The sequence below is a fragment of the Ranitomeya imitator genome, chromosome 4 (genome assembly GCF_032444005.1).
Source record: "Ranitomeya imitator isolate aRanImi1 chromosome 4, aRanImi1.pri, whole genome shotgun sequence".
Classification (NCBI taxonomy): domain Eukaryota; kingdom Metazoa; phylum Chordata; class Amphibia; order Anura; family Dendrobatidae; genus Ranitomeya; species Ranitomeya imitator.
In genome coordinates this window covers 611,711,160-611,855,338 of record NC_091285.1, presented here as the reverse complement: position 1 = coordinate 611,855,338, position 144,179 = coordinate 611,711,160, and positions in this window count along the sequence as shown.

Below are 144,179 nucleotides of genomic sequence, written 5' to 3'. Positions count from 1 at the left end.
GGATAAGTGACAGGTATAGGCCTGGTGCTCTGATAGCCCTGTAAAATTTTGGAGACACACATGAAGGAGACTCAGCTTGGAGTCCAAACATTTCCAAAAATTAGGGGCAGACACCAGGAAAAGTGGAATCAATTGACCCACAGTAGAATTTTTACAATGGCATTGCAGCAGTCAGGCATAGGCCATTCCTGACCCAGGATCTGGGCCAGCATTTACCGCTTTGAATTGAGATTGAAATTAAGAAGTGGGTGAAAAACCTGTGTAGGCCTGCTATGCTGCGAGCCCTGATACCTCATGTAACAGCTCAAACTGTTTCTCTGCTCAGCCATACTCAGGTGGCACAAATACCAGCTTAGCAGATTACTAGTGTTTAAAAAATGTAAGGATAGTAAGGGCTCATACTCACTTGAGTGAAATATGGCCGAGTCTCACATGGTAACACCCGGCTCTGCCACCGGCACTTGTGAGCGTAGCGTGCAGCTCCATGTATTGCTATGCGGCCGCACGCTCCGTTCAGGAGTGCCGGTGGCAGAGACGGGTTTTAACATGCGAGACTCATCCGTATTTCACGCAAGTATGAGCCCTAACACAGTTAGTTGACTGAAAGTAAGTGCTGGCCTGCCAGTCTGGGTTCCCTACTGTTACAGGTAACACACATGAAGGAGACCCAACTTGGAGACCAAAGATTTCCAAAAATTAGGGACAGACACCAAGAAAAGTGGCATCAATTGACCCACAGCAGAAATTTTATAATTGCATAGCAGCAGTCATGCATAAGCCATTTATGACCCAGGATCTGGGTCAGCATTTACCCGTTTGAATTAAGATTTGAATGAAGAGGTGGGTGAAGAACCTGTGTAGGACTGGTGTGCTAGAAGCCCTGAGACCTCATGCAACAGCTCAAACTGCTTTTCTGCTCAGCCACCCTGAGGCGGCACAAATATCAGCTTCGCAGATTACTAGTGTTTAAAAAATGGAAGGATAGTAGAACAGTTATTTGACTGAAAGTAAGTGCAGGCCCGCCGGTCTTCGTGCCCTACTGCAACAGGAAACACACATGAAGGAGACCCAACTTGGAGTACAAACATTTCCAAAAATTAGGGGCAGACACCACTAAAGTGGCATTAATTTCTCCAGAGTAGAAATAGTTTAATGGGACTAACAACCCTTCCACTACAATCAAGCCACCAGATGGAGACACAACTTGGAGTCTCCACATTTCAAATAATTGTTAGTTAAATCAGCAGCAGTAGCAGCAGCAGGCACAGAAGCTGTCATGACTCTGGACAGGATGGTTCTGCCTCCATCCTGGTCAAGTCAGGGTTAATTTTAGTTTGCCTCTCTTTGGTTCTGAGGCGGCTGTTTAATATTGGCAGTTCCTGGATTTGGCGTCGGTAATACTTCCATATTCTCAGTTTGTGGTTGCTGACCCAGGATACTCGACCATAAACATTGTGCTTGTGTACTTTGCTGTGTACGACCCGGTTTGCCCCCTGACTCTTGCCTCTGTATCCTGCTTTGTACTGCTCTGTCCTTTACGGTTATCTGACCCCTTGGCTTGTCTCTGTTTACTTTTTGTCTTATCCCTAGGTACTACGCTCTCGTCTGGCTTTTGACCATTGGCTTTCCCTTACCACATTTTTCTGTCTGTGCCTTGCACTCCGTGCACTCAATTACCTTCCCTGCACTCATTCCCCTGGTCACGTGACTGCTCAGTGCCAGGTCCTGTGCTCACTGTTTAGTATCAGATCCTTGCACAGAGCGTGCCTTGTTCCTGCACTCCCTGGGCTCATTCCCTTGCCCCTTTTAGCGCTCCCTAGGCAGCACCAGTGATACAATTGGTGTCATCATAGAAGCCAGTACAAACATGTCACAGATTGCAATAACGCAAAATTAATGTAGCACACTAAAACTACAACATTGCCTAATCTTCCCAGTCTGCAACTGGGGTGAAAAAGTCATTGGAGATCCATGACTTGTTCACCTTGATAAAAGTTAGGAGGTCTACAATTTCAGGGGAGAGCCAGATGCACTTATTCATCAGGACACTACTAGCAGTGCTGAAGAAGACACATTCTGAGAGTACGAAGGCTGCCGGGCATGAGAAAACCTTCAAGGCATGATAGGTAAGCTCATGCTACGCTTCCATTTTTGAAGACCAAAATGCCAAAGGGTCTAATCCCCCCAATGACCCATCTCCAGTTGTTTACTATGTGTCAGATTTGTACTCTGTTCTGCTTGTGCATGGGCTGATCTAAAAAATGTGTGAAACAACTGATAGAAATTAGTTCTGACACACGGCTGCTGCTGCTAATGTTTTTGCATTGCCGACTCGTCATTTTCAGGGTTTGAAGTCTATAACTGTGATGCAAACTGTGTGCCTCACTGCTGTCATGGGGAAAACCACTGCTAAGATTGTCTAAAATTGTGTGTTTCAATACTCGCTTGTAAACAATCATTCACTATGTGTCAGACTTGCACTCTGTTCTGCTTTTGCACGCGTGGGTCTAAAGAATGTGAGAAATGCCTCACATAATTTTTTTTTTATTTATTTTACTCACTTATATAGTGCTATTAATTACACAGTGCTTCCCACACCTTTTCAGCACTGTTCCTATTTGCGCTCACAATCTAAATTTCCTATCAGTATGTCTTTGGATTGTTTGAGTACCCGGATGAAACCCACGCAAACATGGGGAGAACATTCAAACTCCTTGCAGATGTTGTCCTTGGTTGGGTTTAAACCCAGGACCACAGTGCTGCAAAGCTACAGTGATAACCACTAAGCCACCGTGCTGTTTCTGTCTCTTACACTACTGCTAATATTTTTGCGTTGATGACTTGACGTTCCCGGGGTTGGAAGTCTATAACTGCGATGCACACTGTGTGCCTCACTGCTGTCTTAGGGAAAACCACTCTTAAGATTGTCTAAAAGCTTGTTTCAATACTCCAGCAGACACATGTCTCTTTCCAGGGGGGAAGCATCTGGCAAAATTTACTCTTGTATTGTGGATCTAACAGAGTGGCAGTTCAGTAGTCAGCACCATTTCTAACGTTAGAATATGGGCATCATGTTGCAGATAGTGCAGCAAGAAGGCACTCATGTGTCGGGTGTTTCCGTGAGGTCAAAGTCCACAGTGTGTTGGTGGTGGGGTAGCACTCAAGCTTGCCTCCCCTGTCCCCTCCCACCAACTACGCACAACAGAGAGGGGATCATTATAATTTTGATCTCCTTACTGTTGCGTGTCCATCACCTCTTCCTCCTCTTTCTCCTCCATCTGTTTCTCAGCTCCTGCACCTTCTCTAACAGCTTGTCTGGTACCATGAGCCACCTTCGATCGCTGTAATCCATTCTCCCATAGCACCCACCTGTGCGATGACAGTCCGGAACTTAGAGATATTGTTATCCCTTTCCCATTCTCCTCTGCTTCCACCTCTTTTTATGGGACCACCACTTCCTCCTGTAGACTATTCAGCATGTAGATGACCGGAATAGTGATGCTGAAGATGGCATAATCAGAGCTAACCATCTTAGTAGCCAATTTAAACTGTGCAGAAGGGTGCAGAGGTCCTTCACCTATGCCCACTGCGCAAGCATGATTTGCACCACATCTGTACTGCGTTGGCCGGGGCTATACAAAATGACATACTGCACTAGGGCTTGTTGCTGCTACCACAGTTGCTGCAGCATGTGTAGAGTGGAATTTGATTGCATGTCAAACGGTATCCCAAAAGATCTCTGCAGTGATGCAAGCCAATGACTGACAGGGTGCGAACGATGGTAGTGAGCACACAGCGACCGTGTTTTCTACAGCAGCGCATCCTGGCCAGGATAGTGGTTGAGAAATTGCTGTACCATAAGGTTGAGGATTTGAGCCATGCAAGGCACATGCATGAGGTTGCCCTAGCATAGGTTCAGTGGAGACAGCCAGTGCTCAAACTAGGCCTTGATAGCTGTCCAAAACTCTTGATCTGCGTGACTACAATCTCCAAGGTATATTTATTGAAATGCTGTCTGATTGTGGTGAGTCCTGGCTGTGCAGTACAGAGTTGGGGGGATTCTCTATGCACTTTTGGAACTTGTGTCTCATCGTCATCCTCTCTGCTCTTCCACTCTTACCCTGAGAGTCACCCTCCTCCTTTTCCTGCCCTGACATCGTTTTTTTTAAATGCATTTTAAATTGTGCCTTATATACAAGTCATTATACAGCAAAAAATGTTCCTTAACATTTTTTTCCTGTAAACTCAAATTTTTTTTGCCAATTTTTAATGTTTTATTGTCAGTGCTTACATTGGAGTAAATCATGACACCATTGTTCTCAGCAGCGATCTGGGAGTTAGAGATGCTTCCAGGAGTCTTAAAAATGCTGTTCTCTTTCCATTCAGCACTTTTTCCATCCATTCCATCCACTTTTTCCCACCAGACCTCCTTGTAGGGTCTGTCAGAAAAATGCTTGGATTTCCCATTGACTCCCATTATATTCGTTACTTGAAACAAGAATCCATGCATTAGAAATTGATCGGTTCGAGTAATGAACCGAGCATTTAGTGGTCGCTCATCTCTAGTAGGTGTCCAAATACTTTTGTTCATATACGTTTGGAACCTAGGTTCCCTCTTGGCTTCAATGTCTTACCTATGTTGCACTTCTAAGATGATAGAATCCATTGTTTTTTTTCTGATATACAGTGCCTTGCAGGAGTATTCGGCCCCTTTCTTTATTTTTTTATTTTTTTTTATATAGCGCTAACATATTCCGCAGCGCTTTACATTTTTTGCACACATTATCATCACTGTCCCCAATGGGGCTCACAATCTAAATTCCCTATCAGTATGTTTTTGGAATGTGGGAGGAAGCCGGAGGGCCCGGAGGAAACCCACGCAAACACGGAGAGAACATACAAACTCTTTGCAGATGTTGTCCTTGGTGGGGTTCGAACCCAGGACTCCAGCGCTGCAAGGCTGCAGTGCTAACCACTGCGCCACCGTGCCGCCCGATGGCCCCTTCAACCTTTTCCCACATATCATGCTTCAAACATAAAGATACCAAATGTAAATTTTTGGTGAAGAATCAACAACAAGTGGAACACAATTGTGAAGTTGAATGAAATTTATTGATTATTTTAAATTTTTGTGGAAATTCAAAAACTGAAAAGTGGGATGTGCAATATTATTTGGCCCCTTTACTTTCAGTGCAGCAAACACACTCCAGAAGTTCATTCTGGATCTCTGAGTGATCCAATGTTGTCATAAATGCCTAATGATGATAAATATAATCCACCTGTGTGCAATCAAGTCTCCGTATAAATGCACCTGCTCTGTGATAGTCTCAGGGTTCTGTTTGAAGCACAGAGAGCATCATGAAGACCAAGGAACACAAGAGGCAGGTCCGTGATACTGTTCTGGAGAAGTTTAAAGCGGGATTTGGTTACAAAATGATTTCCAAAACTTTAAACATCCCAAGGAGCATTGTGCAAGCGATAATATTGAAATGGAAGAAGTATCATACCACTGCAAATCTACCAAGATTCGGCCGCCCCTCTAAACTTTCATCTCAAACAAGGAGAAGACTGATCAGAGATGCAGCCAAAAGGCCCATGATCACTCTGGGTGAGCTGCAGAGATCTACAGCTGAGGTGGGACAATCTGTCCATAGAACAACAATCAGTCGTACACTGCACAAATCTGGCCTTTATGGAAGAGTGGCATAAAGAAAGCCATTTCTCAAAGATATCCATAAAAAGTATAATTTAAAGTTTGCAACAAGCCACCTGGGGGACACACCAAACATGTGGAAGAAGGTCCTCTGGTCAGGTGAAACCAAAATCAAACCTTTTGGCAACAATGCCAAACGATATGTTTGGCGTAAAGGCAACACAGCTCATCAATCTGAACACACCATCCCCACTGTCAAACATGGTGGTGGCAGCATCATGGCTTGGGCTTGCTTTTCTTCAGCAGGGTCAGGGAAGATGGTTAAAATTGAAGGGAAGATGGATGGAGCCAAATACAGGACCATTATTGAAGAAAACCTGTTTGAGTCTGCAAAAGACCTGAGACTGGGACGGAGATTTGTCTTCCAACAAGACAATTATCCCAAACATAAAGCAAAATCAACAATGGAATGGTTCACAAATAAATGTATTCAGGTGTTAATATGGCCAAGTCAAAGTTCAGACCTCAATCCAATCGAGAATCTGTGGAAAGAGTTGAAAACTGCTGTTCACAAACGATCTCCATCAAATCTCACTAAGATCGAGCTGTTTGCCAAGGAAGAATGGGCAAGAATTTCAGTCTCTAGATGTACAAAACTGATAGAGACATACCCCAAGCGACTTGCAGCTGTAATTGCAGCAAAAGATGGCGAAACAAAGTATTAAGTTAAAGGGACCGTATAATATTGCACGCCCCACTTTTCAGTTTTTGAATTTCCACAAAAATGTAAAATAACCAGTAAATTTCGTTCAACTTCACAATTGTGTTCCACTTGTTGATTCTTCACCAAAAATTTACATTTGGTATCTTTATATTTGAAGCATGATATGTGGGAAAAGGTTGAAAAGTTCCAGAGGCCCGAATACTTTTGCAAGGCACTGTATGATTAAGCTCTGTACTCCTTAGGATGAGCCAGGTTATAGATACTTGTGGTGTGGAGAGAATAGTTAAGCCTTAGCAGTAATGCCTAAGCTAGATCATTAGCTTAAAGAGACTCCATTATCACAAATTAAGCAGAATAGTTGCCCTTTAATTTCTACCCCCCAAAAAAAACTTTGAAATGATTAAAGCTGGGCATACAGATATCATGCACCTTTCCCAAATCTCCCATTTTCATGAACAGTTGACTCAGTTGTGCAAATATGTGTTTTCAAAAGGGAAAGCAGAGAAAACTGCTGCCAATGGCAAATTGACACCTGCTTGTCACCTTGTAAGGGTTGCACAGATCTAGGTTTAATGCTACAGACCCTAGCACTAATGAAACAGGTCCCAAAGTGTGAACAGGTGTTGTATGTGTGAGCGGATTACCTCTATACAGTCTAAAGTGGGTAGATGGTATGGGTACCTTGACAATATACAATGAATTAGGGAGATCAGAGTCTTTAAAGGGGTTGTTGAAAGCTCATCCACTCCTTTACATCCTGAATATTGATAGTAGGTGAACCCGAACGGTAAAGTTAGGTGGGTGAGAAAGATTGGCCCCTGGACATGGACTTCTCCTGGATGTCTGTGTAACTTCTGGTTCTGCAGCCCAAACAAAGCTTGGTGAAAGGCTGCAGTGCATCAAATCAACAATTTTCACTTAGTGGGCACTTCCAGCTCAACCATAGGCATGTCAAGTATTGGCATGGCTGTAACTGGCAGGTTCACACTGTTTAAAAGAAGAAAAAAAAGATCTGTGGTCCCTTCTATTTTTGTTAATCAGCACAGGCAAAACTGACAGCTGCGAGGTGCAGGTTGCAGTCTTCAGCTATCAGCTTTGTCTTGGCTGGCTATCATAAATAGAAGGGTCACCAAGTCATATTTTTAATTATTTAAATAAATAATTTTAAAAATAGGCATGGGTTTCCCCCCCATTTTTGATAGCCAGCCAAGCTAATGTGGACAGCTGGGGGATGGTATTTTCAGACTGAGAAGGGGCCATACATATTGGCCCTTCCCAGCCTAAAAATAGCAACTCGCAGCTGCCCCAGAAAAAGTGAATCCACTGATGTAACTGCTTGCCTATCCATCCGGATCGTTGTGGGACATGGCCGTTAATGGATTATTGGCGGAAAAGTGACTATAGCTTTGCTTTTTTATTTTTATTTTTGTTTAATAAATGGGTAAAGAAGGTTGGGAAGTTGTTATTTCAAATAAAGGACTCTGTGTGTTTAAAGGACTTTACTCTGTGTGTTTATTAAATTTGACTCTGGGGTTAGTAATTGGTGTGTCTTATAGATGACTCTCCATTACTAACCCCTGGGTTTGATGTTAGCTGACATTACAAAGCTGACATCAACCCTAGTACCATTACCACACTTGCCACTGCAACAGGGCAAATGGTAAGAGCCAGGCAGATAACCACAATTGACGGCTTTGGGCTGCTATTTTTAGGCTGAGGAAGGCCAATATCCATGGCCCCTTCCCAGTCTGAGAAAACAAGACCCTGCTGTCTGCTTTAGCTTGGCTGGTTATGAAAAATGGGGAGAACCTACAGCGTTTCTTAAATTATTTATTTAAATAATTTTAAAAAAAGTGAATGGGGACCCCTCTTTTTGTGTTATCCAGCCAAGATAAAGATTAAGTTAGAAAACAAGAAGAAAAAAGTCCTTTAATTGAACAAAACACACAGAAAAACTCCTTTATTTGAAATAAACACTCCTTTTACTCATTTATTATTAATGTAAAATAAAAATGAGAAAAAAACACAGTATTTCTCACCTTTCCGCTGATAATCTATATTCCACAGGACGTGTCCCAGCTTTGCTACCTCTAGAAACATTGCTGAGAGGTTTCATGATAAGTTAGCGGGCTCATAGCTAATGAACTTAAGCCACCATATTGATGTCAGCGGTCAGCATTGAAGTAGACTTTTCATGCTGAGTTCAGTGTTTTCTGGATGCTTCATGCCACTGTTGAGCAATGCATCCAGTTCCAGTGTTGGAGCACGTAAAGGGACAGATATGATTTATTGGCTTTCAGGTGAGGAATACTGTGATTTTTTTTATTTTTACAGTAATAAGTGGGTAAAAGAGGATGGGGAGTGTTTATTTCAATAGAAGGACTGCGCTTGATGTCAATTGACTTTACAAAGCTGACATCAACCCCAATACTATTACTGAACTTTTTACTGCACCAGGGCAAGTGGGAAGAGCTGGGCAAAGCACCCCAATTGATGCATCTAAAAGATGGGCCTTTTCTGGGGCGGCTGCTATTTTTCGGTTGGGGAGAGCCAATATCCCAGTCTGAGAATACCAGCCCCCGGCTCTCTGCTTTAGCTTGACTGGTTGCCAAAAATGGGGGGATCCCTTTTTTTAATTCTTCATTTAGAAAATGTAATAAATATGGTGTGGGAACACCTCTGTTTTTGATAACCAGAAAGATAGAACTGACAGCTGGGACTGCAGCCCACAGCTGTGAGCTTTACCTTCCCTGGTTAGAAAGAATAGAGGTTACCCCATGCCATTTTTTCATTTTATTTATTTATTGCACAGGTGGCTGCTGGTCAATACTTTCATCATCATATGCCTGCTCTTACTGCTATCAGCGAGACCAGGCATCATACTACCCACCACAACCCCTTTATATACCAGACCAATGCATAAACCCCATAACCTCCCTATCCAACATCACTGAAGGGGGGCTCAATTGCCTCCTCTCCAAATCGCACCTCACCACCTGTGCACTTGACCCCATCCCATCCCACCTCCTCCCCAAAGCTCACCACCATTCTTATCCTATCCCTAACCCACCTCTTCAACCTATCACTAACTTCTGGCACCTTCTCTTCTGCTTTCAAACATGCCACAATCACGACTATCCTTAAAAAGCCAACCCTTGAACCAACAGCTATGTACAGCTATCGCAAAATATCGCTGCTCTCATTCACTTCCAAACGTCCACGCTAAACTTTCCTCCCACCTCTCATCTAACTTGCTCTTTGACAGTCTACAATCTGGTTTCTGCCCCATCACTCAACTGAGACAGCCGTGACCAAAATCACTAATGACCTACTTACAGCCAAAGCTAACGGTCAATACTCTGTACTCCTCCTTCTAGACCTGTCCTCTGCTTTCGACACAGTTCCTACTACAGTTCCTCTCCTCCTTTGGCATCAAATACCTCGCCCTATCCTGGAACTCCTCATACCTTTTCAACTGCACATTCAGTGTCTCACACTCCCACACTACCTCCTCATCCCACCCTCTCTCTGTTGGAGTCCCCCAAGGCTCTGTTCTAGGACCTCTACTCTTCTCAATCTATACACTCAGCCTGGAACAACTGATAAAGTCTCTTGGATTCCAGTACCACCTTTATGCTGATGACACTCAGATCTACCTTTCTGGCCCAGATGTCACCTCCCTGCTGTTCAGAATCCTGGAGTGTCTATCAGCCATATCCTCCTTCTTCTCCTCTCGCTTCCTCAAACTCAATGTGGACAAATCTGAACTCATCATCTTTCCTCCATCTCATAGATCTTCCTTACCTGACCTATCTATCGCATTAAAGGACATCACACTTTCCACCGTCCCGGAAGTCCGCTGCCTCGGAGTAGCCCTCGACTCTGCCCTGTCTTTCAAACTGCACATCCAAGCTCTTTCCACCTCCTGTCACCTACAGCTCAAAAATGTCTCCAGAATCCGACCTTTCCTCAACCGTTAATCTACTAAAATTCTTGTGCATGCCCTCATCATCTCCCGCTTTGACTACTGCAACATCCTTTTATGTGGCCTCTCTGCTAACACCCTTGCAACTCTCCAGTCCATCCTTAACTCTTCTGCCCGACTAATTCATCTCTTTCCTCGCTACTCCTCCGCTTCCCCCTCTGCAAATCTCTTCACTGGCTCCCATTCCCTCAGCGTATCCAGTTCAAATTACTAATACTGACCTACAAAGCCATCCATAACCTGTCTCCTCCATATATCTCTGAAATAATGTCCCGATATCTTCCCTCACGTAATCTCCAGTCCTCTCAAGACCTCCTGCTCTCCTCAAAACTTATTCGCTCCTCACCCAACTGCCTCCAAGACTTCTCCCGAATATCCCCCATCTCCTGGTTTGGGTTCTGGTAACCGAACCGAACTGTTTTTTAAAGTTCAGCAGAACCCGACATACTTAAACATCCATGGGTCCACCCATCACTAATACTTAAAGGGAACCTGTTACCCCCCTGATGTTTCTAACTAAAAGAGCCACCTTGTGCAGCACTAATGCTGCCTTCTGTCAAGGTGGCTCTTTCATTGTTAAAAAAAATGAATATTGCAGCATTAGAAGGGATCCCAAATAAAAAAGCCACCTTGACAGAATGCAGCGTTAGTGCTGTATAAGGTGGCTCTTTTAGTTAAAAACGCCAGGGGGGTGTGACAGGTTCCCTTTAAGAACAAATGTGTCGGTTTTAAAAATCACATTGCCTGACTCTTATCTCCTTCATCTGTCAGAGGAGAATTGGATGGACTTCATGTCCAGTAGACTGAAGGCCGATACTCCTAATATTGGCAGGTTTGGCCAACTATACTCTACTGTGTCTAATGTGTATGGGATCATAAACCACCTATGAGCAAAATAGATAATAGTCACTTGCTATAGAAGCATGCTATAGTGGTGCCATCAATCGTTCTACTGCTCTGGGGGGGTATTTAAGCAAACTTTGAGGTTGGGGTGGTAAAATCCGTGCTGTGAAAGAAAAACCAGAGAGACAACTAATTCTGAAGGCAACGTGTACAGAAGTGATCCTGTATCACTCACACAGTAACACAGAGTATTTATCTTGAATTTATTTTAGTACCCAAACAATCACCAGTCATGAAGGAAAACAAGACAATAAATAAATTAGTCTGGATGTGCTGTCAAGTCATCTGAACCTCTGTGCATCAATATAAACGATGTACTATAAAGTATCAAGGCCAAACACATTTAGAATGGAGTAGCAAAGTGCACAATGCTTAATAATTTACTTCATTTAGCTGGAAGGTATGTGCTGAGACCAGTGATTGCCCTCAGGGCTGCATTTCCAAACACACCGTTGCTTATAGAATTTACAGTGTTTTTAAGATTTACTTTTTTCTACTCCGTTGTGTGTTTTTTTTTCCACCAAGGAAATGAAAATCTAATTAAACACTAAAAGATCGATTGTGCATTTTTGTTATAAGGTTCATTGGCATTGATTCTTCCAGGCAGTAAATAAAAGGTTGCTTTGCATTGCTAAACTTTTGAATAACTCTGCTAGATAGACAGAATTCTTTCAATTGCATTTATAAATATTCTATGATACAGAAATCATGACATTTCGTTTTAATATCTTGCTTTACATGAAAATGCTATATGTAAAAAACAAAGAAATGTACAAAACAAATAGATACTAAGATGTGCACATAATAGTAGTGCCGATCTGTTCCAAGTTGTATAGGGCCATTAAACAGAATCTGAATAAGAATTTTGGCACCATACTACCTGTGGGCATAATTGTGGGCCCTTGTTTTTTGCTGGATTTTGTCACCCAGGTGCTTCACACATCTCAATTCCATGGTTGGGCTCCGCTTGTCATGCCTCTATACAAATGCATATAGTTAGTTTACAATGCTTTGTAATATTGAATTATAATGTATTGATAACATTGAATCACTGTATTGTGATAATATATCCAACAGCGCCATCTGTTGACAATGTTCTCATTACATCTTTACTTCCTGTTTCATTGGTTACTGTGCAATAAAACTTTGCTCATCGAGGCTTCCGTAGTTTCCCATCAGCCTCTGCTTTAGCCTTGCCTCTTCTTCTCCAGCAGCCATTTTGACCTCATGGATGCTGACATGCTGATTGTCTCTCTCTGATTGTCAGCCCATCTGGTTGTTTACCTCAACATAGCACAGTTGGTGAGTTATTTTCCCCTGGTTAGAGCTCACCATATTGTATTATGTAGCTACTCTGTTAAAATTAACTTTTATTTGTCTAAAAGCATAGAAGGCTAGTAACCAATAGCACACATAAGTAAAATCAACACTAAGGTGTATTGAGAGGTGTCAGGGATCACCCAAGTAATTATTGGAGGCAGATATATAGACCTAATGGGTCCCTACCTCTCCCTGAATTTTCTACCTTCCTGGCAGCAGAGGTTAGCACCCTAATTTGTACTCCGTGGCGCCCCCGCTCAACATCGGTGTCGTTACTAACCCTGTTGCAGAGGTAGTGACCCATTGGGTCTATATATCTACTTCCAGCATTTACTTGGGTGATAGCTGACACCTTCCAGTACACCCTAGTGTTGATTTTACTTATGTGTGCTATTGGTTATTAGTCATCTATGCTTTTATATAGAGAAATGTTGTGAATTCTGTGGCAGAGCTCCCTCCTGTGGTCACAAGTGGTACTTCGGCTGGTTCTCTCTGTGAGCTTCCGTTGGTGGAGGAAAGTGGTACTGCGGCTTCTGAGTTTCCTTCCTCAGGTAATGTGGTGAAGTCGTTAGGTGCTGCTCTATTTACCTCCACCTAGTGCTTTGATCCTGGCCTCCAGTCAATGTTCTAGTATTGGACCTGTTTCCTCCTGGATCGTTCCTGTGGCCTGCTGCTCTGCATAGCTAAGTTCCTCTTTGCTATTTGTTTGCTGTTTTTTTTCTGTCCAGCTTGTCTATTTGTTTTTTTCTGCTTGCTGGAAGCTCTGGGACGCAGAGGGTGTACCTCCGTGCCGTTAGTTCGGTACGGAGGGTCTTTTTGCCCCCTTTGCGTGGTTTTTGTAGGATTTTGTGTTGACCGCAAAGTTGCCTTTCCTATCCTCGCTCTGTTCAGAAAGTTGGGCCTCACTTTGCTAAATCTATTTCATCTCTACGTTTGTCTTTTCATCTTAACTCACAGTCATTATATGTGGGGGCTGCCTTTTCCTTTGGGGTATTTCTCTGAGGCAAGGTAGGCTTATTTTCTATCTTCAGGCTAGCTAGTTTCTCAGGCCGTGCCGAGTTGCATAGGGAGCGTTAGGCGCAATCCACGGCTGCCTTTAGTGTGGTTGGAGAGGATTAGGGATTGCGGTCAACAGAGTTCCCACGTCTCAGAGCTCGTTCTTGTTTTTTGGGTTATTGCCAGGTCACTGTATGTGCACTGACCTCTATGTCCATTGTGGTACTGAATTACCTTTCATAACAGTACTGGAGGCCAAAAGTACTAATGATTCTCAATAGAGGGAAAAAAGAAGTTCTGAGACAATTTTTTTTTCTCTGCACTATGTTTTGCCTTTTTTTCCCCCTAGACATTTGGGTGGTTCAGGACACAGGTGTAGCAATGGACATTAAAGGTCTGTCTTCATGTGTGGATCAGCTCACGGCAAGAGTACAAAGTATTCAAGACTTTGTGGTTCAGAATTCTATGTTAGAACCGAGAATTCCTATTCCTGATTTGTTTTTTGGAGATAGAACTAAATTTCTGAGTTTCAAAAATAATTGTAAACTATTTCTGGCTTTGAAACCTCGCTCCTCTGGTGACCCAGTTCAACAAGTTAGGATCGTTATTTCTTTTTTGCGTGGCGACCCTCAGGACTGGGCATTTTCTCTTGCGTCAGGACATCCTGCATTAAGTAATATTGATGCATTTTTCCTGGCGCTCGGATTGCTGTACGATGAGCCTAATTCTGTACATCAGGCAGAGAAGAATTTGCTGGCTCTGTGTCAGGGTCAGGATGAAATAGAGGTATATTGTCAGAAATTTAGAAAGTGGTCCGTACTCACTCAGTGGAATGAAGGTGCGCTCGCAGCTATTTTCAGAAAAGGTCTCTCTGAAGCCCTTAAGGATGTCATGGTGGGATTTCCTATGCCTGCTGGTCTGAATGAGTCTATGTCTTTGGCCATTCAGATCGGTCGACGCTTGCGCGAGCGTAAATCTGTGCACCATTTGGCGGTATTACCTGAGCTTAAACCTGAGCCTATGCAGTGCGATAGGACTTTGACCAGAGTTGAACGGCAAGAACACAGACGTCTGAATGGGCTGTGTTTCTACTGTGGTGATTCCACTCATGCTATATCTGATTGTCCTAAGCGCACTAAGCAGTTCGCTAGGTCTGCCACCATTGGTACGGTACAGTCAAAATTTCTTCTGTCTGTTACCTTGATCTGCTCTTTGTCATCATATTCTGTCATGGCATTTGTGGACTCAGGCGCTGCTCTGAATTTGATGGACTTGGAGTATGCTAGGCGTTGTGGGTTTTTCTTGGAGCCCTTGCAGTGTCCTATTCCATTGAGAGGAATTGATGCTACGCCTTTGGCCAAGAATAAGCCTCAGTACTGGACCCAGCTGACCATGTGCATGGCTCCTGCACATCAGGAGGTTATTCGCTTTCTGGTGTTGCATAATCTGCATGATGTGGTCGTGTTGGGGTTGCCATGGCTACAAGTCCATAATCCAGTATTAGATTGGAAATCCATGTCTGTGTCCAGGTGGGGTTGTCAGGGGGTACATGGTGATGTCCCATTTCTGACTATTTCGTCATCCACCCCTTCTGAGGTTCCTGAATTCTTGTCTGATTACCGGGATTTATTTGATGATCCCAAGTCCGATACCCTACCTCCGCATAGGGATTGTGATTGTGCTATCGATTTGATTCCTGGTAGTAAATTCCCAAAAGGTCGACTGTTTAATTTATCTGTGCCTGAGCACGCCGCTATGCGGAGTTATGTGAAGGAGTCTTTGGAGAAGGGGCATATTCGCCCGTCATCGTCGCCATTAGGAGCAGGGTTCTTTTTTGTAGCCAAGAAGGATGGTTCGCTGAGACCTTGTATAGATTACCGCCTTCTAAATAAGATCACGGTTAAATTTCAGTACCCCTTGCCATTGTTATCTGATTTGTTTGCTCGGATTAAGGGGGGTAGTTGGTTCACCAAGATAGATCTTCGTGGTGCGTATAATCTGGTGCGTATTAGGCGAGGCGATGAGTGGAAAACTGCATTTAATACGCCCGAGGGCCATTTTGAGTATCTAGTAATGCCATTCGGACTTGCCAATGCTCCATCAGTGTTTCAGTCCTTTATGCATGACATCTTCCGAGAGTACCTGGATAAATTCCTGATTGTGTACTTAGATGACATTTTGATCTTCTCGGATGATTGGGAGTCTCATGTGAAGCAGGTCAGAACGGTGTTTCAGGTCCTGCGTGCTAATTCTTTGTTTGTGAAGGGATCAAAGTGTCTCTTTGGTGTTCAGAAGGTTTCATTTTTGGGGTTCATCTTTTCCCCTTCTACTATCGAGATGGACCCTGTTAAGGTCCAAGCCATCCATAATTGGACTCAGCCGACATCTCTGAAAAGTCTGCAAAAGTTCCTGGGCTTTGCTAATTTTTATCGTCGCTTCATCTGCAATTTTTCTAGTATTGCTAAACCATTGACCGATTTGACCAAGAAAGGTGCTGATGTGGTCAATTGGTCTTCTGCTGCGGTGGAAGCTTTTCAAGAGTTGAAGCATCGTTTTTCTTCTGCCCCTGTGTTGTGTCAACCAGATGTTTCGCTTCCGTTCCAGGTCGAGGTTGATGCTTCTGAGATTGGAGCAGGGGCTGTTTTGTCGCAGAAAAGTTCTGATTGCTCGGTGATGAAACCATGCGCCTTCTTTTCCAGGAAGTTTTCGCCTGCTGAGCGAAATTATGATGTGGGCAATCGAGAGTTGCTGGCCATGAAGTGGGCATTCGAGGAGTGGCGTCATTGGCTTGAAGGAGCTAAGCATCGCGTGGTGGTCTTGACTGATCATAAGAACTTGACTTATCTCGAGTCCGCCAAGCGGTTGAATCCTAGACAAGCTCGTTGGTCATTGTTTTTTGCCCGGTTTGACTTTGTGATTTCATACCTTCCGGGCTCTAAAAATGTGAAGGCGGATGCTCTGTCTAGGAGTTTTGTGCCCGACTCTCCGGGTGTATCTGAGCCGGCGGGTATCCTCAAAGAGGGAGTAATTGTGTCTGCCATCTCCCCTGATTTGCGGCGGGTGCTGCAAAAATTTCAGGCTAATAAACCTGATCGTTGCCCAGCGGAGAAACTGTTTGTCCCTGATAGGTGGACGAATAAAGTTATCTCTGAGGTTCATTGTTCGGTGTTGGCTGGTCATCCTGGAATCTTTGGTACCAGAGAGTTAGTGGCTAGATCCTTTTGGTGGCCATCTTTGTCGCGGGATGTGCGTACTTTTGTGCAGTCCTGTGGGATTTGTGCTCGGGCTAAGCCCTGCTGTTCTCGTGCCAGTGGGTTGCTTTTGCCCTTGCCGGTCCCGAAGAGGCCTTGGACACATATCTCTATGGATTTTATTTCAGATCTTCCCATCTCTCAAAAGATGTCAGTCATTTGGGTGGTCTGTGATCGCTTCTCTAAGATGGTCCATTTGGTACCCTTGTCTAAATTGCCTTCCTCCTCTGATTTGGTGCCATTGTTTTTCCAGCATGTGGTTCGTTTACATGGCATTCCAGAGAATATAGTTTCTGACAGGTTCCCAGTTTGTTTCGAGGTTTTGGCGAGCCTTTTGTGGTAGGATGGGCATTGACTTGTCTTTTTCCTCGGCTTTCCATCTTCAGACTAATGGCCAGACTGAACGAACCAATCAGACCTTGGAAACATATCTGAGATGCTTTGTTTCTGCTGATCAGGATGACTGGGTGTCCTTTTTGCCTTTGGCTGAGTTCGCCCTTAATAATCGGGCCAGCTCGGCTACCTTGGTTTCACCGTTTTTCTGCAACTCTGGGTTCCATCCTCATTTCTCTTCAGGGCAGGTTGAGTCTTCGGACTGTCCTGGTGTGGATACTGTGGTGGATAGGTTGCAGCAGATTTGGACTCATGTAGTGGACAATTTGACTTTGTCCCAGGAGATGGCTCAACGTTTCGCTAATCGCAGACGCTGTGTGGGTCCCCGACTTCGGGTTGGGGACTTGGTTTGGTTATCTTCTCGTCATATTCCTATGAAGGTTTCCTCGCCTAAGTTTAAACCTCGTTTTATTGGTCCGTATAGGATTTCTGAGGTTCTTAATCCTGTGTCTTTTCGTCTGACCCTTCCAGATTCTTTTTCCATACATAACGTATTCCATAGGTCATTGTTGCGGAGATACGTGGCACCTATGGTTCCATCTGTTGATCCTCCTGCCCCGGTTTTCGTGGAGGGGGAGTTGGAGTATATTGTGGAGAAGATTTTGGATTCTCGTGTTTCAAGGCGGAAACTCCAGTATCTGGTTAAGTGGAAGGGTTATGCTCAGGAAGATAATTCCTGGGTTTTTGCCTCTGATGTCCATGCTCCCGATCTTGTTTGTGCCTTTCATATGGCTCATCCTGGTCGTCCTGGGAGCTCTGGTGAGGGTTCGGTGACCCCTCCTCAAGGGGGGGGGTACTGTTGTGAATTCTGTGGCAGAGCTCCCTCCTGTGGTCACAAGTGGTACTTCGGCTGGTTCTCTCTGTGAGCTTCCGTTGGTGGAGGAAAGTGGTACTGCGGCTTCTGAGTTTCCTTCCTCAGGTAATGTGGTGAAGTCGTTAGGTGCTGCTCTATTTAACTCCACCTAGTGCTTTGATCCTGGCCTCCAGTCAATGTTCTAGTATTGGACCTGTTTCCTCCTGGATCGTTCCTGTGGCCTGCTGCTCTGCATAGCTAAGTTCCTCTTTGCTATTTGTTTGCTGTTTTTTTTCTGTCCAGCTTGTCTATTTGTTTTTTTCTGCTTGCTGGAAGCTCTGGGACGCAGAGGGTGTACCTCCGTGCCGTTAGTTCAGTACGGAGGGTCTTTTTGCCACCTTTGCGTGGTTTTTGTAGGATTTTGTGTTGACCGCAAAGTTACCTTTCCTATCCTCGCTCTGTTCAGAAAGTTGGGCCTCACTTTGCTAAATCTATTTCATCTCTACGTTTGTCTTTTCATCTTAACTCACAGTCATTATATGTGGGGGCTGCCTTTTCCTTTGGGGTATTTCTCTGAGGCAAGGTAGGCTTATTTTCTATCTTCAGGCTAGCTAGTTTCTCAGGCCGTGCCGAGTTGCATAGGGAGCGTTAGGCGCAATCCACGGCTGCCTTTAGTGTGGTTGGAGAGGATTAGGGATTGCGGTCAACAGAGTTCCCACGTCTCAGAGCTCGTTCTTGTTTTTTGGGTTATTGCCAGGTCACTGTATGTGCGCTGACCTCTATGTCCATTGTGGTACTGAATTACCTTTCATAACAGAGAAATAAAAGTTCATTTTTGGGGCCAATGCTTTCTCGTGATTGTAAAAATGTAAAGGTCAACTCAGACACACCAGTGTGTCTGATTATTCAGTCAGTGTTGTGTTCAGGTGATGTCTATTTTGTACTTTGCCATCATCCAGTTCCTCCAGCTGCAGTCATCTCTGCAAACTCCTGTGGTTTTTACAGCCTGCATTCACTTCTCCTCAGATCTCTTGACTAACCATTATCTGCTGTAAGCATTACAAACTGTTGTCTAAAGTCTGTTCACATTACAGAGCAATCATCTCTGCAATCTCCTCTGTTCTGAAACCTGCATCTACTGCTCCTTATATCTGCTGAATAACCTTCTTCTTAGGGTACCGTCACACAGTGGCACTTTGGTCGCTAGGACGGCACGATCCGTGACGTTCCAGCGATATCCTTACGATCTCGCTGTGTCTGACACGCTACTGCGATCAGGGACCCCGCTGAGAATCGTACGTCGTAGCAGATCGTTTGAAACTTTATTTCGTCGCTGGATCTCCCGCTGACATCGCTGAATCAGCGTGTGTGACGCTGATTCAGCGATGTCTTCACTGGTAACCATGGTAAACATCGGGTTACTAAGTGCAGGGCCACGCTTAGTAACCCGATGTTTACCCTGGTTACCATTGTAAATGTAAAAAAAACAAACACTACATACTCACATTCCGGTGTCTGGTCATGTCCCTCGCCTTCAGCTTCCCGCACTGACTGGTGAGCGCCGGCCAGCAGTAAAGTACAGCGGTGACATCACCGCTCTGCTTTCCAGCTGTCCGGCGCTCACTGTCAGTGCAGAGAAGCACAGCGCCGAGGGACGCGACAGGAATGTAAGTATGTAGTGTTTGTTTTTTTTTACGTTTACGCTGGTAACCAGGGAAAACATCGGGTTACTAACCTGATGTTTACCCTGGTTACCGGGGACTTCGGGATCGTTGGTCGCTGGAGAGCTGTCTGTGTGACAGCTCTCCAGCGACCAAACAGCGATGCTGCAGCGATCGACATCGTTGTCGTATCGCTGCAGCGTCGTTTTAGTGTGACGGTACCCTTAGACCTGCTGATCAGCTGTAAGAGTTATACACTTTTATCTAGAGTTTATTCACATTACAGAGCAATCTCTGCAATCTCTTCTATTCTGAAACCTGCATCTACTGCTCCTTATACCTGCTCATTAACCTTCTCCTTAGGCCTGTTCATCTGCTGTAAGCAATATAAACTGTTATTTAGTTCAAATTGAGCTGCAATCATCTTAACAAACACCTACAGTATGTTTCTGCAACCTGAATGTACTGTTCCTTAGAGCTTTTGATTAACCAATTATCTGCTAAAAGCATTACAAACTGTTATCTAGTGACTGTTCACATTTTGCAGCAATAATATCTGAAACCTCCTATTTTGTGCAACCTGTCTATACTACTCTTTAGACCTGCTGATCTGCTGTAAGCATTATAAACTGTTATCTAAAGACTGATGATATTGCACTGCAATTATTTCTGCAAACTCCTGTGATATCTGCAACCTGCAACTATATCCTGGGTCAGACCTGTTCTTTAACCTTTCATCTTGGGCAAACACAGGACTTTTTCACATAATGCTGTAGCAATTCCTGGTCTACCTTACATTTTAAGCTTCTGTATTTGTCTACACATCTGGTTCTGTTGATTCCAGCATGTCCTGCTTTTTTTGTTTGCCTCACATCCGGCATAGCCAGTTGTTCAGGTCCTCACTGTACGTTGCTTGTGTCATCGAATAAGTCCAGCCAACTGCGATGTCACACTCGGTCCAAGTGTACACCCTGATCTGTGACTTATTGAATAAACCTCACCAGGTGAGCACTAACAGTAAACTCAGAACATGGATTTCAATGGTACAGCAGCAAAAAAAAAACATTACAGTTGAACAAAGGGGATTTTTCTGGGCTGCTTGAGTTGCTGTGAGTAAATTGAAGCTCGTCCAGGCTATGTATGACCTCTCAGCCCACAATGACTCTCTACTTCAAACTCCTGTGATTACATCTCCAGCTCCTCCATTTCTGACATATTGCTTGGTGTAAATCGACACATTTGCATACTTCTGCCATTTTTTGATTGAGATCCTAAGGCCTTCTTGAAAAGCAATGCACAGTACACTTCAAGTTTTTTTCCCCCTAAAAAATCTATTTTCTGACTTGTCAAAAGTATAATTTATGTTTTTTTTGTTATCTGGAGATGCTTTCATACTGGCTGCACCTTTATAGGAATGGGACAATCCTATGAAGCATTCTGTTGTATATCATCCTTCCTGGCTGAGTTTTGAAGAGTGTTTGACAAACCAGGTCATGTCCCCTCTGCCACTGATTCCATACTGCTGCTCAGACAAAGAACTAACTTTGTCAGACATTATGCCATCCAGTTCTGTACCCTGTCTGCTCAATTATCCTGGAACAATGATGCTCTCTCAGTTGACTTCTTTGATGGCCTATCTAGATGAATCAAAGAAAAAGGGCCACCGTGACAGCCTCAGAACCGAACCAGAGAGGCCCGGTACCGAGAACTCGTGGCCCTGCGTCTGGGGGCGCTCCAGACACACTAGCAGCAACAGCAGCGATCAACGCATTTCAACTTTTCGTCTTATTCATGATCTTGAATGAGATGAAAAGTCGAAATGCGTTGATTTTCTTTCAAATTATTTAATTTCTACCATATATAAGTGCCTATTGTCATCCCAACTGGATATCCTCACTGTTAGGGTTGGCGGAACGCACCGAGTAAATATATATATATATATATATATATATATATATATATATATATATATATATATGTATTATTAGGTGCGTTTGCAACCCGGGTTCCACTGTGCAGGAGAGGAACCTGCTGCTGGCAAATGGCACCGCTATATGGCGGTATAAGCGAACTCTGTTAGCTGCACAGAGTCACTAGGAACAAGATGCTGTGCCCTGTTAACCTCACAGCGGTACACAGCTACCAACCAGAGCAAACTGTGGTCATGCAGTCAGAGAAAACAGATAAACAACTCCTCACCGGAGGTGCCAGTATTCTAGCGGCTTATTTCAGCCAAGGCCCTGAATACACTCATACAAACTCCTCACTGGAGGTGCCAGTATTCTAGGAGCTTATTTCAGCCAAACCCTAACCGCATCCAAACATGACAACACTGGCGCTGAGCTCATAGACATTGGTTTGATACTAGCACATGTTAGGGGTCGAGTTCCCACCTCTGCACAGGGGGAATCTCGAGCCATCTCCGCTGTGGTCTCCCATTCTTCTCCTTCCGCAGTGGAGCCTGCTCAGTGGAGGCGTCGGTCCCAGCATCTTGCTCAGTCTGACACTGTGCAAAGGGTTACTGCTGCCTTTCCAGGTTCTGCCATTGTAGCCAGTACTGGTCAGTGGCAAGCAGACGTCTTTGGGACTAAGTCCTACTTTTCCCCTTCTGAGCATGCCCAGGGTAAGATCTCTCATTGAAGATCAAGGGTCACATGCTCAGGTACTGCAGCAACTCTCATTGGTCCTCTAGGAAGGTCCTGAAGTTGCTCAAGTTCTGTGGAAGCCTCCCATTGGTCCTTCTGAGAAGGTCCTGTAGTTGCTGCAGCTATAAAAGGTTCACATGACTGCACGGCCGTGCGCTAGTATCAATCCAAGTTATGTGCTTTGCGCCAGTGTGGTTATGTGTGTATGTATTCAGGGACCCGGCTGAAATAAGCCCCTTGAACACCAGCACCTCTGGTGAGGACATTGTGTGTTTGCATGACCACTGACTGCTATCAGCTCGGCAGTTAGCTTGTGCTCCTGTGAGTCTAACAGGGCACAGTGCTTTACTTTCACGGTGACTCTGTAAAGTAACAGAGCTACCTTATACCGCCAAATAGAGCCACCATTCACTAGCAGCAGGTTCCTCCTGCACGGTGGACCCCGGGCTGCGAACGCACCAATAATAAACATCTATATTTACTCAGTGTGTTCCGCTAACCCTAAGAGCGCATGGCCGTGCAGCCATGCAAACCTTTTATAGCTGCAGCAACTTCAGGACCTTCCTAGAGGACCAATGGGAGCTGCTACAGTACCTGAGCAACTTCATTACCTGTTATGACCTGGTGGTGAGGACAATAATGGACCTGGTGGTTAAGAGCACACGGAATGACCTGATAGTTACTAATAGTGTTGAGCATTCCAATACCGCAAGTATCGGGTATCGGCCGATACTTGCGGTATCGGAATTCCGATACCGAGATCCGATACTTTTGTGGTATCGGGTATCGGTATCGGATACATAGGGATCTGTAAAATAAAGAATTAAAATAAAAAATATTGATATATTTACCTCTCCGGCGGCCCCTGGACTCAGCGCGGGTAACCGGCAGGCTTCGTTGTTCAAAATCAGCGCTTTTAGGACCTGAGAATCACGTCCCGGCTTCTGATTGGTCGCGGGCCGCCCATGTGACCGCCACGCGACCAATCACAAGCCGCGACGTCACCGCAAGCTATTGACGCGCTCATTTTTAAAAATGAGCGCGTTAATGGCTTTGAAAGACGTAATGGCTTGTGATTGGTTGCGTGGCCGCGACCAATCACAAGCCGCCACGTCACCGCAAGCTATTGACGCGCTCATTTTTAAAAATGAGCGCGTTAATGGCTTTGAAAGACGTAGCGGCTTGTGATTGGTCGCATGGCCGCGACCAATCACAAGCCGCTATGTCTTTCAAAGCCATTAACGCGCTCATTTTTATCCCCCGTGCGGCTGCCTGTAGTATCGGCCACAGCCTGGGACGTGCTAGTTGTATACTCCCGGGTCCTGACATACTGGAGCGGAGGAGAAGCACTGACAGGGATTAACCCCTCACCTGCCAGCCTGTCAGTGAACACTGAGTGTCGCTCGCAGAACTCAGCCTCAGAATAATCTGCAGATAGCTGGAAATTAGCCCCTATTGAAGGAGGACTTTGTGCAGTGATTGGGGCAGATAATGGCCGTTTCCCCATAGATCCAGGAAGCGGCTAGTCTGCTGTGCCAGGACTGGAAACTCCGCTCCTCCACATCTGTCCACAAACCCAAAGGCTCTTCTAAGAGCCCCCACATCCTCCTCCTAAGAGCCGCACCGCTGATCTAGGGATGGTTCACACTAGTGTCTGCTCACACTGCACCAGGCGGTATATAGAGGTCACTATACACGATCCGTGCTCCACTGTGGCCGCGACCAATCACAAGTCTTTCAAAGCCATTAACGCGCTCATTTTTAAAAATGAGCGCGTCAATAGCTTGCGGTGACGTCGCGGCTTGTGATTGGTCGCGGCCACGCGACCAATCACAAGCCGCTACGTCTTTCAAAGCCATTAACGCGCTCATTTTTAAAAATGAGTGCGTCAATAGCTTGCGGTGACGTCGCGGCTTGTGATTGGTCGTGTGGCGGTCACATGGGCGGCCCGCGACCAATCAGAAGCCGGGACGTGATTCTCAGGTCCTAAAAGCGCTGATTTTGAACAACGAAGCCTGCCGGTTACCCGCGCTGAGTTCAGGGGCCGCCGGAGAGGTAAATACAGGGTGGAGCGCGGTAATTTGCTGATTTGGGAATGAAATAAAAAAAATTATGATCATTAGAAAAATTTATTTTATATTTTAATTATACTGAACAGTAATGGAATTTTTAAATTACATGGTTTTAAATAGTGTATCTGGCAAATGTCGACCTTCGCTATCCACACACTGCTGCATACGTTTTCTGAAGTTTTCATGAACTCTAACAAGCATGTCCACTGGTATTCTGCCAATTTCAGCTTCAATATTGTTCCTTAGGTCTTCCAAGGTGTTGGGACGGTTGATATACACCTTAGACTTCAGGTAACCCCAAAGGAAAAAATCGCATGGGGCTAAATCTGGTGAGCGTGCTGGCCAGTTCACATCTCCCCTCAAAGAGATAAGCCGTCCAGGAAACATTTGCCTCAAACAATTCATGGTAACCCTCGCTGTGTGTGCAGTGGCACCATCATGTTGGAACCATGTATCCTCTAGTTCCATTGCCTCAAGAGCCGGCTGAAAATAATCCTGTATCATAGACAAGTACCGTTCGGAGTTCACAGTTATGGCACGACCATTATCCTGAAAAAAGTAAGGACCAATGATGCCTACTCGTGATATGGCGCACCACACAGTGACGCGGTCCGAATGCAGAGGTCTCTCGTGAACTTCTCTGGGGTTTGTTTCACTCCAGTAACACATATTTTGTTTGTTTACACACCCACTGAGGTGAAAATGTGCCTCATCAGAAAAAAACACAATTGCGTCACGGGGTATCGTTGCTAACATGTCTTCACAAGAGGCCCGCCGTGTCAAATAGTCCCATGCTGACAAATGTTGGACCACGCACATTTTATATGGGTGAAAATTCAGTTCATCATGAAGAATCCGGTGGAGAGAACGTCTTGAAATGCCAAGAGCGTTTCGGAGATTGCAGTACTGCTGCTCTAACTCTCTCGATGTTTTGTGGTGTTGTAATCCTTCTCTCAGGTCCCCTTCGTACACATGACACATTCCCTGCTGTTCTGAATGCATTCACCCAATTTACAATTGATTGCCGTCCAGGAACACGTCCGCGTGGAGGAACAGCGAATTGTAAACGAAAAGCACGCTGCACTGCAATGATCGAGTGGGCATTTGAAAAATACGCTTCAACACAAAATGACCTCTCCTCACGTGTCCACTGCATGATGGCAACTGAAAGGCAGAGGAATACAAATCTCCCATCAGCCACTGTAAGCCACACCCACTCTCCCCTCTCTTCGACCGACAGTGCCGCCACAGCATGCAGTGCAAAAAAGCAAATTACCGCGCTCCACCCTGTATATCAATATTTTTTATTTTTATTCTTTATTTTACACCTCCCTATGGATCCCAGGGCCTGAAGGAGAGTTTCCTCTCCTTCAGACCCTGGGATCCATCAGGATACATTCCGATACTTGGTGTCCCATTGACTTGTATTGGTATCGGATATCGGTATCGGCGATATCCGATATTTTTCGGGTATCGGCCGATACTATCCGATACCGATACTTTCAAGTATCGGACGGTATCGCTCAACACTAGTTACTAACAATACAGGACAAGCTCTGAGACGTGGGAACTCTGCTGACCGCAATCCCTAATCCTATCACACACACTAGAAATAGCCGTGGAGCGCTCCTGACGCTCCCTAGGCGCCTCATCACAGCCTAAGGAACTAGCTAGCCCTAGAGATAGAAAAATAAAGCCTACCTTGCCTCAGAGAAATTCCCCAAAGGAACAGGCAGCCCCCCACATATAATGACTGTGAGTTAAGATGAAATTTACAAACACAGAGATGAAATAGATTTAGCAAAGTGAGGCCCGACTTACTGAACAGACAGAGAATAGGAAAGGTAACTTTGCGGTCAGCACAAAAAACTACAAAAAGACCACGCAGAGGGCGCAAAAAAGACCCTCCGCACCGACTCACGGTGCGGAGGCGCTCCCTCTGCGTCCCAGAGCTTCCAGCAAGCAAGACAAAAATCAAAATAGCAAGCTGGACAGAAAAAATAGCAAACAGAGAAAAACAAGCAAGAACTTAGCTTCTGCTGGGAAGACAGGTCACAAAAACGATCCAGGAGCGAACTAGACCAATACTGGAACATTGACAGGTGGCATGGAGCCATGATCTAGGTGGAGTTAAATAGAGAAGCCAGCTAACGAATTAACCTCGTCACCTGTGGAAGGAACCTCAGAAGCCGCAGCCCCACTCACAACCACCAGAAGAAGCCCATGGACAGAACCAGCCGAAGTACCATTCATGACCACAGGAGGGAGCTTAACAACAGAATTCACAACAGTACCCCCCCCTTGAGGAGGGGTCACCGAACCCTCACCAGAGCCCCCAGGCCGACCAGGACGAGCCAAATGAAAGGCACGAACCAGATCGGCAGCATGAACATCAGAGGCAAAGACCCAGGAATTATCTTCCTGACCATAACCCTTCCACTTGACCAGGTACTGGAGTTTCCGTCTCGAAATACGAGAATCCAAAATCTTCACCACATACTCCAACTCCCCCTCAACCAACACCGGGGCAGGAGGATCAACGGATGGAACCACAGGCGCCACGTATCTCCACAACAACGAACTATGGAATACATTATGGATGGCAAAAGAAGCTGGAAGGGTCAAACGAAATGACACAGGATTGAGAACCTCAGAAATCTTATACGGACCAATGAAACGAGGCTTAAACTTAGGAGAGGAAACCGTCATAGGAACATAACGAGACGACAACCACACCAAATCCCCAACACGAAGTCGGGGACCACACAGCGCCGGCGGTTAGCGAAACGTTGAGCCTTCTCCTGGGACAATGTCAAATTGTCCACCACATGAGTCCAAATCTGCTGCAACCTATCCACCACAGTATCTACACCAGGACAGTCCAAAGACTCAACCTGCCCTGAAGAGAAACGAGGATGGAAACCAGAATTGCAGAAAAACGGCGAAACCAAAGTAGCCGAGCTGGCCCGATTATTAAGGGCGAACTCAGCCAAAGGCAAAAAGGACACCCAATCATCCTGATCAGCAGAAGCAAAGCATCTCAGATATGTTTCCAAAGTCTGATTAGTACGTTCGGTTTGGCCATTTGTCTGAGGATGGAAAGCCGAGGAAAAAGACAAATCAATGCCCATCCTAGCACAAAAGGATCGCCAAAACCTCGAAACAAACTGGGAACCTCTGTCCGAAACGATGTTCTCCGGAATGCCATGTAAACTAACCACATGCTGGAAAAACAACGGCACCAAATCAGAGGAGGAAGGCAATTTAGACAAGGGTACCAAATGGATCATCTTAGAGAAGCGATCACAAACCACCCAAATGACCGACATCTTTTGACAGACAGGGAGATCCGAAATAAAATCCATAGAAATATGCATTCAGGGCCTCTTCGGGACCGGCAAGGGCAAAAGCAACACACTGGCAGGAGAACAGCAGGGCTTAGCCCGAGCACAAGTCCCACAGGACTGCACAAAAGAACACACATCCCGCGACAAAGACGGCCACCAAAAGGATCTAGCCACCAAATCTCTGGTACCAAAGATTCCAGGATGACCAGCCAACACCGAAGAATGAACCTCAGAGTTAACTCTACTAGTCCATTTATCAGGGACAAACAGTTTCTCCGCTGGGCAACGGTCAGGTCTATCAGCCTGAAATTTTTGCAGCACCCGCCGCAAATCAGGGGAGATGGCAGACAAAATTACCCCCTCTTTGAGAATACCCACCGGCTCAGGAACACCCGAAGAGTCGGGCACAAAACTCCTTGACAGGGCATCAGCCTTCACATTCTTAGAGCCCGGAAGGTACGAAACCACAAAATCAAAACGGGAGAAAAATAGCGACCAACGAGCCTGTCTAGGATTCAACCGTTTGGCAGACTCGAGATAAGTTAAATTCTTGTGATCCATCAAGACCACCACGCGATGCTTGGCTCCTTCAAGCCAATGACGCCACTCCTCGAATGCCCACTTCATGGCCAACAACTCTCGATTGCCAACATCATAATTGCGCTCAGCAGGCGAAAACTTTCTATAAAAGAAGGCACATGGTTTCATCAACGAGCCATCAGAACTTCTCTGCGACAAAACAGCTCCTGCTCCAATCTCAGAAGCATCAACCTCGACCTGAAACGGGAGCGAAACATCTGGCTGGCACAACACAGAGGCAGAAGAAAAACGATGCTTCAACTCCTGAAAAGCTTCCACAGCCGCAGAAGACCAATTGACCACATCAGCACCCTTCTTGGTCAAATCAGTCAACGGTTTAGCAACACTAGAAAAATTACTGATGAAGCGACGATAAAAATTAGCAAAGCCCAGGAACTTTTGCAGACCAAAAGGATCTAGCCACTAACTCTCTGGTACCAAAGATTCCAGGATGACCAGCCAACACCGAACAATGAACCTCAGAGATAACTTTATTCGTCCACCTATCAGGGACAAACAGTTTCTCCGCTGGGCAACGATCAGGTTTATTAGCCTGAAATTTTTGCAGCACCCGCCGCAAATCAGGGGAGATGGCAGACACAATTACTCCCTCTTTGAGGATACCCGCCGGCTCAGATACACCCGGAGAGTCGGGCACAAAACTCCTAGACAGAGCATCCGCCTTCACATTTTTAGAGCCCGGAAGGTATGAAATCACAAAGTCAAACCGGGCAAAAAACAACGACCAACGAGCTTGTCTAGGATTCAACCGCTTGGCGGACTCGAGATAAGTCAAGTTCTTATGATCAGTCAAGACCACCACGCGATGCTTAGCTCCTTCAAGCCAATGACGCCACTCCTCGAATGCCCACTTCATGGCCAGCAACTCTCGATTGCCCACATCATAATTTCGCTCAGCAGGCGAAAACTTCCTGGAAAAGAAGGCGCATGGTTTCATCACCGAGCAATCAGAACTTTTCTGCGACAAAACAGCCCCTGCTCCAATCTCAGAAGCATCAACCTCGACCTGGAACGGAAGCGAAACATCTGGTTGACACAACACAGGGGCAGAAGAAAAACGATGCTTCAACTCTTGAAAAGCTTCCACCGCAGCAGAAGACCAATTGACCACATCAGCACCTTTCTTGGTCAAATCGGTCAATGGTTTAGCAATACTAGAAAAATTGCAGATGAAGCGACGATAAAAATTAGCAAAGCCCAGGAACTTTTGCAGACTCTTCACAGATGTCGGCTGAGTCCAATCATAAATGGCCTGGACTTTAACAGGGTCCATCTCGATAGTAGAAGGGGAAAAAATGAAACCCAAAAATGAAACCTTCTGAACTCCAAAGAGACACTTAGAGCCCTTCACAAACAAAGAATTAGCACGAAGGACCTGGAACACCATTCTGACCTGCTTCACGTGAGACTCCCAATCATCCGAGAAGACCAAAATATCATCCAAATATACAATCAGGAATTTATCCAGATACTCTCGGAAGATGTCATGCATAAAGGACTGAAATACTGATGGAGCATTGGAAAGCCCGAATGGCATAACCAGGTACTCAAAATGGCCCTCGGGCGTATTAAATGCTGTTTTCCATTCATCGCCCTGTTTAATACGCACAAGATTATACGCACCACGAAGATCTATCTTGGTGAACCAACTAGCCCCCTTAATCCGAGCAAATAAATCAGACAGCAGCGGCAAAGGGTACTGAAATTTGACTGTGATCTTATTAAGAAGGCGGTAATCAATACAAGGTCTCAAAGAACCATCCTTCTTGGCCACAAAAAAGAACCCTGCTCCCAATGGTGACGACGACGGGCGAATATGACCCTTCTCCAAGGATTCCTTTATATAACTCCGCATAGCGGCGTGTTCTGGCACAGATAAATTGAACAGTCGGCCCTTAGGAAACTTACTACCAGGAATCAAATTGATAGCACAATCGCAATCCCTATGAGGAGGTAGGGCACTGGATTTGTTCTCATCAAATACATCCCGGTAATCCGACAAAAACTCCGGGACTTCAGAAGGGGTGGATGACGAAATAGACAAAAATGGAACATCACCATGTACCCCCTGACAACCCCAGCTGCACACAGACATAGATTTCCAATCCAATACTGGATTATGGACCTGTAGCCATGGCAACCCCAAAACGACCACATCATGCAGATTATGCAACATCAAAAAGCGAATATCCTCCTGATGTGCAGGAGCCATGCACATGGTCAATTGGGTCCAGTACTGGGGCTTATTCTTGGCCAAAGGCGTAGCATCAATTCCTCTCAATGGAATATGATACTGTAAGGGCTCCAAGAAAAAACCACAGCGCCTAGCAAACTCCAAGTCCATCAAATTCAGGGCAGCGCCTGAATCCACAAATGCCATAACAGAATAGGATGACAAAGAGCAAATCAGAGTAACGGACAAAAGAAATTTCGACTGTACCGTACCAATGGTGGCAGACCTAGCGAAACGCTTAGTGCGCTTAGGACAATCGGAGATAGCATGAGTGGAATCACCACAGTAAAAACACAGCCCATTCCGACGTCTGTGTTCCTGCCGTTCAGCTCTGGTCAAAGTCCTATCACATCACATAGGCTCAGGTCTATGCTCAGATAATACCGCCAAATGGTGCACAACTTTACGCTCACGCAAGCGTCGATCGATCTGAATGGCCAAAGACATAGACTCATTCAGACCAGCAGGCATGGGAAATCCCACCATGACATCCTTAAGGGCTTCAGAGAGACCCTTTCTGAAAATTGCTGCCAGCGCACATTCATTCCACTGAGTGAGTACAGACCACTTCCTAAACTTCTGACAATATATCTCTACCTCATCCTGACCCTGACACAGAGCCAGCAAGATTTTCTCTGCCTGATCCACTGAATTTGGTTCATCATAAAGCAATCCAAGCGCCAGAAAAAATGCATCAACATCACGCAATGCCGGATCTCCTGGCGCAAGGGAAAATGCCCAGTCTTGAGGGTCGCCACGTAACAAAGAAATAATGATTTTCACTTGTTGAACAGGGTCACCTGAGGAGCGAGGTTTCAAAGCAAGAAACAATTTACAATTATTTTTGAAATTCAGAAACTTAGATCTATCCACAAAAAACAAATCAGGAATTGGAATCCTAGGCTCTAACATCGGATTCTGAACCACAAAATCTTGAATGTTTTGTACCCTTGCAGTGAGATTATCCATACAAGAGAACAGACCTTGAATGTCCATATCTACACCTGTATCCTGAACCACCCAGAGGTAAAGGGCAAAAGAGAGACAAAACACACTGCAAAGAAAAAAAATGGTCTCAGAACTTCTCTTATCCCTCTATTGAGATGCATTAGTACTTTGGGCCACCTGTACTGTTATGACCTGGTGGTGAGGACAATAATGGACCTGGTGGTTAAGAGCACACGGAATGACCTGATAGTTACTAACAATACAGGACAAGCTCTGAGACGTGGGAACTCTGCTGACCGCAATCCCTAATCCTATCACACACTAGAAATAGCCGTGGAGCGCTCCTGACGCTCCCTAGGCGCCTCGTCACAGCCTAAGGAACTAGCTAGCCCTAGAGATAGAAAAATAAAGCCTACCTTGCCTCAGAGAAATTCCCCAAAGGAACAGGCAGCCCCCCACATATAATGACTGTGAGTTAAGATGAAATTTACAAACACAGAGATGAAATAGATTTAGCAAAGTGAGGCCCGACTTACTGAACAGACAGAGGATAGGAAAGGTAACTTTGCGGTCAGCACAAAAAACTACAAAAAGACCACGCAGAGGGCGCAAAAAGACCCTCCGCACCGACTCACGGTGCGGAGGCGCTCCCTCTGCGTCCCAGAGCTTCCAGCAAGCAAGACAAAAATCAAAATAGCAAGCTGGACAGAAAAAATAGCACACAGAGAAAAACAAGCAAGAACTTAGCTTCTGCTGGGAAGACAGGTCACAAGAACGATCCAGGAGCGAACTAGACCAATACTGGAACATTGACAGGTGGCATGGAGCCATGATCTAGGTGGAGTTAAATAGAGCAGCCAGCTAACGAATTAACCTCGTCACCTGTGGAAGGTGTTGTGAATTCTGTGGCAGAGCTCCCTCCTGTGGTCACAAGTGGTACTTCGGCTGATTCTCTCTGGGAGCTTCCGTTTGTGGAGGAAAGTGGTACTGCGGCTTCTGAGTTTCCTCCCTCAGGTGATCTGGTGAGGTCGTTAGGTGCTTCTCTACTTAACTCCACCTAATGCTTTGATCCTGGCTTCCTGTCAATGTTCCAGTGTTGGACTTGTTTTTCCCTGGATCATTCCTGTGGCCTGCTGCTCTGCATAGCTAAGTGCTTCTTTGCTATTTGTTTGCTATTTCTTCTGTCCAGCTTGTCTAATTGTTTTGCTGGAAACTCTGGGACGCAAAGGGTGTACCTCCGTGCCGTTAGTTCGGTACGGAGGGTCTTTTTGCCCCCTTTGCGTGGTTTCCTTTAGGGTTTTGTGTAGACCGCAAAGTTATCTTTCCTATCCTCGTTCTGTTAAGAAAGTCGGGCCTCACTTTGCTGAATCTATTTCATCCCTACGTTTGTCTTTTCATCTTACTCACAGTCATTATATGTGGGGGGCTGCCTTTTCCTTTGGGGTATTTCTCTGAGGCAAGGTAGGCTTATTTTCTATCTTCAGGCTAGTTAGTTTCTCAGGCTGTGCCGAGTTGCATAGGCAGAGTTAGGCGCAATCCACGGCTGCCTCTAGTGTTGTTTGGAGAGGATTAGGGATTGCGGTCTGCAGAGTTCCCACGTCTCAGAGCTCGTTCTATTATTTTGGGTTATTGTCAGATCACTGTATGTGCTCTGACCGCTATGTCCATTGTGATACTGAATTGCCTATCACAACAGGAAGGTACCTCAGAACCCGCAGCCCCACTCACAACCACCAGAGGAAGCCCACGGACAGAACCAGCCGAAGTACCATTCATGACCACAGGAGGGAGCTTAACAACAGAATTCACAACAATTACCTTCCTAGAGGACCAATGAGAGCTGCTGCAGTATCTGAGCATGTGACCCCCGACCTCCAATGGGCATGCTCAGAAGGGGAAAAGCAGGACTTAGTCCCAGAGACGTCTGCTCGCCGCTGACCAGTACTGGCTACAAAGGCAGAGCCTGGAAGAACAGTAGTAACCAGTTGCCCAGTATCAGCCTGAGCCAGACGCTGGGACCGACGTCTCCGCTGAGCAGGCTCCACTGTGGCTGGAGAAGAATGGGAGACCGCAGCGGAGGTGGTTCGAGATTCCCCCTGTGCAGAGGCGGGAACTCAACACCTAACATTACCCCCCTCCTTGGACCTCGCTAACCTCAAAGGCAGCAATGAGCTGTGGAGCTCGAATGTGCTCAGCAGGCTCCCAGGACCTGTCCTCTGGGCCATAACCCTTCCATTCCACCAAATAAAAATTTTTGCCAGGTGCCACCTTGCACCCCAAAATAGTGTTCACCTCGTAATCATCCGAAGACGAACCCGATGTCCCGGTAGATGACTCGGAAAATCGGGACATGTACACGGGCTTCAAGAGGAACACATGAAAGGTGTCGGCGATACCTAGGCATGGAGGAAGGGCCAGATGGTAGACCACTGTTCGAGGACCTTGAAGGGACCCAAGCAGCAAGCTGCAAACTTAGTGGACTCAACTTGCAGCCTGATGTTACGAGCGGAGAGCCACACTAAGTCGCCAGGAGCAAAGGTCAGAGCAGGGCGCCGATGTGCATCGGCGGAGGACCTCATTCTCTCCTTGGAGGCCCAGATGGCATTCTGAGTGCGGCCCCAAATGTCCCGTGCCTCCACAGCCCAGTCTGCCACCCTGGAGTTGGTGGAAGACACGGGCATAGTCACAGGAACCCTCGGATGCAAGCGGTAATTAGGGAGGAAAGGAGTCTGACCGATGGAGTCGGCTACGGCGTTGTTAAGCGCAAATTCCACCCATCGTAACAAGGATGCCCAGTCATCCTGCCTGGTAGAAACAAAATGTCGCAGATATGTGACCAATGTCTGGTTGGCCCTCTCTACCAACCCATTCGTCTCGGGATGATATGCTGAGGAAAGATTCAACTCAATACTGAGTAGACAACAAAGCTCTCTCCAGAATCGAGACGCAAACTGGGGACCCCAGTCACTGACAATTTTGTCCGGCGTACCGTGGAGGTGAAATATGTGCTTGATAAACAACGCCGCCAGAGCCTATGCAGAAGGCAGCCGTGGAAGAGGCACCAAGTGCACCATTTTGGAAAAATGGTCAGTGATCACCCAAATAATGGTGCAGCTACGAACCTTGGGTAAGCCCACCACAAAATCCATCCCGACCATCTCCCAGGGCCTGTCTGCCACCGGCAGGGGGTGAAGCAACCCAGCTGGACGTTGACAAGGAGACTTGTTCTTGGCGCAGGAGACACATGCCCGAACATAGTCTGCGGCGTCATGGGCCATATGCGGCCACAAATATGTCCTCGCCAGAAGCTCAGATGTCCTTTTGGTCGCAAAATGTTCACCCACCCTAGACGAGTGAGCCCAAGAGAGAACCTCCAGACGCAAACTGGATGGTACAAAAGTCTTGCCCGGAGGCACAGACTCTAGTGAAACCAGGGCCACAGTTCTCAGGCTCTCAGAAGGGACAATAAGCTGTGGCTCCTCTTCCTCCTCCTCAGATGATACAACGGAGCGAGAGAGAGCGTTGGCATGAATGTTCTTCTCCCCGGAAAGAAAATGGAGGGTGAAATGGAACCAAGAGAAGAACAAGGACCATCTGGCCTGGCGAGAATTTAGCCGCTGGGCGGTCTGTAAATAAACCAAATTCTTGTGGTCTGTGAATACTTGGAAGGGAAAGCGAGCCCCCTCCAAGAGATGTCTCCCCTTTGAGAAGGCCAACTTCATTGCTAGCAACTCCCTGTCTCCGATGGAATAATTCCTCTCTGCTGGTGTGAAGGTTTTGGAAAAGAAGAAGCAAGGATGCTTCCGACCTTGAGCATCCTTTTGGAAGAGGACTGCTCCAGCACCAACAGATGAGGCATCCACCTCCTTTATAAATGGCTTATCTACATCGGGGCGATGTAGGATGGGAGCGCTAGCAAAATGAGATTTAATAGAAGTGAGGGCCTTGGAGACCTCCTCAGACCACAATTTGGGATTTGCTCCCTTCTTGGTGAGGGCTACCAAGGGAGCTACCAAAGTTGAGAAATGAGGAATGAACTTGCGATAATAGTTAATGAACCCCATAAAGCGCTACACCGCTTTAAGAGAATGGGGTTCTTGCCAGTCCATCAAAGCCTGTAGTTTGGCAGGATCCATAGCCAATCCCTGGGCAGACATGATATAGCCCAGGAAAGGTGAGGACTCCTGCTCAAACACACATTTCTCCAACTTGGCGTAGAGGGAGTTAGTTCGTAAGAGGTCAAAGACTATGCAAAATTCTCTCTGGTGGGAGTCAATATCTGGAGAGTAGATGAGAGAATATCATCCAGATAGACTACGACCGAGGTGGAGACCATATCCTGGAAGATATCGTTTACAAAGTCTTGGAAAACGGCTGGGGCATAACAGAGCCCAAAGGGCATCACTAGATATTCATAGTGCCCGTCCCTGGTGTTAAAAGACGTCTTCCATTCGTCCCCCTCACGGATGCGAATCAGGTTGTAAGCACCCCGCAGATCTAGTTTGGTAAACATCCTTGCTCCCCGAAGCCTATCAAAAAGCTCAGATATCAGGGGCAGTGGATATTTATTCTTAATGGTGATGGCGTTAAGACCCCTGTAGTCTATGCATGGACGTAGTTCCCCATTCTTCTTCTGCATGAAGAAGAACCCAGCATGTGACACTGACTTTCTAATGAATCCTCTTGCCAGATTTTCTGACACATTGCCTCCATCTCCGGGAGAGATAACGGATAGACTCGACCCTGGGGAGGCTCAGCACCAGGCAAAAGGTCAATAGGACAGTCATAGGGGTTGTGAGGTGGAAGGGTCTCCGCAGCCCTTTTGGAGAACACGTCCGCATAAGGCCAATATTGCTTGGGCAGAGAGGATAGATCTGTGGATACCTCAGTTGTAGCAACCTGAACGCTCTCCCTCTGAAATCTACCCCCACAAGATTCAACCCATCCCAAAATTCTGGCTGTGGACCACTCGATACGAGGAGAGTGATATCGTAGCCATGGCATCCCTAACAGGACCTCATCAATTCCCTCAGGAATGACGAGCAGAGATATAATCTCCTGATGAGATGGCGACAAGGACAGTGTGAAAGGGATGGTCTGGTGTGTAATGTGTGAGGGCAGTGTTGACCCATTCACCACTCGTACAGTTACTGGTTGAGCTAGCATTATCAGGGGTATTGCGTGACGTTGGGCGAAGACATATAGTTGCCCTCTGCCCCAGAATCCACGCAGACCTCTAGCGAATGAGTGAATGAGGCTATTGTAATTGTCCCCTTAAAGGACAATTTGGAGGCAAACATTGCTGTGTCTAGTGTACCTCCACCTACTACCACTAGACGCTGACGTTTCCTCGACCGCTGTGAACATCTGGTGGCATGATGTCCTGACTGCTGGCAAACATGGCAGACCTTGAGTGCAAGAGCGGTCCGGGACTTAGATCCCGCTCGTGACACCTCCATGGCCTCATGTGACTCAGGGACCAGGACCGGAGATTCCACAGGTTTGGCGAAGATGGGAGCCAGCCAAAACCTCTGCCTACACTGGGCCCGCTCTAACCTCCACTCGTGAAAACGGAGGTCAATACGGGTAGACACAGCTATTAACTCCTCCAGTGTGGCGGGAATTTCCCTTGAGGCCAGAGGGTCCTTCACGTAGTCAGACAGCCCCCTCCAAAATATAGGGCTTTATCCGACCACTCCAGCTCAGATGCTAGGGTGCGGAATTGGACGGCAAAATGGCTGACCAAGGACGAGCCCTGAGTCAATATCAATAGTTGGAGCACTGTACCATGGGTGACTCGAGGCCCTAAAAAGACCTGTTTCAGAGTGCTCAAGAACAGCGTACCACTCTGCACCACATGATCGCCACGCTCCCACAGCGGCGTAGCCCACTCCAACGCCCTGTCCGAAAGGAGAGACACAATAAATCCCACCTTTGCCCGCTCTGTGGGGAAACGTGCCGCCAGGAGCACGAGATGTATAGAGCACTGGCTCTCAAAACCCCTACAAGATTTACTATCACCAGAAAAATTTTCTGGCAGCGGGAAGCGAGATAGAGTCAGAACAGGGGTGGCCGTGGACAAGGTTGCTGCAGCCACGCTAGCAGCCTGAACAGCAACTGCGGTAACATCCACAGCTGAAGTTGTGCACTCGAGAGCTGCCAACCTACCCTCCAGCTGCTGGATGTTCTGCAAGGAGTGCTGTTTATCCGACATTTACTAGCCAGACCCTGTCACTAGTATTATGTTAGGGTTGGCGGAACACACCGAGTATATACAGTATATATATATGTATTATTAGGTGCACTCGCAACTCGGGGTCCACCGTGCAGGAGAGGAACCTGCTGCAGGCAAATGGCAGCGCTATATGGCGGTATAAGCGAACTCTATTAGCTCCACAGAGTCGCTAGGAACAAGATGCTGTGCCCTGTTAACCTCACAGAGGTACACAGCTACCAACCAGAGCAAACTGTGGTCATGCAGTCAGAGAAAACAGATAAACAACTCCTCACCGGAGGTGCCGGTATTCTAGCGGCTTATTTCAGCCAAGGCCCTGAATACACTCATACAAACTCCTCACTGGAGGTGCAAGTATTCTAGGCCCTTATTTCACCCAAACCCTAACCGCGTCCAAACATGACCACACTGGCGCTGAGCTCATAGACATTGGTTTGATACTAGCGCATGGCCGTGCTGCCATGCGAACCTTTTATAGCTGCAGCAACTTCAGGGCCTTCCTAGAGGACCAATGGGAGCTGCTACAGTACCTGAGCAACTTCAGGACTTTCCTAGAGGACCAATGGGAGCTGCTGCAGTATCTGAGCATGTGACCCCCGACCTCCAATGAGAGGTCTTACCCTGGGCATGCTCAGAAGGGGAAAAGCAGGACTTAGTCCCAGAGACGTCTGCTCGCCGCTGACCAGTACTGGCTACAAAGGCAGAGCCTGGAAGAACAGCAGTAACCAGTCGCCCAGTATCAGTCAGCCAGATGCTGGGATCAACTTCTCCGCTGAGCAGGCTCCACTGCAGCTGGAGAAGAATGGGAGACCGCAGCGGAGGTGGTTCGAGATTCCCCCTGTGCAGAGGCGGGAACGCCACACCTAACACTCCCTCTGACAGTTAAAGCTAAATGGGAGATGACTGTAGGTCCTATATCAATGGATTAATGGAGAGAGATTTTAGAAACTGTTCCCAAATGATCTCACTGTGAGGCCCAAAAGCTCTTTTAACTATATTTAATTCACAAAGCTCCAAGCTTTTTGCACATGATAGGATATCCCCATGATGCAAAATGCCCTAGGTGTGGGATTGATAAGGAACATTTCATGCATATGATGTGGAAATGTAGACAGAAACATTTTGGAATAAGGTCATCTCTTTGATAGAAAGGGTGTATGGAGTGAAATTGTTAACAGATTCCCGTATATGTATATTGAGATTATTTGAAGATGGAGTGGATGCCGACTTGCCACTATTGATAGGTATCTTTCATATCTTATTTCAAACACATAAACTTCTTGCATTCCATTGGTTAGACACATAACCTCCATCTACGGGAGAACTAAAACAAAGAAAAATAATATAATCTGGTTTGAAAGATAAGTCATCATAAACATAACTCGATTCGCCAGTTTGAAAAGATATGGAGTGCTTGGTTGGATCCTCAGAGCTGCCCACAAATCTTCTAACTAGAAATAGAATATTTACAATGCTATCCCCTTAATTGTTAGTTTTCTTTTTTGCTCCTTATTCCCTCTTTGATGAATTTTATACTCAGTTATTCTAGAATTGCTCTGAAAATGAAAATGGTCCTCTCTGGAATGTTGGGATTTGGGATTAGGGTGGGTTAGGGAATTGAAGTTGCTATACTTTGTCTATGTTTTATACTATGGAATTATTATGTCATTTATGTTATTTGGAAAATGGAAATTCTGTATTTGGAGTTTTCAATAAAAATGATTTGATTTAACCCTGCTGTTTTGTTCGCATTTACTATACACTTGTAGTGTTTCCGGGTCACTATGACCCGGCTTATTAAACCTTGATTTTAGACACTAACTCCATTTTTTTATACTTTTTGCTTACTAGACTGTTTGTGAACATGTTTGGTATTAAAAAAAAAGAAAAATGAACTAGAAATCTTTTCTTTTTGTTTTTATTCTGAAAAAACAGATCCATCCAATGAGCAAAACGAAAATAGAAAACTACACATATTTTGTAAAAAATAAAAAAAACAAAACAATCAAATCAAACATTTTGTGATAAAAAATTAAAGATAATAAACATTACAATGTGAATATATTTACATGATCATATAAATTTACGGATTCTTGCATGAAAAACAATACACATGATTTTTGCATAGAAATGTTTTACAGCCAGAACATGTTATACTCGTCTTGATGTCACAAGTAGAAGGGCAATAGCTGCATCTTTTTCTTTTGATGCCGGAAGAGGCCAAGGGGGTATAAGCACACAGCTGCTCTCCAAAGAAACTGAAATGTAACATGTCTGGGCTAGCATATGTGTACTGATAAGAGCAGAGAAGATAAGAACCCTTCTGAAAACAAGCAGATAAGCCAGGAAGACAGACTTACTTAGCAAAAAAAAATTATTTGCAAGACTTTACAGCTCAGCTTTACAAAAAAAAATGTCTTAGACAGCGCGTTCTGAGCAGTCCGTTCTGCGCATAATATACACGTGTAGTGCACACCTAGTGATCTCTCCGGATGCACTCTACATTTTAGAATAGACTGCGCACCAAAAATAATCAATATAAAGCCATTTTTATGGTGCGCAGATCTCAATGCATACCCCCGGTAGAGCGCGTGTACGACCCCATTGAAATAATTTAGGAAATAAATCAATTGATATACAATAGTAGATGCAATAAATAGACCCAACTGAGGTTATAACTCCTTTATTTCACTGAAAATATGGCCTCACAGCTGTAAAAAACGATGTCGGGTCACTATGACCCGAACACAACAAGTGTAACTTTTTGCGTGTAGCAAAAAGTAAACGAAAAAAAAAAAAATACTCATAGGTAGGTCCCCCCAAATGAGGAAAAGTCAAGGAGTCTCAAGTTTTAGAGACTTACAGAAAAAAATCTACAGGGCCGCAAAAAGTCTGTTCGGGTCACTATGACCCGAACAGAACAGCAGGGTTAAAAAAAAAACTAACAACACAGGTCCATAAAGTTTAACCTTTGTCTATTAATTGTATAATATTTTTCTTAAGAAACTATATATTACCCTCAATGCCATTAGTTATGAGATAAGCATAAAGAACATTTTCAAACTGATGCTATTACCTCTTGTAATAGAATAGGCAGTTAAACTGTAAAGAAACCTTCCCTGATTCGATGTCTAATTCGCCTCAACTCACAGTGAATATTTCTTGATTGTTTGTAAGGTTCTTAGAAACAATAAATTACAAGCCAGGTATTTTTAATAGACTACACATGTACTTATATATTTAAGTGAGGTCACATCTGAGGCGTCTTTTTTCTGAACTGAACAAGTTATATTTTTCTAACCTATCATTATAGGAGAAATGTCCTATTACATGTATTAATGTAGTAGCCCGAATTTGAAACCACTATAGTTTTCCAATATCCTTTTTAGAATGTGAACCCAAAACTGGACCCAATATTCAAGATGAGGCCTTATAAGGGATTTATAAAGGAGCTTGAAAAAGATTTCACCACTTAGCAACAAAGGGAATGAGACCAATGAGATTTATGGGGACCAATTTTTAAGGGCTCAGTAGTAGCCACACAGTCTCTATGATATTTGTATGCTCTTGTATATCTTCCTTACAGTACATCAACATGCTTCGGATTTCTAATTGAGACATATAATAAACTGGGTATTTTCTCCAGTATTTATGCTTGCGCCATTTTAATTGGATGATATATACTGGAAGCATTCTCCACTAACAGTATTAATCATTAGGAAAATACATTTATAATACATTAACAGAGGCACCATATACAGTGTGTCCGTAAAGTCATGATGCACTTTTATAGTTTACATTTTGGCGCCCTTTCTCTGGCCCAATCATATCAGACCTGTTCATGTGGAGAGATAACAAGAACCAATCAAACAACACAAACTCGTTTAAGCTGTTGCTGAGCCCCCAGTCAGATTAACCCCTGATAAACTGAACTTTGATTAATACACTGCCAGGTGTGTGACATTATGCAACCACAAGCTTATGCTATCGTTTGGATGTGTGTAGGGCAACAAATGGAGCCCACATCGAACTACACTGAATAGGTATGAAACTGGGAGAGTTTTTCTTTTATTTGGAGCAGATTTCACATTTCTATAGTTTTTGTTGCTTTCCAGTTACTGGTCAAAAGTGCACCATGACTTTACAGACACACTGTAGAGACAAACTGAGGAGCTTCAGTTCTGCATCATGAAATTATATTAACTCCATACACAGATAACCAGGGAAACAAAATCTCAGCTCCTATGACATTTCCTGCTACTGTCCATTAGCAGTTCATTATTACCATAGAATGTTAGAATTGGAAGGGACCTCAAGGGTCATCATGTCCAAACCTCTGCTCAATGCAGAATTCTCTAAACCACCTCAGACAGCAAATCATAGCAAAGCAAAGGGAAACAGAAGAAAGTAGGGATGAAGACCCTCTACATGACATAAATGCAGTTGAAGGCACAAGATCACTATTTAATGTCCAGAAAGTGAAGGCAGATAAAGTGCACACATTGTTTCACACATAAAAGTCTGTACCAATCTAGTACAAAGCTGTTAGCTATATGGCCTTGTGCTAGGGAATCATACCGCCTCCTAGCACTGTTGCATAGTCTTAATGCACAAGACTTGGGTAGGCGGAACATTTCCATGTGGTGGAGCTTCAACCAATGTCCACAGAGCAGGAAGTGATATTCGCGAAGGGCCCATATTTTGGGCAACTTCTGTTAAAAAGCGTAGTACATGCAACAGTCATTTTTATGGCATATGGTATAAAGGAGCTCTAAAGTATGAACCACATGGTAATATTTAAAAGCAATGAATGAAATAACCATGATAATGACATTAGTATATCAAATAACCCCGGTCCATTTTTATTATTATTATTTATTTATATAGTACCATTAATTCTATGGTGCTGTACATGTGAAAAAGGGTTACATAGAGAGTTATAGATAACATTTACAGTAAACAAATTTACAATGACAGACTGTTACAGAGGGGAGAGGACCCTGCCCTTGCGGACTAACATTCTTCAGGATAATGGGGAAGAGACAGGAGGTCGGGGTGCTGCAGCACTAGTGGTGGTGAGGTGGCAGCTCGGGTGGTTGGTGAGGCGGCAGCTCGGGTGGTTGGTGAGGTTTCAGGCCGGATGGTTGGTGAGGCTTCAGCTCTGGTGGTGGCGTCGTGGCAGCTCGAGTGGTTGGTGACATGGCAGCAGCTCGGGTGGTTGGTGTGGCTGCAGCTCAGGTGGTTGGTGAGGCGGCAGCTCGGGTGGTTGGTGAGGCGGCAGCTTGGGTGGTTGGGGAGGCGACAGCTCGGGTGGTTGGGGAGGCGACAGCTCGAGTGGTTAGGGAGGCGGCAACTCGGGTGGTTGGGGAGGTGGCAGAATGGTTATTGCAGGCTGTAGGCTTTCCTGAAGAGATGGGTTTTCAGATTCCGTCTGAAGGATCCAAGGGTGGTGGATAATGGGACGTGTTGAGGCGTGGAATTCCACGATTATTAACTTATGTCTGCAGTTTCAATTCAAGCGTGAAAAATCATCAAAAGTGCTTATGTTACATCTGACCTGGATTAGTGGATCCTTGAGGTCATGGTTGGATGAGCCATACTCATGCAGCATAGACAGGTGCCACTGTTGCAGCAAGGCGATCTATGGTGACAGATGTAATAGAGCTGGAACAAAGGCAAATTGGCAACTGGAGTAGCTGATCTGGAACAACATCAGGAAAGCTGTTACAGCAATGAAACAGAGTCAAGTCAGTGATTAGTAGCTGGTGCAGCAGAGCTGAGTTTTCAATTGAGGCACAATGTAGCAGAGCAACTGGAGTAGCCGAATTGGAAGCACAATGTACTCGGGAACTGGAGTAGCTGAGCTGGTACAACAGGAAAACTCGAACAATGATGAAACAGACATGAGTCAGTGATAAATAACTGGTGTAACAGAGCTGAGCTTTAATCGGAGGCACAATGTAGCAAAGCTGACAGCATTATAGCAGAGTTGACTTAATGTAGGAGAATCTTAGTTAAAGAGCTGAGCTTGCAGTGAGTTTAAATGCTGCAGAGCTGGAACCATGAAATAGCACATTTGTACAACTAGGTTTGATGTAGCAGTGTTGAAATGGCAGAGTTATACAGCAGAAATTGATGTCACGATGCTGGAAGAATAATTATTGGAAAAGTTGGGTTTGCATTGGTGGTGCTGTATCAGGAGGGATCCCTCTACAAATTCTGTTCTAATTCAACAAAGAACTGTTAAAGGAAAACATTGAGTTATTCTATAAATTTGCAACACAACCAATGAGTGCACCGTGTTACGAATGTTGTCTAATTTCCATTGTAAAAAACTTGAACACCTTTCTGTAAACTTCAATGCTTGTTAATGATTGTTAAGAAGCAGGAGGAGGTGGAAAGAAGGGAGGAGGCATCACTATTATGAATAGAGTGGTTTCATAACTAAGAGTATATTGTATTCAGTCTCATTTGCTTTCATACAAATGGCACAATGTTTTCCTTTTGGGTACAATAGCTAGTAGAAAGCATGACTATAATATGTAATGTAATTAATTTCTAGAGTAAGATATCATGTTGTAAATCTAATGGGTAATAACAACATGAGTCAACCCCTGACAATCAGAGAACTTGCTAAGTTTATTGAGTCAAACAAAACAATGCGAGAATATAACAAAGATCTATGAATAATATCCACAAGAGATGTATCATTTGGACATGCCCTTGAATTTATCTTTATTATTTCTATGTACTGTTCATTTTCATAAATGTCAATAACCCAAATACCGTTCAGCTTAATGACAGGATCAGAAAAGAACTCATTATTTTTCTTTGATCCACTTGACATACGGTAAAGAAGCTAATGAAAGGCAATGTATTAAAGGGAACCTGTCACCCCGTTTTTTCAAGAAGAGCTAAAAATAGCGTTAAATAGGGGCAGAGCTGGGCTTTACATTAGTGTATTTTGGAGCCTTTATTCCCCACCTAGGCTGCCGAAATACCATTGTAAAGTTGCCGTTTTGGGCTGTCACTCACGCTGGTCAGGTCATATGGGCGTGGTGACAGCGCTGTTTCTCCCCCAGATCTCCGTTGGTGGCGTAGTGGTGTGCGCATGTCCAAGTGGCGAATCCACTGCGCAGCTTCAAGGAAAATAGCGCGATCTGCGCTATTCAGCCGTTTATCGGTGGACACGGCCATTTTTGTGAGGCCGCGCGTGCGCAGATGGTTCTTCTCGGCTTCCCGGGGCTTTAGGAAAATGGCCACGGGATGCCGCGCGTGCGCAGATGGCGATCTCAACGGCCATTTTCCTGAAGCCGAGTTCGCATCTCGGCTGCAGGAAATGGCCACCGCGATCGTCATCTGCGCACGCGTGGCATCCCGCGGCCATTTTCCTGAAGTCCCGGGAAGCCGAGAAGAACCATCTGCCTCACAAAGATGGCCGCGCCCACCAATAAACGGCTGAATAGCGCAGATCGCGCTATTTTCCTTGAAGCTGCGCAGTGGATTTGCCACTTGGACATGCGCACACCACTACGCCACCAACGGAGATCTGGGGGAGAAACAGCGCTGTCACCACGCCCATATGATCTGACCAGCGTGAGTGACAGCCCAAAACGGCGACTTTACAAAGGTATTTTGGCAGCATAGGTGGGGAATAAAGGCTCCAAAATACACTAATGTAAAGCCCAGCTCTGCCCCTATTTAACGGTATTTTTAGCTCTTCTTGAAAAAACGGTGTGACAGGTTCCCTTTAATCAAGAGCATGAGTCAAACACCATTGTAATAAACCATGGTGGTATACACAACATTTATATTACCCAAGGAAAAAGAAAAGGTTAATGTTCTACAATGGCGGAGAAAAGTTTACATGATTGGGGCAAGGATGAATTTAACAGACAGTGCTAACAACTTTTTTTTCCACAAAGGGAAAGTTTAATTTTAGGATGGGTAGAGAATAGCGATGGGCTAATTAATAATGAAGTCGAGGAACATTTCACTGGTGACAAAGACATGGCTCGTACATAATTGGGTCTTTTATGTGGCCACATACGAATTCGAAATCTGGACGTTAAAGAAACAAAACAGAAGAAGAATCAACACCTTCAATATGTGGTGCTTGAGAAGGATGTTATCAATACCATGGATGGCAAGAAGAATAAACAAATCAATTTTTGAACAAATCAAGCAAGACATGTCACATGAAGCAAGGATCACCAAGCTATGACTTGCCTACTTTGGATAGATCATAATAAGAAAGCAATCAGTCGAGAAGGACATCATGGTCGGCATAATAGCAGGAAAAAGGCAAAGAGAAAGACCTGCAACTCGATGGCTTTACAGTATCAAGATAATAGTGGAGCAGACCTTTGTGGACGTATCTAGAGTTGCACAACATCGATCTTTCTACAGATCATTCATTCACCAAGTTGCCATGGCTCGAGATCAGGCCAAAGGCCGTGAAAAAGAGCAAAAAAAAAGAGTGCTTATCCTCCATGTAAACCTACACAGTGACCTTAAAAATGGAAGAAGGTAGAGAGAGGTTAAAAGTAAAGTTGAACAAAAAGATTCTCCGAACCTTGGTTGTGGCCACCACACCAGATTCTTGTAAACCTCATCCCTTCAGGGATCACCAGTGCTTCATCTGATTAGTATTCCTGTCTTGATTTCATGTGTATCTCAGGCTGCAATGATGACATTGCACCAGGCCTACTAATCAGAAGAGACAGCAGGGATGCAAGAGATAGGAGATTCGCACAAAGGTCTGGTCCAGTGGTCATGGGCTACTGATATGGCTGCTGGAACAAGATCCTGAAAATATTTTTGGCTCATCTCTAGCTAAAAGCAAAAAGAATGCACTAAGAAAAATTCTAACTTCTTAAAGGTTCTAAAATGGTAAATCCTACTGAATTGGTCAAGTTAATGAGTTGCCGTAAGTCATGGAATTTTTTGACTATTACTGAAGTCACTTTCTACCAATAATACAACATCTAGGCAACATCTTCCAATATGCTTTTAAAGGGACACTGTCACCTGAATTTGGAGGGAACAATCTTCAGCCATGGAGGCGGGGTTTTGGGGTTTTTGATTCACCCTTTCCTTACCCGCTGGCTGCATGCTGGCTGCAATATTGGATTGAAGTTCATTCTCAGTCCTCCGTAGTACATGCCTGCGCAAGGCAATCTTGCCTTGCGCAGGCATGTACTATGGAGGACAGAGAATGAACTTCAATCCTTTATTGCAGCCAGCATGCAGCCAGCGGGTAAGGAAAGGGTGAATCAAACACCCAAAAACCCCGCCTCCATGGCTGAAGATTGTTCCCTCCAAATTCAGGTGACAGTGTCCCTTTAAGGTATAAATCATTCCATTGTTATTATTTTATTACATTGAAGAGCCACATTAAAATTGATGAAAGCTGTTCTCATCCCCACCTGGAAGGAATGTCCACCCTGGTGTGATCGATGAGATGACTCAAGAAAACAATTCCCCAATGATGACTTAGTATGATTTTATAGCCACATTTTGACTAAGGTTTCTAGCAGCAATGCATTATAAGTAGTGTTGAGCATTCCGATACCGCAAGTATCGGGTATCCGCCGATATTTGCGGTATCGGAATTCCGATACCGAGTTCCGATATTTTTGTGATATGGGGAATCGGTATTGGGATTTAGATTAATGTGTAAAATAAAGAATAAAAATAAAAAATATTGATATACTTACCCTCGGACGGGCCCTGGTTGTCACCGCTGCAATCGCCATGTTTTCCTTCCTATGAATGAGCTTGTTAAGTACCTTCGATGACGTCGCGGCTTGTGATTGGTCGCTGAGCGGTCATGTGACCGCTCACGTGACCAATCACAAGCCGCGACGTCATCAAAGGTTATTAACGCGCTCATTCCTAAGAATGAGCGCGTTAAGGACCTTCGATGACGTCGCGGCTTGTGATTGGTCGTGTGAGCGGTCACATGACCGCTCAGCGACCAATCACAAGCTGCGACGTCATCAAAGGTCATTAAAGCACTCATTCTTAGGAAGAAAAGCATGGCGATTGCAGCGGTGACAACCAGGGCCCGTCCGAGGGTAAGTATATAAAAAAAATTTTTTTTATTCTTTATTTTACACATTAATATGGATCCCAGGGCCTGAAGGAGAGTTTCCTCTCCTTCAGACCCTGGGAACCATTATGGGATACCTTCCGATATTTGTGTCCCATTGACTTGTATTGGTATCGGATATTGGTATCGGCGATATCCGATATTTTTCGGATATCGGCCGATACCATCCGATACCTATACTTTCAAATATCGGACGGTATCGCTCAACACTAATTATAAGGTTAAATATATGTGAAATGTAAAGTGATGTCCTAAAGTGGCTCTGAACAATGTACTGTCCTGCATGCTTTGGGTATTGAATATTGAGAAATGTACAATAGCTCTTTCTGCTTAGTTATAAATTTTCTTCAGTTTAAGTTTCATTGCATTTTGTTATAGCCCCTAGAAATAATATTTTTCATACGCATCATTAACTAAGTACAACCGAACCCACGGCTTCACATTATGACAATGGAGATTTTTTAAGCTGGTCTATTTAATTTCAATGCTCCGAGATTGAATTTGCTCTGTAAATGCTTGTTGTTGAATTTGAAATTCTTGGTAAAAGGTAAAAATAGTTTAGACAGCAGTGGCCTCACAACTTGCTTTATTTATGGGAAGATATACTGTATCTGTAAGGGAAGAATATAGAGGTTTCTTTTATTTAGAGTGACATGTGACATATTGGATGTATTGTACAGTATTAAGACTTAGTAGATATGGCCTCTATATGCTCTACTGTTTGGTTTCAAGAAGGATTTGGTTGGCTATCCTGTAAAGGTACAGATTATGTTGTGCTTTTTAGTTGCATTCAAAATTCTGCAGTCTTCAGAGATGAAATCTCCAGCCATTTTTAATTCTAGCATCTTTGATCTGACACAAGAGAAAGCTTTTACATGACTAGTGACAGGGACTGTCTATCAGGCTCATTTCACAAGGTAAACCAGACCCTTTCTTTGTCACAGATGGTTCACAGGTAAATGAGCTTAGATGTTAAATTCGGCCAGTCAGACAACTTCTAAATCAGCCATCACTTTACCTGTTGGTTCAAAGTTTAAATTAAATGTGCAATTGTTTGTCTTGTTTCATTTAGGCCAAACATAATATGGAAGTGAAGACAACACACATGTTTTTTTCATACTTTTCCTTTCCTTGGAATCCACTTCCCTGGATGACATAGTTCAACAATAAAATATTAAGTAACTCTTCCAACCCTGTGAATTTTGCTTCTGAAAAAATCTCTATCTACAGTACCAAAATGGGTAACTAGAAGACATTCCTGTTGAAGGTCCTTCATCTTTGTATACTGTCAGTACTTGTAATGATGGAATGGTGGGGAAGAAGAGCTACTAATCTTCCTGGCTGTTTATGCCATATTATGTAATAATATTTGGGGTCAGTTCAGGATCCCCTGGTGTTTGGTGTTTTATGAATTGTTGGCCCAATTCTTGCATTGTAAATGTCAAACATGGCCATGCTGGAGTGCATACACTGTCCAATTATTGATCTTTAGTATATTCATTGGGATAATGTTTTGCTTCATAACTAGTGTTGAGCGATACCATCCGATATTTGAAAGTATCGGTATCGGATGGTACCGGCCGATATCCGAAAAATATCGGATATTGCCGATACCGATATCCGATATCAATACAAGTCAATGGGACACAAATATCGGAAGGTATCCGTAATGGTTCTCAGGGTCTGAAGGAGAGGAAACTCTCCTTCAGGCCCTGGGATCCATATTAATGTGTAAAATAAAGAATAAAAATAAAAAATATTGATATGCTTACCCTCGGACGGGCCCTGGTTGTCACCGCTGCAATCGCCATGCTTTTCTTCCTAAGAATGAGCGCTTTAATGACCTTTGATGACGTTGCGGCTTGTGATTGGTCACGTGAGCGGTCACATGACCGCTCAGCGACCAATCACAAGCCGCGACGTCATCGAAGGTACTTAACAAGCTCATTCATAGGAAGGAAAACATGGCGATTGCAGCGGTGACAACCAGGGCCCGTCCGAGGGTAAGTATATCAATATTTTTTATTTTTATTCTTTATTTTACACATTAATCTAAATCCCGATACCGATTCCCGATATCACAAAAATATCGGAACTCGGTATCGGAATTCCGATACCGAAAATATCGGCCGATACCCGATACTTGCGGTATCGGAATGCTCAACACTATTCATAACCTGTGCTGGATACTCACTCAGATATGCCAAGGATTATTTGAGGAAACTGTCTAAGGTGAGAGTATGCGTGAGACAGTGTAAGGTGTGAAATAGGAGGTCAAGTGTCAGATGGAATAAGAGACCACTCCAGTCTGTAGTTGGTGTGATAGGGTCGCTGGCACGGTATATGAGGGGAGATATGTGTCACTGCTCATAATGTTGTCAGTGACGTGAAACCAGAGTATTTTCCTCCAGCACACTTTGTGTTGTGAAGGTTAAATTAAAGTTGCATATATGGCCTGGTTTTAAGTGGACATCTATAGAGTGGATAGGAAGATGTCCACCATATCTCCACCTGCAGAGTCGGCACAGCCATGTGATACCAGGACCTGTGTGATGTCACAGTCTAGTGATCAGTCAGATGGTCGAGGTTTTAAATGGCTGGACTTGAGAGGCAGTCTGTGTTTTGTGTTTGGAGAGGAAAGACTCCAAATGGTGGTTCCAGGTGGAGCTGAAGACACATGGTGGTCTGAGAGCGCGAATCCCTCAGACAATTGGACTTTGTTTTACGTTATCTTTTTGTTTTGCCGTTATGCCAGAAAGGCTCTGTCTACTTTGCTGAACCCTGCTATGGTTTATGTTGTTCCTCAATAAGCCAGCAGCTTACTACAAAAAGCATTCCTGTGTCTACCTTGGGAAGCAGTTGAGTGAGTCAACCCCTCAAATTGGACAGACAAGTGGTGAAAGGGGTACACAGGCTTGGTTAGCTGTCATCACTTTAAGCATGCCATCATGCATCCATTACTTAAAAAACCATCTCTCGACTAAAACTGTGCCGTTAATTATAGACCTGTCTCTATTCTTCCCTTCATCTCCAAACTCCTCGAACGCCTGGCCCACTCACGTCTTATCCGCTATATCTCAGATAACTCTCTTCTCGACCCTCTTCAATCTGGTTTCTGCTCTTTACACTCTACTGAAACCTCCCTCACTGAAGTCTCTAATAATCTATTAACAGCTAAATCCAATGGTCACTACTCCATACTCATTCTCTTGGATCTCTCCGCAGCATTCGGTACTGTGGATCATCAGCTCCTCCTCACTATGCTACACTCCATCTGCTTCAAGGACACCTTTCTCTCCTGGATCTCCTCCTATCTCTCTGACCACTCTCTCACTGTATCTTTTGCTGGTTCCTCTTCCTCTCACCTTCCCCTTTCTTTGGGGTTCCTCAATAATCACTCCTAGGCCCCCTCCTCTTCTCTTTGCAAACTGCCCCTATTGGACAAGCAATCAGTAGATTTGGGTTCCAGTACCATCTCTATGATGATGACACCCAATTATACACTTCTTCTCCTACCTTTGCCTGACATTGCCATCTCCGTGTGTGGTTCCACCATTACTCCCAAGCAACATGTCCGCTGCCTTGGGGTTATACTTCCGAGCTTTCATTCACCCCCCACATCCGATCACTGGCTCGCTCTTCTTTTCTACATCTCAAAAGCATTTCTAGAATTCGCCCTTTTCGACTTTCGACTCTGCAAAAACTCTTACTGTTTCTCTTATTCATTCTCGTCTGGACTATTGTAACTCTCCATTAATCGGCCTCCCTCTTACCAAACTTACCCCTCTACAATCTGTCCTGAATGCTGCAGCCAGGATCATATTCCTCACCAATCGTTATACCGATGCCTCTACCTTGTGCCAGTCATTACACTGGTTACCCATCCACTCCAGAATCCAGTACAAACTTATTACCTGTCATGCCGTTCTGTCTGTTTCTGGTTTTCAGCATGACAATGCATATGTTTGCTTTAACCCTTTACTCTGTTCCCCCTAATTTGAGCTAGGATGTTGTTTTTTACCTGAATGGAGCCTTCTCAGTTCCCTGCTCTGCTGTGCAGTCGTACATGGGCATTTAGGTATTTGCCCTGCTGCATACCTTCCTCATGTGCGGTCCCTGGTTGCAGCTGTGAAGCTGTCCGCGGGTTGTGAGGTCATTTGCGGCTGGTGCATGACTTTCCACGTGGCTCAGTGCGTGCAGTCACAGCCAGGTGCCCTGAGTCACAGATCCTGCACTGATGGTGCTGTAATGATTTCTGTGTATGCTTAGGGCATGCGCGGCCACACCTCCCCTGATTTTATCAGGGTTAAGGTGTGTACTTCAAATGCTATCCCCAGCCAATTGCTATGGGGCAGCTCATATATAAAGCTCCCCTGCCCTATGGGCGGGGTCTGAGCTACACTCACAAAGCTCCTGAACTTTGCTATGTGTGTTTCTGCACCTCTCCTGTCTATGTTTTGGTACCAAAGTCCTTGCCTTGATTCCTGTTTTGTCCTGTTCTGGCCCCTGTCCTGGAGGTGGTATATCCAGGCCTGAATCCTTGATCCTGTACCTGTCCTTTACCTGAACCTGTCTGAACTGTGTCTGCTGTGATTATGTTCCTGGAATCCCTTTGCATCTGGAGCCTCACTCCCAGTGATTTTAGGTCTCTTGAAACCGGTGTTTCGGCTGAGCATCGACTACTCTGTGCTCTGACTACCATGCGATGTTAACCCTGTCTGGCTCATGTCCAGTATGGTGGTGTCTGCACCATCACGCTGGAGTTCCTTCCTAGGTCCTATGTCCGGAGCCTGACAACCGCAGTCTGGAACCTGATGACCACTGTCTGGAGCTTGGAGCCTGATGTCTCTGGTGGTGCCTGTAGGTCGTGTCTGATGTCCGGAACCGAACGACTCCTGTCTGATGTCAGCCGGTGACCCTGGGTCCAGATTTCCTGATTCCTGTCTGTACCCTGATGTCCTGCCTGTGTCTTGATGACCTCATGGACCCTGATGTCCTGATATCCTGTCTGTTCCTTGATGTCCTGATGTCCTCCCTGTGTCTGATATCCTGATGTAACTGATGATCTGAGCTGCCACGCCAGTGTCCCAGCTGATAACCTGGGCTGCCACGCCAGTGTCCAAGATGTCTGTCCAGTATTCCTATGTCCTGATGCCCTGCCTGTGTCCTGAGGTCTTTCCTGAGTCCAGATGTCCTGATGTCCTGTCTGTATCCTGATGTCTTGCCTGCACCCTGATGTCCTCGTGTACCCTGATGTCCTGCCTGGGTCCTGATGTCCCGCCTATCTGTGCCTCGGTGATCCGTTGGTGCCTTGGGGTCCACTGGGTGGTACCCTTCTGAGGTGTGGAATCGGGAGACTGACATCGTCATGTTTTGTTTATGTTCTGTGTGACTTTACTTTAGTAAACTTTACTTTCTCTATACCTGAAGTATCGGTGTGATCAAGTCCTACGTGTCTCTTTCCTTGTTCACATGTTCAGCTGCCACAGAACCCCGGTCGCTGCCCTCCTCTAGTTCAGGTAGGCTGGGTCCCCCTCTGCGGTTTAAAGGGTCTGTATTGCATCCCCAGGGGATGCGCGCCCCACGCCTTCTGAGGTTGGTCAGCTTGGGGGCGTCTATGGGCTGGGCCGCATCTGCGGCCGCAGCTGATCGTGATATTACCCTCATCCACAAAGCACTGCATGGCTCAGCACCACCCTACATCTCCTCCCTGGTCTCAGCCTACCACCCTACCCACGCTCTCTGTTCTGCTGAAGACCTGAGGTTAACATCCTCAATAATCAGAACCTCCCACTCCCGTCTCCAAGACTTTTCACGTGCTGCACCAATTCTCTGGAATGCACTACCCAGGTTAATACGATTAATCCCCAATCCCCACAGTTTTAAGCGTTCCCTAAAAATCCCTGTGTGCCCCATTCAAAAACTTAAACCATAATCAGGTTCCTCGCGTCATGTTCTCATATGCTTTATGCATTTAATTAGCCCTCTGTGTCTCTACTATTACATATTTAGGCTGCTAACTGGTTCATGCAGCTTTACATGAACACCCGATTCTTACGCTATGGCTGGTCCGAACAACGAAAGCAAATGTTACCATCCACCGCTTGTGTGTTCCCTTTTTCCTCAGATTGAAGGCTTGCCAGCAGGGCCCTCACTCCTCTTGGTATCTGTTTTGAACTGTGTTTATTGTTATGTTGTAATGTCTATTGTCTGTACAAGTCCCCTCTATAATGTAAAGTGCAGTGGAATATGTTGGTGCTATATAAATAAAATTATTATTAATATTAAATTAACACTAATAGAGATGGGCAAATTCAATCCTACTTGAATTTTTAAATATTCAGTATTTTAAAGAATACAAATTTGTTTTAACTTGCTCTGTGCAAATTCAACAAAATGGTGAATGGCTGTGGCTGGCATTTTGCTGAACTATTCAGGGCTGACAAAAGGTAAAAAACTTCCAAAACAAAGCTCACCTCATAGCTCAACTTTTCCGATACCGCTACTGCCTGCAATGCCCGCTGCTCACCGCCCAGTACTCAGGCTCCAAGGCCTGATCGTGGCCTAAGCACTGTTCTAGGGTAAAGATACCGGTGTGCGTATGTGGGAAAAAGAGGCATTGATGACCAAATAGACAAAATGTGGAGGCCTCAGTGAGGCATTGTTTTCCTGCATGTTTTAAAATCTGCACAATTTGGCTAGTTTGAATCGCACCCGTACCGGTTATAGCTAATCAATAAGCCTGAGGAAGAAAGGGGGAGAGGGAGACCCCATTTCAGAAAGAGTAACATTAGTCTTAGCATTCTGACAACTACACATGTTTAGAAGTCAACTAACTAAAGTCAATGGTGCAGTCTTGAGAGCTTGAGAGAGCAGCCTTTGCTGTCAAGCTATAGTCCGGTAGGAGCCAGTAACTATGGTGCATCCTGAGATCCAGTGAGGTGGGTAGGTGATTGTCGGAGTTGACTTTTAAAGACCAGAGGTGTGATATGCTTATGCGACAGAGACATTTAGTCACCCCTGTACATACTGTGTGTGGGAGAATTGGGCTTTACCGAGACCGGTATGAAGGTTACGACAGATTAAAGGTGACAAGAGCACAAGCGATAACTGAAACCTAAGTAGATTGCCTTTTAATACTTGATAGAGTAAGTTCTGTCAAATGCCACAATTTTTTCCTGTTAAATTTTTGCAAGGTTCAAAGATTTTCATATTGCAAGACCATTGAATAAAATTTAAACTGTTTTTAAAATCCGTTATCTGTCAATGTTTTGTTGGGAAGCCTACCTCCTCTGCAGTCACCAGAGAGTGCTTGGCACAGAGTCTGGCTCCCTGCACCATCCTTATACTGCCTGGCAGAGATGTGATAGCTTATTTATGTTAACTGAATATAACAGATAGAGTTTTAATCACTGTATCAAGAACTACATCATTACTATACTATGTATGCAAAGCAAGATGTCATAAAAAAAGATGTAATGATTAAATGTGTAATAAGAAACCACGTCGTCAAAATTGTTGGTACCCCTCATTAAATGACAGAAAAACCCACAATGGTCACAGAAATAACTTGAATCTGACAAAAGTAATAATAAGTAAAAGATCTATGAAAATGAACAAATGAAAGTCAGACATTGCTTTTAAACCATGCTCCTGTAAGGGGGTACATAAACAGTTCCACACTCTACCCCTCCCCTTAAAGTAGAGCATTACATTTAATTGTAGTGTATATGTCATGTCGTTATGTATTGTATTTGTAAGATAGGGTCAGCGTAGTACCCCGAATCGAACACTAGATGGGGCACAATCATGTACATGGTTATTTAGGAGGAGCTAGCTGTGGTTAAGGGGAAAAGACTTCCTGATATTAGTCAGAAGGACCCGGGTGCCTGTGTAGGGCGGGCAGCTCTACAACATTAGTACCCAGCCATCTGGAGTCTGGATGGACAGACGTGCAGTTAAAGCAGCTTGGTGTCAGCAGTTTGAACAGAAGTAAGAGAAAAGGTCCTAAGCAGTACGGGGACGCAGGTCGCTCATTATGTGGCAGATCGTCGCATGGGCTGATGCCCTCAAATCCGCTGTGAAACAGACAAGGGCCATCCCAAACATTGTGAGTCTGGACAGGGAGGATGCTGCGTTACCAAAAGATGCCATACGACCCGGGAATGTACTGAGGGACATAGAAAGGAACTCAGGGAAAACTGAGAAAGTGAACTGTATGCAACTATGTGCTGATGCTGTAACTGGAAAGCATGTGCTGCGAAGAAAGAAAATTAAAATTTTACGTTTTAAGTTTGAATTAGACTCTGTTTCTATATATTCAACAAGGCCGGTAGCCAAACTTCAACCAGCCTGATGGTATCCTGATCGGGCAGAAGGTATGCTGCAAGAGAAACAGTATATTCATGTGATGGGAGACCAGGGTGCGTTAATGCATATGCTCTCGGCCATGACTACTGCCCTGGCCCTCCCTCACACTTCCACAGAATTAAAAAAAAAATAAAACTAATGAAATAGGCCTGGACAGAAATGATGGTACCCCTGAAAATAATGTGACAAAAGGGACATGTTAAATCAAGATGTGTCCACTAACTAGCATCACAGTTGTCTACAATCCTGGAATCAGTGAGTGGGCCTGTATATAGGGCTACAGATACTCACTGTGCTGTTTGGTGACATGTGTGCATCACACTCAACATGGACCAGAGGAAGTGAAGGAGAGAGTGGTCTCAGGAGATTAGAAAGAAAATTATAGACAAACATGTTAAAGGTAAAAGTTATAAGACCATCTCCAAGCAGCCTGATGTTCCTGTGACTACAGTTGCACATATTATTCAGAAATTTGTGACAAATCAAAGAGATGTATAATACTAATGGTAACAAGAGAGCCCAGAAAAACTCCTAATCAAATTAAAGGTGAACTTCAAGCTCAAGGAACATCAGTGTCAGATTGCACCATCCGTCATATGAGCCAAAGTAGACTTCATGAGAGATGACCAAGGAAGACACCATTGTTGAAAAAAGATCATAAAAAAGCCAGACTGTAATTTGCCAAATGACAGGTTGACAAGCCACAAAGCTTCTGGGAGAATGTCTTATGGACAGATGAGACAAAAATGGAACTTTTTGCAAGTCACATCAGCTCTATGCTCATAGATGAAAAAATGAAGCATATCAAGAAAAGAACACTGTCCCTACTGTGAAACATGGAGGAGGCTCTTGGGCTGAATTGCTGCATCTGGCACAGGGTGTCTCAAATCTGTGCAGGGTACAATGAAATCTCAAGACTATCAAAGGATTCTAGAAAGAAATATGCTGCCCAGTGTCAGAAAGCTTAGTATCAGTCGCAGGTCATGGATCTTGCAGCAGGATAATGACCCAAAACACACAGCTAAAAACACCCAAGAATGGCTAAGAGGAAAACATTTGACTATTCTGAAGTGGCCTTCTATGAGCCCTGACCTAAATCCTGTTGCGCATCTTTGGAAAGAGCTGAAACATGCCATCTGGGAAAGGAAACCTTCAAACACGAGACAACTGGAGCAGTTTGCTCTTGAGGAATAAGCCAAAATACCTGTCGAGAGATGCAAAAGAAATGTGATCCAAATTGTTATGTAAAATATTCCCAATAAAAGCTTTAACAAAGTCCATAAAAAAAAACAAGTTGCCACTCAGGTGGAAATATAGGGGACTTCCACGTTACTGGTAGCACAAAGGCTCTGGAACATTGCTATGGTTCTTAACCCTCCAAAATTAATCCAGTGAATCTTGCACTCCCAAATTCTAACGCCCCCTTCCCTCTTAAGCCCCACAGTGTAAAAATCACATTTAGCAGACACATGTTTGGCATTCCTGTAGCGATGAGAGCCCACATAATTTATGGGGAACGTGTCTGCAGGAGCACGAGCTGGGCCCAGTGCATCGGCAATACAATGCACTGGACATTGCAATGTACGGGCACTACAATTGCAGATTTGTAATTTTCACTTAGCAACATCCACTGCTGCTGGTTTCTGGAAAACACCAATGGAGTCAAAGTTTTCACTAAACCTGTAAATACATTCCCAGTGGGGTGTAATTTCTCAAATGGAGTCACTTAAGGTGGGATTCAGCTCTTCTGGCACTTAGGCTCTCAGATCATGGAGTCTGAAAACTATTCTTTGATCATTTGTATTTCAAGAGTGAAATAGCGCTCCATCCCTCCTGAGTACAGTACTGTACAGCCACATATAGGGTGCTTCCACATTCAGCAGCAATTGGGTGACAAATTTTAGTGTTATTTTCACCCATTTCCCAGTGTGAAAATGCAAAATCTGGGGCTATAACAAAATTTTTCTTGTAAGAATGTAATTATTTTTTCTTCACTGCCCAGTGGTATAAAATTCGTTGACACAAATGTGGTGTCAGTATGATCTCTGTACCATTACATGAATTCATTGAGAGGTGTAGTTTGCAAAATGGGGTCATTTATGAGAAGGTTCTGCTGTCCTCTTCCAGTGGGTTATGGCACCCGCAAACCAGCAATCGGCGAAATCTGCACTTTAATATGGCTCTACTTCTCTTCTGAGTTTTCCACTGTGCCTGAAAAGTAGTTCTCCGTTAAGGTATAGGCGCACTCAGGAAAACTTGCACAACAAACTGTGCAGTCCATTTTTTTCCTATTATCTCTTTTAAATATCAAAAACTTGGGGCTAAAACAACATTGTAGTGGTAAAAATGTAATTATTCTTTCTTCACTGCCTTATCGCATATAATTCTGTGAGGAACTTGTGAAGTGAACATGTTCACTACACCCTTAGATGAATTTATTAAGGGGTGTAGTTTGTAGAAAGGGGTTACTTAAGCTGGTTTCTGGTGTTCTGGCACTTCAGAGGCTCTGCCAAAGTGACATGGCACCCTCAAAGCATTCAAGCAAAATCTGAACTCCAATATGGCGATCCTTCTCTTCTGAGCTTTCCACTGTGCCTCAAAATATAGTTTTCGACTGCATATGGAGTATTGACATTCTCAGGAGAAATCGCAAAACAAGTTGTATGGCCCATTTACTCCTGTTATTCTTGTGAAAATTAATAATTTGGGGCTGAAACAACATTTTTGGTGGAAGAATTTGTTTCTTCATTTTCACGGCTCAACATCATGAAATTCTGTGAAGCACCGGTGGGTTCAAAGTGATCACTACACATATACAGTTAGGTCCATATATATTTGGACAGAGACAACATTTTTTCTAATTTTGGTTATAGACGTTACCACAATGAATTTTAAACAAAACAATTCAGATGCATTTGAAGTTCAGACTTTCAGCTTTCATTTGAGGGTATCCACATTAAAATTGCATGAAGGGTTTAGGAGTTTCAGCTCCTTAACATGTGCCACCCTGTTTTTAAAGGGACCAAAAGTAATTGGACAATTGACTCCAAGGCTATTTCATGGACAGGTGTGGGCAATCCCTTTGCTATGTCATTCTCAATTAAGCAGATAAAAGGCCTGGAGTTGATTTGAGGTGTGGTGCTTGCATTTGGAAGGTTTTGCTGTGAAGTAAACATGCGGTCAAAGGAGCTCTCCATGCACGTGAAACAAGTCATCCTTAAGCTGCGAAAAAAAAAAAAAAACATCAGAGAAATTGCTACAATATTAGGAGTGGCAAAATCTACAGTTTGGTGCATCCGGAGAAAGAAAGAAAGCACTGGTGAACTCATCAATGCAAAAAGACCTGGGTGCCCACGGAAGACAACAGTGGTGGCTGATCGCAGAATAATCTCCATGGTGAAGAGAAACCCCTTCACAACAGCCAACCAAGTGACCAACACTCTCCAGGAGGTAGGCGTATCAATATCCAAATCTACCATAAAGAGACGACTGCATGAAAGTAAATACAGAGGGTTCACTGCACGGTGCAGCCACTCATAAGCATCAAGAATAAAAAGGCTGGAATGGACTTTGCTAAAAAACATCTAAAAAAGCCAGCACAGTTCTGGAAGAACATTCTTTGGACAGATGAAACCAAGATCAACCTCTACCAGAATGATGGAAAGAGAAAAGTATGGCGAAGGCGAGGTACACCTCATGATCCAAAGCATACCACATCATCTGTAAAACACGGCGGAGGCAGTATGATGGCTTGGGCATGCCTGGCTGCCAGTGGCACTGGGTCACTAGTGTTTATTGATGATGTGACACAGGACAGAAGCAGCCGAATGAATTCTGAGGTAATCAGAGCCGCCATACTGTGTGCTCAGATCCAGCCAAATGCAGCCAAACTGGTCATCGTTTCATGTTACAGATGGACAATGACCCAAAACATAAAGCCAAAGCAACCCAGGAGTTTATTAAAGCAAAGAAGTGGAATATTCTTGAATGGCCAAGTCAGTCACCTGATCTCAACCCAATTGAGCAGCATTTCACTTGTTAAAGACTAAACTTCAGACAGAAAGGCCCACAAACAAACAGCAACTGAAAACCACCGCAGTGAAGGCCTGGCAGAGCATCAAAAAGGAGGAAACACAGCGTCTGGTGATGTCCATGAGTTCAACACTTCAGGCAGTCATTGCCAACAAAGGGTTTTCAACCAAGTGCTAAAAATGAACTTTTTATTTAAAATTATTGAATCTGTCCAATTACTTTTGGTCCCTTTAAAAACAGGGTGGCACATGTTAAGGAGCTGAAACTCCTAAACTCTTCATCCAATTTTAATATGGATATCCTCAAATGAAAGCTGAAAGACGGAACCTCAACTGCATCTGAATTGTTTTGTTTAAAATTCATTGTGGTAATGTCTATTACCAAAATTAGAAAAATTTTGTCTCTGTCCAAATATATATGGACCTAACTGTAGATAAGTCCTTCAGGGGTGTAGTGTATAAAATGGGATCATTTGTTAGGGGTTTCCACTGTTCTCCAAAAGTCAAATGGTGCTCCTCCACTTCCCAGCCCTGCCATGTGCCCAACAGTAGTTTTCAACAAAATATTGAAAGTCGGCTAATTCAGGAAGAATTGCATAACAAATTGTACTGTCCCTTTTCTCTATTTTATGCTTTTGAAAATGAAAAATTGGGGAATAAAGCAATATTATTGTGAGAAAAAGCTATTGTTCATATGAGCCTAAACGTAGACTCTTGAATTGATGTTTGTTGAATTGTGGAAGGGCTGCTGTTTACCTATTATATCATCTCCTACATTTTATTGTGCTGCTAAACTTAGAGGAGAGGAACGCAGGGTTATTGAACATTCAATGTTTGCCAATATGTTGATTAGCCATTGTTTAAGTCCATGCAGCTTGTTGAACTGCAAACACTGACAGACAAACTATGCAGATTAATTCAATACTCGAACAATGAGAGTTGATCTTATCCCACCTTATCTCTGACCTGTGGATGATGTCCTGAAGGACAGATGTGGGTATAAAAACGGACCTCTACCCTTCTACAGAACAGCAACCAGGCACCCAGATACCACCGGGGAATACAGATTTGATCCACTGCCCATCAGTGGCTGCCACTGGTGAGAGTAGTTGGCTCTCGATGCACCACACATAAAACTCGCCACGCGCAAAACTCACCATGCGCAAAACTTGCTGCACACAAATTGCTACACTAACCTGTCACATGCAACTTGACACACAGAAAGTTGCTACACGCATGTCGCCACACGCAACTCAACAACACAACTTGACACATGAAACTCGACCTAAAACACACACAAGTCTGGTATTATCCTTAAAAAATAAAAATCTGATTAATAAGCAGACAAACTACAAGAGCAACAAATGTACCATATAGGAAATACGGCAGCTGTCAGTCGCATGACCTGTCTATTATGTTTATGTGTGAGCTAATATATACTGCCAGGGGGGAGGGCTTCCTGTTGGCTGGGGATTTATCAGGCTGCCAATTTAGCTTACAAATACTGAGGTAAAAATACTGACCAAATAACTTGTGAACAAGGCCTAATACAGGAGGAGATGACATACAGGTACATACTATATACAGGGGAGATAACACACAGGTATATACTATATACAGGAGCAGATGACACTCAGGTATATACTATATACAGGAGGAGATTACTCACAGGTATATACTATATACAGGAGATGACATGCAGGTATATACTATATATAGGAGGACATGACATACAGGTATATACTATATAAAAGAGTAGATGACACATAGGTATATAGAGGAGGAGATGGCATACAGCAGGTATATACTATATACAGGGGAGATGACATACAGGTATATACTATATACAGGAGATGACATACAGGTATATACTATATATAGGAGGAGATGGCATACAGGTATATACTATATACATAAGAGATGACATACAGGTATATACGTATATACTATATACAGGAGGAGATGACACATAGGTATATACAATATACATGAGGAGATGACATACAGCAGGTACGTACTATTTACAGGGGAGATGACATACAGGTATATACTATATACAGGGGAGATGACATACAGGTATTTACTATATACAGGAGATGACATACAGGTGTATACTATATATAAGGGAGATGACAAACATGTATATACTGAGGGGAAAATGAGAGGTGTGAGGTGAAAATGAGAGGTGTGAGGTGAAAATGAAAAGGTGTGAGGGCAAAATGAGAGGAGTGAGGGAAAATAGTGGAGTGATCGGAAAATGACAGATGTGAGGTCGAAATGACAAGTGTTAGGGGAGAATTAGAGGAGCAAGGGGGGAATGAGAGGAGTGAGGGGGAAAATAAGAGGAGTGGGGGGAAAATGAGAGGTGTGAAAGACAAAATGAAAGATGTGAGGAGGAAAATGAGAGGCGTGATGGGAAAATAAGATAAGTGAGGTGCTATAACTAACCACAGATATTTATTATGCCCAGGAAATGCCAGGCTCGTCAGCTAGTATATATATATATATATATATATATATATATATATATACAGTTAGGGCCAGAAATATTTGGACAGTGACACAATTTTCGCGAGTTGGGCTCTGCATGCCACCACATTGGATTTGAAATGAAACCTCTACAACAGAATTCAAGTGCAGATTGTAACGTTTAATTTGAAAGGTTGAACAAAAATATCTGATAGAAAATGTAGGAATTGTACACATTTCTTTACAAACACTCCACATTTTAGGAGGTCAAAAGTAATTGGACAAATAAACATAACCCAAACAAAATATTTTTATTTTCAATATTTTGTTGCAAATCCTTTGGAGGCAATCACTGCCTTAAGTCTGGAACCCATGGACATCACCAAACGCTGGGTTTCCTCCTTCTTAATGCTTTGCCAGGCCTTTACAGCCGCAGCCTTCAGGTCTTGCTTGTTTGTGGGTCTTTCCGTCTTAAGTCTGGATTTGAGCAAGTGAAATGCATGCTCAATTGGGTTTAGATCTGGAGATTGACTTGGCCATTGCAGAATGTTCCACTTTTTGGCACTCATGAACTCCTGGGTAGCTTTGGCTGTATGCTTGGGGTCATTGTCCATCTGTACTATGAAGCGCCGTCCAATCAACTTTGCAGCATTTGGCTGAATCTGGGCTGAAAGTATATCCCGGTACACTTCAGAATTCATCCGGCTACTCTTGTCTGCTCTTATATCATCAATAAACACAAGTGACCCAGTGCCATTGAAAGCCATGCATGCCCATGCCATCACGTTGCCTCCACCATGTTTTACAGAGGATGTGGTGTGCCTTGGATCATGTGCCGTTCCCTTTCTTCTCCAAACTTTTTTCTTCCCATCATTCTGGTACAGGTTGATCTTTGTCTCATCTGTCCATAGAATACTTTTCCAGAACTGAACTGGCTTCTTGAGGTGTTTTTCTGCAAATTTAACTCTGGCCTGTCTATTTTTGGTATTGATGAATGGTTTGCATCTAGATGTGAACCCTTTGTATTTACTGTCATGGAGTCTTCTCTTTACTGTTGACTTAGAGACAGATACACCTACTTCACTGAGAGTGTTCTGGACTTCAGTTGATGTTGTGAACGGGTTCTTCTTCACCAAGTTAAGTATGCGGCGATCATCCACCACTGTTGTCATCCGTGGACGCCCAGGCCTTTTTGAGTTCCCAAGCTCACCAGTCAATTCCTTTTTTCTCAGAATGTACCCAACTGTTGATTTTGCTACTTTCTTTTTTTTAAGCCTCAGGATGTTCTGCTTCACCTCAATTGAGAGTTCCTTTGACCGCATGTTGTCTGCTCACAGCAACAGCTTCCAAATGCAAAACCACACACCTGGAATCCACCCCTGACCTTTTAACTACTTCATTGATTACAGGTTAATGAGGGAGACGCCTTCAGAGTTAATTGCAGCCCTTAGAGTCCATTGTCCAATTACTTTTGGTCCCTTGAAAAAGAGGACGCTATGCATTACAGAGCTATGATTCCTAAACCCTTTCTCCGATTTGGATGTGGAAACTATCATATTGCAGCTGGGAGTGTGCACTTTCAGCCCATATTATATATATAATTGTATTTCTGAACATGTTTTTGTAAACAGCTAAAATAACAAAACTTGTGTCACTGTCCAAATATTTCTGGCCCTAACTGTATATATAACTGAACATGAGGTTCTTAGTTTAACATTCTGATCAGACTGTATGAAGCCCACTGCACACCACTGCAACCTCTTAGTGGGACCCTATCGCCCTAAGGGAGCGGAGCAGTGCTCCAACTACTGTTGCAGAAACAATGCATTGGCAGGGCGGACATCCTGGTGCCCCACAGCGCCCATGCTCCAAGACTGAGTCCCCATGAGTCCAGACCACGCCGCCCCACCAGCACAAAACCACAGCAACCACGCCAAATGAAAGGAGCATTGAAATTAACCTTCCTCAAGCTCTCAAGTGAGAGCAGAAATGGGCTAGACCCCTTTCTTTGCAGTATTCTGCTAATTAAAATCATCTGCGCCAACTGGGAAGAGTGCAGTGGGCTTCATACAGTCTGATCAGAATGTTAAACTAAGAGCCTCATGGTCAGTTATATATATTTTTGCCTAGGGGCATTAGATCCATGTATGATTTTTGGAGGTGCTGTCCATTCTCTTTATCAGCATACTACAAAGAATTGGAGCTTTGTGCCCCATAAGAAATCCACTGAGATGAGAAACACAATGTATACACATCAATATGGAAAGTTTATTAGGTTCTCACTAACATAACACGCAGCAAGTACAGACATAATGAAAAGATGGATTCAAAAGGTGAAGACCAAGCAAAGATAGCTCATGTCACGGTAAAGGGAAAGTCCCAGAATACAGAAAATTGCACATATTCCTAAAATGTATAACAGGGAGACTATGGGATAACAAATCAACCTGACAGACTAAAGGTAATTCTATGCAGGCGGAGTATTCACGTAACAGAGGTTGTAAGGGGATCTTTTTTGTCTATGGATTTAATAACACTGTATAATTGTGGCGTTCCACTATACTTTTAGAGGAAAGGTACATATTGATGTGTACACATTGAGTTTCTCATCATTTCTTTTGGGGCACAAAGCTCCAATTCTTTGCAGGAGTCCAGAATTTTTAGATGCAGCATGTAGCACAGCTGATGAAGCTAACTCTGCCCACATCACAGCCTTCTGTGTACTTTGTCTATTGACAGTAAGGTGCTAATCACAGGAAGGGCGTGCTCAGTCTAGCAGTCTCGTGAACCGTAGTCCAGGCAGTGATAATATCTTGGTGATAGAAACCGTCATTGTAAGTAACAGCACACAGCTTAATAAGTGACACATCACTGAATTCAGTGTTTAGCTCATTCATCATGATATATTCAGATCACTGGTGGAAGCAGACAGTGCAACAAAAATATATGGGCCCTTTACAGCTGAAGAGCTCCTAAAAACGCAAATTCGCAGCTGCTTTGGAGGTACAAATGGTCATCGTTACCTCTTGGGCGCCTATGCGACAGCACAGGTTGCACCAATGATATGTCCGCCCTTGTCTCAGAAAACGTAGCAAAAACTTGCTGACAGATTTCCTTTAACAACTCAGCAGCATCTGTGCATTCTCTTCTTCATGTCGGAAATGCAGAAACTCTGTCTTTTTGGACTCCCTTTGTTTACTAACTATTTTGATTAAATCTTCCTAAAATGTCTTCTTTTTCCTATCCATATAATATACAATGACAAGCATTTTAACTCATTCCATCCCACACTGACAGAGCAATGATGGGAGGCCCCCAGCAGGTCCTCATGTGACATGTACTATGGGCCTTGTAATATGTCTGGACGCCCCGCTGAGAATTCCCTGTTCCTTGCTCTAACACCGGACAATGCTGCGGACTCAGGCGGCGCCAGGGTGAAATGGTGCGTGGTGACAGGAAAATAAAATGCAATTCATTTCCTGTTTGTCGGAACCCCAGGCGAAGCAATCACATGTACCAAGTGGTCTGGCACATATATTGCAGCTCCACCGATGTGCCGGATCCTGGAAATTTATCAGCATGGCAGGTGCCTTGCTGCTGATAAATAATACGAGTGGAACAGTCTCCGCAAGCTGCCTGAGCTATGTGAGATTTATATATTTTGTGGCATCAGAGTTGGATTTATAGACAGACCCCAGTCCCCTCGCGCTGCTGCAAGCGCAGAATTCACTGTGCGCTGACAAAGGAGTTCTCCCTGCTGGTGAAAGTGGGAAACAATTCATACAGCTAAGAGCTAAGATGGTACAGATGGCAGTATATAAAGAACCAAAGGAGAAACCAGCTGCGGAAGAATGTGGAAGCGGGTTACATACAGCCCTGGTCATATGACGCGCCACACTACTAAATATTCCCTACCACTGGTAACAAGTTCTCTACGACTCCAAGTAAAAGCACAGGGGACACGATTCTGCTTATGTAAGAAAACGGGATGATTCACATCTATAGCCGCTCTGTTCTGCTGCCATTGTCAAGAGAGATTATTCATTCTTCGCGCTGAACCGCCTTAGATTGTGTCTGCAAACACAATACCATAAAAATGATCCGATACGGGTTCCTACTATTACTTGCTGTCTGCCCTTCTCTTCGAATTATTTTATGCATTCTAGAATGTTGCCTAATATTCCAAAATATTTAATCGGGAATTCAAAGGGAATCTCCACCTTTTATCATGGTGTCATTTTTAGAACAAACCTCAATATTCAACAGTTTCTTTGTATTGATGACACTGCTCCATTTTTCTGATTCAGAGCTCCAAATCACTAGCTTAGTCTTAGATGTAAAAGGTAGTACGCTAGCTGCCTACAGCCAATACTAGCGGTGCTGTTTTATTATTGAGTTTAAAGGGAATTTGTCATCTGATTCATGCGGCCCGAACTACGGGCAGCATAAATCAGAGCCTGATGACGCGATTGCTGTCAGGTATATTATTTTTTGACGTGCTCCACCATTTCAGAGAAAATGTACTCTATAGATCTGGCTGGGGTCCGTAGACAGACACAAGTCTACTTCAGCCTGCTCTTCCCAGCAACGCTGCAGGTGATTAGAAGGTCTCGCCCTATGTATACTTGAAGGAGAGACTTGTCAATCACCTGCAGTAGCGCTGGGAAGAGATGACCAGGGGTGCAGTCACATTAGTCTCGTCTCTCTCTGCTTTTGCCCGTGCTTCTGCAAGCAATTGACGGATCTTTAAAGTATATTTGCTCTAAAACATCAGAGCACTTCAGGAAAAAAATATACCTGGTTACAATTGTGCAGCCAGGATTTGATTCAGGTTGCATGTGATTTGGGCAGTATGACTCGCCTGATAGGTTCTTGTCATGTTTGGAGCTGTTGGGGTTAATCTTGGGAGCCCCTCTTTGGTTCCAGTGAGGCTTTTTATAGCCTCTTTGTGGATCTAGGCGTCGTTGGTTATACTTTTGCTCTCGGCTGAGTACCTCGACCCCTGTGCCTGTGCCTTTGTGCCTGAGTCCTCTTCTGTATGTTTGGTTTTGACCTGGTTTATTCCCCGTTGTGATTGTGCCCACTGATTCTGTACCTCATGTGCTTCTCTGGTTTCTGACTTGGGCTGTGTTCAAGGGTTTTGCTACTTGTATTCTGATTTGGTACTTCCTTGTCGGACCCGGCTTTTTTTACCTTGGCTAGCTCTGACTACTCTTTCTCTGTGCCCTTCCCTCCCTGGTGTTTCGTGGTTACTGTTCCCTTCCGAACCTCGGGGATCTGCTTTGCGCTCCACTGTCTCATTTGCGCTAGGCCCCAAACCCTTTTGGTTCCTGGACTGTGTGGGATCTGCCGTCTGTCCTGGGGCATCTGTGACTCTAATCTCCTGCAGCTCGGATCGCTCAGGCTCCCAGTGAGTCTTTGCCTGACGGGTTCTGATATTATAACAGACCATTTAACTACTGTTTTGCCCCTTTTTCCTTCTGTGGAGGGTGTGGGGAATATGGATCCCCTTCAGGTTCTGCCTGAGCAGGTCTGAGCAACGGACCATGGCACAGTCTCAGCAGCAATTAGGCTGGTTTCACATTAGCATTGCGGATGGCTGTGGACTTCCTCCATGATGCCCTGCCCTCGGCCGCACCTCCACCGCTAGCTCCGCCTACTTCTGAATGCGGCCAGCCTGCGTACCTATCTTTAACATTAGGTACGTAGGTCGTGCCACTGTATGTGGATGCTTCCACATGCGTCGTTTTGACAATGCGGCGACCAGCATTGAACACAGCTTGTAGCAATTTTTTTTTTCTCTGCATCGTCAAAATGACGCATGCGGAAGCATCCGCATACAGCGGCTCGACCTGCGTACCTAATGTTAAAGATAGGTAAGCAGGCCACATGCAGGCCGCATGCAGAAGTAGGCGGAGCTAGCAGCGAAAGTGCGGCTGAGGGCGGGGCTTCACAGACTAAGTCTGCAGCCCTCCGCAGCTCCTTTAAACACTAGTGTGAAACTAGCCTTAGCTGATACTGTGCAAGGGGCCCTTTCTGCAGGGGCCTTAGGGACTGGGATGTTGATCTTGTGCCCCCTGAACCCCCCGTTAAGTTGCCAGATTTCTTTTCAGGAGATAAGAAGGAATTCAGAATTTTCAGAAGGAAGGGTGCAAACTTTATTTTTCTCTAAGGCCTCGTTCTTCTGGAGATGAAGGGCAGAAGGTGGGAGTGATTTTATCCTTACTTAGAGGGGTTGCTTAAGCATGGGCTTTCTCTCTTCCTCCCCTGACAGGGTGTTGCAATTTGGGGCTAAATTCTGACAGGCATTCTGTAAGAAGTTGGGTATCTCCCTGTCTTTCTCTTCAGCATATCATCCTGAAAGTAACGGCCAAACTGAGAGTACAAATCAATCCCTCGAACAGAGCCTTCGGTGTTTAACTTCTGTTTTGCAGGACAGCTGGTGTGATGCTTTGCCCCTAGCGGAATTTGCATTTAACAATTGAGTTAATCAATCCACTGGGAAATCTCCATTTCTGATCAATTATGGGTTTAACCCTCATTTCGGAGAATTCTCTCAATTGGATTATGGGTGTCCTGGGGCAGAGGGGTGCGTCAGTAAGCTCAGTAATTTGTGGTCGGAAGTCCGGTGTAATATCTCCAGGGCTCAGGGGAAGTATACATTTTTTGTGGATAGAAAAAGAATCACTGGTCAACTGTTACTGCTCAGTGATAAGGTGTGGCTTTCCACTCGGAACATCAGCTTCAGGTTACCATCGTCTAAGTTGCATCCAAAGTTTATCGGTCCTTATGAGGTTATTGAGGTGATTAATCCTGTGGCTTAACGTTTGCGACTCCCGGCCTTGTTGAAGCTTCATGATGTGTTTCATAGGTCTCTGTTGAAACCCTTGGGTTCTGTGGTGGAAGATCCAGGATTGGTTCCTTCCCCGTTGCTGGTGGAGGGACACATTTGGAGTATGAGGCAGGACACATTATGGATTTTCGCATGGTCTGTAGATCATTGCAGTACATAGTGCACTGGAAGGGTTATGTGCCGGAAGATCGGTCTTGGGTGCCTGCTCGGTTGGTGAACGTAAACCGTCTGGTTCGAGCTTTTCATGCCAGGCATCCTGAGAAGCCTGGGGGTCTAGTGGCCCCCCATTGAGAAGGGGGTACTGTCAAGGTTTACCTGAGATATTTAGGTCTGGAGCTGTTGGGATTAATCTTGGAAGCCTCCCTTTGGTTCCAGTGAGGCTTTTTATAGCCTCTTTGTGGATCTAGGCGTCGTTGGTTATACTTTTGCCCTCGGCTGAGTACGTCGACCCCTCTGTGCCTTTGTGCCTGAGTCATCTTCTGTATGTTTGGTTTTGACCTGGTTTGTTCCCAGTTGTGATTTTGCTTACTGATTCTGTACCTCATCTGCTTCTCTGGTTTCTGACTTGGGCTGTGTTCAAGGGTTTTGCTACTTGTCTTCTGATTCAGTACTTCCTCATCTGACCCGGCTTTTCTGACACTGGCTAGCCCTGACTACTCTTTCTCTGTGCTCTTCCCTCCCTGGTGTCCTGTGGTTACCATTCCCCTCCGAACCTTGGGGATCTGCTCTGCGCTCTGCTGTCTCCTTCGGCAGCTTTGCACAAGGCCCCACCCCCTTTACTTGTGACTTGCGGTCATGTGATTGCAGGTCCTGTTCCTGCATTCTACTCATTCTCCCAGCTCCTCTGCCTTAACCGTGGCACCGATGTCACTGTCCTCAGTTCCTGGACTGCGTGGGATCTGCCATCCGTCCTGGGGCATCTCTGACTCTGATCTCCCGCAGCTCGGATTGCTCAGGCTCCTGGTGAGTGTTTGCTTGGCAGGTCCTGATAGTTCCCTTTTAGGTATGCAGCATCTATTATGTTTCACCCAATGAAGGGGATCCTCGAAATCCTTAGTCTGAATTGTCAGTTGGAGTAAATAGAAGAGGTGCAGCATGGAGGTCCAGATGAAACAAAGGAAATTGTGATGACAAAACAGCAATAGGACTAGCAAATGTGGTTCATGTAATAAAATTAAGCTATAAACATAACAATAAAGAACCGAGAGAGCAGAGGTGAGAGATAGTCCAATATCTAACTGGCAGGGCTATAGTCTAGTTGATTTGGCAAATAACAAAACAGAGTTTGTCACAGAGTCCAAAGCAAAGCTAGCAACAGTATCTTGACTTAATTCAGTAACCAAGCAAAGCTGTCTCTTAGAGTCCAGTAAAGCAGAAATGGCCAAAGGTGTAGTAGAGTACCTAGTGATGTTGCAAAGCTGGGTTTGTCACAAGACAAAGACAGCTGTCTTGGCAAAGCTCCACTTCCTTCCCTTATAGAGGCTGCCCTCTGCTGTGCTCCAAGTTGGATTTTACAAGCGGCCCAGTGTGCATCCATGACATCATCTCCCTAAGCCTTTTAAGCCCATCTGGACACAATCATGTATCTAAATTTTAAACCAGAACTGTTTCGTACAATTGTAAGTTTGAACTTTGACTTTATCAAAGTTCTTTGGTTTCTGTTGCTTCCTAAGACTTCTGTGAACTCTATTATTCAAGCAGGTTAATTCATCTCTTACACTCTGCTTCTTGGACTATTGTTGAAGTCTGTTAGCAAAAACTGCACATACTGTCATTTATCCCAGGGCCAGCTGCAGGTTTTCATGGGCCTCGGGTGAAAGAGTCTCAATGGGCCCTTTTAACACATACCACAGTTCATGATGCACAGATACCGCAGAGAAATATAGGTATGGTACAATGCCAAAGATTTCACTTCTTACATTACATAAGTGATATCTATTGTAAATTCTACAATAGGCCAGAAACCGGACAGTATAGTCCTCCATACAGTATTATGGGCACCACATAGCGCTCAATACACAATAATGAGCACCATATCTTGTACCATACAGTATTATGGGCACCACATAGCACTCTATACAGAATAGTGAGCCCTATATATTGCTCCATACAGTATGATGGGTACCACATAGAGCTTCATACAGAATAATGAGGCCCATATATTTCTCCATACAGTATTATGGGCACCACATAGTGCTTCATACAGAATAATGAGCCCCATAAATTGCTCCATACAGTATAATGAACCCATATAATACTACATACAGTATCATGAGCACATACAGTGCCTTGAGAAAGTATTCGGCCCCCTGGAACTTTTCAACCTTTTCCCACATATCATGCTTCAAACATAAAGATACCAAATGTAAATTTTTGGTGAAGAATCAACAACAAGTAGAACACAATTGTGAAGTTGAATGAAACTTATTGGTTATTTTAAATTTTTGTGGAAATTCAAAAACTGAAAAGTGGGGCGTAGAATGTTATTCGGCCCCTTTACTCTCAGTGCAGCAAACTCACTCCAGAAGTTCATTGTGGATCTCTGAATGATCCAATGTTGTCCTAAAAGCCTAATGATGATAAATATAATCCACTTGTGTGTAATCAAGTCTTCGTATGAAATCACCTGCTCTGTGATAGTCTCAGGGTTCTGTTTGAAGCACAGAGAGCATCATGAAGACCAAGGAACACAACAGGCAGGTCCGTGATACTGTTGTGGAGAAATTTAAAGCTGGATTTGGATACAAAATGATTTCCAAAACTTAACACATCCCAAGGAGCACTGTGCAAGCGATCATATTGAAATGGAAGGAGTATCATGCCACTGCAACTCTACCAAGACCTGGCCGTCACTCTAAACTTTCATTTCAAACAAGACTGATCAGAGATGCAGCCAAGAGGCCCATGATCACTCTGAATGAACTGCAGAGATTTACAGCTGAGGTGGGACAGTCTGTCCATAGGACAACAATCAGTCATACACTGCACAAATCTGGCCTTTATGGAAGAGTGGCAAGAAGAAGGCCATTTCTCAAAGATATCCATAAAAAGTGTTGTTTAAAGTTTGCAACAAGCCACCTAGGAGACACACCAAACATGTGGAAGAAGGTGCTCTGGTCACATGAAACTAAATTCGAACTTTTTGGCAACAATGCCAAACGATATGTTTGGCGTAAAAGGCAGCACAGCTCATCACCCTGAACACACCATCCCCGCTGTCAAACATGGAGGTGGCAGCATCATGGTTTGGGCCTGCTTTTCTTCAGCAAGGAGAGAGAAGATGCTTAAAATTGATGGGAAGATGGATGGAGCCAAATACAGGACCATTCTTGAAGAAAACCTGTTGGAGTCTACAAAAGACCTGAGACTGGGACGGAGATTTGTCTTTCAAGAAGACAATGATCCCAAACATAAAGTAAAATCTACAATGGAATGGTTCACAAAAAACGTATCCAGGTGTTAGAATGGCCAAGTCAAAGTCCAGGCCTCAATCCAATCGAGAATCTGTAGAAAGAGCTGAAAACTGCTGTTCACAAACAATCTCCATCAAACCTCACTGAGCTCTAGCTGTTTGCCAAGGAAGAATGGGCAAGAATTTCAGTCTCTTGATGTACAAAACTGATACCCCAAGCGACTTACAGCTGTAATCGCAGCAAAAGGTGGCGCATCAAAGTATTAAGTTAAAGGAGCCGAATAATATTGCACGCACCACTTTTCAGTTTTTGAATTTCCACAAAAATTTAAAATAACCAATAAATTCCGTTCAACTTCACAATTGTGTTCCACTTGTTGTTGATTCTTCACCAAAAATTTACATTTGGTATCTTTATGTTTGAAGCATGATATGTGGGAAAAGGTTGAAAAGTTCCAGGGGGTCGAATACTTTCGCAAAGGCACTGTATAATGCTCCATACAGTATAATGAGCCCATATATTGCTCCATACAGTATTAGGGGCACCATATATTGCTCCATACAGTATTATGGGCACCATATATTGCTCCATACAGAATAATGGCTCAATATATCATGCTCCAGTATATGAGGGTCCCCATAAATAATGCTCCAGTGTATGATGTGTCCCATATATGATGCTCCAGTGTATAATGGGCCCCATATATGATGGTCCCCATAGATGATGCTCCAGGGTATAATGGGCCCCATATATGATACTCCAGTATATTATGGGCCCCATATAATGCCCCACATATGGTGGGCCCATATATATATGATGCTCCAGTGTATAATGCTCACAACATAAAAAAAAAAATAAAAAATAAAATGAAATACTCACCTCTTCTTGCTGGACGATGCTTTGCTCTGGACTCCTCAGCGTTACCATCTTCCTGCTCTCTGCACTGTGACTGCTCAGGCAGAGGGTGCACAGACATGGCATCATTGCGCCTTCTGTCCTGAGCATCACAGTCAGAAGACGCCGCAGCAGTGGAGCATGGAGAGGTAAGTATCACAAGTATGGGAGCCCTGAGCAAGTCGGGGGCCTACTTGCAGGTGCCGGCACTGGTGCAGACACAGGGTCCCCATAGCGCGCTGGTGTTCCAGACAGCGAGTGGGCCCCCAGATCGCTCAGGGCCCCGGCACTTGCCCGGGCGTGCCGGGTGCTGACATCGGCCCTGGTTTAACCCACTTCCTGCTGGGAACTTACTGATCTGTTATTGCACAATGTTGTCATTTCCTACACCTGTGTGCCTTCTTCAAACCTGCCATCTTCTCACTTCAATCTTTCTCCCGTGGCTTCCAGAGTGTCCTGCATTGCCAGACTGCCTGCTGCTGGCATTGCCAGTTATTCAAGTCCCATCAAAATCATCAAAGTCTCCCATACAAAAAATAACACGAGCACAATTTTCGGCTTGGACTTTGTGCCTCGATGGTTCAATTCTGTATGTGAAAATATCTTCTCTTATTCCTGTTCTTAATACAACAAATTGGCTCTGATTCCTCTATATAATAAAGCATAATAAATCATATACAAAACTATTCTTCTAAAAGAACCCTTGAATTATTTTGCTGACGAACTCTCAAAATGTATGAAATCTGATATTTGAAGCTAGAAACTGAAAGTTTTTCATAAAATGATAAAAGCAATTTCTATGTTATTAATTTAAACAGTTAATAAGAAAGCAGCCTGCCTGAAGGAAGGACGAGTGCTCTCTCCCATTCATTGTGCTGGAAGAATGGGCTTGGGTGCTCAATTAATTTTTGAAGAATCTGTCTGCCTCATGCATTTCTGTTACCTTAGTAATGATCCAAGATCAGCAAAGGATATTGAATACAGAACAATCATGGCTCCCTGTACGCCAGGAAACGATGTTAGCTCCAACATTGTATTACACTGAAACGCGTTGAGAAAAAAAAGAACGTCTTTGGAAAACACGACACTGCTTTTTATTATTCTCAGTTTTTTCTTTTTTATTCAAAAACCTTTCAGTTATCTTTTTAGGATTTTGAAGACGGTTTCTGTTGTTTGACACCAAAGCCCACCCATAAAATATCTGTTTTAATACAGAACAATGCAACTTGAGAGTCTAAGAGACGTTTTCCTTGATCTGCTTTCCATTCTCCTAACAAAGCAGAAGGAAACATAAGACATCGTTCAGATGATACTGATAATAATACTTATGGCAGCATTGTCATTTATGTCTTTAATCTCAGGATCTTTTCTTACTTTCGAAAAACGTAAAATGAAGCCTTCATGGAAATTGCTTCCATAACCTAGAACAAAGCAACTCAGGAGTCAAAAGGCTGAGTGGCAGCTGTTAGAGAGCACAGAAACAAGTGTATAGTGTCAGACATGGCAGGTGCTATGAGGTCCTTGGAGGCCATGGGGCTCAACTCTTTGCTGCTGAATAGCAAGATGTGTGTGTGTACAGAATAATTCTATCTCTGTCCATAATCAGATTTACAATACATCTTGCATTTTTCACCAGAATTGGCTGTATAAGTTCAATATCTTAATTTCAATTGATTCTGAGCTAGTGGGTGGAGACTATCTGCTACGATGTCTCCTATACACAGCACACACAGAGATGTATCGAAGTAGGATTCCTGCTCTTTTTTGTTCAGGTAGAATACAGGCAGAATCGGTAAAGGAATGAAAACAATTATGAAGCCATTTTGAGCTGTGTAGCTGTGAGCTCTGCACCGGAACGCAACTGCAGCATTATTTTTGTTTCTAGACTGAAATGGTTTCTCACAATTCTCCTCTCTCTTCCACTTCATCCAATTTTCAATCACTTTAATAAGCTTTGTAGCCTGTTATTTCTTTGTGCTGGCAGTCCTTATTGTATTCAGATGAATTTGAGCTGTTTTTTGAGGGTGACTGATGAGTTTTGGAGGCAGATAGGGAGAAGAAGTGTCTCATAAGTGGAGTGGGAAGCATATTTCTGCGATGGTCCAAAATTCTAGTTGAGAGGTGTAAGAAACAAGATGGTTATAGGAAGAGATTGATTGCAGTAATTTAATCCAAAGGGTGTGCGATCAAAGATTAAGTTGAGGGTGCCAACTATTTTGTCTGGCCAATATTGGGGATTTTTTCTGAAATCATATCCAATTTGCCTTATTTTCAGTTTTTTTGTTGTGTTGTTCCAACACACACAAAGGAAATAAACATGTGTATAACAAAATGTGTAATTGCAATAATTTTCTGGGAGAAATACTGTATGTTTCGGATTATAAGACGATCAGGATTATAGGACGTACCCCAAATTTTGAGAAGAAAAATAGGATTTTTTTTAATAAAATGGTGGAGCTTCTTATAATCCATGTGTCTCATTGCTTACCGGGGGTGGTGGCTGCGGTGAAGGGTTGCTGCTGGAGGTGGCAGGAGTGGGGTGATGATTGAGGCCGCATGCTGGGATGAGGGTGTGCTCCGATGTGCAGCGCGCCACTGCGGGTGTCCGGTGCTGCTGTGGGTGTCCAGTGCTGCTGCAGGTGTCAGGCACTACTGCGGGGTGTCTGGCGCTGCTGCGGGGGTGTTCGCCGCTGCTGCAGGAGTGTCCGGTGCTGCTGCTCCCGAGATCTTGGTGCCGAGATCTCCATCTGAACATGCGCCGTTCCCGGCGGCCATTTTTCCAGAGTCCACTGCACAGGAATCCATGGAATTTCGGGGGCTCTGGCAATTCACACAATGTCGGCAGAGCCCCCTGCAGCATCGGAGACACCCGCAGCAGCACTGGACACCCCCGCAGCACAGCCAGACACCCCCTCATCCCAGCCTGCGGCCTGCAGCAACGGTACCGGTAAGGCATATCCACATTATAAGATGCACCCCTATTTTCCCCTCAAATTTTGGGGAAAAAAAGTGCATCTTAAATCCGAAAAAATTAAGTGCTTAATTTTTTGGAACAATTTAAAGGGTGCCAACACTTTTGGACATGACTGTATTACAAGGTTTCTTATTCAACTGTACCATTGACTTACGTAAAACCTGTGAAAGTATAGTCCTCATTTAAGAAGAATTACAAATGGGAAGATTCAATGCAGCACCTCCTCTAAGGAATAATTACATTATTAGCAAGCATGGCGATGAGGAGAAGAACAGCAGGAAGAGCAGGAAACAAAGAGCAGACTCTTCAGTTCACTCTCGGACAGAAGTAAAAGTTTATTTGGCTTATATCTTTGTCTTGTAAGATATATGATTTAAAAATTGTAAAAGATTAATAGTCATACTTTGTACTGGAAAACAGATGCCTGAATAATGTTATTTTTAACCCGTTTGGATAAATGTACGTGCAACCAACAATATAATAATGTAGACAAAGTTGGACATTTAATTTCCCTTATTTTATGCACTAAAAAATGTTTGTTACATTAAATTTTAAAACATTATAAAAGAGGCTCTTCTGACATGTCTGCTTTACTAAATATCTGCATTTTCTATATTTCAACCCCTTAACACCTGCCGATACACATTAAAACAGCGGCCGTTAAGTGTCCTTATTCCCTCATCGCCATTTTAAAATGGCGATGGGAAAGAGGGGAATAGTGCTGCCCGGCAGCAGCAATTTCCGCAAATGACAGCTGTACATAACAGCTGACACCCCGCAGTATCACAGTATGCAGTACTGCAGTATGTATTTTGCAACCGATCGTGGCTGAGGATTTTGTGTTAGTGAATTCAGGGCTGACGTTTAGCCATTAGAATTCCGGCACCTCTGGAGAGTCTTTTTGCTGGCCGTGTGACCATTGTTTGCTATTTACCCCATGTGCGAGTTTTGATCTCCTGTGGGGTTAACAGGGATCATGTTTAGCACCATACCTGCTCTGTTACTGTGTGCAAGTGACACAGCTCTACTTCAGAGCATCTATTCCGATACTGTGTGTGAGTGACACAGCTCTATTGCAGAGCACCTATTCTGTTTCTGTGGGTGAGTGACACAGCTCTATTGCAGAGCATCTATTTTGTTTCTGTGTGCGAGTGACACAGCATTGTGTGCTATTCACTGAGTGACATGTAACTCAGTGTGAGCTAGCAATCGCTTGCTGTGTGTTCTGCCATTGTTGAGTTTAGCTGCAATTTTACATCTCTGCACGTTGGACCCCAGGTTGCAATTCACTTCTTTATTAAATTTATTTAGTGCAATCCACCTACCCTAACAGGGTGTAGTTTCCAAAATGGGGTCACTTGTAGGGGTTGTCACTGTTTAGGCATATCAGGGACTCTCCAAACGCGACATGATGCCTGAAGACCATTACATCAAAGTCTGCATTCCAAAACATCACTCCATACGCAGCCTCTTGTGCAGTACCACCAGCGGGACACCATCCCGAACACACTGCTGCCGGGATCAGCCAAATGATTCACTGACCACTGCCATCTTTGTACAGGAGGAGCACATGCACAGTTTTAATGTGACCACTAGGGTTGAGCGAAACGGGTCGTTCATTTTCAAAAGTCGCCGACTTTTGGCAAAATTGGGTTTCATGAAAACCGATCCGACCCCTGAGCGTGATCGGCCATGCGGTACGCGACTTTCGCGCCAAAGTCGCGTTTCAATGACGCGAAAAGCGCCATTTCTCAGCCAATGAAGGTGAACGCAGAGTGTGGGCAGCGTGATGACATAGGTCCTGGTCCCCACCATCTTAGAGAAGGGCATTGCAGTGATTGGCTTGCTGTCTGCGGCATCACAGGGGCTATAAAGGGGCGTTCCCGCCGACCGCCATCTTACTGCTGCTGATCTGAGCTTAGGTAGAGGTTGCTGCCGCTTCGTCAGAAGCAGGGATAGCGTTAGGCAGGGTCCATTAACCACCAAACCGCTTGTGCTGTAGCGATTTCCACTGTCCAACACCACCTTCGGTGTGCACAGACAGTGGAAGCTACATTTTTTTTTTTTTCTCAGCGCTGTAGCTCATTGGGCTGCCCTAGAAGGCTCCCTGATAGCTGCATTGCTGTGTGTACGCCGCTGTGCAAACCAACTGCTTTTTTCAAAGCACAAATCCTGTTGTTCCTTCCGTTCTGCACAGCTATCTTGTTTGTTTGTCCACACTTTTTATTTAATTTGTGCATCAGTCCACTCCTTATTGCTGCGTGCCATACCTGGCTGAGATTACTGCAGGGAGATAGTAATTGTAGGACAGTCCCTGTTTTTTGGGTTTTTTTTTTGTGGGAGATTAAGATTGGCATTTATGCTAGAGTGCCATCCCTGTGTGTGCCATCTCTCACTCAGTGGCCATAGAAAGGCTATTTATTTTTTTGCTTGATTTGGTTCTAAAATCTACCTGAAAAAATCACTACATCAATCAGAGGGAGATAAATATTGGCCTCTGGGCTTGTGTGCCACTCCTGACTCCTGTGTGTGCCATCTCTCACTCAGTGGGCCATAGAAAGCCTATTTATTTTTTTGCTTGATTTGGGTTCTAAAATCTACCTGAAAAAATCACTACATCAATCAGTGGGATTAAAATATTGGCCTCAGGGCTTGTGTGCCACTCCTGACTCCTGTGTGTGCCATCTCTCACTCAGTGGGGCATAGAAAGCCTTTTTTTTTTTTTTTGGTTTCTAAATCATCCTTGAAAAAAATCATTTTATTTTATTTGGTTTCTAAATTCTTCCTGAAAAAATCATTTTATTTTATTTTGTTTCTAAAGTCTCCCTGAAAAAAAAAAAATAAATAAAACAGTGGGAGATTAATATTGCCCTTTCTGCTTGTGTGCCAGTCTTGACTCCTGGGTGTGCCATCTCTCTCTCTCTCTCAAATTGAGGGCCATAGAAAGCCTATTTATTTTTTTGCTTGATTTGGGTTCCAAAAGCTACCTGAAAAAATCACTACATCAATCAGTGGGAGAAAAATATTGGCCTCTGGGCTTGTGTGCCACTCCTGACTCCTGTGTGTGCCATCTCTCACTCAGTGGGCCATAGAAAACCTTTTTTTGTTTTTTTATTTGGTTTCTAAATTGTCCCTGAAAAAAATCATTTTATTTTATTTGGTTTCTAAATTCTTCCTGAAAAAATCATTTTATTTTATTTTGTTTCTAAAGTCTCCCTGAAAAAAAAAAAAAAAAAAAAGGTGGAAGATTAATATTGCCCTTTCTGCTTGTGTGCCAGTCTTGACTCCTGGGTGTGCCATCTCTCTCTCTCTCTCAAATTGTGGGCCATAGAAAGCCTATTTATTTTTTTCTTGATTTGGGTTCTAAAATCTACCTGAAAAAATCACTACATCAATCAGTGGGAGAAAAATATTGGCCTCAGGGCTTGTGTGCCACTCCTGACTCCTGTGTGTGCCATCTCTCACTCAGTGGGCCATAGAAAGCCTATTTGTTTTTTTGCTTGATTTGGGTTCTAAAATCTACCTGAAAAAATCACTACATCAATCAGTGGGAGAAAAATATTGGCCTCAGGGCTTGTGTGCCACTCCTGACTCCTGTGTGTGCCATCTCTCACTCAGTGGGCCATAGAAAGCCTACTTATTTTTTTGCTTGATTTGGGTTCTAAATCCTACCTGAAAAAATCACTACATCAATCAGTGGGAGAAAAATATTGGCCTCAGGGCTTGTGTGCCACTCCTGACTCCTGTGTGTGCCATCTCTCACTCAGTGGGCCATAGAAAGCCTATTTATTTTTTTGCTTGATTTGGGTTCTAAATCTACCTGAAAAAATCACTACATCAATCAGTGGGAGATAAATATTGGCCTCTGGGCTTGTGTGCCACTCCTGACTCCTGTGTGTGCCAGCTCTCACTCAGTGGGCCATAGAAAGCCTATTTATTTTTTTGCTTGATTTGCGTTCTAAAATCTACCTGAAAAAATCAATAAATCAATCAGTAGGAGAAAAATATTGGCCTCAGGGCTTGTGTGCCACTCCTGACTCCTGTGTGTGCCATCTCTCACTCAGTGGGCCATAGAAAGCCTATTTATTTTTTTGCTTGATTTGGGTTCTAAATCCTACCTGAAAAAATCAATAAATCAATCAGTGGGAGAAAAATATTGGCCTTAGGGCTTGTGTGCCACTCCTGACTCCTGTGTGTGCCATCTCTCACTCAGTGGGCCATAGAAAGCCTATTTATTTTTTTGCTTGATTTGGGTTCTAAAATCTACCTGAAAAAATCACTACATCAATCATTGGGAGAAAAATATTGGCCTCAGGGCTTGTGTGCCACTCCTGACTCCTGTGTGTGCCATCTCTCACTCAGTGGGCCATAGAAAGCCTATTTATTTTTTTGCTTGATTTGGGTTCTAAAATCTACCTGAAAAAATCACTACATCAATCAGTGGGAGAAAAATATTGGCCTCAGGGCTTGTGTGCCACTCCTGACTCCTGTGTGTGCCATCTCTCACTCAGTGGGGCACAGAAAGCCTTTTTTTTTTTTTTTTTATTTGGTTTCTAAATTGTCCTTGAAAAAATCATTTTATTTTATTTGGTTTCTAAATTCTTCCTGAAAAAATCATTTTATTTTATTTTGTTTCTAAAGTCTCCCTGAAAAAAAAAATATATAAAACAGTGGGAGATTAATATTGCCCTTTCTGCTTGTGTGCCAGTCTTGACTCCTGGGTGTGCCATGTCTCTCTCTCTCTCTCAAATTGAGGGCCATAGAAAGCCTATTTATTTTTTTGCTTGATTTGGGTTCCAAAAGCTACCTGAAAAAATCACTACATCAATCAGTGGGAGTAAAATATTGGCCTCTGGGCTTGTGTGCCACTCCTGACTCCTGTGTGTGCCATCTCTCACTCAGTGGGCCATAGAAAGCCTTTTTTTGTTTTTTTATTTGGTTTCTAAATTGTCCTTGAAAAAATCATTTTATTTTATTTGGTTTCTAAATTCTTCCTGAAAAAATCATTTTGTTTTATTTTGTTTCTAAAGTCTCCCTGAAAAAAAATAAAATAAATAAAACAGTGGGGGATTAATATTGCCCTTTCTGCTTGTGTGCCAGTGTTGACTCCTGGGTGTGGCATCTCTCTCTCTCTCTCAAATTGTGGGCCATAGAAAGCTGATTTATATTTTTGCTTGATTTGGGTTCCAAAATCTACCTGAAAAAAATCACTACATCAATCAGTGGGAGAAAAATATTGGCCTCAGGGCTTGTGTGCCACTCCTGACTCCTGTGTGCCATCTCTCACTCAGTGGGGCATAGAAAGCCTTTTTTTTTTTTTTTTGGTTTCTAAATTGTCCCTGAAAAATCATTTTATTTTATTTGGTTTCTAAATTCTTCCTTTTAAAATTATTTTATTTTATTTTGTTTATAAAGTCTCCCTGAAAAAAAATAAAATAAATAAAACAGTGGGAGATTAATATTGACATTTGTGCTTGAGTGACAGTCCTGCGTGTGTGGCATCTCTGTGATTTGGTGCCACAGAAAACAGAGTGTGTAACATTGTGCCTGATTTTCCTTGTGGTCTCACCAACCTGTAAAGGGATATTGAAATCATACTGAAGTTATAGGTCACCGTGTAAGTTGTTTGACAGCAACAAATAAAGTTACTTTGGTTAAGTTTTTAAAACAATGAGGAAGTCTGGTGCAAGAGGTCGTGGCCGTGGGCGTTCATTGTCAGCTGGTAATGATGGTAGTGGTAGTGGAGCATCAGGTGGTCGTGGGAAAAAAAATATTCCACCTAAGTCTGGAGCTGTGGAGCCAGGTTCGTCGTCTGGCTACACAAGGCATCGAACGCTCTCTTTTCTGGGAGTAGGAAAACCGCTTTTAAAGCCGGAGCAGCAACAGCAAGTTTTGGCTTACCTTGCAGACTCAGCCTCTAGCTCATTTGCCTCCTCTTCTGAAACTGGTAAATGTAAAAGCAGCGCGTCGCTTGTGGATGTTCACGGTCAGGGACAAGTCGCTTCCTTGTCCTCTTCAGCAAAAACAACAACAAGAGAGAAGGATGCAGCAGGCGACACAACGGGTTACTCCATGGAGCTCTTTACACATACCGTCCCTGGCTTAGAAAGTGAAACACTTAACAGGCCATGCCCATTACAAGTAGATTCTGACATGGAGTGCACTGATGCACAGCCACAGCCAGACTACTATGCTGGTCCTTTGACTCAGACCACAACATTGCCCTCTCAGGGTACTGATCCACAATCAGACCCTGATGAGACTATGTTGCCCCGTCACGAACGCTATACCACCGACCGACACGGTGACACAGACGAAGTTGCACACGAGCTAGAAGAGGAGGTAATAGATGACCCAGTTGTTGACCCCGATTGGCAGCCATTGGGGGAACAGGGTGCAGGCGGCAGTAGTTCAGAAGCGGAGGTGGAGGAGGGGCCGCAGCAGGCATCAACATCGCAACAGGTTCCATCTGCCGGGCCCGTATCTGGCCCAAAACGCGTGTCAAAGCCAAAACCTGTTGGAGGACAGCGTAGCCATCCGGTTAAAGCTCAGTCTGCAATCCCTGAAAAGGGATCCGATGCTAGGACGAGTGCAGTCTGGCATTTTTTTAAACAACATCCAATTGATCAGCGCAAAGTCATCTGTCAAAAATGTTCAACTAGCTTAAGCAGAGGTCAGAATCTGAAAAGTCTCAATACAAGTTGCATGCATAGACATTTAACCACCATGCATTTTCAAGCCTGGACTAGCTACCAAACGTCCCTTAAGGTTGTAGCACCCTCGGCCAATGAAGCTAGTCAGCAACGCAACATCCCTTCCATCACTGTAAGGCCACCATTTTCCGCACCACCGGCAGTATCTGTGCAGGTATCTTTGCCAGCCAAAAGCAGTCAGGGTCAGGGAATCACCAGTTTTGTAGGCGGAAATATTGCATCTAGGGCACCGGCGGAAACAATACCGTCTCCAACCGTCTCTCAGTCTGCCATGTCCACCGGCACACCCGCAAGTTCCACGATCTCCAGCTCTCCAGTCCAGCTCACCCTACATGAGACTCTGGTTAGAAAAAGGAAGTATTTATCCTCGCATCCGCGTACACAGGGTTTTAACGCCCACATAGCTAGACTAATCTCGTTAGAGATGATGCCCTACCGGTTAGTTGAAAGCGAAGCTTTCAAAGCCCTGATGGAGTACGCTGAAACACGCTACGAGCTACACAGTCGACACTTTTTTTCCAGAAAAGCCATCCCAGCCCTGCACCAGCATGTTAAACAGCGCATCGTCCATGCACTCAGGCAATCTGTGAGTACAAAAGTGCACCTGACTACAGATGCATGGACCAGTAGGCATGGCCAGGGATGTTACGTGTCCATCACGGCACACTGGGTGAATGTGGTGGATGCAGGGTCCACAGGGGACATCAATTTCGGGACAGTTGTGCCTAGCCCACGGTCTAGGAAACAGTTGGCTGTAGGCGTTCGCACCCCCTCCTCCTCGTCCTCCTGCAGAAGCGACAGCTCTTCCACAGACCGCAGTCGGCCAACCACTCCATCGGCAGCTGACACTGTTGCACACCAGTTGTCCCATTACGGGCCAGCTACTGGCAAGCGTCAGCAGGCTGTATTGGCTATGAAGTGTTTGGGTGACAACAGACACACCGCGGAAGTTCTGTCCGAGTTCTTGCAACAAGAAACGCAGTCGTGGCTGGGCACAGTAGATCTTGAGGCAGGCAAGGTAGTGAGTGATATCGGAAGGAATTTCATGGCTGCCATCTCCCTTTCCCAACTGAAACACATTCCTTGCCTGGCTCACACCTTAAACCTGGTGGTGCAGTGCTTATTGAAAACTTATCCTGGGTTCTCCGACCTGCTCCTCAAAGTGCGTGGACTTTGCTCACATATCCGACGTTCGCCTGTACACTCCAGCCGTATGCAGACCTATCAGCGGTCTTTGAACCTTCCCCAGCATCGCCTAATCATAGACGTTGCAACAAGGTGGAACTCAACACTGCACATGCTTCAGAGACTGTGCCAACAGAGGCGGGCTGTTATGTTTTTGTGGGAGGATACACATACACGGGCAGGCAGTAGGATGGCAGACATGGAGTTGTCAGGTGTGCAGCGGTCGAAGATACAAGACATGTGTCAAGTCCTTCAGTGTTTTGAGGAATGCACACGGCTGGTTAGTGCAGACAATGCCATAATAAGCATGAGCATCCCCCTAATGTGTCTGCTGATGCAAAGTTTGACGCACATAAAGGATCAGGCGTCTGCACCAGAGGAAGAGGAAAGCCTTGATGACAGTCAGCCATTGTCTGGTCAGGGCAGTGTACAGGACGAGGTAGCGGGCGAAGAGGAGGTGGAGGACGAGGAGGATGATGGGGATGAGTATATTTTTAATGAGGAAGCTTTCCCGGGGGCACTGGAAATTGGTTGCGTGGCAAGGCCGGGTTCTGGTTTTTTGAGGGACACAAGTGACATAGATTTGCCTGAAACTGCCCCCCAACCAATCACAACCGCAGATTTGACAACTGGAACTTTGGCCCACATGGCGGATTATGCCTTACGTATCCTCAAAAGGGACACACGCATTACTAAAATGATGAACGATGATGATTACTGGTTGGCCTGCCTCCTTGATCCACGCTATAAAGGCAAATTGCAAAATATTATGCCACATGAGAACTTGGAACTAATATTAGCAACCAAACAATCAACTCTTGTTGACCGTTTGCTTCAGGCATTCCCAGCACACAGCGCCCGTGATCGTTCTCACATGAGCTCCAGGGGGCAGCAGACCAGGAGTGTTAGGGGTGCACACATCAGAAGTGGCGTTGGACAGAGAGGTTTTCTGACCAGGTTGTGGAGTGATTTTGCTATGACCGCAGACAGGACAGGTACTGCTGCATCAATTGAAAGTGACAGGAGACAACATTTGTCCAGTATGGTTACTAACTATTTTTCATCCCTTATCGATGTTCTCCCTCAACCGTCATTCCCATTTGATTACTGGGCATCAAAATTAGACACCTGGCCAGAATTGGCAGAATATGCATTGCAGGAGCTTGCTTGCCCGGCAGCTAGTGTCCTATCAGAAAGAGTATTCAGTGCTGCAGGTTCAATATTAACTGAAAAAAGGACTCGTCTGGCTACCCAAAATGTTGATGATCTAACATTCATTAAAATGAACCACAACTGGATTTCGAATTCTTTTGCCCCACCTTGCCCGGCAGACACCTAGCTTTCCTATGAAAAGCTCTTGCCTGTGGACTACTGTGAATTACTTTTCGAATGTCTAATTTGCTGCAGCTGATTGTCCAGCATACGACATGTTTACACCTCCCTAAATGGCCAAACTCCCCACACGGGGCCGTGGTATCGCGACTTGGCGCAAGCACCCGTGAGAGTGCTGTTTGTCTGAAGAGGTTGGTGTGCCCGCTTTTGGTCGACGGCACTGCCACTGGGCCCCTCATAGTACAATAAAGTGTCTCTGGCGGTGGTGGTGCGCACCCAACGTCAGACACACTGTTGTAACATGAGGGGCCCTGGGCCTGTACCGCCGGCCACAAGAGAGTTCACCCAACCCCAGGTCAAACAGTGCTCTACCACTTCAACAGTTATCTCTCACACTTCCACCAATGTTTAGTCTATGCGCTGACATCCTTCCATTCCTGCCACTGACAATACCATTGTGTTGACATGTATGATGGTACTAAATATCTGCATTTTCTATATTTCAACCCCTTAACACCTGCCGATACACATTAAAACAGCGGCCGTTAAGTGTCCTTATTCCCTCATCGCCATTTTAAAATGGCGATGGGAAAGAGGGGAATAGTGCTGCCCGGCAGCAGCAATTTCCGCAAATGACAGCTGTACATAACAGCTGACACCCCGCAGTATCACAGTATGCAGTACTGCAGTATGTATTTTGCAACCGATCGTGGCTGAGGATTTTGTGTTAGTGAATTCAGGGCTGACGTTTAGCCATTAGAATTCCGGCACCTCTGGAGAGTCTTTTTGCTGGCTGTGTGACCATTGTTTGCTATTTACCCCATGTGCGGGTTTTGATCTCCTGTGGGGTTAACAGGGATCATGTTTAGCACCATACCTGCTCTGTTACTGTGTGCGAGTGACACAGCTCTACTTCAGAGCATCTATTCCGATACTGTGTGCGAGTGACACAGCTCTATTGCAGAGCACCTATTCTGTTTCTGTGGGTGAGTAACACAGCTCTATTGCAGAGCATCTATTTTGTTTCTGTGTGCGAGTGACACAGCATTGTGTGCTATTCACTGAGTGACATGTAACTCAGTGTGAGCTAGCAATCCCTTGCTGTGTGTTCTGCCATTGTTGAGATTAGCTGCAATTTTACATCTCTGCACGTTGGACCCCAGGTTGCAATTCACTTCTTTATTAAATTTATTTAGTGCAATCCACCTACCCTAACAGGGTGTAGTTTCCAAAATGGGGTCACTTGTAGGGGTTGTCACTGTTTAGGCATATCAGGGACTCTCCAAACGCGACATGATGCCTGAAGACCATTACATCAAAGTCTGCATTCCAAAACATCACTCCATACGCAGCCTCTTGTGCAGTACCACCAGCGGGACACCATCCCGAACACACTGCTGCCGGGATCAGCCAAATGATTCACTGACCACTGCCATCTTTGTACAGGAGGAGCACATGCACAGTTTTAATGTGACCACTAGGGTTGAGCGAAACGGGTTGTTCATTTTCAAAAGTCGCCGACTTTTGGCAAAGTTGGGTTTCATGAAAACCGATCCGACCCCTGAGCGTGATCGGCCATGCGGTACGCGACTTTCGCGCCAAAGTCGCGTTTCAATGACGCGAAAAGCGCCATTTCTCAGCCAATGAAGGTGAACGCAGATTGTGGGCAGCGTGATGACATAGGTCCTGGTCCCCAATATCTTAGAGAAGGGCATTGCAGTGATTGGCTTGCTGTCTGCGGCGTCACAGGGGCTATAAAGGGGCGTTCCCGCCGACCGCCATCTTACTGCTGCTGATCTGAGCTTAGGGAGAGGTTGCTGCCGCTTCGTCAGAAGCAGGGATAGCGTTAGGCAGGGTCCATTAACCACCAAACCGCTTGTGCTGTAGCGATTTCCACTGTCCAACACCACCTTCGGTGTGCAGAGACAGTGGAAGCTACATTTGTTTTTTTTTCTCAGCGCTGTAGCTCATTGGGCTGCCCTAGAAGGCTCCCTGATAGCTGCATTGCTGTGTGTACGCCGCTGTGCAAACCAACTGCTTTTTTCAAAGCACAAATCCTGTTGTTCCTTCCGTTCTGCACAGCTATCTTGTTTGTTTGTCCACACTTTTTATTTAATTTGTGCATCAGTCCACTCCTTATTGCTGCGTGCCATACCTGGCTGAGATTACTGCAGGGAGATAGTAATTGTAGGACAGTCCCTGTTTTTTGGTTTTTTTTTTTGTGGGAGATTAAGATTGGCATTTCTGCTAGAGTGCCATCCCTGTGTGTGCCATCTCTCACTCAGTGGCCATAGAAAGGCTATTTATTTTTTTGCTTGATTTGGGTTCGAAAATCTACCTGAAAAAATCACTACATCAATCAGTGGGATTAAAATATTGACCTCAGGGCTTGTGTGCCACTCCTGACTCCTGTGTGTGCCATCTCTCACTCAGTGGGCCATAGAAAGCCTATTTATTTTTTTTGATTGATTTGGGTTCTAAATCTTACCTGAAAAAATCAATAAATCAATCAGTGGGAGAAAAATATTGGCCTCTGGGCTTGTGTGCCACTCCTGACTCCTGTGTGTGCCATCTCTCACTCAGTGGGGCATAGAAAGCCTTTTTTTTTTTTTTTTTTTTTGGTTTCTAAATCGTCCTTGAAAAAAATCATTTTATTTTATTTGGTTTCTAAATTCTTCCTGAAAAAATCATTTTATTTTATTTTGTTTCTAAAGTCTCCCTGAAAAAAAAAATAAATAAAACAGTGGGAGATTAATATTGCCCTTTCTGCTTGTGTGCCAGTCTTGACTCCTGGGTGTGCCATCTCTCTCTCTCTCTCAAATTGAGGGCCATAGAAAGCCTATTTATTTTTTTGCTTGATTTGGGTTCCAAAAGCTACCTGAAAAAATCACTACATCAATCAGTGGGAGAAAAATATTGGCCTCTGGGCTTGTGTGCCACTCCTGACTCCTGTGTGTGCCATCTCTCACTCAGTGGGCCATAGAAACCCTTTTTTTGTTTTTTTATTTGGTTTCTAAATTGTCCCTGAAAAAAATCATTTTATTTTATTTGGTTTCTAAATTCTTCCTGAAAAAATCATTTTATTTTATTTTGTTTCTAAAGTCTCCCTGAAAAAAAAAAAAAAAAATAGGTGGGAGATTAATATTGCCCTTTCTGCTTGTGTGCCAGTCTTGACTCCTGGGTGTGCCATCTCTCTCTCTCTCTCAAATTGTGGGCCATAGAAAGCCTATTTATTTTTTTCTTGATTTGGGTTCTAAAATCTACCTGAAAAAATCACTACATCAATCAGTGGGAGAAAAATATTGGCCTCAGGGCTTGTGTGCCACTCCTGACTCCTGTGTGTGCCATCTCTCACTCAGTGGGCCATAGAAAGCCTATTTGTTTTTTTGCTTGATTTGGGTTCTAAAATCTACCTGAAAAAATCACTACATCAATCAGTGGGAGAAAAATATTGGCCTCAGGGCTTGTGTGCCACTCCTGACTCCTGTGTGTGCCATATCTCACTCAGTGGGCCATAGAAAGCCTATTTATTTTTTTGCTTGATTTGGGTTCTAAATCCTACCTGAAAAAATCACTACATCAATCAGTGGGAGAAAAATATTGGCCTCAGGGCTTGTGTGCCACTCCTGACTCCTGTGTGTGCCATCTCTCACTCAGTGGGCCATCGAAAGCCTATTTATTTTTTTGCTTGATTTGGGTTCTAAGATCTACCTGAAAAAATCACTACATCAATCAGTGGGAGATAAATATTGACCTCTGGGCTTGTGTGCCACTCCTGACTCCTGTGTGTGCCAGCTCTCACTCAGTGGGCCATAGAAAGCCTATTTATTTTTTTGCTTGATTTGCGTTCTAAAATCTACCTGAAAAAATCAATAAATCAATCAGTAGGAGAAAAATATTGGCCTCAGGGCTTGTGTGCCACTCCTGACTCCTGTGTGTGCCATCTCTCACTCAGTGGGCCATAGAAAGCCTATTTATTTTTTTGCTTGATTTGGGTTCTAAATCCTACCTGAAAAAATCAATAAATCAATCAGTGGGAGAAAAACATTGGCCTTAGGGCTTGTGTGCCACTCCTGACTCCTGTGTGTGCCATCTCTCACTCAGTGGGCCATAGAAAGCCTATTTATTTTTTTGCTTGATTTGGGTTCTAAAATCTACCTGAAAAAATCACTACATCAATCAGTGGGAGAAAAATATTGGCCTCAGGGCTTGTGTGCCACTCCTGACTCCTGTGTGTGCCATCTCTCACTCAGTGGGCCATAGAAAGCCTATTTATTTTTTTGCTTGATTTGGGTTCTAAAATCTACCTGAAAAAATCACTACATCAATCAGTGGGAGAAAAATATTGGCCTCAGGGCTTGTGTGCCACTCCTGACTCCTGTGTGTGCCATCTCTCACTCAGTGGGCCATAGAAAGCCTTTTTTTTTTTTTTTTTTTATTTGGTTTCTAAATTGTCCTTGAAAAAATCATTTTATTTTATTTGGTTTCTAAATTCTTCCTGAAAAAATCATTTTGTTTTATTTTGTTTCTAAAGTCTCCCTGAAAAAAAAAAAATAAAACAGTGGGAGATTAATATTGCCCTTTCTGCTTGTGTGCCAGTCTTGACTCCTGGGTGTGCCATCTCTCTCTCTCTCTCAAATTGAGGGCCATAGAAAGTCTATTTATTTTTTTGCTTGATTTGGGTTCCAAAAGCTACCTGAAAAAATCACTACATCAATCAGTGGGAGAAAAATATTGGCCTCTGGGCTTGTGTGCCACTCCTGACTCCTGTGTGTGCCATCTCTCACTTAGTGGGCCATAGAAAGCCTTTTTTTGTTTTTTTATTTGGTTTCTAAATTGTCCTTGAAAAAATCATTTTATTTTATTTGGTTTCTAAATTCTTCCTGAAAAAATCATTTTATTTTATTTTGTTTCTAAAGTCTCCCTGAAAAAAAAAATAAAAATAGGTGGGAGATTAATATTGCCCTTTCTGCTTGTGTGCCAGTCTTGACTCCTGGGTGTGCCATCTCCCTCTCTCTCTCAAATTGTGGGCCATAGAAAGCCTATTTATTTTTTTGCTTGATTTGGGTTCTAAAATCTACCTGAAAAAATCACTACATCAATCAGTGGGAGAAAAATATTGGCCTGAGGGCTTGTGTGCCACTCCTGACTCCTGTGTGTGCCATCTCTCACTCAGTGGGCCATAGAAAGCCTATTTCTTTTTTTCCTTGATTTGGGTTCTAAATCCTACCTGAATAAATCAATAAATCAATCAGTGGGAGAAAAATATTGGCCTCTGGGCTTGTGTGCCACTCCTGACTCCTGTGTGTGCCATCTCTCACTCAGTGGGCCATAGAAAGCCTATTTATTTTTTTGCTTTTTTTGGGTTCTAAAATCTACCTGAAAAAATCACTACATCAATCAGTGGGAGAAAAATATTGGCCTCAGGGCTTGTGTGCCACTCCTGACTCCTGTGTGTGCCATCTCTCACTCAGTGGGCCATAGAAAGCCTATTTATTTTTTTGCTTGATTTGGGTTCTAAATCCTACCTGAAAAAATCAATAAATAAATCAGTGGGAGAAAAATATTGGCCTCAGGGCTTGTGTGCCACTCCTGACTCCTGTTTGTGCCATCTCTCACTCAGTGGGCCATAGAAAGCCTATTTATTTTTTTGCTTGATTTGGGTTCTAAAATCTACCTGAAAAAATCACTACATCAATCAGTGGGAGAAAAATATTGGCCTCAGGGCTTGTGTGCCACTCCTGACTCCTGTGTGTGCCATCTCTCACTCAGTGGGCCATAGAAAGCCTATTTATTTTTTTGCTTGATTTGGGTTCTAAAATCTACCTGAAAAAATCACTACATCAATCAGTGGGAGAAAAATATTGGCCTAAGGGCTTGTGTGCCACTCCTGTCTCCTGTGTGTGCCATCTCTCACTCAGTGGGGCATAGAAAGCCTTTTTTTTTTTTTTAATTTGGTTTCTAATTGTCCTTGAAAAAATCATTTTATTTTATTTGGTTTCTAAATTCTTCCTGAAAAAATCATTTTATTTTATTTTGTTTCTAAAGTCTCCCTGAAAAATAAATAAATAAATAAAACAGTGGAGGATTAATATTGCCCTTTCTGCTTGTGTGCCAGTGTTGACTCCTGGGTGTGGCATCTCTCTCTCTCTTTCAAATTGTGGGCCATAGAAAGCTGATTTATTCTTTTGCTTGATTTGGGTTCCAAAATCTACCTGAAAAAATCACTACATCAATCAGTGGGAGAAAAATATTGGCCTCTGGGCTTGTGTGCCACTCCTGACTCCTGTGTGTGCCATCTCTCACTTAGTGGGCCATAGAAAGCCTTTTTTTGTTTTTTTATTTGGTTTCTAAATTGTCCTTGAAAAAATCATTTTATTTTATTTGGTTTCTAAATTCTTCCTGAAAAAATCATTTTATTTTATTTTGTTTCTAAAGTCTCCCTGAAAAAAAAAATAAAAATAGGTGGGAGATTAATATTGCCCTTTCTGCTTGTGTGCCAGTCTTGACTCCTGGGTGTGCCATCTCCCTCTCTCTCTCAAATTGTGGGCCATAGAAAGCCTATTTATTTTTTTGCTTGATTTGGGTTCTAAAATCTACCTGAAAAAATCACTACATCAATCAGTGGGAGAAAAATATTGGCCTGAGGGCTTGTGTGCCACTCCTGACTCCTGTGTGTGCCATCTCTCACTCAGTGGGCCATAGAAAGCCTATTTCTTTTTTTCCTTGATTTGGGTTCTAAATCCTACCTGAATAAATCAATAAATCAATCAGTGGGAGAAAAATATTGGCCTCTGGGCTTGTGTGCCACTCCTGACTCCTGTGTGTGCCATCTCTCACTCAGTGGGCCATAGAAAGCCTATTTATTTTTTTGCTTTTTTTGGGTTCTAAAATCTACCTGAAAAAATCACTACATCAATCAGTGGGAGAAAAATATTGGCCTCAGGGCTTGTGTGCCACTCCTGACTCCTGTGTGTGCCATCTCTCACTCAGTGGGCCATAGAAAGCCTATTTATTTTTTTGCTTGATTTGGGTTCTAAATCCTACCTGAAAAAATCAATAAATAAATCAGTGGGAGAAAAATATTGGCCTCAGGGCTTGTGTGCCACTCCTGACTCCTGTTTGTGCCATCTCTCACTCAGTGGGCCATAGAAAGCCTATTTATTTTTTTGCTTGATTTGGGTTCTAAAATCTACCTGAAAAAATCACTACATCAATCAGTGGGAGAAAAATATTGGCCTCAGGGCTTGTGTGCCACTCCTGACTCCTGTGTGTGCCATCTCTCACTCAGTGGGCCATAGAAAGCCTATTTATTTTTTTGCTTGATTTGGGTTCTAAAATCTACCTGAAAAAATCACTACATCAATCAGTGGGAGAAAAATATTGGCCTAAGGGCTTGTGTGCCACTCCTGTCTCCTGTGTGTGCCATCTCTCACTCAGTGGGGCATAGAAAGCCTTTTTTTTTTTTTTTAATTTGGTTTCTAATTGTCCTTGAAAAAATCATTTTATTTTATTTGGTTTCTAAATTCTTCCTGAAAAAATCATTTTATTTTATTTTGTTTCTAAAGTCTCCCTGAAAAATAAATAAATAAATAAAACAGTGGAGGATTAATATTGCCCTTTCTGCTTGTGTGCCAGTGTTGACTCCTGGGTGTGGCATCTCTCTCTCTCTTTCAAATTGTGGGCCATAGAAAGCTGATTTATTCTTTTGCTTGATTTGGGTTCCAAAATCTACCTGAAAAAAATCACTACATCAATCAGTGGGAGAAAAATATTGGCCTCTCGGCTTGTGTGCCACTCCTGACTCCTGTGTGTGCCATCTCTCACTCAGTGGGGCATAGAAAGCCTTTTTTTTTTTTTATTTGGTTTCTAAATTGTCCCTGAAAAATCATTTTATTTTATTTGGTTTCTAAATTCTTCCTTTTAAAATTATTTTATTTTATTTTGTTTATAAAGTCTCCCTGAAAAAAAATAAAATAAATAAAACAGTGGGAGATTAATATTGACATTTGTGCTTGAGTGACAGTCCTGCGTGTGTGGCATCTCTGTGATTTGGTGCCACAGAAAACAGAGTGTGTAACATTGTGCCTGATTTTCCTTGTGGTCTCACCAACCTGTAAAGGGATATTGAAATCATACTGAAGTTATAGGTCACCGTGTAAGTTGTTTGACAGCAACAAATAAAGTTACTTTGGTTAAGTTTTTAAAACAATGAGGAAGTCTGGTGCAAGAGGTCGTGGCCGTGGGCGTTCATTGTCAGCTGGTAATGATGGTAGTGGTAGTGGAGCATCAGGTGGTCGTGGGAAAAAAAATATTCCACCTAAGTCTGGAGCTGTGGAGCCAGGTTCGTCGTCTGGCTACACAAGGCCTCGAACGCTCTCTTTTCTGGGAGTAGGAAAACCGCTTTTAAAGCCGGAGCAGCAACAGCAAGTTTTGGCTTACCTTGCAGACTCAGCCTCTAGCTCATTTGCCTCCTCTTCTGAAACTGGTAAATGTAAAAGCAGCGCGTCGCTTGTGGATGTTCACGGTCAGGGACAAGTCGCTTCCTTGTCCTCTTCAGCAAAAACAACAACAAGAGAGAAGGATGCAGCAGGCGACACAACGGGTTACTCCATGGAGCACTTTACACATACCGTCCCTGGCTTAGAAAGTGAAACACTTAACAGGCCATGCCCATTACAAGTAAATTCTGACATGGAGTGCACTGATGCACAGCCACAGCCAGACTACTATGCTGGTCCTTTGACTCAGACCACAACATTGGCCTCTCAGGGTACTGATCTACAATCAGACCCTGATGAGACTATGTTGCCCCGTCACGAACGCTATACCACCGACCGACACGGTGACACAGACGAAGTTGCACACGAGCTAGAAGAGGAGGTAATAGATGACCCAGTTGTTGACCCCGATTGGCAGCCATTGGGGGAACAGGGTGCAGGCGGCAGTAGTTCAGAAGCGGAGGTGGAGGAGGGGCCGCAGCAGGCATCAACATCGCAACAGGTTCCATCTGCCGGGCCCATATCTGGCCCAAAACGCGTGTCAAAGCCAAAACCTGTTGGAGGACAGCGTGGCCATCCGGTTAAAGCTCAGTCTGCAATCCCTGAAAAGGGATCCGATGCTAGGAAGAGTGCAGTCTGGCATTTTTTTAAACAACATCCAATTGATCAGCGCAAAGTCATCTGTCAAAAATGTTCAACTAGCTTAAGCAGAGGTCAGAATCTGAAAAGTCTCAATACAAGTTGCATGCATAGACATTTAACCACCATGCATTTTCAAGCCTGGACTAGCTACCAAACGTCCCTTAAGGTTGTAGCACCCTCGGCCAATGAAGCTAGTCAGCAACGCAACATCCCTTCCGTCACTGTAAGGCCACCATTTTCCGCACCACCGGCAGTATCTGTGCAGGTATCTTTGCCAGCCAAAAGCAGTCAGGGTCAGGGAATCACCAGTTTTGTAGGCGGAAATATTGCATCTAGGGCACCGGCGGAAACAATACCGTCTCCAACCGTCTCTCAGTCTGCCATGTCCACCGGCACACCCGCAAGTTCCACGATCTCCAGCTCTCCAGTCCAGCTCACCCTACATGAGACTCTGGTTAGAAAAAGGAAGTATTTATCCTCGCATCCGCGTACACAGGGTTTTAACGCCCACATAGCTAGACTAATCTCGTTAGAGATGATGCCCTACCGGTTAGTTGAAAGCGAAGCTTTCAAAGCCCTGATGGAGTACGCTGAACCACGCTACGAGCTACCCAGTCGACACTTTTTTTCCAGAAAAGCCATCCCAGCCCTGCACCAGCATGTTAAACAGCGCATCGTCCATGCACTCAGGCAATCTGTGAGTACAAAGGTGCACCTGACTACAGATGCATGGACCAGTAGGCATGGCCAGGGATGTTACGTGTCCATCACGGCACACTAGGTGAATGTGGTGGATGCAGGGTCCACAGGGGACATCAATTTCGGGACAGTTGTGCCTAGCCCACGGTCTAGGAAACAGTTGGCTGTAGGCGTTCGCACCCCCTCCTCCTCGTCCTCCTGCAGAAGCGACAGCTCTTCCACAGACCGCAGTCGGCCAACCACTCCATCGGCAGCTGACACTGTTGCACACCAGTTGTCCCATTATGGGCCAGCTACTGGCAAGCGTCAGCAGGCTGTATTGGCTATGAAGTGTTTGGGCGACAACAGACACACCGCGGAAGTTCTGTCCGAGTTCTTGCAACAAGAAACGCAGTCGTGGCTGGGCACAGTAGATCTTGAGGCAGGCAAGGTAGTGAGTGATAACGGAAGGAATTTCATGGCTGCCATCTCCCTTTCCCAACTGAAACACATTCCTTGCCTGCCTCACACCTTAAACCTGGTGGTGCAGTGCTTATTGAAAACTTATCCTGGGTTCTCCGACCTGCTCCTCAAAGTGCGTGGACTTTGCTCACATATCCGACGTTCGCCTGTACACTCCAGCCGTATGCAGACCTATCAGCGGTCTTTGAACCTTCCCCAGCATCGCCTAATCATAGACGTTGCAACAAGGTGGAACTCAACACTGCACATGCTTCAGAGACTGTGCCAACAGAGGCGGGCTGTTATGTTTTTGTGGGAGGATACACATACACGGGCAGGCAGTAGGATGGCAGACATGGAGTTGTCAGGTGTGCAGCGGTCGAAGATACAAGACATGTGTCAAGTCCTTCAGTGTTTTGAGGAATGCACACGGCTGGTTAGTGCAGACAATGCCATAATAAGCATGAGCATCCCCCTAATGTGTCTGCTGATGCAAAGTTTGACGCACATAAAGGATCAGGCGTCTGCACCAGATGAAGAGGAAAGCCTTGATGACAGTCAGCCATTGTCTGGTCAGGGCAGTGTACAGGACGAGGTAGCGGGCGAAGAGGAGGTGGAGGACGAGGAGGATGATGGGGATGAGTATATTTTTAATGAGGAAGCTTTCCCGGGGGCACTGGAAATTGGTTGCGTGGCAAGGCCGGGTTCTGTTTTTTTGAGGGACACAAGTGACGTAGATTTGCCTGAAACTGCCCCCCAACCAATCACAACCGCAGATTTGACAACTGGAACTTTGGCCCACATGGCGGATTATGCCTTACGTATCCTCAGAAGGGACACACGCATTACTAAAATGATGAACGATGACGATTACTGGTTGGCCTGCCTCCTTGATCCACGCTATAAAGGCAAATTGCAAAATATTATGCCACATGAGAACTTGGAACTAATATTAGCAACCAAACAATCAACTCTTGTTGACCGTTTGCTTCAGGCATTCCCAGCACACAGCGCCCGTGATCGTTCTCACATGAGCTCCAGGGGGCAGCAGACCAGGAGTGTTAGGGGTGCACACATCAGAAGTGGCATTGGACAGAGAGGTTTTCTGACCAGGTTGTGGAGTGATTTTGCTATGACCGCAGACAGGACAGGTACTGCTGCATCAATTGAAAGTGACAGGAGACAACATTTGTCCAGTATGGTTACTAACTATTTTTCATCCCTTATCGATGTTCTCCCTCAACCGTCATTCCCATTTGATTACTGGGCATCAAAATTAGACACCTGGCCAGAATTGGCAGAATATACGATACGATACGATACGATACGATACACTTTATTGATCCCGTGGGAAATTATGGTATCACAGCAGCACAACTTAAATCATAAAAATCATAAAGGAATTACATAGTTGACATGACAGTTTGTTGACAGAAGAACATTATACATTAGAATAGGACATACACAACGAGTGAACTGAAATGTAGAGAAATAAGTAGACTCGGTGGTTTAACCCTAATGTTAATGGCAGTTGGCACAAACGATTTCCTATATTTTTCCTTCTTACACCTCAGAAGTATTAGCCGGTTACTGAAGGTGCTCTTCTGTCTCATGAATAGCTCATATAATGGATGTGCATTATTGTTCATAATTGCCATACACTTTTTCAGAGTTCTTCTCTCCACTACCTCCCCAAAAGAGTACAGATTACAGCCCACAGCAGAACTTGCCTTCTTGATAATCTTATTCAGCTTATTAGCATCAGAGGCCCGCACACTACTACCCCAGCACGTGATTGCAAAAAAGATGGCACTTGCCACTACAGATTGGTAGAACATTTCTAACATTTTGCTGCACACATTAAAAGACCTCAGTTTCCTTAGGAAATACAATCTGCTCATCCCCTTCTTGTAGACAAACTCTGAGTGGCATCTCCAGTCCAGTTTGCTATCCAAATGGACCCCCAAATATTTGTAACTCTCCACCTGCTCTACCTCCTGACCAGCAATAGTGATCGGTAAGCATTCCAACTTAATCCTGCTATAGTTGGCCACCAACTCCTTAGTTTTCTTAACTCCTTAGTATTCTTAACAAGAATATGCATTGCAGGAGCTTGCTTGCCCGGCAGCTAGTGTCCTATCAGAAAGAGTATTCAGTGCTGCAAGTTCAATATTAACCGAAAAAAGGACTCGTCTGGCTACCCAAAATGTTGATGATCTAACATTCATTAAAATGAACCACAACTGGATTTCGAATTCTTTTGCCCCACCTTGCCCGGCAGACACCTAGCTTTCCTATGAAAAGCTCTTGCCTGTGGACTACTGTGAATTACTTTTCGAATGTCTAATTTGCTGCAGCTGATTGTCCAGCATACGACATGTTTACACCTCCCTAAATGGCCAAACTCCCCACACGGGGCCGTGGTATCGCGACTTGGCGCAAGCACCCGTGAGAGTGCTGTTTGTCTGAAGAGGTTGGTGTGCCCGCTTTTGGTCGACGGCACTGCCACTGGGCCCCTCATAGTACAATAAAGTGTCTCTGGCGGTGGTGGTGCGCACCCAACGTCAGACACACTGTTGTAACATGAGGGGCCCTGGGCCTGTACCGCCGGCCACAAGAGAGTTCACCCAACCCCAGGTCAAACAGTGCTCTACCACTTCAACAGTTATCTCTCACACTTCCACCAATGTTTAGTCTATGCGCTGACATCCTTCCATTCCTGCCACTGACAATACCATTGTGTTGACATGTATGATGGTACTTAACATAGTCAGGGGCAGTGTCCTCTATTTACCACAGTAAATACTTTGCACTAAATTAGTAGGTCTGAAACTACGCAGAGGATCCCACCACTGAACCTAATGATTGCACCCTTTAGTGTTTTCGTTTTGTTTTAATGCGAGACATTCATATTTATTTATTGTTTTGGACTACTAACTGGCAGACACTCATTACAATCGGCCTCCGCTGACCAGACCACTGCTGCCCGTCTACCCCTGGAACCAATTTTAAATTGCCTACAGCCAACCCATTTTATTATGTTAGGCCTTCGAAGCCTGTCTGCGGCCCGTTCTTTCAACTACTACTACACTGACCTGTCTACTGCTGCCCGTGTACTCCTGGAACCAATTATAAAGTGCCTACAGCCTGTCCAATTTTATTATGTTAGGCCTTCGAAGCCTGTCTGCGGTCCCTCCTTCCACTAGACCTCCACTGACCAGACCACTGCTGCCCGTGTACCCCTGGAACCAATTTTAAATTGCCAACAGCCCTATTTTTTTATGTTAGGCCTTCGAAGCCTGTCTGCGGTCCCTCCTTCCACTAGGCCTCCACTGACCATTCTACTGCTGCCCGTGTACCTCTGGAACCAATTTTAAATTGCCAACAAGCCCTATTTTGTTATGTTAGGCCTTCGAAGCCTGTCTGCGGTCCCTTCTTTCTACTACTACTACACTGACCAGACCACTGCTGCCCATGAACCCCTGGAAACAATTTTAAATTGCCTACAGCCCAATTTTTTTATGTTAGGCCTTCGAAGCCTGTCTGCGGTCCCTCCTTCCACTAGGCCTCCACTGACCATTCTACTGCTGCCCGTGTACCCCTGGAACCAATTTTAAATTGCCAACAGCCCTATTTTGTTATGTTAAGCCTTCGAAGCCTGTCTGCGGTCCCTTCTTTCTACTACTACTACACTGACCAGACCATTGCTGCCCGTGTACCCCTGGAACCAATTTTAAATTGCCTACAGCCCATTTTTTTTATGTTAGGCCTTCGAAGCCTGTCTGCGGTCCCTCCTTCCACAAGGCCTCCACTGACCATTCTACTGCTGCCCGTGTACCCCTGGAACCAATTTTAAATTGCCCACAGCCAGCCCAATTTTTTTTATGTTAGGCCTTCGAAGCCTGTCTGCGGTCCCTCCTTCCACTAGGCCTCCACTGACCATTCTACTGCTGCCGTGTACCCATGGAACCAATTTTAAATTGCCAACAGCCCTATTTTGTTATGTTAGGCTTTCGAAGCCTGTCTGCGGTCCCTTCTTTCTACTACTACTACACTGACCAGACCATTGCTGCCCGTGTACCCCTGGAACCAATTTTAAAGTGCCAACAGCCCAATTTTTTTATGTTAGGCCTTCGAAGCCTGTCTGCGGTCCCTCCTTCCACTAGGCCTCCACTGACCATTCTACTGCTGCCCGTGTACCCCTGGAACCAATTTTAAATTGCCAACAGCCCTATTTTGTTATGTTAGGCCTTCGAAGCCTGTCTGCGGTCCCTTCCTTCTACTACTACTACACTGACCAAACCATTGCTGCCCGTGTACCCCTGGAACCAATTTTAAATTGCCTACAGACCAATTTTATTATGTTAGGCCTTCGAAGCCTGTCTGCGGTCCCTTCTTTCCACTAGTCCTCCAGTGACCATTCTACTGCTGCCCGTGTACCCCTGGAACCAATTTTAAATTGCCTGCAGCCCAATTTTTTTTATGTTGGGCCTTCGAAGCCTGTCTGTGGTCCCTTCTTTCTACTACTACTACACTGACCAGACCATTGCTGCCCTTGAACCCCTGGAACCAATTTTAAATTGCCTACAGCCCAATTTTTTTATGTTAGGCCTTCGAAGCCTGTCTGTGGTCCCTCCTTCCACTAGGCCTCCACTGACCATTCTACTGCTGCCCGTGTACCCCTGGAACCAATTTTAAATTGCCAACAGCCCTATTTTGTTATGTTAGGCCTTCAAAGCCTGTCTGCGTCCCTTCTTTCTACTACTACTACACTGACCAGACCATTGCTGCCCATGTACCCCTGGAACCAATTTTAAATTGCCAACAGCCCTATTTTGTTATGTTAGGCCTTCGAAGCCTGTCTGCGGTCCCTTCTTTCTACTACTCCTACACTGACCAGACCACTGCTGCCCGTGTACCCCTGGAACCTATTTTTTATTGCATAGAGCATCCTTTTTTAATAGTAGGCGTACAAAGTCTGTCTGCGGTCCACTATTGAAATTGTCCTCCACTGCCCAGAGCAATGCTGCCTGTGTACCCCTGTAACCTTTTTTAAGCTGCAGTGAGCCACATTTTTGGTTTAAGGCCTACTACCTGTGTCTGTCTGCGCCACTCAATTCAGCTGTGTTCCTTTGAAAAAAGCTGAGCGTCAATAGTCTTGTTTTCAGCCTCTAGGAATTTTAAAACTGCATTGGGGGTACAACTTTGGTAGGGCCTACTAACGGTGTCTGCCGCCCCAAGGTGTGCCCCAGGTTTCATCTTCCGACTCTCGTTTAGTAGTTGTATAAAACTACACTGCATTAGGCCTACAAATTGGGTATGGGGTGTAGAGAGATGGTGTGTTACACTCCAAGGTGTTCCCCAGGTTTCCTCTCCATTGCTTCGATCTTCTGGCTCTCGTTTAGTAGTTGTTGGAAACTACACTGCGTTAGGCCTACAAATTGGGTATGGGGTGTAGAGAGATGGTGTGTTCCACTCCAAGGTGTTCCCCAGGTTTCCTCGCCATTGCTTCGATCTTAATGCTCTCGTTTAGTAGTTGTTGGAAACTATACTGCATTAGGCCTACAAATTGGGTATGGGGTGTAGAGATGGTGTGTTCCACTCCAAGGTGTTCTCCAGGTTGCCTTTCCTGAGCTTCTATCTTCAGGCTCTTGTTTAGTAGTTGTTGGAAACTACACTGCATTAGGCTTACAAAATGGGTATGGGGTGTAGAGAGATGGTGTGTTCCACTCCAAGGTGTTCCCCAGGTTTCCTCGCCATTGCTTCGATCTTAATGCTCTCGTTTAGTAGTTGTTGGAAACTACGCTGCATTAGGCCTACAAATTGGGTATGGGGTGTAGAGAGATGGTGTGTTCCACTCCAAGGTGTTCCCCAGGTTTCGTCCACATTGCTTCGGTCTTCCGACTCTCGTTTAGTAGTTGTAGAAAACTACACTGCATTAGGCCTACAAATTGGGTATGGGGTGTAGAGAGATGGTGTGTTACACTCCAAGGTGTTCCCCAGGTTTCCTCTCCATTGCTTCGATCTTCTGGCTCTTGTTTAGTAGTTGTTGGAAACTACACTGCATTAGGCCTACAAATTGGGTATGGGGTGTAGAGAGATGGTGTGTTCCACTCCAAGGTGTTCCCCAGGTTTCCTCGCCATTGCTTCGATCTTAATGCTCTCGTTTAGTAGTTGTTGGAAACTACACTGCATTAGGCCTACAAATTGGGTATGGGGTGTAGAGACGGTGTGTTCCACTCCAAGGTGTTCTCCAGGTTGCCTTTCCTGAGCTTCTATCTTCAGGCTCTTGTTAAATAGTGGTTAAATGGAACAACTGCATATCGCGTACTAGTTGGTTTGGGGCCTACTAACAGTGTCTGCCGCTCCTTGCTGTTCTCCTGGTTTCCTGTCCTGAAATTCCATTTTCAGGCTCTCGTTAAGTAGTTGTTAATGTTAGACTGCATTTGGCCTACTAGTTGGGTTGGGGCCTACTATCGGTGTCTGCCACTCCTTGCTGTTCTCCTCCACTGAACAAAGCTGTGCCGCCTGTTTACTACGGTTGCCAATTTTGAACTGCATTTCGACTACTTACTGATTTGGGCCTACTCTCTGTGTCAGCCTCTCATTCCAGTTGTTCTCCACTGCAATGCCCCCTGGTTAGTCCTGTGTTACCAATTTTGAACTGCATTTAGCCCACTTTATTATTTGGGCCTATATCTGTGTTTCCTCCTCATCCTGCCCATTGCCCAGCCAGTGATAGATGAGTCTGCTGGTACATTGACCCATAACGCAAAATTCCCCGTGCATGCTACACAGCAAGATTGTGACCCTGCTGAAAGTCAGGTTCCTCTTCCCGCATACCATACCACCTTACACGGGGACAAAGAGGAAGGTGCAGATGAAAGTGCAGGTTCCTTCATCAGGTGGGGGGAGGAATACTAGTTGGCGACGTTACTGGCACAGGGCCTCTCATAGTACGCAAAAGTGTTGCTGCCGGTGGGAGGCGCCCCCGCCGTGCAAACACACCGCTGTACTTTGAGGGGCCCTGTGCCAGTGCCAATGCCAACGAGTTGGCCCCCCCTGCTTGCTCAGGATCTCAGCACTTGCAAAGTTGAAATACTTACCTCTCCCTGCTCCACTGCCGTGACGTGTTCCAGATTTCCTGGGCCCACTAATTACTTGAACCAGCCCTACCCCCCACAACTTTAGCCAAATGACCCCCAATTTCAAATGCCTTCCAATTATTATAAGGTAAATTACGATTGACAAGCTTCTGTAACAAGAATGGATGTTTTTGCCATTAAAATGGGCAGTGTAGGTGTTTTCCTGGCCTCCACTCACTGCCGACTATGCTCCCCCATTGACTTGCATTGGGTTTCGTGTTTCGGGCGATACCCGACTTTTCGCGATAATCGGCCGATTCCACTCGACTCGACTTCTAAGATAGTCGGGTTGCGCGAAACACGACTCGACTCTAAAAAGGTCAAGGTCGCTCAACCCTAGTGACCACCGCTATCTGTCTGCACAAAGATGGCGGCAGTCTGACACAGGTCAAAGAAGACATGACATGAGAGGAGAAGACAGCAGATGGGGGAGAGAGAAAGCACACATGGGTGAGAGAGACAGAGCACATGGGGGAGACAGCTCAAACGGGACAGCACATGAGGGGAGAACACAGTACAGGAAGGAGAGAGACAGCAGATAAGGGGGATAGCACAATGGGTAGACAGGTCAAAGAAGAGAGCACAGACGGGAGAAGGGAGAAGTCAGCACATGGGGAATGAGGGAGTGGATAGGTGAGTGAGCACATGGGGGAGAGATTCTCAACGCTGCAAAGCCTGCCCCATCGTGACATTACTGCCCTCCCGATGCGATAGCATCGGGCCTCCATCTAGTTTTATTATATTCTTATTTCACATGTCCATCAGTCAAAAAATAAAGCATGAATGAATCAAGTTTCTTAGACCCATTAAGAAAGTTTCATAGCATTAATATGTCTATTAACAGACCCCTATTACAGATCAATAATGTTCTAATTGCCATGATCCAGTCTGGCTTTTAAGTCCTATTTGCCCTTTTCCCGGGCTGATCATGTCAAGGGATAACTTTCCTCTGCCCCATTCTGGGTTCAGGGTTGCTACTTAGCTCTGCTGTGTCCTGCAGGCGGTGTCAGATATAGTTTCTGCCAATGGTGTGTGTAGCTGACTCTGCATACGCTGATTCGTCCTGCTGCTTTTCCTGACTGCACCCATGTCTGTTTATTCCCCTCTTCCCATCCCAACTGTGTTCCCTTTTCGTGTTTGAATTCTCTGGTACCTGACTTCGGCTTGGACTCTGACCTGCTGTTTCGTTTCTTGTCTTTGGCCTATCTGCTCCTGGCCGGTATTGACCCATTTGTGCATTTCTTTTGTACTGCGCTACAGACTAATATCAACCTGGCTTGTTTTACTATTCCGCTGCCACCTGGTGGTGGCCTCGCTGCTGTGCTGCAGGTCTGCTCCTGCTGTGTGTCCTCCCTCCACTCTATTGCCATCTAGTGGAGCTGCTTCTATCTGCATAGCAGTAGCGTGACACTAATATTGTTAAATCTCTTTAAATTCTAGGAAATGCTCAGTATAATCTTCATGTAATTTCTCTGATGTCCATGCTCGGATACAAATAGTACAAGAGTTGCCGTTCAGACAAAACATTGTCTTTTTGCAGCCAGCCATTGTTCCGTTTTCCAGATACATGGTAAGTCTATATATCACGTGAAGAAGTAAATGCTAATACACTGATCAAATCATATTGCCTTAATAGGTAAGTAATTTATCCACACTGCAATTTCATTCATGTGGCGAGTGAATAAATGTTATTTTAATGAACTTCTTGCAATTTGCATGATACATAATGAATCCCTTGGAAATGGGTATTTGAACTTCTATGATATTACCTGTTTTTTCTTTTTTTTATTCTTAGGCAGTAATGAAAAACATTCATTTAGCTTAGAAATAGCCCACTAACCCCACTGTGTGAATACATTATCTCCTCCGATTATTCTGAGTTTCACCAAGAAGTGACAGTTGTTTTAATAGCTGTTCTCCAATGCTGGCTGGTTCATAATCTTTCCCTGGACCTGGAGGTCGGAATAAGATCAAGATATTAAAGGCAGAAGAATATTTCAATAATTAATGGAGGGTTTTTTTTAAAGAGGAAAATTGTTTTCTATAGATGGTATGACTAGCCAGCATGACTAGGATTCTTGAAGGCAATGTAATTTACCTAAAAGGTCAATTTGTGTAGTCAGAACTGGTGACTCTGCACAAATGTTGCTTTTGCCTACAGAATATAAATAAGTTAATTTGTTCAAAACAGTTTGAATTAGCCTTGAATTTTATAAAAAAAAATTTGGATTTTACTGAAACCAAGTTATTTGCGATTTGGTTGAGAGAAGCAGATAAGAATCTAGTAGGCGCATAATCACCGGTATGCATATCGCACACCTTTCAAACCTGCAAGGAGATCATAATCCTAAGGCTGGGGTCACACTAGCGTATGGCATCCAATGTGAGAGCATCGGATGTGATATGCTATTTACCCTCAGCCCCTGCTCTGCTGTGAGCGGGAGCCGAGTGTCATGCTACTTACTGTGCTCCGAGCCTCTTGCACGGAAAGGATCGGAGCACAGCTGTGGAGGAGGTGGAGAAAGTAATTTCTCCATCTCCTCCACTGTCAGCGTCTGCGTATATCGCACCGCACTCGGATGTGTGTTGTGTCACTCCCACCGATAGACTTATATGGGTGCGAGTGAGCCCGGCCGAGTCCAGGTGCCAATCACAGCATGCTGTCCTCGCATGCTGATTCGGCATGAGAAAATAATTGCAGATGTGATCAGCCCCATAAATTAACACTGGTCCAAGTGCTATGCGATGTTTTCTCGCATAGTACTCGTCTGTATTCTACGCTAGTGTGACCCCGGCCTAACAGTGAATGTATAAGGCTTCTTTTACACTTGCCGTGCTTTTTGCAGCCCGTTTTTGCAAGCCTTTTTTGCTGGCCATATTGCCGTAATTTGCATGCTGCAAAAACGGGCCACAAAAATCTTCTCGGGTCGCCATTTTTCTGGTTTGGAATAGATCCATCTCATCTCTCTGCAGGCCTTCGAAGTGATAAACAGGAAGTACATGGGAGAGTCCTAGTAAAAATATGGTGTTCCGCAAATACGGTCTTCACGGTGTACCACAAAATCAACCCACTGGATAAGCTTCCGTTGTTTTTGCGGTCCCATTGATTTCAATGGGGGGCGTGTCCATAAGCTGTGAAAAATATCGAGCAGGCATACGGTCCTCACGGTCATACGGCGTACTGCATTCCAACAAATTTTTACAGCCCGTTTTTGTGGCCCCATAGAAATCTATTGGGGCTGCAAAAATGGCCCGCAAAAACACGGCAAGTGTAAAAGAAGCCTTACACACTAATACAGGATTCTGAAACTGAATTGCTTGCCAAACATTTATGATGAGCTGGATAATTCCTCCAAAGACCTTGCGTTAGGCTTAAAAAATAATGGATTTATGTAAAACCATTATGTCCAGCCAGTATTAAAAATATACTTCCCGACGTACATAATATGGACAAAAGTATTGGCAAATCTACACATTACACCCACAAGAGCTTTTATACCATCCATTCTAAATCCTCAAGCAGTAATTTCGAATTGGTCCCTCTGCAGCTACAATAACCTCCACTCTTCTGGGAAGGCTTTCGTCAGGATTTTGGTGGTGTGTCAGAATTTTGCTAATTCATCCAGTGGACATTTGTGGTGTCAGACACTGATGTTGGGGGGAGAGAGCCAGGCTCACAGTCTCTGTTCTAGTTAATCCAAAATATGTTTAATGGAGTCAGGGCTTTTTTCGGTCAGTTATGTTCTTCCACAAAAGACTCACCCAACCATGTCTTTATGGACCTTGCACATAAGGAACAGAAAAGCATATTTCCCCAACTGTTCCCACAAACTAAGAAGCTACAGTTATCCAAATTGTATTGTTATGCTGGGGTATTCAGATTGCACTTGACTGGAACTAAGGGTTGTGGGCTGACACCTGAAAAACAACCCTCTAGGTTTATCCATACTCTATCAAACTTTATAGTTGTCACAATGCAGTAGGGCGTAGAGATCTATGGCCTCCTGGCATTTTCCAAACCCAGATTTATTCATCATAGATAGGAAGAGAGAAGTGAGTAATCACTCCACATAATACACTTCCACTACTGCAGAGTCTAGAGGTGACTTTACACCACTCCATGCAAAACTTGGCACTCTCACTTCTCTAGAATATCGCTCATAGTTGATTGTGAAAGATTTTTGTTACAGTGGTGATGTCCTATGACAGGACGACACTGGTATCAATGAGCTCTTTAGAAAGAGCCATTTTATCACAAAAGTTAGTAGAGGCAGACGGAATGTCGCGGGGCTGCATTTTATACACTTGTGATAATTACAGTAGATTGAATAAAAGAAATAGAATTAAATGATTAGGATGAGTGTTCTAACGCTTTTCTAAAAATAGTATGTGCGGCTCACATCTGCAAATGAAAGAAAAAAGACTAAATCACTGAAAATATGAAATCTAAAGACATTTACTGTAAAAAAAAACATTCAAATGTTTTCTGCAAAAGGGTAGTGCAGATTTAAAGCTACAGTGTAGACTTTAACAACATACGTTGCAGTCTACATTACTCAAAAATAAATGATGCACAATCCTTTTGTGTTTCTTGTAGATAACATTTTTATCCCTTTCTTCCACCTTTGGCCCTCTGTCATTAACACTAGAAGTCCCAGAAATTTTGAGCTCCAAAGGTTCCAAAGATAGAAATGTTAAATGCGAAAGTTACAACGCATGCACCGGTAAAGCGACCAGCTGGTAGGGAGCCCTATTTAATGACTGAAACAATGCACATCTAGCTACGGCCCCCTGAGGGAGCCCACGCGAAACATGCATTGGGGCTGCCAGCACCAGACCCTGAGTGGAGACTATGGGTAAGACCACTACTACAATGGCTGTAGCTGCATATATTGTTTGATCTCCGGTGCTCTTTCTATCTGTGACTTTTAATACTGGCTTCTGAATTGTTACTGTTATTTCTCCTGACTCTGAGGTTGGGTTTTGGTCATACATTTTGACTGTAGGGTTTAAAATATTTGAGACACATTGTGATAGTTCACTAAGGCTTGGTAGGGATGATATGAAGCACTGGCACTTTATATGAAATGCCGCTATTTCCATTTGGTCTCCCATCCACTTAATATTTGTGGGTCTATGTGTTTTTGCACCTTTGTTCCACACTGCAAGTCTTTGTTATTGTTATGGTCTTTGAACCTATGTTTATACGTTGTTGTTTTAAACTATGCGCCTGATAAAATTGGTTACATTTTATTTTTGACTTCCTTTCTCTATTTTTTCTTCTGTGCCTCTGTAATATATATGAGAGTGTCCTAAGTTACCTAAACCCTCTGCACCACTTGGTATAGGGTCCTATTTATGATACTATGTTTTCTGTTTTATGGAATTTTTTTTCATGTAAGCTGATATTAATAGCCTGGGAAGCTCCGTGGGTATTACCCTCTTCCCAGGCTATAAACATCGGCCCCCAGCCACTGGCTTTCCCTCTGCTGGTTACGAAAATTATGCAGGAGTCAGCGCCATTTTTTTCAGAAAAATAATCTTTTAATAAATAAATGCAGGTACAGTAAGCTGCACACACACTATACTAATTGTATTTGTCACTGACATCATTATATCTACCTATTCTATGTGCATTTACTGTATGTAATCCATCTCTTCTCTCCTGTTGGCTCCTGCTGTGATTTTACACTGCTTGGATGATGAATTGCCGGCTTTTCTTCTATCTATGTAATATATATACACTACTCAAAAAAATAAAGGGAGCACTAAAATCCCACATCCTAGATATCACTGAATGAAATAATTTAGTTGTAAATCTATTCATTACATAGTGGAATGTGTTGAGAACAATAAAACCTAAAAATGATCAACGTAAATCACAACTAATATCCCATGGAGGTCTGGAGTTGTAATGATGCTCAAAATCAAAGTGGAAAATGAATTTACAGGCTTATCCAACTTCAGTGGAAATGCCTCAAGACAAGGAAATGATGCTCAGTAGTGTGTGTGGCCTCCACATGCTTGTATAACCTCCCTACAGCGCCTGGGCATGCTCCTGATGATGCGGCGGATGGTCTCCTGAGGGATCTCCTCCCAGACCAGGACTAAAGCATCTGCCAACTCCTGGACAGTCTGTGGTGCTATGTGACGTTGATGTGTGTTGCGATACATAATGTCCCAGATGTATTCAATTGGATTCAGGTCTGGGGAATGGGCCGGCCAGTCCATAGCTTCAATGTCTTCATCTTGCAGGAACTGCTGACACACTCCAGCCACATGAGGTCTGGCATTGTCCTGCATTAGGAGGAACCCAGGGCCAACCGCACCAGCATATGGTCTCAAAAGGGGTCTGACGATCTCATGTCTGTATCTAATGGCAGTCAGGCTATCTCTGGAGAGCACATGGAGGGCTGTACGGCCCTCCAAAGAAATGCCATCCCACACCATTACTGACCCACTGCCAAACCGGTCATGCTGAAGGATGTTGCAGGCAGCAGATCACTCTCCATGGCATCTCCAGACTCTGTCACATCTGTCTCTTGTGCTCAGTGTAAACCTGCTTTCATCTGTGAAGAGCACAGGGCACCAGTGGTGAATTTGCCAATCCTGGTGTTCTGTGGCAAATGCCAAGCATCCTGCACAGTGTTGGGCTGTGAGCACATCCCCATCTATGAACGTCGGGCACTCAGACCATCCTCATGGAGTCAGTTTCTAACCATTTGTGCAGACACATGCACATTTGTGGCCTGCTGGAGATCATTTTGCAGGGCTCTGGCAGTGCTCCTCCTATTCCTCCTTGCACAAAGGCTGAGGTAGCGGTCCTGCTGCTGGGTTGTTGCCCTCCTACAGCCCCCTCCATGTTGCCTGGTGTACTGGCCCATCTACTGGTTGCGTCTCCAGCCTCTGGACACTATGTTGACGGACACAGCAAACCTTCTTGCCATAGCTCGCATTGATGTGCCATCCTGGATGAGCTGCACTACCCACTTGTGTGAGTTGTAGAGTCCATCTCATGCTACCACGAGTGTGAAAGCACAACCAACATTCGAAAGTGACCAAAACATCAGCCAGAAAGCATTGGTACTGAGATGTGGTCTGTGGTCCCCACCTGCAGAACCACTCCTTTATTGAGTGTGTCTTGATAATTGCCAATAATTTCCATCTGTTGTCTATTCAATTTGCACAAGAGCATGTGAAGTTGATTGTCAAACAGTGTTGCTTCCTAAGTGGACAGTTTGATTTCACAGAAGTTTGATTTACTTGGAGTTATATTCTGTTGTTTAAGTGTTTCCTTTATTTTTTTTGAGCAGTGTATATATATATATATATATATATATATATATATATGTCTCTATCTATCTATCTATCTATCTATCTATCTATCTATCTATCTATCTATCTATCTATCTCTCTCCATATATATATATATATATATATATATATATATATAAAGCTGTCTGTCACCTGCACTAATGATCAAAAATAGACGGCACCGCATGTGATTTTTACATTTTATTTATTTATTACACAGGCGCTGGCTGGTGAATACTCATCATCGTACGCCTGCTCTCGCTGCTATTAGCGAGACCAGGCATATTATGATAGGAACAGTACTCTCATCAGCCAAGCCTGTGACTAGTGGTGTCCTTTTTACCACTGGTCACAGTTGCTGGTTCATACACTGTCCTCGGTTTGACAGCTTGGGAACCACAGTGCTCTGACCAACGGTAATGAACTTACCACCAATCAGAGCCAGTGTTTCTTCATGACAGTGTGGGAAACGTTGGATGTTTTCACCCCCCATTTCATTTGAATGGGGCCCGGGTTCTGGTACCATTCCGGTACCTGAACTCAACTTGTTATTTATGTTCAGACGAACCTGAACATCCACGGGTCCACCCAATCCCATCATGTGTGATACAGTCTGCTGAGCCGTGCATCTAATCCCATCATATGTGATACAGTCCAATTGTCATGTATCTAACATCATGTGTGATACAGTATGCTGAGCCATGTATCTAATGTTACCATTCATGATACAGTGTGTGTATGTAATCCTATTATTTGTAATTCAGTCTGCTGAGCCATGTATCTAGTCTCAGCGTGTGTATTATAATGTATCTTATCTCACACGTGATGTGATCTGCTGAGATGTGTATCAAATCCAATCAGGTGTGATACAGTCCATTAAATCATATCTAGTCCTATTGTGTGATAGTCCATGTATCTCATCCTACCATGTGTGATAATCTGCTGAGACATGAATCTAATCCTATTATGTGTGGTGGTCTGCTGAGCCATGTATGTAATCCTATTATGTGTGATAGTCTGCTGAGTCATGCATCTAATCTTACCATGTGTGATACACATGTGTGATACAGTCTGTGAATCTAATCCTATCATGTGTGATACAGAATTTTATAATTTTAATACCATACATATGTAGCCACAAGAACTCTCTCTAATGCCTTATTGATAGGCTAAGTTCACACGAAGGTTTAAAAAAATCATCTGATTTTCAAACAGAAACAATGGGTGATTTTTTATCTCAGTTGTCATCCCTGTTCCATTTTTATACATCAGCAGTTATTAAAATTTTCAAGACTGTATATAGTTTGCTATGTTAAAGAATTGCAATGTATCCAAAAAATTCAGATGCTATACGATTGATCCACATGGGATCTGATTTTTTTAAGCACACCCATAAACTTGCATGGGGGAGTAATTTTTTGTGTAATTCTGGCTTTAAATTGTTAAACATAGATTCTTAATTCAATTTCAAAAACCTGTAAGGAGGAAGACCGGACCACAGATACCTGTTCTGTATCGGGTCCGGAACTGTCAGGGCTGTCTCCTCTGTTGTCCGAGGGAAAGCATAAGGGTCCAGACAAAAGTTTGCACCCAGAAGTAGGGGGTGTGGCAAAGCTGCAGCAGACACAGCGCGTGTGGATGCAGTAAGTCTTGGCGGGAACAGGTAGTGCCCGGCAGGGAGAGAAGAGTGAGTCATCTGTCCATGGAGTACCGTGCAGGCCCGCATCCGCTTACCTCCGCCGCCACTAGCGGAGACAGGAGAGAGAGACGTGCAGTGTGTCCGGTGGTGACTAGCAAACGAGATGATATATGTTGAGAGCCTGAGAGTACAGCACACACGTCACTTAAGAGAGACCGAGTGCAGACATTCGCGCCCGGACTTACCAATATACATTTGACGAGCTATGTTGGACCCGGATAGTGCTGTTTCCTGTCCAATCTCGGCTACCTCAATTAACGGACTAGAGGCTCAGCGGAAGGTACCAGAGACCAAACGCTGCAGCCATAAAACAGATCATCATTTCCCACAGGATCTCATCAGAGCGGCACCGTGCCAACCGTTGTTGGCACCATCATCCGTTCAGCAACACAAACGGCCTGAGAAATGACTGACAGGATAAGTTAACTTAAACGAACTGCCATTACTGAATCCACTGTTTTTCAACTCTGCATATCCTTTTGCCATTGAACCGTTCATTCTGCCATTAAACTGTTTATTTCCCTGCTTAACTGTTTGTCTCCCTGCGTGGAGTATCCCACTGTTAAAGTAAAGTTGTTAACTCCTGCTCTGCCTTCTGTCTCTCACTGCTCACACTTGGCGTAGTCGGCAGGATGGAGTCCACAGGCATGGAAGTGACAGACCAAGCAGCTGTGGTTGCCCCAAGGGCTATTATACCCCTGGGGGAAATGTTGAGCAACCTCCCAAAGTTCACAGGGAGCAACACTTTGCTATGGGACTGGACTGAGCGGGTCAAGAGTATGTTAAGAATTTGCCCCATGACCACTGCGATGAAGACACAGATTACCATGATGGCCCTGGATGGAGAGGCGAGGTGCTCCATCATGTTCTGGCCCCCGCATGAGCAAGACACCTTTACCAAGGTGTCACAAATCCTAGAGGAGATGCACGGGGACCCCACGGACGTTGGAGAATTGCGCATGCGCTTGTTTAGCCATGCCCAAAGGGAGGGGGAGTCTGTGACACAATACATGAACATGCTGCAGGAGATCGATGCTGCGATCGCTAAGCAGGATGACATAGGTGTAGGACCCCCTGATATTGTTGAGAGACCAGCTAGTGGCAGGTTTTAGAGAGGCGCTGCTTAAACAGGCCTTGCAAGAGCGCTTGCGGGTTAATCCACGTATGTCTTTTCTGGAAGTTGGGGCGGAAGCGCATGCAGGCAAGCAGGAGCAGAGGGTGACAGTCCCGACAGGGAAGGTCTGGAGCGGGGAGGTATCCATTTAGCTGACAACTGAACCAAATTGAGTGAGAGAACTCCGGTAGGAAATCCAACACATGCGAGAGGAATGGTCCGACTTAAAGAAAAAACTTTCAGTACCCCTGTACCCCCCTGGAGGCATAACTGATCCCGAACTCCGCCAGGAAACAAGACAGCCTCGTGCAGAAAGGCCACCAATATGTTTTACCTGTGGAGACACTGAACATTATGCGCGAGGATGCATGCGCTGGGGAAGATCTCTCCACTGCCACCCAGAGGCTGAACAGCCAGGAACGAGAGAGAGAAGTCCCACAAGTTTGGTTTCCCTGAGTCCTGTCGTCTGGGCCGAAACAGACGTTGGGCTGTCCCCTGTTTAGTTGATACTGGTTCCCAAATAACCACCATGCCCGAGACTTCTTTCTGATGACATTTTCCCGGGGCGATGTGGCCTGAATGGGGCCCAGTAATCAAATTGACAGTGGCCAATCAGTTGCGCATCCCGGTCGCAGGTGGTCTGGATGCAAATCATTGTGTGTGGCAAAGATGTGGGCTGGAATGGAGTCATGATGACGGCTGGGGATCTTGGCAATGATCCCCCTGTGACTTTAGGAATGAACATGTTGAAAGAACTTGGGAACATCCTGGTCAGCAAGTCAGCAGATGTGTTTCTGAATCGATGGAGCCCTCACACCCCTCAGAGAAAAATGTTCCAACAGTTGATACTGGTTGCCCAGGCCCAAGAGGCGTCAAATGAAGGAAAAACATTGGGTAAGGTTGTCATTCTGGCTGCCGCCAACCTCATCTTACCACCAGGTCAGACTGTGCTCACTCTACCCATCCTAGCCTGTACCCTCCTTGAAGGAGTAGAAGTGCAGATCGAGCCAACTTTTATGGATCAACTACCTCCAGGGCTCCTCGTTGTACGGATGTTAGCCACTGTTCACGATGGTCATGCACCAGTGCAATGTGTCAACCTGTGAGAAGACGATCTCATATTCTCGCCCAAGAGTGAAGTAGCACACATAATGGGAATGCCAGAAGAGCTGATACAACCAGAGGCCGTTCAGTTGGCGATGAAATAGGGGGATCCCTGGACAGTGGCTATAACGGTGTCCTCCGAACAGCCATCCAATCACCTAAAAGAAGGATGCCGAATCCTAGAGTAGATGCAGGCCAAGTGCACAGAATTCTCACTCCAACAGGTACAACAAGGGGAGGCAGTACTAGAGAGATATCAGGCCGGTTTTGCTCATCATGATGATGATTTGGGGTGTACCACAGCCATCACCCATGAGATCCCAATGGGAAATACTACTCGGAAGCGATATCGACAAATCCCACCACTAATGTACCAGGAAGTGAAAGAGATGTTGGCGCATATGCTGCAGAGTGGGGTCATCCGAGAGAGCTAAAGTCTGTGGGCCATGTCCTAGTGTCCATTGTCCTAGTACGGAAGAAAGACGAGACCCTGCACTTCTGTGTAGATTATGGGAAACTGAACACCTGTACTGTGCGAGACTCGTACCCACTACCGAGAATTGAGGAATCGTTGTCTGCCCTGAGAAAAGCGAAGTACTTCTCGTCATTGGATCTGGCCAGTGGATATTGGTAAGTTCCCATGTCAGAGCATGACCGGGCGAAGACAGCATTCATACTGCACATGGGATTGTCCTAATTCAATCGGATGCCTTACGGCCTTACCAACGCACCCAGTACCTTCCAACGATTGATGGAGAGATGTTTGGGAGACTTGAACTTTGAGGCTACCATCATCTATTTGGATGACATCATCGTTTATGCAGCCACCTTTGAGGAGCACCTGCAACAGCTGGAGCAAGTGCTGAGCCAGCTACAGAAGCGCAGCCTGAAAGTGAAACCCCGGAAGTGTCATCTCTTTCGCAAGCAGATTGAATATCTGGGACATGTGGTATCCGCTGAAGGAGTGACACCTCTGCGTGAGAAGATCACAGCAGTACAGGACTGGCCCACCCCAAAAACCATGAAGCATGTCTGAGCCTTTCTGGGACTTATCGGGTACTATCGATGGTTCGTGAAAAACTTCACTCGTATTGCTAATCCGCTGTCGAAGTTGTTGAAAGGGTACCGCCCGGAACAAAGTGGTGAGATAGCCAGGAAGAAGCATTCCGAGCCCTAAAAATGTCCCTGACTGAAGCACCCGTGTTGGCCTATGCAGACTTCTCTCAACCCTTCATCCTTCACACTGACGGAAGCCTGCATGGACTAGGAGCTGTATTATCACAAATGCAGGATGGAAAAGAGTGAGTGATTGCTTATGCGACACCCACAGCCTGAGAAATGACTGACAGGATAAGTTAACTTAAACGAACTGCAGTTACTGAATCTAGTGTTTTTCAACACTGCATATCTTTTTGCCATTAAACGTTCCTTCTGCCTTTTAACTGTTTATTTCTCCGTTTAACTGTTTGCCTCCCTGCGTGGAGTATCCCCCTGTAAAAGCAAAGTTGTTAACTCTTGCTCTGCCTTCCGTCTGTCACTGCATCCCGCAATCTAAAATCTGCAAAATGTACAACATTGTAAAATTACCTTATTCTGCCTGTCAGAAATAGAAACTGCTTTGAAAATCAGCATATGGGGCGGTCTCACAGCCTTCAGTGTATTAATAGAGCATTCTACACAGTATGCCATGTTATCAAGCGCAATAAAGAAGAAGCAGCCAGTGCCGGATCATTACCTACTGTATTGTACATGTCACAACGGTCATAACGGTAATTGTAACGCTCCTGTCTAATCAGACTGCCCCGAGAAGGCTAGCAACTCTGCTGATGTAGCTCACCGTTTGGCTGCAGTAGTGATGTGTGCAGCCAATAGCCAGAGACCGAAGCAGCCAGAGTAAAGTCTTATGAGCCTGAGGACAATATCTGGACCTGCGCCTCCCCACCACTAGCTTGTTGCCTGGATGCCCTGGTGCTATTGTTAAGGTCTGTAGGTTCTTCCACCATATATTACCAGCCCCATGTTCCACCATATACTAATAATGCCTCACTGTGCCATCATGCCTTATTAATGCACCCTTGTGCCTTCATGTTTTAGTTATGCTGTCTTGTGCCACCATGCAATATTAATGCCCCTTGTATCTTGATGCCTTATTCATGCCCCCTTTTTGCCTTCATGTATTAATAATGCCCCAATGTTCCAAAAATATTATCATTGACCCATTGTGAAACCATATTAATAATGCCCCATATAATACCTCCTTGTGCCTCTGTATATTAGAAGCATACCTTTTCCCCTCCTAAACAATGGTATTTTCATTCCCACTTTGTGCCTTTAAGAGAAGAAAATTTAAATGCAATGAAACTCCCCTCGCCGTGCTCTAATGATGATGGATACAGCTTTGCTCGTGGTCCTTGCAGTGATGTCATCATGCCACCAGACGAGGTCTCTGCGATTCAGACATCTTGGGGGCCACAAACCTAATTAAGTTTGTGTTGTTTCACAGTAAGTGGCCATAATTTTCAAATCTATCTGGTCTTGAGGATATGGGTGGAATGAAATCAGTGCCTCTCTGGGGATCTGGGCATCCCCCTCTCCTCTGCCAAACCAATAGTAGTCAAGACTACGGTTGAGCGACCTTGACCTTTTTAGAGTCGAGCCGTGTTTCGCGAAACCCGACTATCTTAGAAGTCGAGTCGAGTGGAATCGGCCGATTATCGCGAAAAGTCGGGTATCGACCGAAACACGAAACCCAATGCAAGTCAATGGGGGAGCATAGTCGGCAGTGAGTGGAGGTCAGGAAAACACCTACACTGCACATTTTAATGGCAAAAACATCCATTCTTGTTACAGAAGCTTGTCAATCGTAATTTAGCTTATAATAATTGGAAGGCATTTGAAATTGGGGGTCATTTGGCTAAAGTTGTGGGGGGTAGGGCTGGTTCAAGTAATTAGTGGGCCCAGTAAATCTGGACCACGACACGGCAGTGGAGCAGGGAGAGGTAAGTATTTCAACTTTGCAAGTGCTGTGATCCTGAGCAAGCAGGGGGGCCCACTCGTTGGCATTGGCACTGGCACAGGGCCCCTCAAAGTACAGCGGTGTGTTTGCACGGCGGGGGCGCCTCCCACCGGCAGCAACACTTTTGCGTACTATGAGAGGCCCTGTGCCAGTGACGTCGCCAACTAGTATTCCTCCCCCCACCTGATGAAGGAACCTGCACTTTCATCTGCACCTTCCTCTTTGTCCCCGTGTAAGGTGGTATGGTATGCGGGAAGGGGGACCTGACTTTCAGCAGGGTCACAATCTTGCAGTGTAGCGTGCACGGGAAATGTTGCGTTATGGGTCAATGTACCAGCAGACTCATCTATCACTGGCTGGGCAATGGGCAGGATGAGGAGGAAACACAGATATAGGCCCAAAGAATAAAGTGGGCTAAATGCAGTTCAAAATTGGTAACACAGGAGTAACCAGGGGGCATTGCAGTGGAGGACAACTGGAATGAGAGGCTGACACAGAGAGTAGGCCCAAATCAGTAAGTAGTCGAAATGCAGTTCAAAATTGGCAACAGTAGTAAACAGGCGGCACAGCTTTGTTCAGTGGAGGAGAACAGCAAGGAGTGGCAGACACCGATAGTAGGCCCCAACCCAACTAGTAGGCCAAATGCAGTCTAACATTAACAACTACTTAACGAGAGCCTGAAAATGGAATTTCAGGACAGGAAACCAGGAGAACAGCAAGGAGCGGCAGACACTGTTAGTAGGCCCCAAACCAACTAGTACGCCAAATGCAGTTGTTCCATTTAACCACTATTTAACAAGAGCCTGAAGATAGAAGCTCAGGAAAGGCAACCTGGAGAACACCTTGGAGCAGAAGACACCGTCTCTACACCCCATACCCAATTTGTAGGCCTAATGCAGTGTAGTTTCCAACAACTACTAAACGAGAGTCGGAAGACCGAAGCAATGGCGAGGAAACCTGGGGAACACCTTGGAGTGGAACACACCGTCTCTACACCCCATACCCAATTTGTAGGCCTAATGCAGTGTAGTTTTCACCAACTACTAAACGAGAGTAGGAAGATCGAAGCAATGTGGACGAAACCTGGGGAACACCTTGGAGTGTAACACACCGTCTCTCTACACCCCATACCAAATCTGTAGGCCTAATGCAGTGTAGTTTGCAACAACTACTAAACAAGAGTAGGAAGATCGAAGCAATGTGGACGAAACCTGGGGAACACCTTGGAGTGTAACACACCGTCTCTCTACACCCCATACCAAATTTGTAGGCCTAATGCAGTGTAGTTTGCAACAACTACTAAACGAGAGTAGGAAGATCGAAGCAATGTGGACGAAACCTGGGGCACACCTTGGGGCGGCAGACACCGTTAGTAGGCCCTACCAAAGTTGTAGCCCCAATGCAGTTTTAAAATTCCTAGAGGCTGAAAACAAGACTATTGATGCTCAGCTTTTTTCAAAGGAACACAGCTGTATTGAGTGGCGCAGACAGACACAGGTAGTAGGCCTTAAACCAAAAATGTGGCTCACTGCAGTTTAAAAAAGGTTACAGGGGTACACAGACAGCATTGCTCTGGGCAGTGGAGGACAATTTCAATAGTGGACCGGAGACAGACTTTGTACGCCAACTATTAAAAAAAGGATGCTCTATGCAATTAAAAATAGGTTCCAGGGGTACACGGGCAGCAGTGGTCTGGTCAGTGGAGGAGTAGTACAAAGAACGGGCCGCAGACAGGCTTCGAAGGCCTAACATAATAAAATTGGGCTGTAGGCACTTTTAAATAGGTTACAGGGGTACACGGTCAGCAGTGGTCTGGTCAGTGTAGGAGTAGTAGAAAGAACGGGCCGCAGACAGGCTTCGAAGGCCTAACATAATAAAATTGGGCTGTAGGCACTTTTAAATAGGTTACAGGGGTACACGGGCAGCAGTGGTCTGGTCAGTGGAGGAGTAGTAGAAAGAACGGGCCGCAGACAGGCTTCGAAGGCCTAACATAATAAAATATTGGGCTGTAGGCACTTTTAAATAGGTTCCAGGGGTACACGGGCAGCAGTGGTCTGGTCAGTGTAGGAGTAGTAGAAAGAACGGGCCGCAGACAGGCTTCGAAGGCCTAACATAATAAAATTGGGCTGGCTGTAGGCACTTTACAATTGGTTCCAGGGGTACACAGGCAGCAGTGGTCTGGTCAGCGGAGGCCGATTGTAATGAGTGTCTGCCAGTTAGTAGTCCAAAACAATACATAAATGTGAATGTCTCGCATTAAAACAAAATGAAAACACTAAAGGGTGCAATCATTAGGTACAGGGGTTGGATCCTCTGCGTAGTTTCAGACCTACTAATTTTGCGCAAAGTATTTACTTGGGTAAAGAGAGGACACTGCCCCTGACTATGTTAAGTACCATCATTCATGTCAACACAATGGTATTGTCAGTGGCAGTAATTTATTGATGTCCGCGCATAGACTAAACATAGGTGTAACTGTGAGAGATAATTGTGCAAGTGGTAGAGCAATGTTTGAGCTGGGGGTGGGTGAACTCTCTTGTGGCCGGCGGTACATGCCCAGGGCCTCTCATGTTACAACAGTGTGTCTGACGTTGGGTGCGCACCACCACCACCAGAGACACTTTATTGTACTATGAGGGACCCTGTGGCAGTGCTGTCGACCAAAAGCGGGCACACCCACTTCTTCAGACAAACAGCACTCTCATGGGTGCTTGCGCCAAGTCGCGATATCACGCCCCCTTGTGGGGAGTTTGGCCATTTAGGGAGGTCTAAACATGTCGTATGCTGGACAATCAGCTGCAGCAAATTAAGACATTAGAAAAGTAATTCACAGTAGTCCACAGGCAAGAGCTTTTCATAGGAAAGCTAGGTGTCGGCCGGGCAAGGTGGGGCAAAAGAATTCGAAATCCAGTTGTGGTTCATTTTAATGAATGTTAGATCATCAACATTTTGGGTAGCCAGACGAGTCCTTTTTTCGGTTAATATTGAACCTGCAGCACTGAATACTCTTTCTGATAGGACACTAGCTGCCGGGCAAGCAAGCTCCTGCAATGCATATTCTGCCAATTCTGGCCAGGTGTCTAATTTGGATGCCCAGTAATCAAATGGGAATGACGGTTGAGGGAGAACATCGATAAGGGATGAAAAATAGTTTGTAATCATGCTGGACAAATGTTGTCTCCTGTCACTTTGAATTGATGCAGCAGTACCTGTCCTGTCTGCGGTCATAGCAAAATCACTCCACAACCTGGTCAGAAAACCCCTCTGGCCAACGCCACTTCTGATGTGTGCACCCCTAACACTCCTGGTCTGCTGCCCCCTGCAGCGCGTGTGAGAACGATCACGGGCGCTGTGTGCTGGGAATGCCTGAAGCAAACGGTCAACAAGAGTTGATTGTTTGGTTGCTAATATTAGTTCCAAGTTCTCATGTGGCATAATATTTTGCAATTTGCCTTTATAGCGAGGATCAAGGAGGCAGGCCAACCAGTAATCGTCATCGTTCATCATTTTAGTAATGCGTGTGTCCCTTTTGAGGATACGTAAGGCATAATCCGCCATGTGGGCCAAAGTTCCAGTTGTCAAATCTGTGGTTGTGATTGGTTGAGGGGCAGTTTCAGGCAAATCTACGTCACTGTGTCCCTCAAAAAACCAGAACCCGGCCTTGCCATGCCACCAATTTCCAGTGCCCCCGGGAAAGCTTCCTCATTAAAATATACTCATCCCCATCATCCTCTTCGTCCTCCACCTCCTCTTCGCCCGCTACCTCGTCCTGTACACTGCCCTGACCAGACAATTGCTGACTGTCAACAAGGCTTTCCTCTTCCTCTGGTGCAGACGCCTGATCCTTTATGTGCGTCAAACTTTGCATCAGCAGACACATTAGGGGGATGCTCATGCTTATTATGGCGTTGTCTGCACTAACCAGCCGTGTGCATTCCTCAAAACACTGAAGGACTTGACACGTGTCTTGTATCTTCGACCACTGCACACCTGACAACTCCATGTCTGCCATCCTACTGCCTGCCCGTGTATGTGTATCCTCCCACAAAAACATAACAGCCCGCCTCTGTTCGCACAGTCTCTGAAGCATGTGCAGTGTTGAGTTCCACCTTGTTGCAACGTCTATGATTAGGCGAAGCTGGGGAAGGTTCAAAGACCGCTGATAGGTCTGCATACGGCTGGAGTGTACAGGCGAACGGCGGATATGTGAGCAAAGTCCACGCACTTTGAGGAGCAGGTCGGAGAACCCAGGATAAGTTTTCAATAAGCACTGCACCACCAGGTTTAAGGTGTGAGCCAGGCAAGGAATGTGTTTCAGTTGGGAAAGGGAGATGGCAGCCATGAAATTCCTTCCGTTATCACTCACTACCTTGCCTGCCTCAAGATCTACTGTGCCCAGCCACGACAGCGTTTCTTGCTGCAAGAACTCGGACAGAACTTCCGCGGTGTGTCTGTTGTTGCCCAAACATTTCATAGCCAATACAACCTGCTGACGCTTGCCAGTAGCTGGGCCATAATGGGACTACTGGTGTGCAACAGTGACAGCTGCCGATGGAGTGGTTGGGCGACTGCGGTCTGTGGAAGAGCTCTCGCTTCTGCAGGAGGACGAGGAGGAGGAGGGGGTGCGAACGCCTACAGCCAACTGTTTCCTAGACCGTGGGCTAGGCACAACTGTCCCGAAATTGATGTCCCCTGTGGACCCTGCATCCACCACATTCACCCAGTGTGCCGTGATGGACACGTAACGTCCCTGGCCATGCCTACTGGTCCATGCATCTGTAGTCAGGTGCACCTTTGTACTCACAGATTGCCTGAGTGCATGGACGATGCGCTGTTTAACATGCTGGTGCAGGGCTGGGATGGCTTTTCTCGAAAAGAAGTGTCGACTGGGTAGCTCGTAGCGTGGTTCAGCGTACTCCATCAGGGCTTTGAAAGCTTCGCTTTCAACTAACCGGTAGGGCATCATCTCTAATGAGATTAGTCTAGCTATGTGGGCGTTAAAACCATGTGTACGCGGATGCGAGGCTAAGTACTTCCTTTTTCTAACCAGAGTCTCATGTAGGGTGAGCTGGACTGGAGAGCTGGAGATCGTGGAACTAGCGGGTGTGCCGGTGGACATGGCAGACTGAGAGACGGTTGGAGACGGTATTGTTTCCGCCGGTGCCCTAGATGCAGTATTTCCTCCTACGAAACTGGTGATTCCCTGACCCTGACTGCTTTGGGCTGGCAAAGAAACCTGCACAGATGCTGCTGGTGGTGCGGAAAATGGTGGCCTTACAGTGACGGAAGGGATGTAGCGTTGCTGACTAGCTTCATTGGCCGGGGGTGCTACAACCTTAAGGGACGTTTGGTAGTTAGTCCAGGCTTGCAAATGCATGGTGGTTAAATGTCTATGCATGCAACTTGTATTGAGACTTTTCAGATTCTGACCTCTGCTTAAGCTAGTTGAACATTTTTGACAGATGACTTTGTGCGGATCAATTGGATGTTGTTTAAAAAAATGCCAGACTGCACTCTTTCGAGCCTCGGATCCCTTTTCAGCCATTGCAGACTGAGCTTTAACCGGATGGACACGCTGTCCTCCAACAGTTTTTGGCTTTGCCATGCGTTTTGGGCCAGATACGGGCCCGGCAGATGGAACCTGTTGCGATGTTGATGCCTGCTGCGGCCCCTCCTCCTCCGCTTCAGAACTACTGCCGCCTGCACCCTGTTCCCCCAATGGCTGCCAATCGGGGTCAACAACTGGGTCATCTATAACCTCCTCTTCTAGCTCATGCGCAACTTCGTCTGTGTCACCGTGTAAGTCGGTGGTAGAGCGTTCGTGATGGGGCAACATAGTCTCATCAGGGTCTGATTCTGGATCAGTACCCTGCGAGGGCAATGTTGTGGTCTTTGTCAAAGGACCAGCATAGTAGTCTGGCTGTGGCTGTGCATCAGTGCACTCCATGTCAGATTCAACTTGTAATGGGCATGGCCTGTTAACTGCTTCACTTTCTAAGCCAGGGACGGTATGTGTAAAAAGCTCCATGGAGTAACCCGTTGTGTCGCCTGCTGCATCCTTCTCTGTTGTTGTTTTTGCTGAAGAGGACAAGGAAGCGACTTGTCCCTGACCGTGAACATCCACTAACGACGCGCTGCTTTTACATTTACCAGTTTCAGAAGAGGAGGCAAAAGAGCTAGAGGCTGAGTCAGCAAGGTAAGCCAAAACTTGCTCTTGCTGCTCCGGCTTTAACAGCGGTTTTCCTACTCCCAGAAAAGGGAGCGTTCGAGGCCTTCTGTAGCCAGACGACGAACCTGGCTCCACAGCTCCAGACTTAGGTGCAATATTTCTTTTCCCACGACCACCTGATGCTCCACTACCACTACCATCATTACCAGCTGACAATGAACGCCCACGGCCACGACCTCTCCCACCAGACTTCCTCATTGTTTTAAAAATGTAACCAAAGTAACGGTATTTGTTGCTGTCAAACAACTTACACGGTGAGCTATAACTTCAGTATGATTTCGATATCCCTTTACAGGTTGGTGAGACCGCAAGGAAAATAAGGCACAGTGTTACACACTCTGTTTTCTGTGGCACCAAATCAGAGAGATGCCACACACGCAGGACTGTCACTGAAGCACAAATATCAATATTAATCTCCCACTGTATTTTTTTTTTTTATTTCAGGGAGACTTTAGAAACAAAATAAAATAAAATTATTTTTTCAGGAAGAATTTAGAAACCAAAAAAAAGTAAAATGATTTTTTCTGGGAGAATTTAGAAACCAAAAAAAAAAAAATTTGCCTTTCTATGGCCCAGTGCCCACTATTTGAGAGAGAGAGATGGCACACCCAGGAGTCAAGACTGGCACACAAGCAGAAAGGGCAATATTAATCTCCCACTGATTTTTTTTTTTTCAGAGACACTTTAGAAACAAAATAAAATAAAATGATTTTTTAAGGAAGAATTTAGAAACCAAATAAAATAAAATGATTTTTTCCGGGAGAATTTAGAAACCAAATAAAAAAAAAAATTGCCTTTCTATGGCCCAGAGCCCACTATTTGAGAGAGAGAGATGGCACACCCAGGAGTCAAGACTGGCACACAAGCAGAAAGGGCAATATTAATCTCCCACTGATTTTTTTTTTTCAGGGAAACTTTAGAAACAAAATAAAATAAAATGATTTTTTAAGGAAGAATTTAGAAACCAAATAAAATAAAATGATTTTTTCAGGTAAAATTTAGAAACCAAATCAACAAAAAAAATTAATAGGCTTTCTATGGCCCACTGAGTGAGAGATGGCACACACAGGAGTCAGGAGTGGCACACAAGCCCAGAGGCCAATATTTATCTCCCACTGATTGATTTATTGCTTTTTTCAGGTAGAATTTAGAAACCAAATCAAAAAAAATAAAAATAGGCTTTCTATGGCCCACTGAGTGAGAGATGGCACACACAGGAGTCAGGAGTGGCACACAAGCCCAGAGGCCAATATTTATCTCCCACTGATTGATTTATTGATTTTTTCAGGTAGAATTTAGAAACCAAATCAACAAAAAAAAATAAATAGGCTTTCTATGGCCCACTGAGTGAGAGATGGCACACACAGGAGTCAGGAGTGGCACACAAGCCCAGAGGCCAATATTTATCTCCCACTGATTTATTTATTGATTTTTTCATGTAGAATTTAGAAACCAAATCAACAAAAAAAAAATAGGCTTTCTATGGCCCACTGAGTGAGAGATGGCACACACAGGAGTCAGGAGTAGCACACAAGCCCAGAGGCCAATATTTATCTCCCACTGATTGATTTATTGATTTTTTCAGGTAGAATTTAGAAACCAAATCAACAAAAAAAATAAATAGGCTTTCTATGGCCCACTGAGTGAGAGATGGCACACACAGGAGTCAGGAGTGGCACACAAGCCCAGAGGCCAATATTTATCTCCCACTGATTGATTTATTGATTTTTTCAGGTAGAATTTAGAAACCAAATCAACAAAGAAAATAAATAGGCTTTCTATGGCCCAATGAGTGAGAGATGGCACACACAGGAGTCAGGAGTGGCACACAAGCCCAGAGGCCAATATTTATTTCCCACTGATTGATTTATTGATTTTTCCAGGTAGAATTTAGAAACCAAATCAACAAAAAAAAAATAGGCTTTCTATGGCCCACTATGTGAGAGAGATGGCACACACAGGGATGGCACTCTAGCAGAAATGCCAATCTTAATCTCCCACAACTTATTTTTTGTAGGGAGAATAAAAAAAAAATAAATAAATAAAAGGGACTGTCCTACAATTACTATCTCCCTGCAGTAATCTCAGCCAGGTATGGCAGGCAGCAATAAGGAGTGGACTGATGCACAAATTAAATAAAAAGTGTGGACAAACAAAAAAGATAGCTGTGCAGAAAGGAAGGAACAAGAGGATTTGTGCTTTGAAAAAAGCAGTTGGTTTGCACAGCGGCGTACACACAGCAATGCAGCTATCAGGGAGCCTTCTAGGGCAGCCCAATGAGCTACAGCGCTGAGGAAAAAAAAATGTAGCTTCCACTATCCCTGCACACCGAAGGTGGTGTTGGACAGTGGAAATCACTACAGCACAAGCGGTTTGGGGGTTAATGGACCCTGCCTAACGCTATCCCTGCTTCTGACGAAGCGGCAGCAACCTCTCCCTAAGCTCAGATCAGCAGCAGTAAGATGGCGGTCGGCGGGAACGCCTCTTTATAGCCCCTGTAACGCCGCAGACAGCAAGCCAATCACTGCAATGCCCTTCTCTAAGATGGTGGGGACCAGGACCTATGTCATCACGCTGCCCACACTCTGCGTTCACCTTCATTGGCTGAGAAATGGCGCTTTTCGCGTCATTGAAACGCGACTTTGGCGCGAAAGTCGCGTACCGCATGGCCGACCCCACACAGGGGTCGGGTCGGGTTTCATGAAACCCGACTTTGCCAAAAGTCGGCGACTTTTGAAAATGAACGACCCGTTTCGCTCAACCCTAGTCAAGACCTCTGCAATTGCCATTGTTATGTCACAACAGCAGTAGAGAGGGAGTTCTGAAACTGGCACAGGGAACACTGTGCATTTGCTGCTTTACAGGTATGTGATCATTTTTGTAAAAGTGGAAAACCTCTTTCAGAAAGCGTCATGGAAACCCTCTTTAGTGAGAGCTTTATGGAAGACACAAGGGGTCTGACACGTTTACCATTGTTGACCAAATCAGAGACACAAACATACACAGAGCAATAGTTGGTCTACAAGTCTTGTCTGGTCTTAGATGACAAGAGGCATTATTAGATCCACAGAAAAAAGGGGAATTCCTTAGCACATTATATGTAATCTTCAAAAACAATGGTCATAAACCATGAATTCCACCTAATTCCATCAAAATAGTTTAATCCCGCTCTCAATGCCTTCAACAATTTTTAAACAAATCACCCTGTCGCATTGCTTAAAGGGACTCTGTCACCTGAATTTGGCGGGACTGGTTTTAGGTCATATGGGCGGAGTTTTCGGGTGTTTGATTCACCCTTTCCTTAGCCACTGGCTGCATGCTGGCTGCAATATTGGATTGAAGTTCATTCTCTGTCCTCCATAGTACACGCCTGCGCAAAGCAATCTTGCCTTGTGCAGGCGTGTACTATGGAGGACAGAGAATGAACTTCAATCCAATATTGCAGCCAGCATGCAGCCAGCGGGTAAGGAAAGGGTGAATCAAACACCCGAAAACTCCGCCCATATGACCCAAAACCAGTCCCGCCAAATTCAGGTGACAGGTTCCCTTTAATGAATGAGACTTACAAGGCTAATGAAAAACACAAAGTTATTAAAGATAGATACCGTATATAGAGATCAATTGTTAAATGATAATCAAAGTAAGATATAAAATATTAAACATATATAATATAAAATGTTAAATATCACAGAAAGATTATTTCAGAGTGAATGTGGAAACTTTTGCATTAATGTCATATTCACAAGATATGCTTTAAATGCTTTATGATGAAAGGCCCTTCTTAGATAGCATAATCGTAAAATGGTGCAACGGCGAAATTTCCAGCCAGCAAATGGGTGCAGCAAACTAAATCCACATAATGACCAAGGCCTCAGAGCTCATCTTCTGAAGAAAGAAATACTTTCCAGTCCTTTATTAAATCATTATAAAATCCAAGGAAGTAGATTAAAATTACAAAATTCCAAGCTCCAAAAATGTGGCCATGCGATACTACGCGTATTAAACCTATGAATATAAATTTGTTCTTAGTCGTGGCATGAAACATCGCAAAATGAGACACCACTGCCATTTAAAATGCCCAACTGAGATTTAATACGTGTCAATTAAATAATCATGGATGGATTATATGTATGATTATCCCTTAAAAGAAAAGCCCTTGAACTACAGAACCATGTGCAGAATGAATGGGATAATCCTGCACACAAAGTTATCAAGATCTGACATAACTGAAAGACTTATAAACATTATTCTATGACCGATGTATATAACGGTGTAAATTTCCTTTGGCGGTGCAGGAGTTAATCTGCTCAGTTGAGAGCTCCTATAGCGTTTAGGCTCTTAGCAGTGCTGTTAACCTCTCCCATTTCCTATGTAAACTGTGTCCTGGATAGCACTCCTTGTCAGAAATAGCTTTTGCTGCATGGCTGGAGATTGTTGTTGGTTGATATTGGAGAAGGTGATTGGTGGATTCATCTGTGACTATTTGGTTTTGAGTTTGTGACAATTCCCTTTTTTCTCTTACTTTGTTTAACCCCATCCTTCACTCCCCGATGCATCCCTGTGTTAATTGTGTGTGTATATTTGTATATTTGGTATTTTTCGTTACCCCTGTTCATATTAACTTGTAAGTCTGGTTGGTGTATTACGTACACTACTACTCCCATCTTCTCTGGATGGGGGAAGGCTACCGACTGAGGGCAGATTCAGGAGCTAAGGTAAGGTATGTGATTCCGGTGTCTTCACCATCAGAAGTAATCTGGGGAACATGGCGAGCTAGTGCCCCCTAGTGTTAGGGACAGGGAAAGAACCCTTGTCAGGGACAACCCTGCAACAGAATCATGAAACTTACAATTCGTGTTTTTGGTAGTTTCTACCTGTTTTACATTTGCACCTTATTCTTCTTTATATTTGTGCCTTTTTATAGTCTGCTGTCTATATTTATTCTCCTGTTTTTACTTATATTCTGCATTGTGGACATGGTTTGGACTCTCCAGATGTGTTTGGCTAATTCATCAATCGCTACATTTGGGAAGATCTGATGTGATTTTATGTCCTCTTGTTACTTTGGCACAATTTTTGGTGCCATTTTGCAAAATGTGTGACTTTTTGTGTTAATTAGGCACAAAACAGGTCACAGACAAAAAAAAGACCATTTTTTATTTTGTGCAAAATTCATTAATTGCTTGTGCCATTATGACAAATTTTTGCCTCACAAAAAAGACAACGAGTAACATAGGACTAAACAGTAAAAAATAACTTTAACCTCTTCACAACCATGGCCAAATTCATATATCCAAGTTTGGTAGGTATTAACTGACCTTGGGCGTATGGATATGTCCAGGCGATGTTGTGGGCACATTAGCTGTGTGCATGTACAATGACATGACAGCTGATACCCGGCACTCACTGCCAGGAGCTCACTGCACCCATAAATTAATTAATTGAGAAGTGTAGTTTATAAATTGATCCAAATAAAGGAAGACTGGAAAGACACAGTGCAAATTAGTGTCTTATCTGTGTAAAAATGTCTAAAGATGTGTTTAATGGTGTTCACCTGGTCGGGTTGTGTGCACACAACTACTGATAACGCTTAGGCTGCTGCAGACGCACGAGAAGATAACAGTGCAGGTAAGGGAGAAATTAAATTATTATTATTATTGTTTCTCCTTATGGAGAGTAACATATCATCTCTGGCTTGTCAAGGTATAACCGAATGGTCTTGTCAAGGCCAGAGATGGTATGTCACTCTTCATAAGAAGAAACGATACCCATTAGACCCCAGTCCAGAGCCTCTCACCTCGCCAAATTAGTTCTCATGCTTCGCACTGACGAGGGCCAACAGCTCGAAACACCGTGTCTGTGAATTTAGATACTGATTTGGCTTTTATCCTAAGTCATTTTGCACGACTCATGAAAGAGTTGATTGTGACTTGTAGGATCGCTACTTCCAACAGGTGGCGCTATAGAGTTTAAGTCCTCTTTTTCTCAGAAGAGGCAATTTGCATATTATTATTATTAAACATTTTTATAGCGCCATTTACTCCATGGAGCTTTACATGTGAACAGGGCAAATATAGACAAGTACAATAAACATGAGTTAAACAAGGCACACACAAGTACATAAGGAGGGAGGACCCTGCACACGAGGGCTCACAGTCTACATGGGATTGGTGAGGATTCAGTAGGAGAGGGTAGAGCTGGTTGTGCAGTGGTTCAGTAGGTTGAGGATCACAGCAAGCTGTAGGCTTGTCGGAAGAGGTGAGTCTTCAGGTTCCTTTTGAACGTTTCCGTGGTAGGCGAGAGCCTCATGTGTTGGGGTCAAGAGTTCCAGAGTATAGGGGAAGCACGGGAGGAGTCTTGGATGCGGTTGTGGGAGGAAGAGATGAGAGAGGAGTAGAGAAGGAGATCTTGAGAGGATCGGAGGTTGCATGGAGGTAGGTACTGGGAGATCATGTCACAGATGTATGGAGGAGACAGATTGTGGATGGCTTTGTATGTCATTGTTAGTGTTTTGAACTGTAGCCTCTGGGCAATAGGAATACAGTGAAGGGCCTGGCAGAGAGGCTGGGGAATAAAGGGAAGATAGGTGGATTAGTCGGGCAGCAAAGTTCAGGATGGATTGGAGTGGTGTCAGAGTGCTAGAGGGGAGGCCAGAGAGTAGGAGGTTGCAGTAGTCGAGGCAGGAGATGACAAGGGCATGTACAAGTGTTTTTGTGGTTTCATGGTCAAGGAATGCATGGATCCAGGAAATGTTTTTGAGTTGGAAACGGCAGGAGGAGGCAAGGGCTTGGATATTTGTCTTGAAAGAGAGGGAAGAGTCAAGGATCACCCCGAGGCACCAAGTGTGCAGGATTGGGGAAAGTGAGCAGCCATTGACATTGATGGATAGGTAGGGTGGAGGGGTAGAGTGAGGTGGGGAAAAGATGATGAATTCTGTTTTGTCTATGTTCAGTTTTAGAAAGTGAGCAGAAAAGAAAGATGAAATTAGCAGACAGACATTGTGGGATTTTGGTCAGTAAGGAAGTGAGGTCAGGTCCAGATAGGTAGATTTGCGTGTCATCAGCGTAGAGATGATATTGTAAACCGTGGGATTCTATGAGCTGTCCAAGGCTGAAGGTGTAGATGGAGAAGAGTAGTGGTCCTAGATCTGAGCCTTGGGGAACACCGACAGACAGGGGGCGAGATGAGGAGGTGGTGTGGGAGAGGGAGACACTAAATGTTCGGTCTGTTAGGGTTAAATCTGCACTTCCATGTGGAAAGGATGAAGGATGCCAATCCAAGTATAAGTAGTTTATTTGTTCCTCTGGACATAATAAAAAGATTTATTATATTGGAATTAGACACTAAAGTTCCTATGGGTCTGAACTGGAAATCAGATTTTATATACACTGCTCAAAAAAATAAAGGGAACACTAAAATCCTATATCCTAGATATCACTGAATTAAATATTCCAGTTGTAAATCTTTATTCATTACATAGTGGAATGTGTTGAGAACAAGAAAACCTAAACATTATCAACGTAAATCACAACTAATATCCCACGGAGGTCTGGAGTTGTAATGATGCTCACAATCAAAGTGGAAAATGAAGTTACAGGCTGATCCAACTTCAGTGGAAATGCCTCATGACAAGGAAATGATGTTCAGTAGTGTGTGGCATCCACATGCCTGCATGACCTCCGTACAATGCCTGGACATGCTCCTGATGAGGCGGCGGATGGTCTCCTGAGAGATCTCCTCCCAGACCTGAACTAAATCATCTGCCAACTCCTGGATAGTCTGTAGTGCAACGTGACATTGGTGGATGGTGCGATACATGATGTCCCAGATGTGTTGAATCGGATTCAGGTCTGAGGAATGGGTGGGACAGTCCATAGCTTCAATGCCTTCATCTTGCAGGAAATGATGACACACTCCAGCCACATGAGGTCTGGCATTGTCCTGCATTAGGAGGACCCTAAGGCCAACTGCACCAGCATATGGTTCCACAAGGGGTCTGAGGATCTCATCTCGGTACCTAATGGCAGTCAGGCTACCTCTGGCAACCACATGGAGGGCTGTGCAGCCCTCCAAAGAAATGCCACCCCACACCATTACTGACCCACTGCCAAAATGGTCATGCTGAATGATGATGCAGGCAGATCGCTCTTCACGGCATCTCCAGACTCGGTCACATGTGCTCAGTGTGAACCTGCTTTCATCTGTAAAGAGCACTGGGTGCCAGTGGCGAATTTGCCAATCCTGGTGTTCTCTGGCAAATGCCAAGTGTCCTGCACAGTGTTGGGCTGTGAGCACAACCCCCATCTGTGGGCATTCAGACCATCCTCATGGAGTCGGTTTCTAACCATTTGTGCAGATACATGCACATTTGTGGCCTGCTGGAGGTCATTTTGCAGGGCTCTGGCAGCGCTCCTCCTGTTCCTCTTTGCACAAAGACTGAGGTAGCGGTCCTGCTGCTGGGTTGTTGCCCTCCTATGGCCCCCTCCATGTCTCCTGGTGTACTGGCCTGTCTCCTGGTAGCGCCTCCAGCCTCTGTACACTATGCTGACAGACACAGCAAACCTTCTTGCCATAGCTCGCATTGATGTGCCTTCCTTGATGAGCTGCACTACCTGAGCGACTTGTGTGGATTGTAGAGTCCATCTCATGCTACCATGAGTGTGAAAGCACAACCAACATTCAAAAGTGACCAAAACATCAGCCATAAAGCATTGGTACTAAGATTTGGTCTGTGGTCCCCACATGCAGAACCACTCCTTTATTGAGTGTGTCTTGATAATTTTTTGACAGACCCCCTTCGTACCCCACCACGGCCTCGGCGTTGCTTCCGGCCAGGGCACGCCAGAAGCCGGAGGTTCTTTGTGGCCAGGCAGGAGGATCATCTTAAGGGGAGGATGCTCCCGCATCACCTCCTGGCCCCAACGGCAATCTGCATCATCCTGTACTGGAAGGTCTACTACACATTATAACCCTGAGCAGTGCTGACACCTCTTTTGACAAACCTTGTTTCTGCCACTACAGTACGCTGTTCCACCAGCAACTAGACAAGTAAGTTTATTAACACGGACAAATTTTCTCCCCTTTTGCTCTACTACAAATTTAAGGATCTTATAGTACAAACTCCTGCCCAGCTGCAGGTTTCAAGTTTGTGGTAAACTATAACCCATTTGCTAGTCTAACCATATTTATGCATCGAACTAGGCACAATAACAGTAAATATAGTGCCTATACTGTATATCCAACCCTTAATTTTTTGAAGCGCGGTGATAACTTTTCACACAATCCCTAAAAGAACTAAAGTTAAAGATGACACATTTTCTTTGTATTTTAGGCACAAAAAATATATATTTTCATCTTTTACCTTTTAAAAATTACATAAAGGAAAATGGACCAATGCAAAAGTGTGGGTACTCTGCATGGTTATTACCTAGTAGCAACCCCTTTTGCAAGTATCACAATTTGTAAACATTTTTTGTAGCTAACCAAGAATCAATTCTTGTTTGAGGTAAATTCATCCACTCCTTGAAAAATTCTTCCAGTTCTGTGATACTCCTGGGTCGTCTTGCATGCACTGCTAATTTGAGGTCTAGCCACAGATTTTCAATGATGTTCAGATCAGGGGACTGTGAGGGCCATTGTAAAATCTTCAGTTTGCATCTTTTGAGGTAGTCTATTGTGAATTTGATTCGTTATTAAAATCATTACCCATTTGTACAAGCCATACTCTTTTTAACTTCAGCTATTCTACAGATGATGTTATGTTTGCATCAAGAATTTGTTGACATTTCATTGAATCCTTTCTTCCCTCTACCAGTGAAATGTTCCCCATACCATTAGCTGCAACACAATCCAAAATCATGATTGATTCACACCTATGCTTAGTGGTTGGCGAGATGTTCTTTTCCTGAAATTCTGTGCCCTTTTATCTGCACACGTACCTTTGATCATTGTAGCCAAAGGGTTCTTATTTAACCTCATCGTTGCATAGGACTTGTTTCCAAAGCATATCGGGCTTGTTTAGATGTTCTTTTGCATACTTCTGAGGCTGAATTTTATAGTGAGGACAAAAGAGAGGGTTTTATTGTGATGGCTCTTCCTTGAAAGCCATATTTCTGCAGTTGCTTTTGAACAGTAGAACAATGTACCACAAATCCAGAGTCTGCTACATCTTTCTGAAGGTGTTTTGTGTAACAATTCTGCTGGCATCACGGTATGGCCTCGCATGTCTCACACTCTTACCCACTGCTCCAGGTCATGATGTGGTTTCTGTTTCATGCCAGCTCCATGTTCTGTGTCTCTGCTCTCTGCATGCTTCATGGCTGTGTGTATAGGGGGACGGCGCCTGAACTCTCTGGTTCTTATAGGAATCAGGTGCATCTGTCTAATCTGTTCCTGAACAATTACCAAGAGGCCTCCAGTATATAGTGCAGCTCCACCTGTGGTCTGGGCCTGTGCAATGTGTTAGCTCAGTTTGTGTTTAGCTTCTGAGTTTGCCAGGCCTTGCTCCGTGTTACTCCCTCTCTGGAGGCTTTTCTCCTTGCCTTGCCTTGATCTTGCTGTCCGCCCTCCAGGAGGCAGAATATCCTGGTCCCTGTGTCTTTGTCCTTGTGTCTTGTTCCATTTGCCTTTTCTGTACTTAGTCTTATCTCGGTCTCCTTGTCTGTGGCTTCCTTTTCTGCTGTGTCTTTCCTTGTGTTCTCAGTCTGCTATACCGCTCCTGTCCACAGCCTTGCGGTTCTCTTCCTGTGTGAACAGGTCCCAACCTGTTCCTTCATTCTCCTTTCCTTCTGACTTGTTTCCTTTCCTGCACCTCCTGTGTGAACAGGTTCCTACCTGTTCACTCATGCTACATATCCATACCTGCACCTCCTGTGTGAACAGGTCCCTTCATACACCACACCTTCATACACCGTTCCTGCCAGTCCTGTGTTCTCTGCCGTGTTCCTGCCAGCCCTGCGTTCTCTGCCGTGTTCCTGCCAGCCCTGTGTTCTCTGCCGTGTTCCTGCCAGCCCTGTGTTCTCTGTCGTGTTCCTGCCAGCCCTGAGTTCTCTGCCTTGTTCCTGCCAGCCCTGTGTTCTCTGCCATGTTCCTGCCATCCCTGTGTTCTCTGCCGTGTCTCTGCCAGCTCTGTGTCTCAGCCGTGCCAGCCTACTCGTCTGAATCTCATCCGTGCTCATCTGCTAGTCCTGCCTGATGCCCACACCAATCCTAGTGTTCCTGTCTCCCAAGTGGGATCAGCAGCCACAGCTAGACACCACCCTGGAGTAGCACCTGGCAGCTGCCTGCTGCACAAGCCTACCTCACCGTCAGAGGCTCCAGTGAAAACCCAGGCAGCTGTCAAAGTCACTCCCCTTCCAGGGTAGTCTGGTTTGTGGCACAGTCGGGTCGTGAGCGTGACAGTTTGCACAGGCCATGGCCTCCGCTGTATTCCATGTCCTACCGCTCGCAGAGCACGATGAACTTTTTTCCTGCCCGTTTGAGCAAGCTGAAGAATTTGTTCCGCCCTGTGTCGTTCCAATTGAGGAGACCTCGGGCCTAATCATAATTTCAAATGCTCTTTTCAAGCAACTTCAGGCCTATGAGGAGGAGCATGACCCAGCTGACCCACCTATGTTCTATGGGAATCCTGAGGAATGTCAGGGGTTCCTGAAGCAGTGCTTGTGCTACATCCTGCAGAATGCAGCTTGTTTCCCCTCTGACCGGGTCAAGGTGGGTTACATCATGTCCTATCTGGCTGAAGATGCTCTATTATGGATAAATCCCCTCTGGGAAGCAGGGGATCCTATCGTCATGAACCTAGGGGCCTTCCTAGTGGCCATCCGTAAAGTCTTCGATATGCCTACTTCTGCGTCTCCTGAAACGTCATCCCCTCCAAGCTCACAGAGACGGCCCAGTTGAAAGAAACCTGTGGGTAAACCATCACTTCCGTCCATGACCATCCAAGACTCACCTGTTCCCCTGTTCCACAACCTGCCAAAGCAGCGACCCGAGCAAGATCCAAGAGGTCTAATAAGAGGGGGCTGGCAAATCTGTAGCCTGAATCTGGTGCTGAGATCGAAATACGGTATCCCTGTGGTTGTAAAGAACATTCAGATGGTCTTTGCCCTGTGAAGCCTGTACTCCAAAATCCTGGGCCAGTAGGAGAGGCTGCCCCTGGCGAGAGTACTTCCTCTCCATCTAAGTTAATGACTGTTTCTCTGCCTTCTGGGAGCTTTGGTGTTTTTAAGTCGCCTATCATTTGGAGTCTGTGTATGGTCTCCATTCGACAGCTCCAGATCCCGGTGTGGGCGTTGCCTGATAATGGCCGAGCCCTGCTAAAGAGCAGTCTAGTCCTGCAAGGACAACTACAGCTCCAAGTTGGAGCCTTACACACGAAGAAGTTTGTTTTCTGTATGCTGTCTGTTATGCCCATGGGTCATTCTGAGCCAAGGACTCTACCACCCGCTCTGGTCAAGAGTTCCGATAAAGTGCTTCGTTTGAACTTACCCAGTCTTGAGAAGTGTCTGGTTCCCATGCGTCAAAGACACTCAGCAGTGTCATCTTCTTCAGCTGGTCTGCTAGTCGTCGAGTCAAGGTGTGCTGACGTCACCGAAGATCGGGAAACGGTGACGATGTCTCCACACATCTCCAGCGACTATACCAGTAAACAGATAGTCGTAGAGTCAAGGTGTGCTAACGTCACCGAAGATGGGGAAGCGGTGACTATCTCTCCCCACATCTCCCACGACTATTCCTGTAATCTATTCCTGGAAACATCCCCGGCATTTGAACAATTTCTTCTGGATAACGGGCAGAAGATGATTCCTATGTGTATACCTTCAGCGTCCTTGTGGCCGGCTGGTGAAGATTTCAAAACAGAAGTTTGTTCACCTCAATTTTTCTCTGACCCGGTGGAGCTGTTGTTCTCCACACTCATCTCTAATGACTTTTCTTGTGTTCCATACCTAAGAACATCTCTGCTACCTGTCGGGCAAATGTTGAATCCTATGAGAAGGTTTCCAGTTTCCATGTGTCCGGCTGGTGAAGATGTTAAGACAGCAGCATCCAAGTCCCTGTAACCTGTCTACCTGAAGGAGGTAGTCCAGCTCATTGTGGAAGCTAACCCTGTTGAGCACCAAGAGACTTTGTTTTCTGACATTCCTGGTGACCCGCCTGCCTTATTCTACCCTGAAGATGTCATGTTGGCCTGGACTGTGTGTGAACCTATTCTTCTTCTGAAAAAGATCCTGGCTAGCTTGAAGAAGAGGGGCCATAAAGGGGAGGTACTGTAACAACTCTGCTGGCATCACGGCATGGCCTCGCATCTCCCACACTCTTACCAACTGCTCCAGGTCATGATGTGGTTTCTGTTTCATGCCAGCTCCATGTTCTGTGTCTCTGCTCTCTGCATGCTTCATGGCTGTTTGTATAGGGGGGCGGCGCCTGAACTCTTTGGTTCTTATAGGAATCAGGTGCATCTGTCTAATCTGTTCCTGAACAATTACCAAGAGGCCTCCAGTATATATATACATATATATTGCAGCTCCACCCTGTGGTCTGGGCCTGTGCAATTTGATAGCTCAGTTTGTGTTTAGCTTCTGAGTTTGCCAGGCCTTGCTCTGTGTTACTCCCTCTCTGGAGGCTTTTCTCCTTGCCTTGATCTTGCTGTCCGCCCTCCAGGAGGCAGAATATCCTGGTCCCTGTGTCTTTGTCCTTGTGTCTTGTTCCATTTGCCTTGTCTGTACTTAGTCTTATCTCGGTCTCCTTGTCTGTGGCTTCCTTCCCTGCTGTGTCTTTCCTTGTGTTCTCAGTCTGCTTTTGCTCCGCACTCTTGCGGCTCTGCCTGCTCTGTAGCTTTGTGGCTTTACCTCTGCTCTGCACTCCTGGGGTTCTGCTCCTTTCTGCTCTGCTGCTGCAGTAATCTCTTGCTGCAGCTCCTCTCCGCATTCCTTGTGGCTCCGCTCTGCTTAGCTTCTGCAGTAATCTCTTGCTGCAGCTCCTCTCCATATTCCTTGCGGTTCTGCTCTGCTTAGCTTTTATTTGCCTTATTCTCCACTTTTCCTGTTAGCTGACATTTCTTAATTAAATTTTTGGAAATGAGGAAAGGGCAATCTGAAAATGCTTTGCTATCGTCTTATAGCCTTCTTCTGTTTCATGGGCCTCCACCATTTTCATTTTTAGAGTGCTAGGCAGCTGTTTGGAAGAACCAGTGGCTGCTGTTTTTTGGCACAAGGTTAGAGGAAGCTGGGATTTTATAAAGCTGGGAAATTTGCATCACCTGGCCCTTCCTAATGATGATCGTGATCAAGCTATAACTCTAACAGGCTAATTAAGGTCTGAAACCATAGTCAAAATTATCCAAGCACACAAATCACCAAGGGTGCCCAAACTTTTGTGTGGTGCCCCTGAGGGTCCAGTCACCACAGAGGTACTGCATCTCAGCCAGTTGTGTGGTACTCTTCTCTTGGGTAAGGAAGGGACATAACTCAGGAGCCACACACTAGCATCCAACACTAGACCTCTATAGGCCTGGATGGAACTAGGTAGAGGGTATGGGTGGAGGAAGTAGAGAGGGGTTGTCATGGAAACAGTAGGGAGGAGTCAGGAAGACTCTGGAAACGCAGAGAGTGACTAGTGGAGTGAACAGTGAGAGGGAGAGAGAGTTGGAGCTGGGGACTTGAGCAGTGAGGTTTTACATTACCACTTTAGAGTGTGAGTAGGAAACTCCATCTCTTAAACAAAAGACCAAAGAACAATAACCATCTGACGTGGCTGAAAAAGTGGTCCAATGAGGTGACAAGCTATGCCCTGTAGCCACGCCCAGGGCCTACGTTGGGGGCTTGAGCCAGGTCGCCCATATTGCACTAAGGACAGTGAGGAGAATACCTGGCTTGGGACCTCACTGTAATTTATTGAACTTGAATAGAGAAAGTTTTATTGAAAATAATATACTGTTTTACGTTTCTGTTATTTATATGTAATGTTCAAGCACAAAGTGCCTCCCATAAAGGGAAGAAACAGTTGACCATTTTACATGCTTGAATACATTCAGAAATTATTTGAATGTTTGTAACACTTTGCTTTATTCTGCTCAAGCCCAAGGATGTGCTGTGTTTAATGGGGGGTGGGGGGGTGGAATGTGGAGCCCCTGAGGGTCCAGTCGCCACAGGCACTGCACCTCAGCCAGAGATGTAGTACTCCGCTCTCGGGTAAGGAAGGGACACTACCCAGGACCCACACGCTAGTATTCAACACTAGACCTCTATAGGCTTGGAGGGAACTAGGTAGAGGGTGTGGGTGGAGGAAGTAGAGAGGGCCTGTCATGGAAACAGTAGGGAGGAGTCAGGAAGATTCTGGAAAGGCAGAGAGTGACTAGAGGAGTGAACAGTGAGAGGGAGAGAGAGTTGGAGCTGGGGACTTGAGCAGTGAGGAGCTGAGCCCAGCACCAGAGGACAAAAGAGAGAACAAGGAAGATAGAGCGCAGCTCCTGACAGAAAGAGAGAGAAGGGGTCCTAGGGGCATGGCTAGTGAGAATCCACCCGTGGGGTCGATATCCATGCTAACTGTAGTTGGGTGGAGGGACCAGGTCGCAATGGGGGAAGCAGCCCCCCAAGACTAGTGGAGAACTACAAGGCTCAGCTAGCAAACAGGAGGCTGTGGTATCTGTATTTGCCACAGCCACATCCACACACATTCGCTGAAAAGGCAGCCACATAGGATCAAGAGGACCAGAAAGATGTCACCCGACAAGATCTGAGGCTGCTGGCTTGGGACATTGTGTGTGAACGCGCAGGGCAGGAGAGGCGAGAGCAAGCACAGTGAGATGGCCAGGGAAGGAATATAAGAAGGGGGTTCTGGCAAAGTGAACCCCAAATTACCTGAGAGCAGGCTGGAACACAGACCCGGAGGACACAGTACCCGGCTAGGACTGCATTTAAGAACTGTGAGTAAAGGTGTGGAAACTGCACTCTGCGGTGTCCTCTGAATTATTACTGCATCACCTGCCCTGCATCACAACATTCACCATTGACTTTAAGGCCGGCGTCACACTCAGTGTAAGACAATACGGTCCATATATTATGGCCGTAATACGCTGAAAAGTCCCCAAAATAGTGGTCCGTAGCTCCTCCGTAGGCAGGGTGTATCAGCGTATTTTCCGCATGGCATCCTCCGTATGTAATCCGTATGGCATCCGTACTGCGTGTTTTTCTCGCAGGCTTGCAAAACCGACATACGGCTGCTATACAAGGGATCCATGTGTAAAAAAAAACAAAACATATATACTGTCCATATATATATATATATATATATATATATATATATATATATGTCAGTGAGACACATATATGTATATATATTATTACTTCATACAGCGCTAGATAGCTTTAAAGCCGGTAATTCAATTACCAGCTTTTGCTATCTCCTTCCTAAACCCGACATGATATGAGACATGGTTTACATACAGTAAACCATCTCATATCACCATTTTTTTGCATATTCCACACTACTAATGTTAGTAGTGTGTATATGCAAAATTTGGCCGTTCTAGCTATTAAATTAAAGGGTTAAAGGGCGGAAAAAATTGGCGTGGGCTGCCGCACAATTTTCTCCGCCAGAGTAGTAAAGCCAGTGACTGAGGGCAGATATTAATAGCCTGGAGAGGGTCCATGGTTATTGGCCCCCCCCTGGCTCAAAACATCTGCCCCAGCCACCCCAGAAAAGGCACATCTGGAAGATGCGCCTATTCTGGCACTTGGCCACTCTCTTCCCATTCCCGTGTAGCGGTGGGATATGGGGTAATGAAGGGTTAATGCCACCTTGCTATTGTAAGGTGACATTAAGCCAAATTAATAATGGAGAGGCGTCAATTATGACACCTATTCATTATTAATCCAATACTAGTAAAGGGTTAAAAAAAACACAAACGCATTATTAAAAATTATTTTAATGAAATAAAAACAAAGGTTGTTGTAATAATTTATTCTACGCTCAATCCATCTGAAGACTCTCGCTCTGTCACAAAGAAAAAATAATAAACCAACAATATACATACCTTCTGAAGATCTGTAAGGTCCCACGATGTAAATCCATCTGAAGGGGTTAAAATATTTTGCAGCCAGGAGCTCTGTTAATGCAGCGGTGCTCCTGGCTGCAAACCCCGGGGAATGAAGGTAAAGTAGGTCAATGACCTATATTTACCTTCATTTGCGGTGAGGCGCCCTCTGCTGGTTGTTCCTGGAGCGTGGGAACTTTCCTAGAAAGCTCCCAGGCTCGAGTTCATATGAGGACAACCAGCAGAGGGCGCCTCACCGCAAATGAAGGTAAATATAGGTCATTGACCTACTTTACCTTCATTCCCCGGGGTTTTGCAGCCAGGAGCACCCTGCATTAACAGAGCTCCTGGCTGCAAAATATTTTAACCCCTTCAGATGGATTTTCATCGTGGGACATTACAGATCTTCGGAAGGTATGTGTAACAACTCTGCTGGCATCACAGCATGGCCTCACATCTCTCACACAATCTTACCCACTGCTCCAGGCCATGATGTGGTTTCTGTTTAATGCCAGCTCCATGTTCTGTGTCTCTGCTCTCTGCATGCCTCATGGCTATGTGTATAGGGGGCCGGCGCCTGAACTCTCTGGTTCCTATAGGAATCAGGTGCATCTGTCTAATCAGTTCCTGACCAATTATCAAGAGGCCTCCTGTATATAGTGCAGCTCCACCCTGTGGTCTGGGCCTGTGCAATGTGTTAGCTCAGTTAGTGTTTAGCTGCTGAGTTTGCCTGGCCTTGCTCTGAGTTACTCCCTCTGAGCTTTTCTCTGTGCTTTTGCCTTGTTCTTGTAGTCCGCCCTCCAGGAGGCAGAATATCCTGGTCCCTGTGTCTTTGTCCCTGTGTCTTGTTCTATTGCCTTGTATGTACTTTGTCTTTTCTCGGTCTCCTTGTTTGTGGCTTCCTTCCCTGCTTTCTTTCCTTGTGTTTTCTGTCTGCTTACACTCCGCACTCTTGCGGCTTTGCACTCAGACCTTGCTTCGCACTCTCTGGCTTTGCTCTGTGGCTCCGCTCTTTGCGGTTCTATCTGGCTCCGCTCTTTGCGGTACTATCTGGCTCCGCCTCCTGTGTTTCTGCACTTGGCTCCGTCTCTGCTCTTGGCTCCGCCTCCAGCATCTCCGCTCTTGGCGTTACCTCCAGCGTCTCCGCTCTTGGCTCCGCCTCCAGCGTCTCCGCTCTTGGCTCCGCCTCCAGCGTCTCCGCTCTTGGCTCCGTCTCCAGCGTCTCCGCTCTTGGCTCCGCCTCTAGCGTCTCCGCTGTTGGCTCCGCCTCTAGCGTCTCTGCTCTTGGCTCCGCCTCCAGCTCCGCTCCTGCCTAATGCCCGCACCAATCCAGGTGTTCCTGTCTCCCAAGTGGGATCTATAAAGGCACGGATGATTGACCTCGTGGAGACCAAAACATCCAACACCGCGGAGACACCATCACGTGTTTCTCAACGCAGTGATCCAGAACACTGCCCCCAAATATGCAAATGCAAGTAGAGGAGCTGCGGAGACACCATCACGTGTTTCTCAACGCAGGCATTGAATAGCCAGGCCTTTCACCGGGAAGGAACAACCAAGGGAAGGGCAGCATCCAATAAAGGAAAACATCCAATAAAGGAAAACCACCTATGCCAAGCATGGTATCCATCCACAGACAGCTGTTTCGGGGTTTTTGCCCGTCATCAGTGTGGAGTAGGAAACTGGCTATCAGGAGCAGTGCCTAGTAGAAAGTCTATAAAGGCACGGATGATTGACCTCATGGAGACCAAAACATCCAACACCGCGGAGACACCATCACGTGTTTCTCAACGCAGTGATCCAGAACACTGCCCCCAAATATGCAAATGCAAGTAGAGGAGCTGCGGAGACACCATCACGTGTTTCTCAACGCAGGCATTGAATAGCCAGGCCTTTCACCGGGAAGGAACAACCAAGGGAAGGGCAGCATCCAATAAAGGAAAACATCCAATAAAGGAAAACCACCTATGCCAAGCATGGTATCCATCCACAGACAGCTGTTTCGGGGTTTTTGCCCCTCATCAGTGTGGAGTAGGAAACTGGCTATCAGGAGCAGTGCCTAGTAGAAAGTCTATAAAGGCACGGATGATTGACCTCGTGGAGACCAAAACATCCAACACCGCGGAGACACCATCACGTGTTTCTCAACGCAGTGATCCAGAACACTGCCCCCAAATATGCAAATGCAAGTAGAGGAGTAGATAGATAGCCAGTTTCCTACTCCACATCCTTTATTGGATGTTTTCCTTTATTGGATGCTGCCCTTCCCTTGGTTGTTCCTTCCCGGTGAAAGGCCTGGCTATTCAATGCCTGCGTTGAGAAACACGTGATGGTGTCTCCGCAGCTCCTCTACTCCCAAGTGGGATCAGCAGCCACAGCCAGACACCACCCTGGAGTAGCACCTGGCAGCTGCCTGCTGCACAAGCCTGTCCTCACCATCAGAGGCTCCAGTGAAACCCAGGCAGCTGTCATAGTCACGCCCCTTCCAGGGTAGTCTGGTTTGTGGCTCAGTGGGGCCACAAACCCCCCGAGCTCACGCCCACCAGTCAGGGCGCGAGCGTGACAGTATGTATATTGTTGGTTTATTATTTTTTCTTTGTTACAGAGCGAGGGTCTTCAGATGGATTGAGCGTAGAATAAATTATTACAACAACCTTTGTTTTTATTTTATTAAAATAATTTTTAATAATGTGCTTGTGTTTTTTTTAACCCTTTACTAGTATTGGATTAATAATGGATAGGTGTCATAATTGACGCCTCTCCATTATTAATTTGGCTTAATGTCACCTTACAATAACAAGGTGGCATTAACCCTTCATTACCCCATATCCCACCGCTACACGGGAATGGGAAGAGAGTGGCTAAGTGCCAGAATAGGCGCATCTTCCAGATGTGCCTTTTCTGGGGTGGCTGGGGGCAGATGTTTTTAGCCAGGGGGGGCCAACCAATAACCATGGACCCTCTCCAGGCTATTAATATCTGCCCTCAGTCACTGGCTTTACTACTTTGGCGGAGAAAATTGCACGGGAGCCCACGCCAATTTTTTCCGCCATTTAGCCCTTTAATTTAATAGCTAGAACAGTGTTGTGAATTCTGCTCTTGAGCTCCCTCCGGTGGTTATGAGTGGTAGTGCTGC